Raw genomic sequence first — 144,179 nt, 5'->3', positions numbered from 1 at the left:
TCTCCAGTACTAACTTGACTATTTGTGCATCAGTGTTTGTGGCAACCAGCTTCCAAGAGTGCTCCCAATGATACCCACCTTCTGGTACTGACACTCTGGTGTAATCCCTTCTCATATTCTCCAGTTGGCTTGTGTGATCAATAAAATATGGAGAAATAATGGTGTGTCACTTCTGGGGTTAGGTTATAAAACACTGAGACTTCCATCTTGGTGGCTCTCACACTTTTAGATTACCGATCGCAAAGAGTCAGACATGACTGAGCAACTTCACTTCACTTCATTCTGGGGGAAGCCAGAAAAGACTGCAGGGAGACTTGAGATATCCTGCCAGGAGCCATGTGAGCAAGCTTGACAGCAGATCCTCCAACTGCAGTTATATCTTCACATGACTGCAGCCCCAGTCAACATCTTGCTGCAACCTCACAAGACCCCAGGTCAGAACCACCTAGCTAAGCTGCTCCTGGTTTTCTGACCTTAGCACTGTGTGAAATAATATGTTTGGTGTTTTTAGGTTGCTGTTTAAGTTGGGGATAATTTGTTGTGGCGGATAACTAATACAGTTGACCGTTGAAACGTCGCCGGGGTTATTTATAGTATAATTTATCATTGGTCCTCTGTGTCCATAGTTCCTCTGCAGCCTTGCATCCAAACCAACAGCCGACCTTAGAGTACTGCAGTTTTTACTATTAAAAGTATCTGCAACTATTTGTGTCCAGTCAAAACCCTTGTTCAAGGTTCAACCGCACAGTTTTCTCCTTGGCAAAATGAGAATAATAATAATATTAGTACCTATTTAGGTGCTAAGTGAGATAGTATATGTCAATGGCACAGAGTTAAATGTTCAATAAGCAGTGTTACTAGCACTCATGAGTTAACTAGTTGACTCTTCTCTCAGATCTAGAAATAGCATTTGTAACTGTTTAATGCTGGTACTTTTGCTAGTGTCATTGTATAGATCTTCATTTAGCAAATACTGTTTCCTCTCTTCATGCCAGTCCTAGCCTGACTCATCACTGCTTGCAGTAGAGGGATAGAATTCAGCTACGTCACCAAACACTGTTTGGTGTTCTTCCCTTGGTGTGTCTTTGACAGTGGAACAAACCACCCTAGAAAATCAGCCTTGAGAACAAAAAGGATGTTTTGGAATGGAATTTTTGCAATAAATTTTTCTCTTTTGACAAATATTTCCATTTTGACAGAAGATGAAGAGTAAGTGGTAAGAGTCTTAGATAAAGGGAGTAAATCTAAGTTTATTTTCAGTAAAAATGGAAGAAACTTGTTCGTTTGATGCTTTTCTACTTTAATTTACTTTAGTGTGAGTTAGTATATATTTGTAACAAAGTGTTTGAATATTATTGACTTCCTTCTTTTGGTTGAGGAAAATGCAGTTGCTCTCAGATATTTATCAGAGAGTCATTTCCTGTTGTTTTTTTGGTTACAGTCTTCTTGGTTCTGGCTGATAGCTCTAGGAATTTAAGAGAAGAAAGGGGCATCTGTCTACCCGGTTAACTGGTTTTAGAGAACTGACCTTGGCAATCAGTGGGAGAAGTGGATGTCACACGTTACTCCCATAGCTTGATTCTGTTAACATTCACAGCTGCTTATGCTATAGATGGGTCGATACCCTTTTGAATAAATGTGTTATTTTCTCCATAGTTACAAGTTTTGGTCAACAATGATCTTTGCTGTGAGGGGTATAGAGGATAAAATAACTTCTTTCACAGTGGGGTAAATTGAAGCATTGAATGATTACCCTATTTATCTCAAGATAGATAAAAACTAAAGCCCAGTACCTAACTTCCACGGTAATCCACATGTGGATACTGCTTCATTGTTATGAGTGCCATTATTTTTAAATCAATGCAGCAAGCACATGACAAATGCCATGGGTTGTGGAGATAGTAGATTACTTCTTGTGAAAGTGACCTATTTTTGATTTATTTATTTCAGTTAAATATATTCAGATATATTAGATGTGTGTGAATCTTATAGTTTCCTTTAGTCGCCAAATCTTTGTAGGCCAAAGATGCTGTATTACAGATGGACTATTCTGTAAATAAAAGAAAGCAACAGATTTATCAAGGATAGATCTAGAGGAAAGAGATATAAACTAGTAACCTAAGGAGGCAGGGTGGTTCTTTAACCTTCTTGTGGAGTTGTTGATCTTGATTGCTTGTTCTTGGGACAGCCTCAGATGTGTTTCAGCACAGCCAGGAAGCTCCTATTTCCTTTTTTCTCCTCTGAGTCACTGCATAGTCACTGCATTAGCAGGGAGATGGTTGTCCCTGGGGCCTAGGGCAAACAAGGATAAGTAGTATGAACCTTTCAATTGTATTAAGCAGAATACCTTATATTTAATTGTTCCTAAATCATGCTGTGCTATAGCACATTGATTTGCTAACTATAAGTTGAATATTATTTGAGAAATAGTATCCAGCTTCTTGTTTTATTTCTATCAGTAAATTTATAGGTTATTTAATTAACAAATTCATATTTCTAATGCAGTGGGCTACACTTTTCAAAGCATATTTGCATATATTACCTCACTGAATCTCACAAAACATTTCTGTTCATGTAGCTATATATGTAATTTAGGGTATTCCTGAAAAGTCCTCTGTCATTGTGGAGTCATTTACCTCTCTTGTTCAGGGATTTTCACATGAAATAATCTTGGAGACAGGCTTGTACTCTCGAATAAATTACCAAGACTGCTACCTCAAGTGGTTCCTAGAAGGGGCAGCTATATGGAAGTTGTGTTTTATAGAGTAACTTGCAACTTCTAGAAACAACTGATGAAATAAATCAGACATGAGTATCACAGAAATACAAAGGACTATCAGAGACTACTATGAACAATTATACACAAATTGGAAAACCTAGAAGAAACAAATTCTTAGAAACATATAACCTACCAAGACTGAATCATGAAGAACTAGGTAATCTGAAGAGATCAGTTGCTAGTGAGGCAACTGAGTCAGCAAAAAATCAAAAACACCCCAACAAATTAAATTCTAGGAACAGATGGCTTCACTGGTGAATTATACCAGATATTTGAAGAGTTAATATAAACACTTCTCAAACTCTTTTGAAAAGTATAGGAACAGGCTGCTGCTGCTGCTGCTAAGTCACTTCAGTCGTGTCCGACTCTGTGTGACCCCATAGATGGCAGCTCACCAGGCTCCCCCGTCCGTGGGATTCTCCAGGCAAGAACACTGGAGTGGGTTGCCATTTCCTTCTCCAATGCATGAAAGTGAAAAGTGAAAGTGAAGTCACTCAGTTGTGTCCAACTCTTAGTGATTCCATGGACTGCAGCCTACCAGGCTTCTCTGTCCATGGGATTTTCCAGGTGAGAGTACTGGAGTGGGCTGCCATTGCCTTCTCCATAGGAACAGGGAATGCTCCCAAACTGATTTTTTGAGGCCAACATTACCCTTATAGCAAAACAAGACAAAAACACTGCAAGAAAACTGTAGACTAATTTTCCTGATGAACACAGGTGCAAAAATCCTTATTATCAAATTGAATTCAACAACACATTAAAGACTTATACACTATGATCAAAAGGGATTTATTCCAGGGATACAAAGATTGTTCAACATCCTCAAGATAAACATTGTGATACACTACATTGATTAGATGAAGTATAAAAGTCATATGATCATCTCACTAGATGCGTAAAAAGCAATGGACAAAATTCAACATCGTTTTATGATTAAAAACTCTCAACAAAGTAAGTATAGAGGGAACGTGCATCAACATAATAAGGGCCATTATGGCAAACACACAGTTAATATCATACTCAACAGTGCAAAACTGAAAGCTTTTCCTCTAAGACAAGAAATAAGACAAAGATGCCCATTCTTACCACTTTTATTCAACATTGTATAGGAAGTCCCAGCCAGAGCAGTTAGGTAAGAAAAAGAAATAGAAGTTATTCAAATTTAAAGTAGTAAAACTGTTTCCATTTGCAGATGACATGATATAGAAAACCCTAAGTTCAGTTCAGTTCAGTCACTCAGTCGTGTTTGATGCTTTGCGACCCCATGAACCGCAGCACGCCAGGCCTCCCTGTCATCACCAACTCCTGGAGTCCACCCAAACCCATGTGCATCGAGTCGGTGATGCCATCCAACCATCTCATCCTCTGTTGTCCCCTTCTCCTCCTGCCCTCAATCTTTCCCAGCATCAGGGTCTTTTCAAATGAGTCAGCTCTTCACATCAGGTGGCCAAAGTATTGGAGTTTCAGCTTCAATATTGGTCCTTCCAATGAACACCCAGGGCTGATCTCCTTTAGGATGGACTAGTTGGAAGTCTTTGCAGTCCAAAGATTCCACCAAAGTGCTTTTTAAACTAATAAATGAATTCAATAAAGTTTCATAATGTAAAATCAATATACAAAAATCAGTTGCATTTCTATACGCTGGTAACAAACTATCAGAAAGAGAAATTAAGAAAATAATTCCATATACGGTGGAATTAAAAGAATAAAATACCTATGATTAAACTTAATGAAGGAGGAAAGGCCTGTACATTATACTATAAAACATTGACGAAAGAAATTGAAGAAGGCAGAAATAAATGGAAAGATTTTTCATGCTTATGGATAGGAAGAATTAATATGGTAAAATGTCCATATTATTCAAAGCAATCTGCAGATTCAATGCAATCCCTATGAAAATGCTAACATTTTTCACAGAAACAGAGCAAGCTATCCTAAAATCTATATACAACCACAGAATACCCTGGATAGCTAAATCAATTTGAGAAAGAACAACAAAGCTGGAGGCATCACATTTCCTGATTTCAAAGTGCAGAAGAAAGTTGCAATAAACAGAAGAGTATAGTACTGATATAAAAGCAGATAGACACATAGATGAAGCAAACAGAATAGAGAGCCGGGAAAAAACCCACATATATATGGCCAATTAATTTATGATCAAGGAGCCAATAATGTACAATGGGGAAGAATAGTGTAGTCTCTTCAATAAATGATGTTGGGAAAAGTAGACAGATACTTGCAAAAGAATAAAACTGGGCCACATTCTTACACTGTACACAAAAACCAATTCAAAATGGAGTCAAGTCTTGAGTGAAAGACCTGAAACAGTAGAACTCCTAGAAGAAAACATAGAGGTTAATTTCTTTGAGCTATCTTATTAAAAATAATGATCTGTATGGTCTCCTTAATTACTGAGAATATAAACCTTTTATTGGCTACATGTGTTACAGAAATCTTTTATTTGTTACTTTGTTACTTGCCTGTTCACTTTTGTGGTGTTGTACTTTGGTAAATAGTGTTTTTAATTTTAATGTGGTCAAATTTATTAACTTTTCTTTTTTTTAATGGTTAAAGCCTTTTAGTATCCTGCTTAAGGAATATTTACCTAACCTGAAGCTCATGGTGATAGTCTTTAGTTTTTCCTTCTAGGAAGGAAAGGTTTAATATTTTTCCATTTCACACTTAGATCTATGAAAAATTTAGAATTTTTGTGTGTGTATGGTATAAAGTGGGTTTCACAGGTGGTGCAGTGGTAAAGAATCCAATACCAATGCAGGAGAGGCAAGAAATGTGGGCTTGATCCCTGGTTTGGAAGATTCCTTGGAGTAGAAAATGGCAACCCACTCCAGTATTGTTGTCTGGATAATTCTATGGACAGAAGAGCCTGGTGGGCTACAGTCCACGAGGTTGCAAAGAGTTGGACACGACTGAGTGACTGAGCACACACATGGTATAAAGTAGTTTTTTAAAGTGAATATCTAGTTGACTCGGTGTCATTTATTGGCAGAAATATTCTTTCCTACTGAAAGAATATCACAAACTCCAGTTTGTGATAGTGACAAACTTGATTGTAAATTAAGTGACCCTGTGTGTTTGGTTATGTTTCTGGACTCTTTGGTGTTCCTTAGGTTTGTTTTTCTATTTTTGCACTAAATACCATACTGTCTTAGTGTAGCCTTAAGAATTAGTCTTGGTATCTGGGAAAGCAGATACTCATACTTTTTTCTTCTTTTTCTACTCTGTGAGTCTTTGTCCATTGCATTTCCACATAAAAGTTGGAATTCTCTTGTCAACTTCCACAAAATATAACTTTTGGGAAATTGATAGAATTTGCATTAAACCCATATATAAGTTTCAGGAGAATTATTTTCAGTGTTGGGCTTTCTAATTCATTAATGTGGTAAATGGTTCCAGTTTTTAGATTTTCTTTTCTTTTTCTAAGTAATGTTTTATAATTTTCTGTGTAGTAGTTTTGCAGATCTTTTGTTATTCATATTGGTTATATTTTGCTGGAATTTTAATTATTATGCCATTTTCAAACTGTGACTAATACATGTAAGTAAAATTGATTTTAAAATATTGAGCTTTATCCAGAAAACCTGGTACATTCATTAATTAATTTACTCAAATGTTCTGTTTTTAACATAAAATTTCATCTGTAAAACAATAAGAATTTTATTTTTTTTTTCCAATCCTGGTATATTTTGTTTCTTTTTCTTACCTTAGAAATACTTTCTAGGCTCCAGGTCTATACTGAATAGAAACAATGTTAGAGGTTTTCTTGTCAGAGGGAAAAATTTCAACATTTAATATTTATGTATCACATTTGTTATATTTTCAGTGCAAAGTGTTATAAGATTAAGGAAGAGTTCTATTGCTTGTCTAGGAGCTTTTTTTTTAATAATTGTGAATGGGTGTTAAATTTTATCAAATTTTTTTTCCTGCATTTATGAACTAATCTTATGATTTTCTCCCTTCTTATGTTTATCTGGTTGATTATATTCAGTGTTTTACATGTCTCTTGTAAACACCATATACTTTAAAATAATTTAGCCTGACCACTTTTGTGCTTTAATTGGAAAATTAATCCCTTAATGTATGCTATAATTTCTAATATATCAAATTTAAATCAATAATTAAAATATTTTTTGTCTTTCTGATCTACATTTTTTCTCCTTTCTTTTATACTTACTATTTTTAATATTCTATTTCCCCCTCTACTCACTTAATAGTAATATTAATACACTCTTACTTTCTTATTCTGAAGGCAATGGCACCCCACTCCATTACTCTTGCCTGGAAAATCCCATGGACGGAGGAGCCTGGAAGGCTGCAGTCCATGGGGTTGCTGAGGGTCGGACACGACTGAATGACTTCACTTTCACTTTTCACTTTCATGCATTGGAGAAGGAAATGGCAACCCACTCCAGTGTTCTTGCCTGGAGAATCCCAGGGACGGGGGAGCCTGGTGGGCTGCTGCCTATGGGGTCGCACAGAGTCCGACATGACTGAAGCGACTTAGCAGCAGCAGCAGCAGCAGAGATTGAAACATCACTGGCTTATCAAATCCCACTATTTCTTGGAACTTTTGCTTTCCCCCCCAAAGCGTAGGGTTCTTGGAATCTTGCATTGAATGTGTGGCCCAAGGACCAGCATCATTGGCACCACCTAAGGGTTTTTTATAAATGCTGACTATCCGGCCATCTTACCTACAAAATCTGCATTTTAACAAAATCCTTGAGTGTTTCATATACGCATTGAAATTGTGAAGTACTGCTTTAGAACACTAATTACATAAACTCACTTTATATGCCATTAATGCTATATATTTTAATTTTATATATATCAAACCTCATAAACATTATTATTATGTGATTAGTTTCTGCATTTAGGTTTATCCACTTCTTTACCATCTTCATTGCTTTTCATTAATTCCAGCATCTCTTCCCATCCATTAGGGTTCATTTTCCTTCAGTGTGGAAAATTTTCTTTAATATTTCCACTCATATTTCCAGTCATACCATTGATGATTTTTTCCCTATTTTTAATTCATCTGAAAATACCTTTATTTCAGTAAGCCTAGAATTCTAGGTTGACAGGTATTTTTGTTTTGTCCTATTTTCCATCCTATTTTTCTGTTTCATTCTAATTATTTTCTTCTGATCCATCTACCTGGTCACTGTTCTTTTTGACTATTTTGGCTCATATATGGAGTTCCTACTTTTGGTTATTGTATTTTTCAGGTATAGAATTTTCATTTTATTTTCTTTGTTTATAGGCCCCAGTTCTCTGCTGAAATTTTCAAACTTTCCTGGAACATACTATCATAACTACAGTCTTTGCCTGATAGTCCATATCAGATAGCCCCTGTATATCTCTTGACTACCATTCTTGTTTTTTTAAAAATTTTGTCTGGTCTCCTTATGTCTCTCAGTGTTTTTTGACTGAGTGTTGGACATTGTTCAGAACAAATATAAAAACAATTAAGGCCTGAGCCGATACTATCCTCCTTCAGTGAGCATTTGCATTTATTTTTTATAGGAGTTGGGGCACTAGTAATCCTGAATCATTGACACCTAGCTTTAAGACTGAGATGACTGGAATTTGGCTCATGAAAGAGCCTATTTATTTTTGATACATGAGATAAAGGGAAGAAGAGAAAATGGGAAAATGACATTCTAATAAGCTTGAGGCACTTATTTATTTATTGTTTATTTTTATTTAAGAATTTAATGCATCTTAGCTTTATATTCTTCACAGCATTGCTAATTGTTTATGGCACAGATCATACAGTATTTTTGTGTTGTCATATTCTCTTCTTCTCCTTACTCTCTTCCTAGTTCTTTTTCTTGGAGCGTTTCCCTAGATTTGGCAGGAGCAAAGAACAGAAGGATTCACAGAAATAGTTGCTAATGTGAAATGTAAAAATTACAGTTCTGGATAACAACTTTGGCCTTTAGTTTTAGGGTCCCTGTGCCCCTATGGCTACAATTTAAGCCTTATGTGACTCCTCTGAAAAGCAAAGAAAGAGCCCCAAAAGAGTCATCCAGACTCTTAAGCTATGACTATTTAAGTATTGGTTTAGAGTTCATCAAATAGTATGGGGCAAGAGTACATTGTGTGAATTACATCTACCATCAGGTATTTCCCATCTTGCAACCCATCCTCCTGTGTCATTCTTCTGTTGTGCTTAAAAAACTTCAAAATATTTCACTGAAATGGCCAAAAAGAATGCTGACACTGATAGCACGGTAAAAAAATTAAACTGCTTGTAGCTCTTGAGAAGTGATTCTGCCTTTCTGTGCAGGCCAGGATGTTCTCAGCCTCTGTCTCCTAAATGTGGACCAGCAGGGGAGATAATATGGAGGACAGTGTACTCCCCAGGAGATGGGTGAGCATGAGTAACGGCCCATTGCCATCTGCTGGGCTCTTCCTGTCTAAGAAAAAGCTTAGCCATTGCAAAGCATCACTATCCTCACCCCTGCTAGGGTACCTGTCTCAATTATGGCACCCGGTCCTTTTTTGTCTCTGTTGTTCTGCCCCCTCATCCTCTGTTGAAATTATGATTTTTTTCCTTTACAACTTCTGCCAAGAATTTCACTCTTCTGAGTTATTCTGACAATATTTTCATTGGTATAGCTCTGCATCTTTACCTTTCACCTTTGAAAAGGGTAATTTTTATTATTTTAAATGTTTTTCAAAGGTATAACATGCCTTTAGGTGTTGAATTGAACTTAGAAGAGGAGGTAAAAGAGTCTCCTTAGGCAGTTCAGTCGTAGACATATTTTATTTGGCCCACAGAACATTTTTAAGCATTATTTAGTGACTAGTGATTTAACAAAAGTATTTTTCCTTTTCATCAGACTGGACCAAAGGAGGGTCACTTGTGCGTATCTGAACTAATAATTCCCTCTAGCCTTTATTCAAATACATCTTTTTAGTAAGGCCTTCCTGACCATTTCGTCTAAAATCCCAACCCCAACTTTGTTTCTGTCTAGTTTATTTACCATCATCTCACTAGCCATGCATTTTACTTAGCTTTTCCTTTGTTTGTTTGCTTATTGTTCATGATCTTGGTGCAGAGATTTTGTCTGCTTTGTGTCTAGACCAGTACTTGACTTAGAAGTCTTCTAGTACATATTAATTTATTGGATAAATGAATGAAAGTGGCCAGGGAGATTTCATGGGACTGTTGGCTTTGACCTTTATAGGAAAGTTTTATTGAAATAAAATTCATGTACCATACAGTTAACACTTGAAGTGTACAATTCACTAGCTTTTAATGTATTTTCAGATCTGTGTATCCATTACCACTGTCACTTTTGGAACATTTTCATTACTTGCCAAAAAACTCCATACTCTTTATCTCTTAGTATCCCCAAGTCCTGTGTTACCCTCAGCCCTGCTGCTGCTGCTGCTAAGTCGCTTCAGTCGTGTCCGACTCTGTGCGACCCCGTAGACGGCAGCCCACCAGGCTCCCCCGTCCCTGGGATTCTCCAGGCAAGAACACTGGAGTGGGTTGCCATTTCCTTCTCCAATGCATGGAAGTGAAAAGTGAAAGGGAAGCCGCTCAGTTGTGTCCAACTCCTAGTGACCCCATGGACTGCAGCCTACTAGGCTCCTCCATCCATGGGATTTTCCAGACAAGAGTAATGGAGTGGGTTGCCATTGCCTTCTCCAACCCTCAGCCCTAGGAATCCACTAGTCTACTTTCTAGATTTGCCTGTTCTAGATAGTTCATATAATGGAATGAAGTGGAATGGAATCATATGATATGTGGTTCTTTGTGACTGGCTTCTTCACTAGTGTGTTTTCAAGTTTCTTCTATGTTGTAGTACTTCATACTTTCATTGCTGAGTAATATTCCAGAGTGTGGAAATGTTGCATTTTATGTATTCTTTTGTCAGTTGATGGACTGGTCTTGTTTTCTTAACCAATCACTGTCAAGAGGGATGGCTTTGCCATGATTGACTTATAATGACGCCTGGCCCAACTTGGTGTCAGTTCCTCCAACTAAAGTACTGACTCACGCCAAGAGAAGGCCATAATGGATTCTGGTGGTCAACCACCATCAAATCACTATCATCTCATAAAAGTTTCTTCTTTCTATCTTTGAATAGTCATATTTTCCTCCTTCCCAGTCATTATTATGATGTTTTTATATTGGAAGATCGATGGCTTGTGGCATTAAAACCATAGTAAGAAAGAAGGAAGGCTAGCAACAGAGCAGATGATATTAGCTCTGTCTTCAGTTTAATTTCCTCATAAAAAAAAATCTCTCATTTTTCAATGGACACTGAGGTGTTACTGTGGAGGACTGCAAAAAAAAAAAAAATTGCCATTCACCTAGGATGTAAAATACTTTCCCAAGGCAGTCTCTTCTTAATTTCCTGTGTTCTGTCTGTTGGAAGGCTCACTGGTGCAAAGCCAATATGAGCTATGCTATATTTCAACCAAATGCCCTTTGTTCTGGAGGACTGTGTTTTGTTTTTTTTTTTCCCCCAAGTAATTAAGCCAGTCAGGGAAAAATGTCAAATGTCATTTTGCTCATTTTTTCTTTCCTTTTCCCACTCTGATCAAGGTTGGAACATTCTCTTCATTAAAAGTCTTTCCAAAGACAACTCTGCAGTGAGTGAGGACTTTGTCCACACTTTTTAATTCAGTGGCAGAGGCTTTGGGAAAGCAGCATGCTACTTGTACTCCAAGCAAAAAGGTGTAAATGGCTTTATTGAAAATCAATATGCTCTTGTGAAGTGCCACTCGTTCCTGTGTTTCTGAGTTCTTTGCCATTTGTCGTTTTGCACTGATGAAAGCTGTGCAACTGCGGCTTTCTGTGCTTGAGGTTTTCTTTTTCTTCTGTATTTTCATCCATAAGCATAAGGTTAAAGGATCATTTGCTGTATTGTTTGTTTATTTTTTGGAAGAAGAAATGTGTAGGTTTTTTTTTTTGATGACAGAAATTGAAGTGCCACTGAGGAGAATGCTGTCACCCACATTGTGGTCTCATAAGTGAGGTCACATTTGAGCGGACTTTGGCAGGGTGCTGGAGACTTCTTAAAAGTTCCCTCAGAAAGCTGTAGAGAAAACTCTCCCTTAATCCCAGAGAGTGAAAAGTGGAGATGTGGTAGTGTTGAGTTCTGTCAGGGTGGGATGTCAGATGTCTTCATACTATATATAGAGTGCCCAGACTGCCTCCAGAGTGAGGTCTAGTTCTGACCATTATTGTAAGAACCCAGACTGATTTTCATTGGTTACACTCTTGGTGAAAAGTTAGCTGTGAGATTAGATGGATAAAAAATTATGTGCCAGTTAACAGCTAATGTGCCAGCATCTGAGGAGGGTCAGGGTCATTTGTGATGGCTTTATTTGATTTGTACAGATTTCAGTGAATTACAACATTTTTCCTGTGCTGAGAAACTAGATATTTTGTTATAAATTTCCATCAACCCTTAAAAAAAAGCTTAACCTTCATTTTAAGCCTAGAGATAGCATAAATCTGAACAGTGAGTTACGGGTGATGGTAGCTGTGTCGCAGCAAGGTCTTAATGAAACAGAGCCTCGGAGGGGACTGCGGGAGAGATGGCACTGGGATGTGGGCCTTTGGCCAGTTTTCAAATGAATCAATGCCCAGAGGTCACTTACTTACTTGTTTATTTATAGTATGTTTTCAGTGCCTTGCAATTACATGTTATTCAATGCATTTCGTTGACCTGAATTGAACTGGATTCACAGAGAAAATGAGGCATGACCTCAAGTTATTTTAACTTCCGATTGTGATTGAAGTGTTTTACTTTTCAAGAGTTTTAGGTAAGTATAGAGGTGAGAATAAGCCAGGGAGGAATGGACAGTCTTATTTCTTGGCTTCATACTTTTTTCCCCTATAAAATTCCTACCTTTACTTAAGCAAATAATATTCAACTTTGGCCTCATTGGCCACAACTTTATCCAGACTGGAGCCTCAGTTTCTTTTCAGTAAGTCCTAAAACCTTTAAGACCCTTCCCTGAAGACCTTTAATAATCCCAACAAGGCTTGCTAAATCCTTCAGGAGGGGTTATAATTACCAAGTGTTACTATTGTTTCATATTGTAATTTCAACATTGCCTATTGTACAATTTGATTACTGGTTAATTAGGATTCTGTTTAATTTGATCATTACCTTTGAAATTAAATCATTATATATTAAACAAATTACCAAATTTGATTGGTCCAAAAAAGATTATTAGAGTGCCAATCAGGTGGTTAGAAAAAATTGCCATCACATAATAAGACTAATTTTATAAACTAATTGGAAAACAGTCAGAAAATCCCATCTACGGTTCCCAAAATGTGCCTTCAGGGAACTGAGAGCCGGTTAGAATCTTCCTAATGGTCTCTTGGACTGACCTCTTGTAGCTCTGATGGTGGTAGTAAAGCAATGGCTACATATTTATTGTTGTCATGGACTGAAAATTTACTTGTGATATTTAGTAAAATAAAACCTAAATGTAACCACCATTCTTCTGACTCATAAAATGATTTAATTCATTCACTTATTTGTATGTATATGCCTTGTTTTATTTTTGGTGGCCTGCTGAATTAGGTGAGAGAAACTCCATCACTCCTCAAGGGTTTTCTAGAATATACTCTCATGTACAAAATCTAATCCTGCTGTTCATCTGCTGTTATTTGCAATCAGATCATCTATTTCTTTTCTTTTATTTGCTACTGTATGTCAGATTGTAGATTAGAGTTGATGCCATTTACTCTGAGTGTGTTGAGGGGAAATGGCATTGGACACATTCATTAGTGAGTTTTAAAATTGTTCCCTAGGAAATTTGCCTCACATCATCTGGTCTGACGTGGTGAGAAAATGTAGCCCTCACCAGGAGGCTTGGTTGCCTCAGTCACTTAGATGGGACAACTTCATGCCAAGATGACATGATTGGAAATCTACCTTTTGTTTTCACAAAATATGACTGGTTTGGAGGCATTTAAATACATATTCAGTTCAGTTCAGTTCAGTTCAGTCGCTCAGTCGTGTCCGACTCCTTGCGACCCCATGAATCCTAGAACGCCAGGCCTCCCTGTCCATCACCAACTCCCAGAGTTTACCCCAACTCATGTCCATTGAGTCAGTGATGCCATCCAACCATCTCATCCTCTGTCGTCCCTTTCTCCTCCTGCCCCCAATCCCTCCCAGCATCAGAGTCTTTTCCAATGAGTCAACTCTTTGCATGAGGTGGCCAAAGTACTGGAGTTTCAGCTTCAGCATCATTCCTTCCAATGAACACCCAGGACTGATCTCCTTTAGGATGGATTGGTTGGATCTTCTTGCAGTCCAAGGGACTCTCAAGAGTCTTCTCCAACACCACAGTTCGAAAGCATTAATTCTTTGGCACTCGGCTTTCTTCACAGTCCAACTCCCACATCCATATGACCACTGGAAAAACCATAGCCTTGACTAGACGGACCTTTGTTGGCAAAGTAACGTCTCTGCTTTTGAATATGCTATCTAGGTTGGTCATAACTTTCCTTCCAAGGAGTAAGTGTCTTTTAATTTCATGGCTGCAATCAGCATATGCAGTATTTTTGGAGCCCCCCAAAATAAAGTCTGACACTGTTTCCACTGTTTCCCCACCTATTTTCCATGAAGTAATGGGACCAGATGCCATGATTAGTTTTCTGAATGTTGAGCTTTAAGCCACCTTTTTCACTCTCCTCTTTCACCTTCATCAAAAGGCTGTTTAGTTCCTCTTCACTTTCTGCCATAAGGGTGATGTCATTTGCATATCTGAGGTTATTGATATTTCTCCCAGCAATCTTGACTCCAGCTTGTGCTTCTTCCGGCCCAGCGTTTCTCATGATGTACTTTGCATATAATTTAAATAAGCAGGGTGACAATATACAGCCTTGACATTCTTAAGTAAATGAGGAATGCTATATGGAAGCTTTACAAAAATAATGAAGAAACCTAACTCCTGAATAGTATTTTAAGCACTTCAGCTTATGAGTTATGTTTAATTTTCATATGAAATTTCATAGACTTAGCCAGTTTTGCTTATTCTCTTCCATATTGTTTTTTGTTGTTGTTGATTGGTTGGTTAGTTTGCTGTTTTTATGAACAAACATTTTGTTTTACATAAAGGCCCCTATAACTAATTCAAAGAGAGGTTTTCTATTGCTTCAGTTCTCTCTTGGTAGAATCTGACAGGTTTCCCCCACCTTTCAAAACCACACACTTTGTTTAGTTCCCTTTGCTATTATTTGCCTAAATTTTATCTAAAGAAAATAGAAATGAAATAGATATTTTTCATGGATGTAGGACTAATGCTGAAGCTGAAACTCCAATACTTTGGCCATTTGATGCAAAGAACTGACTCATTGGAAAAGACCTTGATGCTGGGAAAGATTGAAGGTCGAGGAGGAGGGGACAACAGATGATGAGATGGTTGGGTGGCATCACGGACTCGATGGACATGAGTTTGAGCAAGCTCTGGGAGTTGGTGATGGACAGGAAAGCCTGGCGTACTACAGTCCATGGGGTCACAAAGAGTTGGACACCATTGAGTGACTGAACTGAACAGAAGATGAGATCTTGAAAATTCAATAGATTATTAAGAAATTAGTGTTATGAGTGTTTTCACTAGAATGAATAATACTTTGACGTTTCTGAAGGATGTTTCTGTCCCACTGGTTAGGTTTCAGAGAGAATAAATAGTTTTTGACTTAGTAGTGAAATATTGCTTGCAAGATATATCAATTGTTGTTAATTACTGGTTAGTTGCTAAGTCACGTCCAACTCTTTTGTGACCTCATGAACTGTAGCCTGCCAGGCTCCTTGTCCATGGGATTTCCCAGGCAAGAATACTGGAGTGGATTGCCATTTCCTTCTCCAGGAGATCTTCCCAACCCAGGGATTGGACCTACATCTCCTGCATTGGCAGGTGAATTCTTTACTACTGAGCCACCTAGGATGCCTGATATATCAGTAACTGAGTATAAAAGGAAGTCCTCTCATGCATCAGTTTTCCTGAACTCTGTGATATGCAGTAAGTTTCTTAAATGCTAACACTCTATCAATAACAGTGATAATATTTATTGAGTACTTACTATGTGCTATGCATGTTATAAAGATTATATAATGGAGTCTTCAAGGTGACTTTATGTAAGATATACATTATCCTCATTTTAGAGATGAAGTGACTTGGAGAAGTTAAACGATGTCTGAGATCATGCAGTTTTTAAGTGAGGATAAGACTGCATATAGATCACATCCAGACTTTGAGGTATTTTGTGTGTTGAGTGTATAGAAACCTTTAAATGGTTAGTACTGCATTCACTGAAATTTAGATGTAAAGATCTTTACATCTCTGCCTGTTTGCCACTCCCAACCCCTCCAAACTGGTTACTTATAAGTTTCTTTATAATCACCTGACATTTTTAATGCACCTATGAACAAGTATGGGTATACATTACCTCTTTTTTAAAAACACAAACTATATAATTTATATATACTAGATAGTGCACGTTTTTCTGTAACCTATAGAACCTGTTAACTCTTACTGCCTCCCTCACCCCACCATTCATGACCATCTTTGAACAGAATGGCTTGTTTATCTCTACATAGATCAACAACTCTTGTTGGATGGTTTAAGTACATTCAAAAGTAGAATGTCCCATAAGACAGAACTTATGACAGCCTCCTCAGAGATGGCTTTTCCTCCTACAGTCCAGTGCATATACCATTATCTTATGATGTATGAACTGGTTCCTCCAGTGGAGTTAAGACTCTGGATCCACCTGCATGGATGAGGGGCAATGAGTTGGAAACACTCTTCTCAGAAATTGTCTTTAAGTGAGGTGGGGGAGACTCCCTTGATTTCTTTGTATATTCTTTTAGTGTAGTAAGAATACACACACACACACACACACACACGTAAACTTTATTTTTAGAGCCATTTTATGTTCCCAGAAAGCATTGAGTAGCATATACAGAGAGTCCCTGTGTCCTCATACATGTACAACCTCCCCTACTACCAGCATCCCACCAGTGTTACCTCTGTTTCAATAGGTTATATTTTTTGCTTGCCTTTGTAATGTACTGACTTTAAACAGGGGGCTTCCCAGGTAGCTCCGTGGTAAAGAATATGCCTGCCAAGCAGGAGACTCAGGTTCAATTCCTGGGTCAGGAAGATCCCCTGGAAAAGGAAATGGCAACCCACTCTAGTATTCTTGCCTGGGAAATCCCATGGATGGAGGAGCCTGGTAGGCTGCAGTCCATGCGGGCGCGAAGAGTCGGACATGACTGAGCAACTTCACTTTCACTTTTCACTTTTCATGCATTGGAGAAGGAAATGGCAACCCACTCCAATGTTCTTGCCTGGAGAATCCCAGGGACGGGGGAGCTGGTGGGCTGCCGTCTACGGGGTCACACAGAGTTGGACACGACTGAAGTGACTTAGCAGCAGCATACTTAGTCTATTTAAAGCAGTGAATCATTTTCTAGTTATTTTCTAAGCCATTTTAGCATCAATCACTTAAATGGCTACAATGTGCTAATAATTATTATAAATGCTCCCAGTAGTTTATTAACACAAGTCCAATGAAGCCTTACTTGACAATATTTGGCCTTGATTCACCACTTTTGAGCCACTTCCCTGTGACTGTAGGAGACAGCAGGATGCCATGAAAAGAGCCTGGGCTTTGGTGACACAGTCTGGCATTTCCACTTTTCCTTAACTTCATACTAGCCTGTCAACTTGATCACATGACTTTACCTCTCAAATCCTCAGCGCTTTGTAATGTTAATATGGGAATGGATGAGACAACTCCTATCAAGTGCCCAGCTTCTTGACTGGTATGTGATGGTTTCATCATAAATATAAGACCACCCTCTATTTGTTACTTTCCTGGTGGTCCAGCGGTTAAGAATCAACCTGCCGATGCAGGGGACGTGGGTTTGATCCCTGCTCTGGGAAGATTCCATATGCTGAGGGGCAGCCAATCCTGTGTGCCATAACTACTGAAGCCCTCATGCTCTTGAGTCTGAGTGCTACAACTGCTGAGCTCATGGGCTGCAAATACTGAGGCCCATGTGCCCTAGAGCCTGTGCTCATAACTAGGGATGTCGCCACAATGAGAAGCCTGAACACTCCAACTAGAGAATAACCCCAGCTTGCAGCAATTAGAGAAAGCCCATGTGTGGCAATGAAGACCCAATGCAGCCTAAGTCTTTTAATAAATAAATACATATTAAAAAAATAAATATATGACCCTTTGTTTAAAAGGTTGGAGAAACCAGATTCTGTTTATAGAGCAAGATTACCAAAACTTAACCAATAGGGAATGTAACAAAATGATTTTTTAAATATACATAATAGTTGCAGTTAACCTGCCCATCAGATTAGATCAGATCAGTCACTCAGTCGTGTCCAAGTCTTTGCGACCCCACGAATTGCAGCACGCCAGGCCTCCCTGTCCATCACCAACTCCCGGAGTTCACTCAGACTCACATCCATCGACTACCTGCCCATAAGTTACTCTAAACAACTGGGCATTGCTGTGGAGCTGAATTAATGAAACTGACGGGAAAAGAATCAACCAGGGAATTCTGACATATGGAAGTTACTCCAGTGTGGGGCCACTTAGAAAGACCTGAGGAGTTTAGGTAGGAAGGTCTTAAATGCCTGCCACATTTTGAAGGCCTCAGAAGACTCCTCGGTGAGCATATTCCCCATTTAAACATGCTGAGCTCTCCATCAAGTCTTAGGTAGCAGGTAGCAGTCCCAGTTGGGAGGCAGTCTCTGAGTCACCTGGATCTTGGAAGATGTGGCTGTCTTCCAGCAGATAGGCAGTGGGCTGGGTTTTTTTATTGTTACCTCCAGTGAAGGACACTTGTCCAGGAGACAGCTGCCAAATTGCTTGCCAAGCTTATCTATCCTCGGGAACATTTTATTCACACGCGGCCTCCAATGTAACCCGTCTTCTAAAGAGGTTTCTGCCATTAGTTTTGGAGACAGGATTTCATGCTACCCTGCAGTCCCATTTTTTGACTGGTGGCCTTAAGAGGATTATTATGTTGTTGGCGATAGAGTACTGAAATTTTATGACATGCCATATGGAACTAAAGAAATAAGGACGTGACCTCCTTCGTATGGTATCATTAGTTCTGAATATCACCCATTTCCTGCCTTCAGCCATTTTTCTGGCCCCTAGATGAGGTCTGTACCAGTGGTCAGAATTAATGTTGTTTTGGCTCCTAAAAGCTGCAATTTTCCTGAGGTGGCAGTTGTGGTAGAGCACTTTTTCCCTGTCTCCAATTTCCTAGATACATCCACACGTGGAACTGAAAATGGCCTCTCTCTGCTTGCTGTGCGCATGGGACCTCTACACCTGTTCAGTCGTGAAACCACTAATGAGGCCTCTCCTGTCCTATTCAGGATTTTGACGGAATATAAAATCTCATTACCCAGAGTCAATGAATGACATCTGTTCCCCATCCCCCTCCTGGAGTCAGCATCCCAGCCACTCGGTGCTGTGAAAAAGATGTGCCGCTCAGAGTGAGAATTAGAGCCCAGAAAAGAAGGTGGCCCTTCCTGGACCAGGCAGAGGGCAGATGGAGCTTTCCAGCGTCCTGGCCCCCTTTTATACCTTTGTCCTAAAAGAATTAGCAAAAAGGAAACTTCATTATTTCAGACTATGAAAAAGTTCTGGCTATTTGCTTTTGAAACAAGTCAAAACCTGGAAGTGAGCAGTTTTCTTGATAAGGAAGAATGTTTTCAGATTAATTTGAAAACATCCAGATAAATGTATAAATGCTTAAATTGCTTAAGTGTCAAAATTACTTAAAATGTGTATGATGTAAAGGTTTTTTTTATAGTTTGACTTCTTACAAATCCTTCTTTCATAAAGAGGAGAGCTTTAAATAAATAAACATGGATATACTAAATAAATAAATATCAACATTTTAGTTTAGGGAGTTTTCAAGAGTAGTAATATATATGTAATATAATGTAAGTATTATCATAGAGCTGCTACTGCTACTGCTAAGTCGCTTCAGTCGTGTCCGACTCTGTGCGACCCGATAGACGGCAGCCCATCAGGCTCCCCGTCCCTGGGATTCTCCAGGCAAGAACACTGGAGTGGGTTGCCATTTCCTTCTCCATCGCATGAAAGTGAAAAGTGAAAGTGAAGTCGCTCAGTCGTGTCTGACCCTCAGCGACCCCATGGACTGCAGCCTACCAGGCTCCTCCGTCCATGGGATTTTCCAGGCAAGAGTACTGGAGTGGGTTGCCATTGCCTTCTCTGATCATACAGCTACTTTATCTAAAATATTTCATTGTTTTAATTTATTCATTCATTTATGGAAGGGTCACTGAATAAGCATTTATTGAGCATCTTTTATGTGTTAAGCACTATAATTGCTGCTATGATGCAAAGATGGATAAAAGCTCAATGTTTAGAAAAGGCTAAAGCAAGTCATTGTAGGCTGTGTGATCACTCCTACAGCAGGTGGGTCAGAGGAGCAGGGTCATCCTATCCTGAGGTGTGAAGGCTTCAGAAGGGAGGAAGCACTATCTGGGATCTTAGGATGGTCAAAAAGACACAGGCAGGATGCCATTTAAAGCAGGGGGGGGCAGTGTGGGCAAAGTCAAGTAGAAAGGAAACTTGCAAGTGTCTACCTTGGCTTTGGAGATTTGCAAGTACTTTGACAGACTGCAGAAGGAGGCTCTGAGAAGAGAGAGCATGTGGGATAGGTTTTTCCTGGTCAGATCATGCAGAGCCTTTTATAGCAAGATAGAGTTTGGGCCTTTTACTGCAATAGGAAACTTATTCTTCACTGTCAGTAGACTCTCAATAAAAGTTTATTGAGCAAAGCTGAGTTGCACTGATTATTTTAAAAATTCTTATTTGTTTTGTGAAACTGTGTTAAGTGCACATGGTAACAAGTGAATTATAACTGATTATTTTATCATGGAAACAAGTCTGCAGTTCTGCTCCTTCCCACCCACATGAGGTCTCACTCCCCATAGGCAAGCTCTTCTTCCTCTTTCTCCTCTCTTCTTCTCTTTCATGTGGTTTTCTACATACTCCAGATAAGATGTTCAGCTTTTATTTCTGGTTTGACCACTCTTATGTAATGCACAGAGGTAACAGATGATTGTTTAATTTGCCTTTTGTTTGTCATTCTCTTCTCTCAGTGTTTGGTTATTCTCAATGCTGTAATTATTTTGTTTCTTCTTAATTACTTTGTTAATTACTGTCATAACTTTTAACAGCATACCTACACCTCTAGCTCTTGTTCAGTCAGATTTGATAGTATCTCTTCTCTTACCAGAGTTTCCCTGGTAAAGAATCTGCCTACAACCTGGGAGACCCGGGTTTGATCCCTAGGTTGGGAAGATCCCCTGGAGAAGGGAATGGCTACCCACTCTAGTATTCTGGCCTGGTGGGCTGCAGTTCATGAGATCACAAAGAGCCAGACATGACTCAGTGACTAAAGCTTTTACTTTTTTCACTTATCTTACTATTTTAAAAATGGTTACCTTTTCCTTATACTTTCTTCCAACTTTCCTCCCAGCTTTCCTCATCTGTTTTTGTTGGGTACGGCCCTTTTATGTTTAACGTGTCAAGGTGTTTAAGGTTAAATCTTGTGGGGTGGTACAAGTCAGCACTAGTCAGTATGGTCAATGTTAGGTCACAGAGTGCTAGATCACACTTGGATCTCTGTGTTAGAGGATCTCTGAGCCACTCAGTACAGACTATTCTTAGCTCTATGTATTCCCCTTTCTTTCATTCCGTGAGTTACTTGAAATGATGCATTTTACTTTATATTTGGAGCTTCACTTCTATGTGTACTTTTTGGTTTTCTTAGAGTTCTATTGGCTTTCTATTGTTCTTGTATTATTTTCCTTTAGGATAACTTCAGTTGCTTTTTAAAATCCTTAATGTTGCCTTCTATACAATTGAGGGCTCATCTTAGTTTTTCTGATCTCCTCCCTTCTGTAACCTTCTGTTCACCTGTTCTAATCTGAACTCATCCTTTCCTAGGTTTGTTGCATATGTCATCCTGAAATCCTTCGTCATTGTTCTCCCAATGTTCTCCCAAAACATTATTTTGTTTGACAGACAAAATAAAGTCTGTCACTGTTCCCATCATTTCCCCATCTATTTACCATGAAGTGATAGAATAGTTATACCACTATTTTGTTTCCTATGTCATTCTTCTTTTTTTTGTTTATATCATTGCTTTCCTGGAATATTTCCTTAAGAAAAATTACCCAAAAGGTAACCTTCACTTATTTTTCAAATCCCTTTAGTCTTTATTCCCTTTTCCTATTCTGTTCCCTTTTCTTACCCAGGCAGTCATTTTAATGTGCTTAAAGTGCATCCTTTTGCATGTATATGTTCTTGCAATATGTGTATTCTTTTGTTTGCATACATTTTTTATCTTCATTTAAGTGAATAGCATTGTATTACTGTGTTGGTCATTTGCCTGTTTCCTCTCAGATCAATTCCTTGAATATTTCTTGTTCTTTCTTCATCTTACACAAAGGGACTATCCCTACACAGTGCATTTCCCAGACTTGCCTGGCTTCGGGTTAGGTTTGGCCAATGGGAGGCATCGGTATGAAAATAGAGGAAAGAAAGAAGGGAAGAGTCAGTGTTTTCTGTCCGTTGTCTGTGGTGATGAAGAGTCAGTGTTTTCTAACCTTTGCCTGTGGTGATGACTTTGACAGTGGCCTCCACTGTGCTTCTAGCACCAGCCAGGTGGCCCTGGTGTCAAGGCTCCCAGTGATATTTCTTTAACACCTTTCCTCTTTATTGCTCTAGCATGCTGGAGGGTATGGGAACCAAATGATGTAGTGGACATAGCTCAGCTCTCAGGACAGAGAGATTAGGATAAAGACCAGGGGCAACATGGTAGGGCAAATGGGAAGTATTCAGCACAACAGGTCTGCCTTATTTGAAGCCGACCTGTGACTTCCAGATATTTAGAGAAGACTTGACACTGAAGCTGCTTTGTGCTTCTGAACTGGAGATAGAAATGAATCAAGGGGTCTTGTAGCTTTGGGTGAATCCAATGCCACACTTCATCATTATGCCACAAAGGTCACCTGTAGTGTGAGTATAGCAGGTGAAACTAGTTGGATTTTAGGGCCCAAGTCCTTAAGTGAAACAAAGTTAGTTAATCTGGTGAAACATGTGACAAACAGTGACATCTTTCTCAGTTCAGTTCAGTCCAGTCACTCAGTCGTGTCCAACTCTTTGCAACCCCATGGACAGCAGCACACCAGACTTCCCTTTCCATTACCAACTCCTGGAGTTTTCCCAAACTCATGTCCACTGAGTTGGTGATGCCATCCAACCAACTCCATTGAGTTGGTGATGCCATCCAACCATCTCATACTCTGTCATCTCCTTCTCCTCTCACCTTCAATTTTTCCGAGCATCTGGGTCTTTTCAAATGAGTCAGTTCTTCGCACCAGGTAGCCAAATTTCAGCTTCAGCATCAGCCTTTCCAATGAATATTCAGGATCGATTTCTTTTAGGATGGACTGGTTGGATCTCCTTGCTGTCCAAGGGACTCTCAAGAGTCTTCTCCAACGCTACAGTTCAAAAGCATCAATTCTTTGGTGCTCAGCTTTCTTTAAAGTCCAACTCTCACATCCGTACATGACCACTGGAAAAGCCATAGCTTTGACAAGACGGACCTTTGTTGGCAAAGAAATGTCTCTGCTTTTCAATATGCTGTCTGGGTTGGTCATAACTTTTCTTCTAAGAACAAGTGTCTTAATTTCATGACTGCAGTCACCATCTGCCGTGATTTTGGAGCCCCCAAAAATAAAGTCTGTCACTGTTTCCATCGTTTCCCCATCTATTTACCATGAAGTGATAGAACCAGATGCCATGATCTCAGTTTTCTGAATGTTGAGTTTTAAGCCAACTTTTTCACTCTTCTCTTTCACTTTCATCAAGAGGATCTTTAGTTCCTCTTCACTTTCTGCCATAAGGGTGGTGTCATCTGCATATCTGAGGTTATTGATATTTCTCCCGGCAATCTTGATTCCAGCTTGTTCTTCTTCCAGCCCAGCATTTCTCATGATGTACTCTGCATATAAGTTAAATAAGCAGGATGACAATATACAGTCTTAACGTATTCCTTTCCCAATTTGGAACAAATCTGTTGTTCCATGTCCAGTTCTAACTGTTGCTTCCTGACCTGCATACAGATTTCTCAAGAGGCAGGTCAGGTGGTCTGGTCTTCCCATCTCTTTCAGAATGTTCTGCAGTTTGCTGCGATCCACACAAAGGGTTTGGTATGGTTAATAAAGCAGAAGTAGATCTCTTTCTGGAACTCTCTTGCTTTTTCACTGATCCAGTGGATGTTGGCAATTTGATCTCTGATTCCTCTGCCTTTTCTAAATCCAGGTTGAACATCTGGAAGTTTACGGATCACATACCGTTGAAGCCTGGCTTAGAAAATTAAAATTTTGAACATTACTCTGCCAGCGTGTGAGATGAGTGCAACTGTGCAGTAGTTTGAGCATGCTTTGGCATTGCCTCTCTTTGGGATTGGAATGAAAACTGACCTTTTCCAGTCCTGTGGCCACTGCTGAGTTTTCCAAATTTGCTGGCATATTGAGTGCAGCCCTTTCACAGCATCATCTTTTGGGATTTGAAATAGTTCAACTGGAATTCCATCACCTCCACTAGCTTTGTTCATAGTGATGTTTTCTAAGGCCCACTTGACTTTGCATTCCAGGATGTCTTGCTCTAGGTGAGTGATCACACCATTGTAGTTATCTGGGTCATGAAGATCTTTTTTGTACAATTGTTCTGTGTATTGTTTCCACCTCTTCTTAATATCTTCTGCTTCTGTTAGGTCCATACCCTTTCTGTCCTTTATTGAGCCCATCTTTGCATGAAGTGTTCCCTTGGTATCTCTAATTTTCTTGAATAGATCTCTAGTCTTTCCCATTCTGTTGTTTTCCTCTATTTCTTTGCATTCATCTCTGAGAAAGGCTTTCTTATCTCTTCTTGCTATTCTTTGGAACTCTGCATTCAGATGCTTATATCTTTCCTTTTCTCCTTTGCTTTTCGCTTCTCTTCTTTTAACAGCTATTTGTAAGGCCTCCCCAGACAGCCATTTTGCTTTTTTGCATTTCTTTTCCATGGGGATGGTCTTGATCCCTGTCTCCTGTACAATGTCACAAACCTCCATCCATAGTTCATCAGGCACTCTATCTATCAGATCTAGGCCCTTAAATCTATTTCTGTATGATTATACAGTGGAAGTGAGAAATAGCTTTAAGGGACTAAATTAGGTTATTTGGTAGAAAAATCCGCTTTCAACCAATCATCAGTTTTACCATTTTGGGAAATAATCATGCTCTACAATATGTGCTGATGCGTACTTTTCTCATGTCATAGTATTCAGAAAGTGATTCTTTAAAAAGTTTTCTAAGTGTCCCTTTCTTTGAACTCATTTGTCTTTTTCATTTGTATATTCTTTTGCTTGGCTGTCTTGGGTCTCAGCTAAATGCTTTGCATAACTGTCTGACCTTTTCACAAATCATGGCAGTGCTTCAGTACACTTTACTGAGCTTGGTCTTTTCTGTATCTGGAGATCTCCTGTCATAATCAGAGCCACTTCCTGGATCTGCCTATTGGGCTACAGAAGTAGGGGCAGTCGTTGCTCTGGGTGTTTATAATGAAGCAAATGCAGACTGAATGCACCAGAGCACATAAAAAGATAATTGCAAATTCATTTATACTAAGACACAACCATGATGTTTTAAATCCATGGTGGATAAAACCACTGTATTTAGTGCTTATTGAAACTCCCCTTAATAGATACTGATAACAATAATAACAACAAGAAAGAGAGCAGCTATCATTTGTTGAGTGCTTACTCTAGCAAATACTGTTCGGCACTTTCCATGGACTGACTCACTAATGTCTTCGCATTGTGTGTGACGTAGTAACTGTTACTTTGCCCATTTTGCAAACAGGGGGTCAGTGCACAGAGAGGTTAACTTTCCTGGGTGTCTGAACTAGTCACTGCCCAAACTGGAATTCGGACCCCAAGCAGCACCACTTTAGTGCCCTCACATGTTTCTATTACAGGGTGCTGCTTCTAACACAAATGTGTTGGATTTAAATAGTTATCTCTTCAGCGGCATAGATATTACCAACAACAATAACCATTAGTAAAATCAAGGAATTTCAAAATTGGTAGAAATCATATTTAATTGCCTCAAATATGATCAGTTTTCAAATGAGAAAGTGGAGGCCCAGCGGGTGGGAGGAGCAGAATCACAGAGGTAGAAACGGACAGAGCCAGGAGTTGAATTCAGATCTTTTGCTTCCCAGGACATTGTCTTTACAAAAACATATGTTCTCTCTTCTTGGTTTTTATCATGAATTGCTTTCTGCAGAAAATGGGAAATTTTACTATTCCTATTTTTAGTCTATAATTGTGCAAAAAAGGGGATCAGGGACATGGTATTTATTGAGCATCTGTTATGCACTGACTCCTAATAATTCTGGGGTACAGATGCCACTGTCCCTTTTATCCAGCTGAGGAGGTTGGGACTCAGAGAAGTAAAATAACTTGCCCCAGATCTGGTAGATATCTGTAGATAGTAAGTGGTGGAGCCCCATTTTGGATTCTCATTCACCTGGCTTGGAAACCAATAGTCTTTGCTCTCACTAGGCTGTCCCTTGGCTAAAGACTTAAAAGAGACAGAGACTTCATCAGCCATATATTTTAAGCTCTATCTATTTGTTCTTGCTGCATAAATCCTTGTGAATACTAGAAACGTGCTCACCTCCAATTTTGAAAATAGGCCTGCTTCAGGCATCAGTGACATGGTAAAAGAAGAGGTCTTATAGATCTCTCTGCCCTTTGGTGAAAAACTTTTTGACCGAGTGCCTCCTGAAAAATTTCTCCACTGCCGAGAAGCTTTTTTATTTGTAATTGCTTCTTTGGTAAGACTATCAGAGATCTCTCTTCACTGCACAATCTGGGTTATAAATTGTCTGCACTTTGCCTTGCTGGGATTTTGTGGTTGAATTCTTTCATGCCACTAGCATGGAGCTACATTTAAGCCACAAAGAGGAGTGGGACTAATGTGTATCTGTCTTGCACTAGCTTGCACTTTGGATTATCTAGTATCTCAGGAAAAAGGTCTGTATCCCAAATAACCCTTCCTCTTGTTTCCTGTCTATGTTTTGACCTCCTCAAAAGCAGAAGTGTCACCTTGCACCTTAGCAAAAGCAGAGAACAGGAAGGATTTTTGACTCTCCAGGTAGGATAGCAGCCCCAGTTCTGTACTTTTCCTGTTCTGCATAAGAAAGGCCTGTTAGAACAATCTTTGCTTGTTGGTGCGTCCCAGACTCCAAATGTGTGGTGTTTCATATCTGGCTCTCTGAAAGTAAATTCATTAAATCATTAAACTTAATGAATTCATTAAATTCATTAAATCATTTTATATACATGAGGTATCCAATACGTTAAATCATTTCATACAAATCTGTAAACAGTTGGTGAGAAATTTTATTCTTTTGTTGTTTTGCTCCCCCAGTGGCCATTAAAATTACTGGCTGGGGCTAAAAGCACTTGCCTTCCATATTCATTTTTACTGTGTCTTTAACTCTTTATGAAATGTGTTTCGGAAATTTCATGTGAAGAAGCACAAGGATCTTAGTTTTCAGACCAGTGGTTGTGGTAATGGTGGTGAGTTTAAATAGGAGAGACCAAACTAGTGAGGGATAGGGTAAGAGCTTAGACCTAAGCTATTGATTTCCTTGTTTCCCTCATTTGTCTGTATCCATAACGCCAGTGGATCAAGCAGGAGGGCCCCCAGTCTCTTCTCTTGCTTTACTCATAAAGGCAATCACAGGAGATGAGTAAGTAGCATAGCCCATTTTGTTGTCCCTGGTTCCACATTATCTAGCTGGACTCATCACAATAAGGGTGTTTCCACTGGAAGGACCCAGGCAGGTCTTCACAATGCATCATTATAGCAGAACTGCTTCCCTGCACAGGTGGCAGCCCAAATTAACATAATAGTATCCTAATGGGCCATGCCACTTTCAACTTGCCAAATATGTTTAAATGTATGTGTCTCAACAGCAGTGTCATACCCAGTCAATCAAGTAATCCATTTACCTGCTTGTTCCTGGCTGAAGGAAAGGTCATGTGTCTGTCTTATAAAACGAAAGGGAATTGTTACAAGACCGAGACCAGTTGTAGCACATCTCAAATGCTCTTTGACTTCTTGGGTAGCCTAACCTTGGCTAATCTCATGGTAGGGATGAGACCTACATAGCCCATTCTAGTAGTGAAAAAATCCAGACAAAACAAAAGCAAAAGCCCTTCCACTCTGATTAAGCACAGTACTTCAGCTTTTGTTTAGAAAAGGATGATTGTTATCCACATTCAGGGAACTTCTATGAGTTGTTGTTCATAGGTGAAGTGGCCATAATCAAGAATGCCATGTGAAGGAATATTGGAAAAGTAATTAGATTTTGCTTGGTACATTGTCTAATTAGAGGGCAGGCTAAAGTCCAAAGGAGTGAAATGAAAACCTAACCTCTGTTAAGGCTGTGATGTTTTCCTCTGGATTCCACCAGTGTACTTGGCATCACAGGGGACTCACGAGAACACACAGGCCCTGAGGGCTGAGGAGTGGAAGGCTCCAGCTAGGATGTGACGCGGTGTGATTTGCAACATGGAGGCTGAGAATGAATCTTAAAGATGTCAGAACATAAGTATGAATCCTTTGTAGAAAAAAGAATAATACTAATATATAGATGTCTCAGTGTGCTTTGCTTCCAGGTTATTTAAATATTGCTGTTGAGCTCTGTGAATGGTTACTTTTCCTTTGTTAATATATTTTTGCAGGACATGGGCCCACTGGTAGGAATCAGGGACTTATTAGTCACAGTTGGGTTCAGTGCACCTCTGGCAAATAATGAGATATGTGTACGTTAATAGCAAGCAAAGGATCAGCACAGCCACCCTCAAAAGCGCCTGGACTGAGTTTGTTACATTCTTAACAGAAGAGAGCTAAACCATGGGAGAAACACACTCACACACATGCTCAAGGTCTAGTGCAACTTCAGCTCATGGGCCTGATTCATGAGCCTCATCAGCCTTCATGCGCTCCCGTCTTCTACCTGGTCTGATTATTGACTCAGTTTTTTTCATTTATCTTTTTCTTTTTGTCATTTTCACCATACTGCTTTTATCTTCTCCTAGTCTTCCTTTTATCTTTCTTTTTATTTTCCATTCTTTATCCCTGGCTCTCTCCTCCCCACCTGCCCCCCCACCCCACTTACTTCCTTTATACATGCCCAGTTTATGTCATCACCATGCTCAAAAATGTCTTTCTTGATTTTATTACTTTTGTTCTTTTTATTTCTCCCTCTAGTTTCTAAATCAGTGGGTTGCTTTGTTCCCACAATACTTTTATTTTCTATAACAATCATCTCCTGATTATTCCAGTCTGATTTTTACCCTCAACATTCTTTGAAGGCTGCCTCTTTCAGCTCTGTAAATACACGTAATTATTTGATGTCACAAATACAAAGACCTATACACTTCTCTGTTAGTTTGTCTACTATGTTTGCCTTCTCTTTGTAGTTCTTGATGAATTTGGTTTGGGGAATGCCCCTCTTTGAGGGCAGAGACACACTTGCCTATTTCTATATCCAGAGTGAACACTCTTCCCGGTGGTAAGGATGCAAGATATCCATATTCCTTGTTAAATATACATGGAGTGCATATTCGATTGTGGGGCAGGGTAGAAAATAGTTGTTCAGTCACTCAGTCATGCCCAACTCTTTGTGTCCCCATGGACTGCAGCATGTCAGGCTCCCTGTCTTTCACCATCTTCCAGAGCTGGCTCAGACTCATGTCCATTGAGTCAGTGATGCCATCCAACAATCTCATCCTCTGTCATCCCCTTCTCCTCCTGCCTTCAGTCTTTCCCAGCATCAGGGTCTTTTCCAGTGAGTTGGCTCTTTACATCAGGTGGTCAAAGTATTGGAGCTTCAGCTTCAGCATCAGTCCTTCCAATGAATATTCAGGGTTGATTTCCTTTAAGACTGACCGGTTTGATCTCCTGGCAGTCCAAGGGACTCTCAAGAGTCTTCTCCAACACCACAGTTCTAAAGCGTCAATTCTTTGGCACTCAGACTTCTTTATGGTCCAACTCTCACATCTGTACATGACTACTGGAAAAATCATAACTTTGTATGAATGTTTGTCAGCAAAGTGATGTCTCTGCTTTTTATTATGCTGACTAGGTGTGTTATAGCTTTTCTTCCAAGGAGCAAGAAATAGAGAAATTAATTAAAATATTAATTTCAGAAAATTGTAAATGTTATGAGGAAAGGAAAGTAGGAGGTTGTTAAAGAGAGTGATAAAGGAGGTCTGGGATTGGTGGGCTATTTTAGATGAGTGGTCAGAGAAGTTACACTGAAGTAGCTATATTTAACCCATGATCCATTATGGCCAGGAGAAAGCAGCCCTGGAAAGATTTAGAGGAAGAACCTTCCAGGTAGAATATATAGTTTGTGCAAACATTTGAAGTGGGCTAAAGCTCAGTGCATTCAAGAAGTAAAAGGAAAGGCAGCATGCCTGGATTGTAATGAGTGAGAGAGATGAGCTCATTCAAGGGAGGGTCCAAATCTTACATGGCTTTGAAGGCAGTGTAAGGAGTTTGGATACTGTTCCAAGAATGGTAGAGAACCTTTGGAGAATTTTAAGCAGGGGAGGAGAATGATCTAATTAATATTTGCATTTTTTTCTTGGTAGCCAGAGGAACACTGAGGAGGCTGTTGCATAAGGTTAAGTGAGAGGTACATGTGTCTTGAGCTAGGGTAGAGGGATTTGTAATGGAGATGAGTGGAAAAATTTGAGATAGTCTGTGGAGTTAGAGCTGATGGATTTGATAACTTGATATAAGGAGTGATGAGAGAAATAAGTTAAGAATGAATTGTAGGTTTTGGCTTTGAAACTGGCTCCATGATAATGCTGTTACTAATGAAAGGGGTGGGAGGAGGGGCAGGATTAGAGGACAAAAGAAATAGCTCTGTTTGAGAAATGAATTTTGAGACCTCTACTACCTCTTGATGTGGAAATGCCGATGAGGTATTTGGATTGCCAATTAGAATTTAGGGGAAATATTTGTACTGGAGGTGTCCCTTAGGAATCATCAGATAGGAGTAGTATTTCAAGCCACGGGACTGGACAAGAGCCCAAGGAGTAAGAAAAGACAGAAAGAAAGAGTCTTTTGGACCAGTGTGGGACATGCCAGGGCTCGGAGGGAAGCAGAGGATGATGAGCTGGCAAATGAGACTGAGAATGAGATAGCTGTGTTTAGTAGAAGAATCAAGAAACTGGTGTCATAAATGACAAAAGAAGATAGCTTTCAGTGAGGTGGTGGTTGAGAAGGCGAGTTGAATGAGTGTAGAAAATAACCATTATATTAGTATTTGGCAACACTGAATTCACTAGTGACCTTGGAAAATGCAGTTACTGTGCCTGATGGGAATAGATGTCTGATTATGATGGAGTGAAGAGAAACTGGGAGATAAGGAAGCAAAGATGATGACTATCAGTAGCTTTCAGATGTTTTGCTGTGAAATGGGTGTACTAGCTGGATAGAAACATGCAATCAGTGAGAGGTTGTTTTCATTAGTATGGAAGAATTGCACCCTTTCTGATGAAATTTATATTTCTTGGAGCCAGGAAGAAATTGGTGGTAGGAGAAAAATTCTTGAGCTGCCTCCTGATCTATTTGTTTTTCTTTTCCAGGTATTTCTTCTCTTGTATAAGAAAGTAGTTAACCTATTTTACAAAAATGACTATGACATATGTTTCTTCTCCTCTTTCTAGAAATTCTTAAAATGTTTTCTACCTCTCATGACAAGCTACAAGACTTTTCAAAGAAATATTTTCCTGCAATATTGTGTCCTCTCTTCATAGCCAGCTCTGGGACCATGGAGCTTTGAGTGAAAAGGGGTGACTCCATATCCTTTTGGAACTGAACTTAAGTTTAAGGTTGGAGGACTGTTTTAACAGTTGAATGTTGCTGGTTTCTGTCCATAAAATCTTATTTCACTAGTATTTACTGTGTCCAGCAACTGTAGGCTTCAAAATGGAAGACTGATTTTTTAAAAATGTAAGAATGCAAAGAATTAAATGTGATAGTGTGTGATTTTCACAGCATCTGTGACTTGAGTAATAGAAATGTCATAAAAATCTAGTTTTTTTAAAGAGGAATTAGGGTTGATGAGTAGTTCATATATTTGAAGTAAGAGAAATGTACCAATGGACTGGTGAGTGGTACCATGGTTTATCTTGGACAAGCCAAGGTGAACAGGTACTAATCTCATCTCTGCAGAGCTGGAAATACCCAAGTTCCTGTATACAGTCTGTGCAACATGAAAAGTCAGTATAGAAAATCCTTATTGACTTGATGATATGGCTGTGTGATGAAAGCAGTAATCGTGTTTAGACCAGCTATGAAACAAAATGCAATCCTCACTCACTCACTGCCCATAATAGGATTATATTCTGATTGACTGAAAATGTGGTCAGCAGGAGGATCATTTGGCAGCAGAAGAAGCCGATTTTTCTGATGATCCAAAAAATCAGATTTTGATTCCGATGATTAGATATTTGGCTTATAGACTTCTCACTCCTCAAGAATGCTGCCAAGGTCAGTCTGTCTTATATACTTTAGAGAATGAATAAATAATGGTTTATTATACAACAAATAAGTCAGCTAAAGCCTTGTGACTCTCCTGTTATTCTTCACCAAGCAAATGCAGTGCTCCTGTCTGGATGGCTAGTTTGAGATTTACGGATGCTAAGAGATGCTATTTAGTTTTATTATTTGAGGAAAGATTATGACTTTTATTTTGAGGGACTTTAATTTGAGAATATGATGAATATTGAAATACCTGTGATTCACTCTTTTAAAATCAATTTATATGATTCTTTAACTTGAAATTTAAGTTAAGAATTTTTAATTTAAAAGAAATGCTATGTTTGATGAAGAAAATCAGATGGTATAAAAAAGTATAAAAGTTCTATGCATACCCCAAACCTAGCCTCACTTCCCAGAGATCACTGCATGAATGGTTTTTTGTGTACAATGATATGTGTCATGTACTGTGTTAAACACTTTGCATGAATATTTTGTTTATTCTTCACAGCAACTGTGTGAAGTACATACTGTTTTTATTCCCATTTTAAATCTGAGGAAAGTAAAGCACAGAGAGGTTAACTTTTCCTTTAAAGTCATGGAGGTCTTGCTAGGATCCTGGTTACAAAATGGAGTACTTCTCAGCCATCCTTCTATAGGAGTACATGTAGATACCACGGCATTCTTTTTCATGGTTGCATAATAGTCTATTGGATGGAATTAACCAAACGAATTGCTCCACCAACTAAGAATGGCTAGGTACCACCAACCACAGAATCAAGAAAGAACTATCAATCTGTATGGATGGTATCAATCTGTATGGATCAATCTGTATGGTAAGAATGTGCTATAATGCACTTGACCTAATACAGTATTGAAGATTGTCTTCCTTTTTTTTTTTTTTTTTTACTATTACAAATATTCTTCTACAGATACCTTTACATGGGTATCAAAATATTTCTGTAAAATAAACCCCTGTATGTGGAATTCATTGGTTAAAGAGTATGTATAGCATTTCTAACTTGGATAAATATTGCCAAGTTGGCCCCGCTAAGGTTTGTACTAATTTGTAATCTTGCCAACAATGCATGAGATTCAAGATTAAGTGTTATGAAACTATTAAAATCATTACTAATCTGTAAAATATGGGATCCCATTTTAAAGCATGCACTTATATTAATAAGTTATATTAATTTATATTGAGTATCTTTTCATGTATTTATTGGCCATTTATGTTTCTTTTGATATAAATTGCTGGCTTATGTCTTTTCCCTACTTTTCTGTTAAATTGTTCTCTTTTTCATATTATTAGTCTTTTACACGTGTTATAACCTAAGATATGCAGATGACACCACCCTTATGGCAGAGAGTGAAGAAGAACAAAAGAGCCTCTTGATGAAAGTGAAAGAGGAGAGTGAAAAGGTTGGCTTAAAACTCAACATTCAGAAAACTAAGATCATGGCATCTGGTCCCATCACTTCATGGCAAATAGATGGAGAAATAATGGAAACAGTGACAGACTTTATTTTTGGGGGGCTCCAAAATCACTGCAGATGGTTACTACAGCCATGAAATTAAAAGATGCTTACTCCTTGGAAGAAAAGTTATGACAAACCTAGAGAGCATATTAAAAAGTAGAGACCTGACTTTTCCAACAAAGGTCTGTCTAGTCAAAGCTATGGTTTTTCCAGTAGTCATGTATGGATGTAAGAATTGGACTATAAAGAAAGCTGAGCACCAAAGAATTGATGCTTTTGAACTGTGGTGTTGGAGAAGACTCTTGAGAGTCCCTTGGACTGCAAGGAGATCCAACCAGTCGATCCTAAAGGAAATCAGTCCTGAATACTCATTGGAAGGACTGATGCTGAAGCTGAAACTCCAATACTTTGGCCACCTGATGCGAAGAACTGACTCATTTGAATAGACCCTGATGCTGGGAAAGATTGAAGGTGGGAGGAGAAGGGGATGACAGAGGATAAAATGGTTGGATGGCATCACCAACTCAATAGACATGAGTTAAGTAAATTCTGGAAGTTGGTGATGGACAGGTCGCAAAGGGTCAGACACGATTGAGTGACAGAACTGAACTGAACATGTGTTGCAATTTTTTCCTAGTTTTAAAATTTCTATTTTGGGAAATTACCTAGCTGTCCAGTGGTTAGGACTCTGCACTTTCACTGCTGTGGGCCCTGGTTCAATCTCTGATCAGAGAAACTAATAAGATCACACAAGCTGTGTGGCACCATCAAAGGAAAAATATTTTTAAAGATTTTGCCTTTTGTCCAAAAGAACTAAAAGAACAAAAAGAACTCTTTTTGGTTTTGCATATTCAAATTTAGCAATCTCTTCATGGCTATTGGGTTTTGTTTTTTAGGTTTAGAGTTACCTTTTCCATTCACCTAAGTATTATTTTGGAGAAGGCAATGGCACCCCACTCCATTACTCTTGCCTGGAAAATCCCATGGACAGAGGAGCCTGGTAGGCTGCAGCCCATGGGGTCGCAAAGAGTCGGACAGGACTGAGCAACTTTCCTTTCACTTTTTACTTTCATGTATTGGAGAAGGAAATGGCAACCCACTCCAGTGTTCTTGCCTGGAGAATCCCAGGGATGGGGGAGCCTGGTGGGCTGCTGTCTATGGGGTCGCACAGAGTTGGACATGACTGAAGCGACTTAGCAACAGCAAGAATTTTTTTAGTACTTTTGGGTTTTCATATTTATATATTTGAATTTTGTTTCATTTACAATTTATTTTTGTATAAGAAGCAATTTGGTTTTGCAAATGAGTTTTCAACTGGTTCAGCACTATTAAATAGTTTTTACAATATTTACTCAGTTTGATCAATGTACTATTAAATGTGTTATCTATTATTTACTTTATAATATACAAACATTGGTGTTTATTAGGGTCTGATATGCTACTGGAGATCAGTGGAGAAATAACTCCAGAAAGAATGAAGGGATGGAGCCAAAGCAAAAACAATACCCAGCTGTGGATGTGACTGATGATAGAAGCAAGGCCCGATGCTGTAAAGAGCAATATTGCATAGGAACCTGGAATGTCAGGTCCATGAATCAAGGCAAATTGGAAGTGGTCAAACAAGAGATGGCAAGAGTGAATGTCAACATTCTAGGAATCAGCGAACTGAAATGGACTGGAATGGGTGAATTTAACTCAGATGACCATTATATCTACTACTGCAGGCAGGAATCCCTCAGAAGAAATGGAGTGGCCATTGTGGTCAACAAAAGAGTCTGAAATGCAGTACTTGGATGCCATCTCAAAAACAACAGAATGATCTCTGTTCATTTCCAAGGCAAACCATTCAATATCACAGTAATCCAAGTCTATGCCCCAACCAGTAATGCTGAAGAAGCTGAAGTTGAAGGGTTCTATGAAGACCTCCAAGACCTTTTAGAACTAACACCCAAAAAAGATGTCCTTTTCATTATAGGGGACTGGAATGCAAAAGTAGGAAGTCAAGAAACACCTGGAGTAACAGGCAAATTTGGCCTTGGAATACAGAATGAAGCAGGGCAAAGACTAATAGAGTTTTGCCAAGAAAATGCACTGGTCATAACAAACACCCTCTTCCAACAACACAAGAGAAAACTCTATACATGGACATCACCAGATGGTCAACACTGAAATCAGACTGATTATATTCTTTGCAGCCAAAGATGGAAAAGCTCTATACAGTCAGCAAAAACAAGACCAGGAGCTGACCGTGGCTCAGACCATGAACTCCTTATTGCCAAATTCAGACTTAAATTGAAGAAAGTAGGGAAAACCAGTAGACCATTCAGGTATGACCTAAATCAATCCCTTATGATTATACAGTGGAAGTGAGAAATAGATTTAAGGGCCTAGATATGATAGACAGAGTGCCTGATGAACTATGGAATGAGGTTCGTTACATTGTACAGGAGACAGGAATCAAGACCATCCCCATAGAAAAGAAATGCAAAAAAGCAAAATGGCTGTCTGGATAGGCCTTACAAACAGCTGTGAAAAGAAGAGAAGCAAAAAGCAAAGGAGAAAAGGAAAGATATAAACATCTGAATGCAGAGTTCCAAAGAATAGCAAAAAGAGATAAGAAAGCCTTCTTCAGCGATCAATGCAAAGAAATAGAGGAAAACAACAGAATGGGAAAGACTAGGGATCTCTTCAAGAAAATCAGAGATACCAAAAGAATATTTCATGCAAAGATGAGCTCGATAAAGGAAAGAAATGGTATGGACCTAACAGAAGCAGAAGTTATTAAGAAGAGGTGGCAAGAATACACAGAAGAACTGTACAAAAAAGATCTTCACGACGAAGATAATCACGATGGTGTGATCACTGACCTAGAGCCAGACATCCTGGAATGTGAAGTCAAGTGGGCCTTAGAAACTATCACTACAAACAAAGCTAGTGGAGGTGATGGAACTCCAGTTGAGCTCTTTCAAATCCTGAAAGATGATGCTGTGGAAGTGCTGCACTCAATATGCCAGCAAATTTGGAAAACTCGGCAGTGGCCACAGGACTGGAAAAGGTCAGTTTTCATTCCAATCCCAAAGAAAGGCAATGCCAAAGAATGCTCAAACTACCGCACAATTGCACTCATCTCACACGCTAGTAAAGTAACGCTCAAAATTCTCCAAGCCAGGCTTCAGCAATATGTGAACCGTGAACTTCCTGATGTTCAAGCTGGATTTAGAAAAGGCAGAACCAGAGATCAAATTGCCAACATCTGCTGGATCATGGAAAAAGCAAGAGAGTTCCAGAAAAACATGTATTTCTGCTTTATTGACTATGCCAAAGCCTTTGACTGTGTGGATCACAATAAACTGTGGAAAATTCTGAAAGAGATGGGAATACCAGACCACCTGATCTGCCTTTGAGAAATTTGTATGCAGGTCAGGAAGCAACAGTTAGAACTGGACATGGAACAACCGACTGGTTCCAAATAGGGAAAGGAGTACATCAAGGCTGTATATTGTCACCCTGTTTATTTAACTTATATGCAGAGTACATCATGAGAAATACTGGGCTGGAAGAAGCACAAGCTGGAATCAAGATTGCCGGGAGAAATAGCAATAACCTCAGACATGCAGATGACACCACCCTTATGGCAGAAAGTGAAGAGGAACTAAAAAGCCTCATGATGAAAGTGAAAGAGGAGAGTGAAAAAGTTGGCTTGAAGCTCAACATTCAGAAAACGAAGATCATGGCATCCGGTCCCATCACTTCATGGGAAATAGATGGGGAAACAGTGGGAACAGTGTCACACTTTATTTTTCTGGGCTCCAAAATCACTACAGATGGTGACTGCAGCCATGAAATGAAAAGACGCTTACACCTTTGAAGGAAAGTTATGACCAACCTAGACAGCATATTGAAAAGCAGAGACATTACTTTGCCAACAAAGGTTCGTCTAGTCAAGGCTATGGTTTTTCCTGTGGTCATGTATGGATGTGAGAGTTGGACTGTGAAGAAGGCTGAGCGCCGAAGAATTGATGCTTTTGAGTTGTGGTGTTGGAGAAGACTCTTGAGAGTCCCTTGGACTGCAAGGAGATCCAACCAGTCCATTCTGAAGGAGATCAGCCCTGGGATTTCTTTGGAAGGAATGATGCTAAAGCTGAAACTCCAGTACTTTGGCCACCTCATGCGAAGAGTTGACTCATTGGAAAAGACTCTGATGCTGGGAGGGATTGGGAGCAGGAGGAGAAGGGGACGACAGAGGGTGAGATGGCTGGATGGCATCACTGACTCGATGGACGTGAATCTGGGTGAACTCTGGGAGTTGGTGATGGACAGGGAGGCCTGGCATGCTATGATTCATGGGGTCGCAAAGAGTCGGACACGACTGAGTATCAGATCTGATCTGATACAAGTGTCAGTGGAAGACTTTGTTATTAGTATAGCTTTATAATATATTTTCAAATTTGGTAAAGCTATAACTCCTCCAGTTTCCTCCAGCTGTTCTCACATGTTTATTTTTGCTGTTGAACTTATGTATCATTTTGTGAACTTGGAAATTATATTTCTATATTAATTCAGGGAAAACAGATATGTTTATAATACATTCTTTCTATCCAAGAATAATGTGCATTTTTTATTTATTCAGATCTTCTTTTAAGTCTCTCAAGAGAGTTTTTAGGTTCCTTTGAACAGGTTCTGCTTATTTTGTATCACCTGAATTATATTTCTCAATGACGGTCATAATATGGAGCGTGTGGCGATGAAGTGCTTTGCTTCCCTTCTGCCTCCTGTGTGTTCTCCACTTTACTGTCCCTCCTCTGTACCATTTTCCCATATATCTGGCTCCCTATTTCTTGGGCTTCCCACTGCTCGTTCTGCTACTTGTTCTAGCTCAGAAGAACACATTCCATGGTGGAGATGCAGAATTAGAAGTTGGTTGTTTTTCCCTGAGCATCAGCTTCCTATAATAGGATGAAACTATTCTTTCCTGTGTTTCCTTCTCTTACTTCTTTAAAGATGCTGAAGGAATAAGAAATTGCTTTAACTAGTGTTAAGGGAAATTTTGTATTTGAGGGAATCAACTATAGCAGTTTTTTGGACAGTGTGATTCAGGAAACTCCAGAATAAATATCACCAGATACACTTGGTAAAAGTATAGATTCCTGACCCATCCTTAGACCTGCAGAGTCAGAATCTTTAGAGACAGTGCCTCAGAATCTGTATTTTAAATAGGTGTCCCATGTCAGCGCTTTTACTGCGATAGGCAGGTGAACCATGCAGGCGTCATGTTGCAGTGCAGGTGATTCAATGAAGTTGGAGAGGAGGTGAGATTCTGCATTTCTAACTAGCTCTCAGGCGGCAGTGAGCAACTGTCTGTGACCACACCTTCAACGAGGCTGTAGAGATTTTTTGCTCTTTGAATGTGAGAACCAGTGAACTAACCTAGTATGGGGCGCTGAGGATAGAAAGAAGACTTTCCCTTAGAAAAGAATTCTTTGGAAAAAGAATGTGCCTTCTTCTTTGTGAGGACCTTTGTATGCAGAACTTTGGTCCTGCCCCTCTTTCTTCTGCTTTATAAAGTATTCATCACTTCCACACCACTCTACACTGATTCCTAAGCAAGTTCTGACAGAGGCAAGGATTGTATTAACAGCCTCTTCCAAGCCCTTTGTGAGAAGCCCTGGTCATGACCCCTGCATGATGGACTTCTACAGTGCCCTTTTAATTAGGTGTAATCTGAGGCTTGCAAAACATAAAAGACTTCGGAGAAGGCGATGGCACCCCACTCCAGTACTCTTGCCTGGAAAATCCCATGGACGGAGGAGCCTGGTAGGCTGCAGTCCATGGGGTCTCTAGGAGTCGGACACGACTGAGCGACTTCACTTTCACTTTTCACTCTCATGCATTGGAGAAGGAAATGGCAACCCACTCCAGTGTTCTTGCCTGGAGAATCCCAGGGACGGGGGAGCCTGTTGGGCTGCTGTCTATGGGGTTGCACAGAGTTGGACACGACTGAAGTGACTTAGCATAGCATAGCATAAGATACCAGTGATTGTAGAAGTTCTAATGCCCATCTCCTTTTCACACTGACAGACCCGATGGGGTGAATGTTGACAGACCACATTCATGGTATCAACGAACTGACAGACCACACTGGTGTCCAATGTGACTCAAGGGCCTCCAGAGGCCCATATCCATGGGATATGACTGGAAGGTTGAATACCCTACTGCTAATAAGCAGAATCATAGAGTGAAGATTAAGATTCTCTTCTGTTCTCTACTGCTGACTCAGGACAAAGAACCTGAATGACGTGTTAAACTCTCTCTGCTGTGACTCCGTCTGATCTTCAATGCCCTTCTTCCTTCCATAGGCCTGGCCAGCACTGATTCGTTGCTGGCAACCCACATGTGAGATGGCTGGCCCATGCTGCCATGTCAGCAATTCTGTGGTCAGAGAACATGACTTTCTGTTCTTATGCAGCACACTGCTTTGTTTGGAGACCACACCTACCATTTTGCCCTCCAGAAGCTGAGTGCTAATATTGCTAAGTGAATAAGTCAGTCACGCTCTGTTCAGCATGAAGAAATCCTTGATGACCATCAGCAAGGCTGCTGAATATGACCATGTATTACACAACTCCAGGGAATGGGCTTCACATTTGCAAATGGCACTCCTGAGATTCTTCAGTGTTTTTCTGATTCTAAGACACTCACAAACATCATGGAATTGGGAGGCCAATCTGGGTAGTAAGGAGATGGTGGTCAGAGGAAAGACAGTGAGGAAGGAAAGAAACATATTGTGGCTATTCAAGTTTCTGTGTAAAAGAGAAAATGGTCCTCACTTACAGATGGTCAAGAAATTGAGAATGAAGGACAAGACTATACTAGGACTCTTATCCTAGTACAGAGGATAAGGTGACAGAAACTTAAATCAAACCAATTTAGACTACAGGAGAGTTTAATGGCCTATGTAATCCAAGAAAGGATCGAACAAGGCAATGTGGGGAGGACAATGCTCCAGCTGAGCCCAGGAGCTTCTGTAACCAGGGTTTCAAGGCTGTTCAAATTCTTCTTTTGTCTCTGAGTGTTGCTGTGATTCTTTCTATGCAGGCTGCCTTCCTCTGTGTGGTAGAAAACATGGCTTGCTGATAGCTCCTGAGCTTTACATTTTAAATCTTGCAGTCCTGGACTCTGATGGTCTTTCTTGGTTCCAGTGTCCCTTCCCGAGGGAAGGCTCTGGTTGGCCTGGCCGGGACCAGCTGGCTGAGGCCAGGTAGGCATGGTCATGTATCAGTAGAAAGATGGCAGCTCTCTGATAAGAGTGGACATCAATAGAAAGATGTTGCTCTGAAGCTCATCTGCCCTTCTACATACCCTGGACCCTCAGGGGGTTTCTACAGCGTACATGAAATCCCATCCGTATTTAGCGAGAATGCAGCTTTCTTCCGGCCTGTGGTTCCACTGAAGCCTTTCCCCTAATTCTGTTACAAGGGGCAGCTGTAACACAGCAATAGGTGCTTATTTATTCACTGTCGTGACAGTTACATTTCATGGAGCAGCTGCTGAAGCCAAAAACGTTCAGCAAGGGCAAAATGTGATAAAAGCGCAATGCAATTTGCTTGCACATTATTAAGTTTTAATTTTTGGTTCAGGAATAACTTCTGTTTTCTGTAGCTATTTTCAACTTGTTTCTACAGTTGAAAAAAGAAATGAATTACTCCCATCCTACCAATTAAACCAGTTAGAAAACCCTCTTGGATTTAAAACCTGACTTAACTCTGAGTTGAAACACAGGCGAAGTAAGGTTTATTCAGGGGTGGAATAGCATCCCACTTGTGCTAGGGAATGAATTTACAGTGGAGTTAACTTTTCTGCATCACTATTCCTTTGCCTACAGAATGAGAATAGAATTAACACTTTCTGGTGTAGATCAAATGAGTTAATGAATCCACAGTATATAGAATGTACAGCACTAAACATTAGTGAATCTTTATATGTTAATATGCTTTTGAACTGTGGTTCTGGAGAAGACTCTTGAGAGTCTTACATGCAAGGAGAGCAAACCAGTCAATCCTAAAAGAAATCAACCCTGAATATTCATTGAAAGAACTGATACTGAAGCCCCCATCTCCTCCTGCCTTCAGTCTTTTCCTGATGCTGGGAAAGACTGAAGGCGGGAGAAGCGGATGACAGAGAATGAGATGGTTGGATGGCATCATCGATTCAATGGACATGAGTTTGCACAAATTCTGGGAGACAGTGAAGGGCAGGGAAGCCTGGCATGCTGCAGTCCATGGGGTCACAAAGAGTCAGACACGACTAAGTGACTGAACAGCAACAACAAATGCATTGTTAATGCCATATTTTGTGTTAAATGAGTAATTTTTTTTAATCAGCATCTTTATTTGCAAGCAGCAAATAGTCTCTCAAAAATCAGGGTTTATTATAAGGCTACATTAAACAATGTTATGGGCAAAGAGGGCCGAGATAAGTATAGGTGGCAGGGCCATGTGGTTTCTTACTTCTGTTTCTCTGTGTTTTGGTTCCATCCTCTTTTTTTCTCAGGCAAGCTCCTTCTCCCTATTCATGCATTTGAATCTCATGGCCTAAATTAGAACTTACTTATCTCTTTGGTTTGGTGCCAACTCCAATCTCAAACCTACGTGGTTCTTAGTTCCCAAATTCATTACAAAGTGATGCATTCTCAGTATCTTAACTGGATTCTTGATAGAAAACAGCTGGCCAGCCCTTGGCCTTGGATGAGATATTCCACCCTGGGATACCCCGTAGCTGCCCCTTCAGCAGGGGCTAAGGGCCAGGCATTATCAGAGATAAGACTGTGGGCAAGAAAGGCATCATTGCTTTTTCCATTGTTGCTAAAGATACCATCATTGCCATTTCCCTTGTGATCTTCCAGTCTTTTCTCAGATGTCATCTTTTTGGTGTGTCCTTCCCTGAACATTCTACTTTAAAAATATCTTCCTCTACCCCTGTATTTCTCAACTTCCTATTTTTTTTTTCTTTTTCCTCTATGACACTTACTACCATCTTACATACTTTTGTTTTCCACTTACATATTATATTAGGGCTTCCCAGGTGGCGCTAGTGGTAAAGAACCTGCCCGCCAATGCAGGAGATTTAAGACATGTGGGTTTGATCCCTGGCTTGGGAAGATCCCCTGGAGGTGGACATGGCAATCCACTCCAGTATTCTTGCCTGGAGCATCCCATGGACAGAGAAGCATGGAGGGCTATGGTCCATAGGGTCATGCAGAGGCAGACATGACTGAAATGACTTAGCATGCATATATATTTATATTTGTCTTTATCTTCTCTCACTAGAATGTAAGCTACAGGAGGGCAGGAAATTTTGTCTGTATAATTCTCATTGTGCCTGTCATTTCATATGAGCTTAATAAATATTTGAGTGAATAGATTAATGAATAAAGAAATTTGCTCAGTCGTCAAAAAAAGAGAAAAGCCTCTGAGACCATGTCTGCTCCAAGAGCTATGATGAAATGATAAATTTCCAAGGACTTCCTGATCATAAATCCTGAGACTGGGATTGTTTAGTGCCCAGGGCTACCATGGTGGCAGGAGAGCCAAACACAGTGATCTAGAAGTTGGTGCCAGGACAGCCTCCAGACATAAACATTGTATGGTAGTTGCATCAAGGGATGATCTTTCAGGAGAACAGGTCTTTAATTAATTTGAGCCTCAGTTTCATCTATAAAAAGGTGACAATGCCTAGCTTATAGGTTATCAGGATTAAGTGAGAAAAGGTATCTTACACTAAATCCAAGACAGCTGGCACCTACTTGCTATTCAGTAAATGTTATTACCTCTCTTTTCTTTCCTTCCTGTTTCTGCATTGCCCATGGTGGAAACACATCCATTTAAAAGAGGCAGTTGAAATGATTTTCCTATTTTGTTGTACTTGAAAATAAATTCAATTATTTTGTAGGTAATTGATTTAAGTGATGTCTATCCAAACAGCTTACTAGATTTTTCCTGTTTTTGATGGTAGAAGGAAAATCAGAGTCACTTAATACTTTTTATTGATTTCTTGAGATAAATGCTGGTGTGACTTTGCAAATACCGTTTGTGTATTGAATTTGTAATAACCGACTATTTCAGGATCCTGTCTTCCTATATGGCTCTCTCTTTGTAAAATGGTGATGGTGCCTCTCAGATACAGCCCACCTGGTGGTGTTGGGGGGGTTGTATTTCATGAGCTGCTTCCTGACCTGCTTCAGTATTGAGAAAAGGGAACCTGGGTAATCTTACCTTTCTAGCCCCAAGTGATACACACTCTCTTCTGGATGAAGCAGCCTTACTTCTTTCTTCAAGGCTCACTTGTGCATCTCTGCCATGAAATCTCCCTCCTCTTTCCTCTCCTCTGGGCTTTCTTCTGCAGCTGTGCCCTTCCTTTCCTGAATCTTTAACCTCTCCCACGGTCCACAAAGAAGTTATGCTTTCCCTTATCTTAGAAAAGTCCTCTCCAACTTGCTCCCTTTCAAGCTAACCTCCTCTTTCTTTCCTTCCCTGTCAGACTTTCAAAAAGAGTGGTGTGGATTAATTTTTGCTGCTTCCTCATGCCCCAGTCATTCTTGAACCCTACGCCACAAATTTCTATCCCACCCACTCTACAGACTCTACACTTCAAAGCCGTGAATGGCCGCCTAATACTAAAACACATAACCTCCTACTATCTGTTCTGTTTACTGCCCCTGACTGAGATTTGCTGCTTCCTTGGTTCCTATGACACAAGACATAACCACTGCTCATTTTCCTACTTCTCCGTAGACCTTCTTTCTTCCTCTCCATTTCATATTGGTTTCTTTTGTAGAACTTGACATGTTTGACTAGCTCACTTATTCACTGTGTGTCTCTACTAGACTATCAGCTGCGGGAAGGCAAGGCCCATGCCATTCTTGTTCACCGTTATAATCCAGTGATGTCACCATTCTCCTGGTCTCTGAGGATGCCATGGTCTCCTCTCTCCCTCCCCCTTTTTACTTAACTAGGCATAGAGACCAATTCTACTTCCAAAGTATCTCTCACCTTGATCTCAGCATTGCCATTCCTGCTGCTCAGCTTGAAGCCCTCAGCATGGCTCCACAGAGCTGGCTGGGAGAGGAGTTGACGAATTGATACCCCTGCTTCAGCCTGTCCCTGCGCCTCCCTGTCCCTTGCCCTGCTGCCAATTTGGCTTTCCTAGAACACAGCCTGAACTGGCTCACACCCTGCATAGGGACTTCCAGTTCTTCACAGTCATTACTGAATCAAGTTTATATTCCTTTCCCTTCTCATGCTGGTCTCAATTTACCTGTTAAGTCTTCTCTCTTGTGGTTCTCTATCTATCCTGCTGACTCGTGTGAATGCAAGAAATCCATCTGCCTTCAGGCTGCCAGACAGGGACAAGAGAGTGGTGCTTATATCACTCTAGATCTTCAGTTCACGCCTGTTCAGTTGGGAAGGTGAGACAAATTTAAAAAACAATAGCTATAGGACCAACAAACAACAGCTCAGCACAAGTAATATACTGCCTGTTTAATTCAGCCTGCACCCCACTCCAGTACTCTTGTCTGGAAAATCCCATGGATGGAGGAGCCTGGTAGGCTGTAGTCCATGGGGTCGCTAAGAGTCGGACATGACTGAGCAACTTCCCTTTCACTTTTCACTTTCATGCACTGGAGAAGGAAATGGCAACACACTCCAGTACTCTTGCCTGGAGAATCCCAGGGACGGGGGAGCCTGGTGGGCTTCCGTCTATGGAGTCGCACAGAGTCGGACACGACTGAAGCGACTTAGCAGTAACAGTAATTCAGCCTGTACTCAATATGCCTTGACTCTGGGAGCAGCTGGATCAAACCTAAATGTCTCATGATAGAAAGAGACAGTAAAGAATACGGGTAAACACACGGACTCTGAAGCTAAACTGATTGGATTTGAGAAGTAGTCCAGCCATTTGCTAAGCATGTGACTCTGAGCAAACCTAGTCTCCCTATAACTTGGTTTCCTTATCTGTTAAGTAGAGGTGATGAACTTGTTGCAAAAACTACATGAGTGAATACACATAACATGTTTGGAAGAATACCTGTCATGAAGTAAACACTATATAACTCTAAGCTACTATATAACTGTAGTGGTGTGGACTCAACAAATATTTATAAATATTAAATATAGGTCAAGGGCAGGCATTGCATAACTATGGAATAAAAATTCGAGGAAGGGAAGAAGGAAGGAGAAGGCAGAAGCGGGAAAAGAGAAGTCTAGGTTAATTCTCAGTTTTCTGACTTGCACAGACCCTCAGCGAAATGGATACAGTTCAATAAGGGAAATACAGTAAGAGAAGCAGGAAGTAAAACCCTATGTGTTCAAGCTTTATGTTATACTTTTTACTGGTTTATTTCTAGACTTTTTCAACTAGTCATTGCCTCTCAGAATGTGGAGAACACAAATGTATGTTATATATATATATTATATATATAATATATATATAAACCTATAAGGACCAAGAAGAACATATCTTTAGGGAGATTAGAAAAAGTTTTTAGAAAGTGAATAAAGTAAGTGATTAGGGGCCCTTTTCCAAATAACCCTTAGATAAACCACTGGTGAAATCAGAAAAGATGATATAAAAATGAGTCCCTCACTGCACTTTTGAGAAGTAAGGTAAGAATACGAACACCTGCTTCCCTTGTTTCTTCATGGACCCAACTGGGGCCACATTCGAGGTTTGAGCTGTCCAGTGTTGTTTCTTTTTCCTTAAATTAAAATAACCAGTGTTCAAAGAATAATTGAGAGTATAACAGTGATAGATATGAGAAGTTTATATTATTATTAATAATAATAACTATCACAGCACTTACATGAAAGACAGTATGTTAAGGACTTTACATGTAACATTTAATTAGGTGAAATTTAATCAATCTGTGAAATATTAGCTCCAAGATGGGATCTTGGAGCTAATGCGGTCCAACCCCTTCATTTTACAAAAGAGCAAACTGGAGCCACGGAAAAGATTAGCTAGTTTGCCTAAGATCTCATAACAGTGATTGTTACTAACAAGCTGGCCATGTGACAAGGCTGATGCATATCCAACTGGACACTATGAATCCACTCCAGTTCCTTTAATTTCTGCAGCTTGTATGTTTACCTCACCATTTAACTCTATACCTGGTGACCCTTTAAAGAGATAACATATAAATAATTTTCAGAAACATAGAATCATATCCTATTGTGTATTATGAACCCAACCCCTTTAGGTTTTTAAGAAATGTGAATATTGCATGAAGCTGAATTACACTTTTTTTTTTGTATTTTGATCCTCATTTATATGTCTTTTTAATATTGTATTTAAAAATTTAGATACAAAAGTTGTGATAGCATTTTGTTTGTGTGTATGTTGAACAAAGGAATTTACCCAAAATTTCTATCTCTGAAATAAGTGAATCCATTTATTCTGTACTATGAGCCTTTTCTTCCAACTAAAGTTAAAGAATAATCATACAAATTTGGGGGTTATTTTCCCTCTGGCTAAAAATGACCTGGTAAGTACCCTGAATAAACTCTCCCCTCTGCCTCTCTAAGTCCTCTCACATGCTCTGCGTTCTGCTTCTCAGAAAACCCAGATGCTCTGGGCTCCAGCTTGGTCTCTGCCTAACATCTGATTTGAAACATTGCACTGAAGCCATCTGCCGTATTTGGGGAATAAAGGGCGGGTGAGCAAAGCTTTCTACAAATGTGTACAAATAGGGCAATCAGGAGGAGGATAATAAGACTCGGATGCCTGTTCGGTGCCGACCCCCCTGGTCGGCTACTCAGCGGCGTCTTAGGGTATTTGTGCTCTCCGCCTCACATCAAGCCCGGCTCAGCCTGCACATCTTACCATTCCTTGGCAGTGAGATATCTGTTATACCCTTTGACTAAACTGAACATTTTTAATGGGGAAGTGAGAATTCTGAAGTTCAAAAACAGACTGCGATGGATTGAAAAGTTGCTATTCTTGAAAGATGCGCCTGAGCTCCGCAGCATCCTCTGTGACAGGCGTCTCTGGAACAGCAATGACTCTTGCTTCTTTCCCTCACCATGGACCCATTTCCAGCTGAGCTGGATGTGTGCCCTTTCCAGCTCTGTGCAGGGATTTTGGTGGGCTGTTTGCAGGTTTTATTGAACATCTGTAAATTCTCAGCTTGGGTATGCTTCCAGCTACGGCTTTCATCTGTTCCTGGGATATGGCGCTCTAGGTTTTTTAGCAAAGGGGGCTGGGGAGACATCTGTTCACTGCTGCAAGTAGAGGATTGAATAGTAAACTCAGTTTCCCAGGTGCTAGGAACATGATGAGGTGCTCCTAGGAGACCTCAGTTACCTTCTTTATCACAATGTGCGCCTTCCTTCCAGAGAAGTGAAATCTTTGAGAATAGTATTTTTCGCAGATGAAGCTCACAGGGCCACATGGGGGAGGGAAATCATATATATATATATATATCCCCCCCCCCCCAATTATTTATTCTTTCTGAGAGAAAGGAATGCAAAGGAAGGCATGTGGCTGTGTGGCTTGCAGACATTAATGGAGGCGTGTGGACTGTGTAGTGAGAGGGTGGGAAGGCCAATGATGGCACCTGGGGCAGAGGGTACCAGAGGACAGGACGGACGTCAACAACAGGAAGCCACGCCCACCAGCATCTGTGCGTTGTGCTCTGCGCCAACCCTTCCAGCTTCATGTTTCCTGGAGACTAGATCTGTATGCGCCCAAAACCTGTTGAGTTGCTGGCTTGTATGTGAATTTTACCAGGATCTGACTCACGTATACTTCAGCCTCTCCACAGAGATCAGGGCTTTCATCCAGGAGAAAAGTGATTCAAAACGTGCTGTCCCCGCGCCTCTCCCGGAGCCGGCTGTGTCTCTGGTCTGCCTTGGATCAGTTGATTTCAGCCAGAGTTTTCAGCACGTTTCAGTCTCTCAGGAGCCGGTCTTTGCTGAGATACTTTTTTTTACCCATTCCAAAGAAATGTGAAATACTCCTACATTTTTTCACACAATATGGGAAGATCAAATATTCTTCTCTAATCTTTGGAGATACTGATAGTCAATTTAGAACTTTAAACTCTCCAAATCCCAAGTCAATAGAAAAGTTTTTCTTTAACTAAAAAAACAAACAAAAAAACAAACAAAAAAAAACCCATTAATTGAATTCTCTGAGCAGTTGAGCCTCCTCCCCTCTTTCAACCCACCCATGCTACCCCAAGACACAGAAAGAGTAAACTGAAGCTATTTTGTGGTGACCCTGGAACTTTCTTGCCATCATCTGAATGTTTTGAAATGCATATGTTAATAGGTTTAAATTGAGGACCTCCTCCTCTGGCTGGAGTGCACTGAGGAATTGTCTTCCCTTTATAAGAGGAAAAAGTAATTCCAAAAAAGTCCTCTCCTTCAAAGAGCCCCAGGCCGACAGTTCAACTTAATAAATAAAACAATAACAACAAATGCCATTTATTGACTATTTACCATGGGCCAGAATCCTGCCTTCAATCCCATAATACCCCTTCAAGCTTTTATTGTTCACCCAATTTTGAAGAAAAGAAAATTGAGGCTCAGGGTTAAGTGAGTTGATTAATCTGATGAGTGGTAGGGTTGGAATTTGAACACAACTCTGTCTGAATCCAAATCTTATGATCCTTATTTATGTTTCCCTCTCAAGTTAATTGCATTCTCTGAGAGGGCTAAGAATATTGAGCAAATTGTAGTTCAGAGACATTGGTAATTAGAATAGTAGAGATAGTAATCATAGCATTTGCTTACTAATTGCGTAGTAGTGGCTTACTAATTACAAAGGCCTTTACAATGCCTTATCTTACTTAGTTTTCATGAGTCTGGAGCATGTCTTCCTTGACCTCAACCATGGTTGAGTCACTCTAACCCAGTGATACACCTTGTAGTCACTGGTAAATGTCAGGACACTGCAAAGTCATCTCCTGCAGTTACCCAAGATCCAGGGATTAGGACGTATTTCCTTCATCCCTTACCTACTTCTGTTTGGTTCCTGGTCCCCCAGTTCCAGTTTGTTAATTGCTGTTGTTTGTCTCAGACTTCCCTGGTGGTTCAGTGGTTAAGAATCTGCCTGCCAGTGCAGGAGTGCGGGTTCAGTCCCTGGGCCAGGAAGGTCCCCTGGAAAGGGAAATGGCAACACACTCCAGTATTCTTGCCTGGGAAACCCCATTGACAAAGGAGCCTGGCAGGCTACAGTCCATGGGGTCACAAGAGTCAGACATGATTTAGTAGCTAAAAAACAACAATAATTGTTTGTCCCAGCTGGACCCATAATACCAAACAACCCTGGTTGCAATTCACTCTTGTTATTTGGCTGATCTGATAGGACAGGCCACTCAGAATCAATTAGACTGGAAGGTCAGCTCAGCGGTGCTGTTGTCAAAGAGGAAACCCTACCCAAACTCAGCCTAAATTGGGAGGCTGCTGCTGCTGCTGCTAAGTTGCTTCAGTGGTGTCTGACTCTGTGTGACCCCATAGATGGCAGCCCATCAGGCTCCCCCATCCCTGGGATTCTCCAGGCAAGAACACTGGAGTGGGTTGCCATTTCCTTCTCCAATGCATGAAAGTGAAAAGTGAGAGTGAAGTTGCTCAGTTGTGTCCAACTCTTAGCAACCCATGGACTGCAGCCCACCAGGCTCCTCCGTCCATGGGATTTTCCAGGCAAGAGTACCGGAGTGGGGTGGCATTGCCTTCTCCAAAATTGGGAGGCTAGCCTAGCCAGCGGAGAAGGCAATGGCACCCCACTCTAGTACTCTTGCCTGGAAAATCCCATGGACAGAGGAGCCTGGTGGGCTGCAGTCCATGGGGTCGGGAAGAGTTGGACACGACTGAACGACTTCACTTTCACTTTGCACTTTCATGCATTGGAAAAGGAAATGGCAACCCACTCCAGTGTTCTTGCCTGGAGAATCCCAGGGACGGGGGAGCCTGGTGGGCTGCCGTCTATGGGGTCGCACAGAGTTGGACACAACTGAAGTGACGTAGCAGCAGCAGCCTAGCCAGGTCATTTCTTAGAGTGTCAATAATTCAGAGTACTCGAATACCCTTGGGGTTGAAACTATACTTGGAAACATGATGGAGAAAAATATTTCTAGAGCTCCTCTCAAGGAGAATACTACATATATTACAAACAAACAAACAAACACATAAATCTAACTGCTTTGAAGGGGTGATAAGACACCTGAGGTAAATTCTTGAGAAGTAGTTGGCAGGAGCTAAAATGATAAGAAAAAATGGAGGAGAAAGAATGTGGTTGCCAATAGCCCAAGCTGCTCTTTCGTACCTTAGCCCTCAACATCCCCTATAGATAATGCTGAACAGTATTAAAACAAAACAAACACCTGATTAAGGACCACTAAATTGTTAGCTTACTGCTGCTGCTGCTAAGTCGCTTCAGTCGTGTCCAACTCTGTGCGACCCCATAGACGGCAGCCCACTAGGCTTCTCTGTCCCTGGGATTCTCCAGGCAAGAACACTGGAATGGGTTGCCATTTCCTTCTCAATGCATGAAAGCGAAAAGTGAAAGTGAAGTCTCTCAGTCGTGCCTGATGCTTAGTGACCCCATGGACTGCAGCCTACCAGGCTCCTCCATCCATGGGATTTTCCAGGCAAGAGTACTGGAGTGGATTGCCATTAGGTAACCAGTATGTCTTAGTGTGACACCGACCCCATCAATCTCAGTACCTTGATGCTAAAAATAGGCTCCTTGACTAGTAATCAGGTACCAGCCCTTCCTCCTGTGGTGAAGTAGGTTTAGACTGGTTGAAGATATCACCATCATCATCATCATCACATTTTCTGATGAGGAGCTCTGAAAGTCTAGGTGAAATAAGGCTCATTCATCAAGGAAAAAGTGATGGCTTCTAAAACTACACCAAGATCCTCCCGTGGCAGGACACTTTGAAAGGGGAACAAATACTATTCCAAAAGTCTAACAATAGTCATAGAAAACTGAAACTCATCTAATTTTTTTTTTTTCCGTCAAATGCTACCTCTGCCTCTCTTCCTATTATGAATGTTTGTTTCTTAAACACAGGATAACCCAGAGAAAGTGAACCATGTTAATATGTGCCTCTTCTAGGACATGTTCTTAATGAAAAACAATAACCAGTGTATCTTTAGTGACCACAGTTAAAGGGTGTTTTCATATTCTTTCTAATAGGGTACCACCATCATGACCCCAGCTGACCAAGAGTTGGGCTCACGTCCCTTGATTCAAGAGCATTTGCATTAAAATATCTGAGGACTTCTTTGGCTTTAAGACTTTATAAGCTCCTATAAAGTTGAGGGGGGTAGGAAGTCAAAATGGCCTAGGAAATAAACCATACACATTACGTTCAAAGTGAACTTGAGTTTAAATATGTTTAAAAAAATTCAGGCCACATACAGGCATCTCTGTGGTGTAAAAATTCTGATCCACTATCACCAGAGCATTCTTAAAGCTCTAAATCAGAAGTGGTCTGGGGGTACTGATACCCTTCTTGAGTCAGTCTCATATCTCTCCTTGGCTGCATTCACTACAGATTTCAAGGGTGTGTGGTCCAAAGTCTGTCCCGAGACCACCTCCTTTCTGAGTGCTGGTCCTGGTTGTTAGCTGAGTCCTGCCCCTGGATCATTATGTGAAATGCATGTGGACTGTAAGGCTGGTTGTGGTCACAGACCCATCAAAGGCAATGTCACTCATGGCTTGTATTTCTTAACCAGAAAGTAAAGCACATTTGGCTCTGGTAGATCTGGAGTAGATGGGTGTCTTTCCTTGTTCTACCTATTTAGAATTAATAATAATAAGTAATAGTCTGGGGAAGACTCTTTCAAAAAAAAAAAAAAAAGAAAGAAAAGTGATGAAGCTGAGAAAGTAGGCCCAGACCTTCCACCCTTGCTTCAGCCAGATCTGCTCTGTCATTATCTTTATTATTATTATTATTTTTAATGTTCTGAAGTTCTTCTGAATAAGATTTCCTTTGAAAAAAGGAGTCTGCTATAAAGATAAAAAATTGAAAACCATTTATCTTGCTCAGTCTGTTCATTACACAGATGAATAAAATGTGCTATAAGCAGGTTTAAAAAGCTATAGGAGTATCAGAAATATTATGTATTTTCTTTCCTGTCTTTTTTTTTTTTTTTTTTTGGGATTAGTGAAGATATCATGGAGTGTAATGATGACTGTTCCTGCTTGATATATTATAGTCACATATAATCTGTATTTGTATAGTCTTTCCTGAAAATATCATTCCCATCCTTTCAGGGATGCTTGATCCATTTGAGAAGGATGAGAAAAATTCTTTGGGGATAATATCTTCTCCCATAGAAGTGTTTCGTGTAACTGCAAAGTTGCTGCCATATGGTTCCTGTAAAGGTTCTGCCAAATTCCCGTGGTTCTCACAAGAGCTCCTACCTCCTCTGTTCTTTTAATCTCCTGCTGCGGGTGGCAGACATGGGAGAGACAGACAAGCTGCAAAGGGAAGTCGACAGAACAAAATTAAAGTCCTACAACTGTGTTTATGTCGGTGTAGATGGGGGTTCCCCCCACCCCCCTACATCAGCTTGCTCACAGAGGTGGGCGTGAGAACCTATAGGAACGTCTGGAAGAGATCCTGGGAAAGTCGTTTTGCTCAGAAGCTGGAGGAGAAGCAAAAGGCAAGTGTTAGGTCTCCACCACCTGGGTGGTGGGTGGGGGTGGGGGTGGGGGTGTTTCAGTGCCGAAAAGCTTTTGGATTTTTTTTTCCAGAAGAAAAAGAAGGCCTGGAGGCTGGTCTGCATTTATAAAACTACATAACAACACATGGAAAGACTACCTGGTTTTATGTTCTGGCAAGCAGGGGAGAAATAGGCTTGGTGCCCATGTGGGGACTGGTTTCTTTTCTCCTTTACATGATGGCTTTTGAGTCCCTTCTGTTTCTTGGTGAGCTGTATTATAGTCTCTCTCTCTAAACCCACAAACTAGTTCTATGTATTCAAGCAAATGACAGCTTCCTTCTTTAGAAAATCTCAAAATACTCTTGAAGGTAAAAGGCAGCATTTATGATAGGCTTGTAGATTCAGCAGTTGTGGAATGTATGCTATTGCTTGCTAATTTGGACTGTACATTTTGAAATAGATTCCTTGGTATTAGTAAATAATTGTTAGCTGCAGAATGGTGCTAAGTTGGATGTGGATTCATTTTGTATACCTGTGAATGCGTTGATTTTCAAAAATCTTTCATAATAACTTATGTGGATCACCAGTTTTTAATTTTATCACTGTTCAGAATAGGTAAGGTGAAAAGAGAATTTTGGCATCTGCAACTCATTCTAAAAATTATACTAAAGAAACAAAATTTCCAGTCCCAGGTTTGCTAGGCTCAGCAAGCCCAGTGGGCTTATATTTTTTACCTAATGTCACTTCTTCTCTAGTTGTTGTTTTAATGGACTCATCAAGAGATTTGCCCCACGTGTTGGAGAGGAGTGAGATCAAAGAGAGATTGCCACTGGTAGCATGCATACTAGTTCTCATGCTAGCCAGAGGTCCACTTGTGTAAGTCCTGTGGGCGATCTCCCCATCTCAGTAAATGTCTTCCATCACACTCTTTCCATGGCTCCCGCTCCTGCATCGGCTTGGACTGTGGTTCCTTCGAGGTCACCAGTGGGCCTGGGGCTTCCGCTTGGTTTGACTGAAACACTAAACAGCTCCTATTCCCCATCTCCCTCTCCTCTGTATGCTTGAAGACGAGGTAATTAAATACATCCTTGAAGGATATAGAAAACAATAACACTCTCCTTTTTGCCTTATTCTGGGGGAGTACAATCCCTTAAACTACCAGGTTGTCTTGTCAAACGAGTTATTGTTTTTCAAAATATAGCCTGAACAGCATCCTTTATAATTAAGGCTCCTGGCTTTCAGTTTAAAGTGATATTTGCCAGTAAAAGCCTGCCAAAAAATAAATAAATAAAAGCAGGCTTACCGTTAAATATTGATTTAAGCTCGGAAACTGGCTCCAAATTTTGTTATACCACTCTTGATCTCCACGGCCTCTGGGCATCTGTTTCAATTTGGTCAAATTGAAATGGGGAGGGACAGTGCCAGGCTAACAGCAAGGTGATCCAATATAGTAGGATGAGTTGTATTTGATGAAAAAGAGCCAGGCAAAGTCATTTACAGATCCTGGGGACAGGTGAACTAAGCTCAGGTAAAATAAAAGCTGATGGGCATCTTAACTTATCCCATGGGCTAATTGAGCCAGTGATAATTTTTTTGAAATGTAAAAAGAAAAAAAAATATTGAGTTATCTTTTGAGGGTGGTATGATTTTTTTGTTTTGTTTTTTGCCTTTCTGTGTATCCTGCTAAATATAAACTTTTCCTTCAACAGGTCTTGCTGGGAGCTTTCCCTGTGATCCTTTCATATCACTGGTAGGAATGTTAAAAAGTCCAAATACAAAACTTTTCTTTTGAATCAAATTTCTCTGTCTTACTGGAGGTTTTCTCCTTTCTAGGGGAAAGATAAGGTTCTCAGAAATTTTTCTTCTGGAATGTATATGCTTGAGACTTGTTATATTATTCTCCTCTGTCTCTGAGAAGAGAAGGCAGACAGGCAGGGGAGGGTTAAAAGTTCCTGAAAAAAAGGGCCCCTGATGAATCTGAACTCTGTGGGTGCAAAGTGCCTGAGATCCATTAGTTTTGACAACCTCAGTTATTCCGGTGCCTCTCGTCATCTGTAAAGTTAACAAGGGCTGATAAGACTTGGTGAGGCTGGTACTAGTTTGTATTTCCAGACTCATCAATATTTCACAATACCATTTTCTTACAATCAGATACATTCGTTTGCAAAGCATGGATGCCGCAGGATGTTCACAGTGCTGGTGTTTAACAAAAGCCCTGCTTTTAAATGAGCAGACACAGGGCCTGGAGGCGCGCCTCGCTTACCACTGTACCTTGCTTTCAAATGCATGTTCTAATTCGGGTGAGGTAGTTGGTATTTGACCTCTAGAAACTGCTACTGTCTACCTTGAAAAATATATTGTTCTGCTCTACAGGCAAAAAAGCATCCATCTTAGCCACATTCTCATATTCTTTCTCATTCTCCAGCCCTGACGATGCCCTTGTGTTTCTTTGTACTCACACTGTGGACAGTGGAATCAGGTGCCAAAGGGTGAATTTAATTTGAAACAGACCTCTGTCCTGATAGAACTGCCGTTACTCAGGCTCAAACGCAGCAACCTGCGGTTTCCCTAGGCCATGCCTCACCTCGTGCTATCACAGGCTTTAAAAATTCAGTCCAGCCCGGACACCTCTCAGAGCTAACCCAGCTCCCAACAACAACACAGAGTGCTTGCAGATGCACAAGTCAGCCAAGCAGCAATGGTTTTCTCCCTGATGTAATCAAACAGAGTGCACGGATATCACTTGATTAACAGCTGCGGTATTAATTTCCCTTTTTGGTTGCTTGACTCACAGCAAGAATCATGTCAAGGCAGCAGAGAAGCAATTAAATTGATTTTAATCTTTGTCAGGGAAGATAACATGCCTCTTTCTCTTCTCATTTAAATAATTAAAGTTTCAGAAGGTATTATTTCTGGCTTTAAAGAAATTGGTATCGTAATGTAATAGAATCCTTGTAATTATATACTTAATGGTTCTTAATAAGTTAATCACGGTTTTTCATTTAAAATGCATTTTTTACTTATTAAACTTTTATTTGTTATAGTATCTTTTCTTTTAAGGAGAAAGGGGAAAACACAGAGATAGATATAAAAAAGTTCTGTCATTTCTCATTATTAATCCTTTCGACAGCTTTCTCCTCCTTTTGTGGTGTATTGGACTGGTATGTTATTTGAAGTAATGTTTTTACATTTTAGTGCATTGAAAAGAAGCCCACTTCTTTTAATGACAGCATACTTATTTTAAAGATGATGGAGTTTTGGGCTTCTCTGCAAATTGCCTTATGTATTTAAGTTGTGTGGGACTCCTTTAAACTGAAAATTTCATTAAGATCTTAGAGAAATATTGAAACGATATTGCAAGTAGTTTCATTCCTGTTTGGTATTCAGTCAAATATTATATAGTTATTTCACTCCTCACCCCAATATTATAAAATGTACCATAAACATTTTTTTAGAAAAGGAAATAGGGGCAAAATTCACAGATCAAGTGGCCTTTCTCACTAGATGCTGAATTTCAGTGGTAATGTATGTGTAACCCACAGGATATTGAACATTACATAAGTTAACTGTCTTCATCCTGAGTCGCTACCACTGGGAGGAGTGACTCCTGAAACAGTGTTATCTTGAAGAGTGAGTAGTTCTCATTTCAGACCCCAATAAAGAAGTGTTTCAGCAAAAGCTTTAAAAAATGCTTTCTCTTTGTGGATGGTAAACACTGATTAAGAGGAGAGAGCACACATCATGCAGAGACCATGTGCCCTGGACCAGACACACTGAGGTTAGAGAGAGGCAAGCCAGCATCCTGGACTCTGCTCCTTTACCCAGGGTTTTAGAGGGATGCAGTCTTCTGTAGAAATTAACTGACAAAGATTGAATCTCCACTTTTTATTGTGAAAGAGAGCTGCTGCTAGCTTATATACTATGAACTGCCAAATATCACTGCCTCTGGGTGGACAGATTACAAAAGACACCTCTTTCTCTTAGTATGGCTAGCAGAGGATAAGGTAGATTTTAGTCTCTACTCCTCCCCCGCTGCCTCGCCCCTGCCAAATTGGGTGCTTCTTGGCAGTATAGGCTTTGCACAACTATGCATGGTTTGATAACATGCATAAGCAGGATTGTGAACATCTGAAACAAACCCTGAAGAAAGGAGTAAATATATTAATGCAGATAACAGAGGAGGTGAGCAGTGTGGGCTGAGAGAAGCATCACAGAGGCTGCAAGAATAATGATCTAGGGAATTCCAAGGCAGTCCGGTGGTTAGGACTTGGTGCTTTCACTGTGGGATTCCAGGTTTGATTCCTGATTGGAGAACTAAGATCTACCATCTAGGAAGCCATGCAGTGGCCATGCCCCTGCCCCCCCTCCAAAAAAAAAAAAGAATGTTTTAGATTAGCTAGCTCATAGTAGGCACTTTTACCTCTTGGCCATGCTGACTGAGAGTTAAACCTAAAAAAAAAAAATGATACAAATGAACTTATTTACAAAGATAAGCAAATTTACAGGCCTAGAGAATGAACTTATGGTTACCAGGGGTTAATGGTGGGGGGAATGATAGTTAGGGAGTTTGTGATGGTCATGTGCACACTACTATATTTAATATGGATAGCCAACAAGGACCTGCTGTATAGCACAGAGATCTCTTCTCAATATTCTGTAACAACCTAATTGGGAAAAGAGTTTGAAAAAGGGTAACAGTAACAGTAACAGTTCTGGAGAAGGCAATGGCAACCCACTCCAGGACTCTTGCCTGGAGAGCCCCATGGACGGAGGGGCCTGGTAGGCTGCAGTCCGTGGGGTTACGAAGAGTCGGACACGACTGAGCGACTTCATTTTCACTTTTCACTTTCCTGCATTGGAGAAGGAAATGGCAACCCACTCCAGTGTTCTTGCCTGGAGAATCCCAGGGACGGGGGAGCCTGTTGGGCTGCCATCTATGGGGTCGCGCAGAGTCGGACACGACTGAAGCGACTTAGCAGCAGCAGCAATAGTAACAGTTCAGCCACTTGGTTGTGTCCGACTCTTTGTGACCCCATGAACCGCAGCACACCAGGCCTTCCTGTCCATCACCAACTCCCAGAGTTTACTTAACTCCTGTCCACTGAGTCGGTGATGCCATCCAACCATCTCATCCCCTGTCATCTGCTTCTCCTCCTGCCTTCAATCTTTCCCAACATCAGGGTCTTTTCAAATGAGTCAGCTCATCACATAAAGTGGCCAAAATATTGGAGTTTCAGCTTCAACCTCAGTCCCTCCAATGAACACCCTGGACTGATTTCCTTTTAGGATGGACTGGTTGGATCTCCTTGCCGTCCAAGGGACTCTCAAGAGTCTTCTCCAACACCACAGTTCAAAAGCATCAATTCTTCTGTGCTCAGCTTTCTTTATAGTGCAACTCTCATATCCATACATGACTACTGAAAAAACTGTAGCCTTGACTAGACGGAACTTTGTTGACAAAGTAATGTCTCTGCTTTTTAATATGCTATCTAGGCTGGTCATAACTTTCCTTCCAAGGAGTAAGCGTCTTTTAATTTCATAGCTGCAATCACCATCTGTAGTGATTTTGGAGCCCAGAAAAATAAAGTCAGCCACTGTTTCCACTGTTTCCCCATCTATTTGCCATGCAGTGATGGGATCAGACGCCATGATCTTGGTTTTCTGAATGTTGAGATTTAAGCCAACTTTTTCACTCTCCTCTTTCACTTTCATCAAAAGGCTCACTCTTTAGTTCTTCTTCACTCTCTGCCATAAGAGTGGTGTCATCCACCCTTATTGGTTATTGATATTTCTCCCTGCAATCTTGATTCCAGCTTGTGATTCTTCCAGCCCAGCATTTCTCATGATGTAGTCTGCATAGAAGTTAAATAAGCAAGGTGACAATATACAGCCTTCACTGTTTTTCCATGTCCAGTTCTAACTGTGGCTTCCTGACCTGCATACAGGTTTCTCAGGGGGGGGGTCAGGTGGTCTGGTATTCCCATCTCTTTCAGAATTTTCCACAGTTTATTGTGATCCACACAGTCAAAGGCTTTGGCATAGTAAATAAAGCAGAAATAGATGTTTTTCTGGAATTCTCTTGCTTTTTCAATGATCCAGCAAATGTTTGCAATTTGACCTCTGGTTCCTCTGCCTTTTCTAAAACCATCTTGAACATCTGGAAGTTCACGGTTCACGTATTGCTGAAGCCTGGCTTGGAGAATTTTGAGCATTACTTCACTAGTGTGTGAGATGAGTACAATTGTGCAGTAGTTTGACCATTCTTTGGTATAGCCTTTCTTTGGGATTGGAATGGGATTTTCCAGTCCTGTGGCCACTGCTGAGTTTTCCCAATTTGTTGACATATTGAGTGCAGCACTCTCACAGCATCATCTTTTAGGATTTGAAATAGTTCAACTGGAATTCCATCACCTCCATTAGCTTTGTTCGTAATGATGCTTCCTAAGGCCCACTTGACTTCACATTACAGGATGTTTGCCTCTAGGTGAGTGATCACACCATTGTGATCATCTGGGTCATGAAGTGCTTTTTTGTACAGTTCTTCTGTGTATTCTTGCCACCTCTTCTTAATATCTTCTGCCTTTTTTAGGTCCATACCATTTCTGTCCTTTATTGAACCCATCTTTGCATGAAGGGTTCCCTTGGTATCTCTAATTTTCTTGAAGAGATCTCTAGTCTTTCCCATTCTATTGTTTTCCTCTATTTCTTTGCATTGATTGCTGAGGAAGGCTTAGATACATGTATAACTTAATTACTTTATCATTCACCTAAAACCAACACAACATTGTTAGTCGACTATACTCCAATATAAAATAAAAAAACTAAAAAAAAAAAATTATCACTGGTTTGTTAGGAAACACACTGTATGTGCTTTCTAGTTTGTCACAGAGTATGTGTGTATAGTCCTCACTGTACAGTGTATCTTCCATTGTTTTCTCTTAATCTTGAAGCTGTTGATCCCTATACGATTGTCACATTGAAGATTCTGGAGCCCAGAATAGGAATACTCAGAACCAGCATTCCTTGGAGTGGAAGGATATTTACAGGAATCTTGAGCTCTGGAAGGGAGTTGCAGAAAAAAAGGGAAGGGGCAGGACATTTCAGGCTGAGGAGACCAGTTAGCCAAGGATGTGGAGGTGCACGAGGTGGATTCTCTTAGGAAAGGTTTTTGCACCTGACTAAATTGGGAGTCCCTGAAGATGCCAAGTTGATGATGACACATTCCCTTCGCTAGAAGAGCTAGAAATATTTTCACATTTACCCTACTTATCCTCACACAAGCTGCATAATTTAGGTAGGAAAAATCTTAATCAACTGAAAATCACTGGGGTAGAAATTTAAGCCAAAAAAACCACACAAGAATTGAGGTTACCCAGCTAGGTAAATTGGGACTGAAAGAAGGCCTGGGCCTTTTCAACTAGATCAGAAGAAGGAGATGGCTTTTCCCTCCCATCTAAGGCCAGAGAAGCAAACTTTTTCTAAAAAACATAGTTATGATTATGGTTATTAATTATCAGTCAATGAGTTATGGAGGAAGAGAGCACAGTCAGACCACTCATTTCTCTCTACTTGTAGTGAAAATGTGGAAAATTCTTGCAAGGTAAGTTAGCAGGAGCGAAATGCAAGGAAAAGTGTATGCGTGAGCAGAATAAGGCTGATTAAAATAGTTCTGAGTATTTGCATATCTAAAACAGTTTATTTAAAAATAAACAGTTAAAAATTAACTTATCCTATCACATGAATTTCCTGCTAATAGCCATATACCTCTCCCAAGCACACTGCCAACAAGGCTTGCTTCTAAAGAAACATTAACCTTGTTTGGGAATCTGTAGCCCCTAGCCCCTGGCACAATGTCTGGACCAGAGGACTCATTCATTCATTCAGCAAATATTTATTGAGCATCTACTATGTGACAGAGATTCTTCCAGGAACTTAGGAAACAGCAATGAACAAAACAGATATGTTCCTACACTAAGAGATCTTATATTCTGGTGGAATAATTTCATATTTATACAAGTAAATAAACAACACAGACATGTGTTATGAGGAAAATTAAAAAGGGGATGTGATAGTGACTAAATGGGGTGATATGGATGGGCAGTAGTGGGGGACTTTTTGAGGAAAGGACATTTGAATTGATATATGAATGTCACGATTCAGATCTGGGAAAAAGTTAGGTGTGTCTAAATGATAGAAGGATAGACAATGTGACTTGAAGTTGAACAGGCAAGAAGAGAGAAGTGGTGTGGAGATGAGAGGAGGGGTTCAGAGCTGGTCATGTCAGAGAGGGAGGTGAAGGAGTTAGGCAATGTTGATTCATGTTACAAAGGCACGACATGCTACAAAGATTCTCCAGAATTTCATTGCCATGAAAAATGTCACACAATCAAGAAGGTGGAAATACCATCCGCAGGATGAGAAAAAGTGTTGACACGTCATATATCTAATAAGGGACTTAAACCAGAATATATAAAGAACTCTTACGACTCAATAATAAGAAGGCAAATAGCCTAGTTAAAAAATAGGCAAAAGATCTGAATAGTCATTCCTCCAAGGGAAACATGTAACTAACAAAAAAAGCAAAACAAATGAAAAGATGCTTAGCATTATTAGTCATTAGATCAGATCAGATCAGTTGCTCAGTCGTGTCTGACTCTTTGCGACCCCATGAATCGCAGCACGCCAGGCCTCCCTGTCCATCACCAACTCCCGGAGTTCACTGAGACTCACGTCCATCGAGTCAGTGATGCCATCCAGCCATCTCATCCTCTGTCGTCATCAGAGAAATGCAAATCAAAATCATGAGATACCCTTTTATATAGTACACAGAAGGACTAGAATAAAATGTCAGATAATAACAAGTGTTGACAAGGATATGGAGAAATCAGAATCTTTAACGGTTGTGGGGCTGTGAATGGGGATGCTAAATGATGCAAGCACCTTGGAAAACAATCTGGCAATTCCTCAAATGATTAAACATAGAGTTATTGTATGCCCTAGCAATTCTATTAGGTATATATCCAGGACAAACGAAAGCATATGTCCACACAAAGACTTATACATGAATGTTTATAGTGGTATTATTCAATACACCAAAAGGCAGAAACAGTCTAAACATCCATCAGCTGACAAATGGATGATAAAATGCGTTCTATTCGTACAATGGAATTTTATTTGGCCATAAAAAGGAATGACGTACTGATACATGATACAACATGGATGAACCTTAAAAACATTACACTAAATTAAAGAAGGCAGTCACAAAGGACCACATGTTATATGATTCTATTCATATTAAATTTCTAGAACAAGGAAATCTACAGAGACAGAAAATAGATTAGTAGTGGTTTAGGGGATGTGGGCAATAATGTGATATGAGACAGCTAAAGGGTACAGGGTTTTTTTTTTTTTTTTCCCAAGGTGATAAAAATGTTCTAAAATTGTGGAGATGGTTGTACATACCTGTGAATATACCCAGAACTGTTGGATTGTACACTTGAAATGTATGGTATGTGAATTATATCTCAATAAAGCTGTTAAACAAAAATACTTACCCCCCCACCCCAAAGGCTAAGGGTATACTTTATACTCCCTGAGAGTTTCAGGCTCTTCAGATAAAATTTACCAGTCCAGATCAGAATAGCTTTGTGCCTGAGGGAGAATCATCAATGAAGTTATTCTTAGAACACAAAGCTTTTCTTCCTAAAATACTGGAAAGGAGCAACACCTTGAACACCACAGGAAACCCATAAATATCTAATTTGCACCACTGCATGATAAAAGCAGCTTCTTCTTCCACTCATTAGCAACACTCAAAAATATTTTCTAGCTCTTTGCCTGCTAATAAGGATATTTACATTTGCTCTTTGTACCAACTAAGTAAGCCCTGTTTATTCCACAGTTTCTCTGCAACTCTGGCCCACCTGGACTGAGCTGGAAAGTGGTAGAGACCTGTTCTGGGACAGATTCAGTGATAAAAAAGTGCAAGTGCCATTTGAGACTCACTTATTAATAAATTAATGCCTTTGGAATCATGGATTTCTTAGTGAGGCTGGAATTTGGAAGTTATTCTGTTTCCTAGATGACAGGATGTTAGCCATTATATTCTACGAACAGTAACATGCTCTTTGTCCTAGGAGATGACAGTCATTACAGAGGCAACCTTTAAGCCCTTTGTGTGTGTGTGTGTGTGTGTGTGTCTGTGTGTGTGTGCATGCTCAGTTTTGTCTGACTCTGGGACCCCATGACCTGTAGCCTGCCAGGCTCCTCTGTCCATGGGATTTCCCAGGCAAAAATACTGAACGCGTTGCTATTTCTTTCTCCAGGGGATCTTCCCAACCCAGGGTCCCAACCAGTGTGTCTTGATTTCCTGCATTGGCATGTGGGCTCTTTACCACTAGTGCCAACTGGGAAGCCCCTTAAGCCCTTTAAAATAGGAAAAATCTCACTCATCTTTGTACTCTGTAAGTTAGTGCTTTTGTACAAAATATGGATTTAGTACTTTTTAAATTTTAATATGAAGTAATAGATCACTAGAGTTTAAGAACGAGATCAAGAAAAGTTTTTAATGATTGAAACAACATTGAACACATGATGTGCTGTATTAGCCAAATGTGGGTCTGACTCAATCTGGGAGCTGGTTTATAAATGTAACACTATTGAAACCAGAGAGTCTCCAGCTGTTAATAACGAAGCCAGGGAAGTGATGGTGCTGTTGTAAGCTATTATAAACAGGAAATGGGAAATAAGACTTTCCCAATATCTTTTTGTTCAGTCAGAGAAAGCAAGACACGACATAGGTAGACACAAATTTTCAACTCTGTAAACTGAGGCTCTGTTTGGGTGGTAGTATAGTTTACTAGGTTTGCTACAGTTTAGGTGAGATATTTAATTTCCTCACTCTCATTATAAGACAAGATTCCCAGTAGCAGAGTATATGGGGTTGTGCATTTGCCAGTTATAGAAATCAAACTTGCCTCTTGTAATGACCAGTCACCCATGTGTGTGAGGTCTAGTCTAAACGACCCCTTGGCCTCCCTTATGGGAAAAAATTAATAGCTATTTCCATCAGTTTCTTTCTAACCTTTCCTCTTTCTACCATCTATCAGAATAGGACATGTTTTCTTATCTTCCCTCTGTCCATTAAAATTATGTGGGTAAGTCTGAATTGTCCACATCTCCTAAATGCATTTTTGGGTGTATGAAATATGCTTTGAAATCCTAGGTGTAGGATAGTGATGCCATCTTTACCACACATATGGTTCTTAACACTTTATGGCTCAATTTTCTGCTTAAGAGGGTGCCGCTTATAAACCAGCAGATACAGCAAGTGACTAATTAGCCAAATTAATGAGGGCTTGTTTACTTGAAGTCCCCAGTGCCCTTGGAACTTGGGATGTTTCATTATTACAGTCTGCAAGTGGTTTCCTCCAATTAATTTTTAACATACGGCTCTTGCCTCTTCCCAGTAATATGTAATATCCTAATACTTCAGAGGGGTTTACAAGCATTAACTCATTATTCCTTATAGGGAACTACTGGAAGACTGGAACAAAAAGGGATCATAGTGCTTTTTGACATGCTTTGCAAATTGTAGTCTGTAGGTCTAGAGAAAAATTGGTAAAGAGGAATTATTAAGGCCTATTCTGAGGAACAAATGGAAAGGAAAAAAAAAACTATGTAGGTATAAAAGGAATTCATCTTTTCCACAGAATGAAAGATAAGCAAGCTAGGAAGTCAGTCTTCTTACTTACAGCCCCTTGTGAGATGCTGTGATTGGAGACAAATTGGAATTGAATTACACACATGAAAGCATGTGTTTAGAGCACATTAAGATGTGATGTGTGCATCTAGAGCATATACAGAAGTGAGGTGCATGAGGGATGTCACAGAAATGGAGAAGTAGAAAGCTTCAGGAATTGACCACTCCACTGAAGCAGCCATTAAGCTTGCAAAAGCTTATAGAATCATGTTTTTAAAACTTTAGAATCTAACAAAAAACTTGTAACAACTGGGGGAGAGCTTAATGAGAAAGAAATTAGTAAATTTCAGGATTTAAGGAAGTCTCTGTCAGATCACTATCTGCTGAGAACAAAACAGACTTAAGGGATCATATATGACAACAAATACAGTCTTTGCAAAAAACAGTTTAGGAAAGTAACTTAATAAAATGGATGACTGAAGTCCTCAACAATCAATAACAAAAACCTCTGGAGAAGGAGAGAATATTATTTCCAGAGTTATCACATTATAAAGTTCAAAATATCAATGAACATTTTAACCAAAGTTACAAGACATACAAAGACACAGTAAAGTATGAGTTATTCCCAGGAAATAAATTGACAGAAAACATCCTTGAGCTAGGTCAGACATTAGATTTACTAGACAAAGACTTTATTTATTTATTTATTTTTTAAATTTTATTTTATTTTTAAATTTTACATAATTGTATTAGTTTTGCCAAATATCAAAATGAATCTGCCACAGGTATACATGTGTTCCCCATCCTGAACCCTCCTCCCTCCTCCCTCCCCATTCCATCCCTCTGGGTCGTCCCAGTGCACCAGCCCCAAGCATCCAGTATTGTGCATCGAACCTGGACTGGCAACTCGTTTCAAACATGATATTTTACATGTTTCAATGCCATTCTCCCAAATCTTCCCACCCTCTCCCTCTCCCACAGAGTCCATAAGACTGTTCTATACTTCAGTGTCTCTTTTGCTGTCTTGTACACAGGGTTATTGTTACCATTTTTCTAAATTCCATATATATGCATTAGTGTACTGTATTGGTGTTTTTCTTTCTGGCTTACTTCACTCTGTATAATAGGCTCCAGTTTCATCCACCTCATTAGAACTGATTCAAATGTATTCTTTTTAATGGCTGAGTAATACTCCATTGTGTATATGTATCATAGCTTTCTTATCCATTCATCTGCTGATGGGCATCTAGGTTGCTTCCATGTCCTGGCTATTATAAACAGTGCTGCGATGAACATTGGGGTACATGTGTCTCTTTCCCTTCTGGTTTCCTCAGTGTGTATGCCCAGCAGTGGGATTGCTGGATCATAAGGCAGTTCTATTTCCAGCTTTTTAAGGAATCTCCACACTGTTCTCCATAGTGGCTGTACTAGTTTGCATTCCCACCAACAGTGTAAGAGGGTTCCCTTTTCTCCACACCCTCTCCAGCATTTATTACTTGTAGACTTTTGGATCACAGCCATTCTGACTGGTGTGAAATGGTACCTCATAGTGGTTTTGATTTGCATTTCTCTGATAATGAGTGATGTTGAGCATCTTTTCATGTGTTTGTTAGCCATCTGTATGTCTTCTTTGGAGAAATGTCTATTTAGTTCTTTGGCCCATTTTTTGATTGGGTCATTTATTTTTCTGGAGTTGAGCTGTAGGAGTTGCTTGTATATTCTCGAGATTAGTTGTTTGTCAGTTGCTTCATTTGCTATTATCTTCTCCCATTCTGAAGGCTGTCTTTTCACCTTGCTAATAGTTTCCTTTGATGTGGAGAAGCTTTTAAGGTTAATTAGGTCCCATTTGTTTATTTTTGCTTTTATTTCCAATATTCTGGGAGGTGGGTCATAGAGGATCCTGCTGTGATGTATGTCAGAGAGTGTTTTGCCTATGTTCTCCTCAACATAGTTTTGGAAGTTTTGGCCACAGCAATCAGAGCAGAAAAAGAAATAAAAGGAATCCAAATTGGAAAAGAAGAAGTAAAGCTCTCACTGTTTGCAGATGACATGATCCTCTACATAGAAAACCCTAAAGACTCCACCAGAAAATTACTAGAACTAATCAATGACTATAGTAAAGTTGCAGGATATAAAATCAACACACAGAAATCACTTGCATTCCTATACACTAATAATGAGAAAACAGAAAGAGAAATTAAGGAAACAATTCCATTCACCATTGCAACGGAAAGAATAAAATACTTAGGAATATATCTACCTAAAGAAACTAAAGACCTATATATAGAAAACTATAAAACACTGGTGAAAGAAATCAAAGAGGACACTAACAGATGGAGAAATATACCTTGTTCATGGATTGGAAGAATCAACATAGTGAAAATGAGTATACTACCCAAAGCAATCTATAGATTCAATGCAATCCCTATCAAGCTACCAACAGCATTCTTCACAGAGCTAGAACAAATAATTTCACAATTTGTATGGAAATACAAAAAACCTCGAATAGCCAAAGCGATCTTGAGAAAGAAGAATGGAGCTGGAGGAATCAACCTACCTGACTTCAGGCTCTACTACAAAGCCACAGTTATCAAGACAGTATGGTACTGGCACAAAGACAGAAATATAGATCAATGGAACAAAATAGAAAGCCCAGAGATAAATCCACGCACATATGGACACCTTATCTTTGACAAAGGAGGCAAGAATATACAATGGATTAAAGACAATCTTTTTAACAAGTGGTGCTGGGAAATCTGGTCAACCACTTGTAAAAGCATGAAACTAGAACACTTTCTAACACCATACACAAAAATAAACTCAAAATGGATTAAAGATCTCAACATAAGACCAGAAACTATAAAACTCCTAGAGGAGAATATAGACAAAGACTTTAAATCAAAGATTTAAGTAAAATTCTGAATGAAGACCTAGAAAACAACAGCAACAACATCAACGATAACTGGGAGGACAATGTATAAACAAAGAATATCAATAAAACATTGACATCATAGAAAGGACCCAAAATAGAAATGCTAGAGCTGAAAAGTATAGCAGTTTAATAAAAATAATTGACTATATGGATTCAACATCAGGTTTGAGTGGGTGGAAGAAAGAACAGAAAACTTGAGGATAGTACAATTGAAATTAAACAGTCTGAGGAGCAGAAAGAGAAAAATGATTGAAGAAAAAAGAACACATTTTAAAGGATTTGTGGGACTTCATCAAGTATTCCACATACACATTTTTTTTTTTTGAATTGCAGAAGGAGACTAGAGAAAGACTAGAAATAACATTTGAAGAATTAATGGCTTAAAATTTCCCCAATTAGATGAAAGATATGACTATCCACATCCAAGAAGCTTAACAAACTTCAAGTAGGATAAACTCCAAAGAGATCTGCACTAAGAAACCTATTACTAAACAATCAAAGGAGAGAATCCTGAGAGTGACAAGATAAAAGTGATTCATTACATACAAAATATCCTTAATGAGATTAACAGCTTTTTCCACATAAGAAGGTCTGAAGGGCATAAAGCCCTGTGTGACATGGTTAAAGTGCTGGTAACAAAAATAATGCCAACCAAGAATTCTATATCTGACAGAACTATTCTTCAAAAAATGAAAAAGAAATTAAGATATTCCCTAATCAAAAAAAGAAAAGCTGAAAGCGTTCATTGCTTGTGAAGCTGTGTTATGAGAAGTGGTAAAATGAGTCCTTCAAGCTGAAATGAAAGGGAACTAGACAATGATTTGAAGCTATTCAAAGAAATAAATAACTCTCATAAAGGTAAAGTGTTAGGGAAATATAAAAGCCAGTATTATTGCATTTGGGGTTTGTAACTTTTTTCTATTTGATTTCTTATTTTGATATGAAATTATGATTTGAAATTGACGTGAAATTTGATATGAAAATATGGTTCATATTTTTCTATATGATTTGTTCTATATGTTTTCTATATGATTTAAAAGACAAATGCATAAAATATTAATTATAAATCTATGTTAATGGGCACAGAATATATAAATGTGTAATTTTTAATAATATGACTCTATAGTACATGCAGAGATTAGGTACACATCTAGAACACACATAGAGCTGAAGTCCTTCTCTAGAACATGTGCAGAAGGGAAGTAAGCATCTTTCACCTGTTCAGAAGGGAGAGACAGGTGTTGATGATTCATTAATAATTATTCAAGATGAGTTCTACTGATACTTGAAACTCAAGAAAGTGTATTTATTCTACCTCTGTATTTTGAAAACAGGCAGTCTCATAAACAGGAGCTAAGCTACATATGGTATTAAGTTTGGAATTAATTTTTTAAAAAGAAAGAAGAATTTTTTTGTCAACAAGGCAGTGTTTCTAAAAATTGCAAAAACAAAATTGGAACAATTTATGTTTGAATCAATGGAGGATATGGAAACTATAGTCAGAGCTATGGTTTTTCCAGTAGTCATGTGCAGATGTGAGAGTTGGACCATAAAGAAGGCTGAGTGCTGAGGAATTGATGCTTTCAAATTATGGTGCTGGAGAAGACTCTTGAGAGTCCCCTGGACTGCAAGGATATCAATCCAGTGAATCCTAAAGGAAATTAACCCTGAATCTTCATTGTAAGGACTGATGCTGAAGCTGAAGCTCCAATACTTTGGCCACCTGATGCAAAAATTGACTCATTGGAAAAGATCCTGATGCTGGGAAAGATTGAGGGTGGGAGGAAAAAGGAGCAATCAAGGATGAAATGGTTGAATGCCATCACCAATTCAACAGATATGAGATTGAGCAAACTCCCACAAATAGTGAAGGCCAGGGAAGCCTGGCATGCTGCAGTCTATGGGGTCGCAAAAAGTCAGACATGATTTAGCAACTCTATGACAACAATTAATAAAAAGAGTGAAAACAAAGAAAACATTCAGTGTCTGTACAGGATAGTTATTCCTTAGAATGTGGGTTTTGAGGTTGCCTTTGATGAAAGGAAGTCTGGTTTCTTGACTTAGAAGGAAAAAAGGGTGTTTCAGGTGTGCTGAGCAAGTAAAATGGGTGTTGAGAAGAAAATGGATTTGGATGCTAGGAAAACAAGGGACATTTTACAATCCAGTGGTTATTTGTAGTGAGTGATAAACTCAGGTTCTTAGGAGAAGAAATAATCATATCATTAAATATGTAGAGTTATGACTAACACTAAGATAATAATCGACTGTCAGTGGTCTGAAAACTATCTTTCCTCCAATTATTTAATACATTACCTTCTTATCAAAACACTTGATGACTAATTCTCCATTGATAAGAGTATAAATTCAAGCTTCTTAGCTTAAGTTAATAGCCTCCCATGTCTGGTTTTCACCAGATTTTCTACCCTATTGTTTTTTAGCCTTCTAAAATTTCAGGAAGTAGTTTGGCTAGAAGACACAAAATATACATATTTTTGACAAATCCAGTGTTTTAGAAAAGTGGGTGTTTGGGTGTTATGATTGTTTGAAGACAAAAATAATCTAAAAGTATTCTCAGCCTTTTCCTTCCCCTAATCTGCAAAAAAAAAAAAAAAAAAAGGCTTTGCCTGCAGTTTCTTTACCTTTCTTGCTGCCTGAGGAGTGTTCTTCTATTACCAGGACTGAAATTTTTGGATTTGTGATGCAAAGAAAGATAGGTGTGAAAGACTGAACAACCAGAGTACTCAGACTAGGTGTGGAGGAGGAGATATTTTTAGAGAGTTTCTAGGAGAATGGCATGAAAAGTACTCCAGGGTATGAGAAAAATAAACAAGAGAAGAAATTAAAGTTTTTAAAAATATATAACTGTGGATTTTATTTCCGTTTCAAATACCGTCCAAGGGGTTGAGCGATTTTGAAGGTCCTCTGGTTCATTGACTATGCACTGTTGAAACAAATAGTGTGGCCCCTGCTTTCAACATGCTTACACATATTATAGTAAAGTTCTAGAAACCAAGTGAACCTTAGGTAGAATTTGGATTAAAAGACACTGACACTACTCTCTCTCCAATCTTATTTCTGAGACTTGAGTTTTTGGTTTTATTCAGCATTCTTTTGAAGTCACCTTTCAAGGCTCAGGTCCAACATGACCTTCTCTGTGAAGACTTTTCTGGATATTCCTCATTTCTCTAATTGAATTGACTGTCCACTCTTTGGGTTTCACTTCTCCATTGTATAGACTTCTCTAGCGTCACCCATGGCACTTGTCTGAATTTGTCTCTCCAACTGACTGTGAGATTTTTGAGTGCAGAAACCATCTTTGTTTCTCTGGAGCCTAGCACTGCACCTGATGCTTAATGCACACTTGTTGAGTACCCAGCTTAACAACCATTGCTCCTGTTTATTTTTCCTCCTCATTTCCATGCCTATGTACCACTGATTAGTGAGTCTTTCTGAAGAACAATAAAATACACAGTGACTCCATATTATTACAATGACAGTCCAAGTTCATTAGTATAGCATACGTTCTTGATACTATGACTTTATTTTTCAGGCATTCTCTCTCCTTAAAATCTCTATGTTCCATCCTAATTGAACAACTTGTGTGCTTCCTTTTTTTACAAAAACTTTTTTTCACTAAGAAGAACTTTATAAAATATCCGAGTATATCCTCTGCCAGCCCCAGAATTTCCTCTTGTCATGGTATAGTGAGAGCTGATACAGAGAAACAAGAGGTAAAGAATCACACAGGAAGTATGTAAGTTATTGTAAATGTTCTAACTTCTGTGTTAGGCTGTGGAGTCATTGGTGTGTGTTATATTTTAAATAAGCAAGCACACAAATAAATAAATGAGTTACATGAGCCAATGATGAAAGTATGCCTTAAAAAACCAAAGTATGATTAATTTAATTTCCTGAACTTGAAATAAAACAAAAGATCAGCTGAAAGAGACTACAAGTAATATACCCAAATTACTTATCTCCTTAGTGTCTTAGATCCTTTCTGCTTCCCCCCTGCTGCCTTAACTTGTGGGATGTTCACAAAAAATAGTGGATAATTTTCAAGTTTTTCTTTTTCTATATAGGTAACTGTGCATATGTGCCTCGGTTCAGTTCAGTTCAGTTGCTCAATCATGTCTGACTCTGCGACCCATTGGACAGCAGCATGCCAAGCCTCCCTGTCCATCACCAACTCCCAGAGTTTACCCAAACTCATGTCCATTGAGTTGGTGATGCCATCCAACCATCTCATCCTCTGTCGTCCCCTTCTCTTCCTGCCCTCAATCTTTCCCAACATCAGAGTCTTTACAAATGAGTCAGCTCTTCACATCAGGTGGCCAAAGTATTGGAGTATCAGCTTCACCACAGTCCTTCCAATGAACACTCTGGACTGATTTCCTTTAGCATTGACTGGTTAGATCTCCTTGCAATCCAAGGGACTCTCCAGAGTCTTCTCCAACACCACAGTTCAAAAGCATCAGTTCTTCAGTACTCAGACTTCTTTATGGTCCAACTCTCACATCCATACATGACTACTGGAAAAACCGTAGCTTTGACTAGATGGGCCTTTATCATCAAAGTAATGTCTCTGCTTTTTTAATATGATGTCTAGGTTGATCGTAACTTTCCTTCCAAGGAGTAAGCATCTTTTAATTTCATGGCTACAGTCACCATCTGCAGTGATTTCGGAGCCCCCCAAAATAAAGTCAGCCACTGTTTCCACTGTTTCCCCATCTATTTCCCATGAAGTGATGGGACCAGATGCCATGATCTTAATTTTCTGAATGTTGAGCTTCAAGCCAACTTTTTCACTCTCCTCTTTCACTTTCATCATGAGGCTCTTTAGTTCTTCTTCACTTTCTACCATAGGGGTAGTGTCATCTGCATATCTGAGGTTATTGCTATTTCTCCCGGCAATCTTGATTCCAGCTTGTGCTTCCTCCAGCCCAGCATTTCTCATGATGTATTCTGCATATAAGTTAAATAAGCAGGGTGACAATATACAGCCTTGACGTACTCCTTTTCCTATTTGGAAAAGGAACATGTTGTTCCATGTCCAGTTCTACCTGTTGCTTCCTGACCTGCATACAGGTTTCTCAAGAGGCAGGTCAGGTGGTCTGGTATTCCCACTGTACATGTAGAGATGTACAGTGACCCTGAAGACACTCTAAAGAAGAGCATCAGAAATGGTTAGAGTGATGGGAGCATTGATTTGAGGCATTTTCCAGGTTTAAAGATATGAATGTGTCTAATCATTAAAGCTTCATTCAGCAAAAACTAATGGGAGATTTGATAATGCTCTACAAGTATTTGAACACCATAAACATCAAAGATAGAAATTATTTAGCTTGTTAGAAGATGGTATGATTAAGAGTAACTAAAAATGACCTCTGGGCTGAATTTAAGATTAGCATTCTGAAAGCAAAGTATTTAGATTTCAGGGTAGAGTCATGACAAAAGTGATAAATCAATAGAGAAAAAATGTGGAAAATGACTGATCGGAAATGAGATGATTTTACTTGTATTTAAAAGCTGGAAATGACGGCATTGAAATTTCTTCTTCTCTGTGTTTCTTACTGTAGTACCTACCTGAACCTCTCTCTCATCTGCTCTTGTGCTTAGCTTTGGTCTCAGAGGTTTTGATTGGTCCTTTGTCTTGCCTTTAGGGATGTTATAATGTTAGCCAGCCTTGATACTCCAAACCACAGTTCTCTGTCTCTCTTCCTTCATTTAATTAATATTTGAGCACATGCTGTTAAGCACCATTCAAGTATCTTTTGAGCCTAGGGACTGGTTATCAAGACAAACAGAAAGTTTGTCTTCAGGTAACTTTTATCCTTGAGGATTACTGATTATTATGGACTGAACACTTGTATCCTCCCAAAATTCATATGTTGAAATCCAAAGCCCCCAGTGTGATAGTATTAGGAAGTATGGCCTTTGGGAGATAATTAGGTAATGAGGGTAGAGCCCCCATGAATGGGATTAGTGCCCTTATAAAAGAGAACCAAGAGAGCTCTCTATCCATCTTACAGCTTGTTGACAACACAGTGAGAAATTGGTAATCTCCAATCAAGAAGCAGGCTCTCACTAGAAACTGAATCTACTGGTGCCTTGATCTAGGATTTCCTGCTTCCAGAACAGTGAGAATAAGTCTGTTGTTTGTGCCACCTGATCTATGATATTTTTCTTATAGCAGTCTGTACTGACGAATGCACTGATAGCATCCTGTTTGCCATGTTTCTAGTTGGAATTGGTTGAATTCTTTCTCCCATGAGCTCTGAGAAATACCATTTTGACAGAACAGGTTATGAGCCTTATCCCAATTCTTCTTTCTAACCCTGTCAGACTCATCTCTCTTTTGTGTACTCTGTCTCTTCAGTCGAGTCTGACTCTTTGCAACCCTATGGACTGTAGCCCACCAGGATCCTCTGTTCATGGGATTCTCCAGGTAGAAATACTGGAGTGGGCTGCCATACCCTCCTCCTGGGGATCTTCCCGACCTGGGGATCAAACCCACATTTCCTGCCACTCCTATGTTGCAGGCAGATTCTTTTGCTCACTGAGCCATCAGGGAAGTCCCATCTATTTCATAGGATTTTATTATTAACTCAGTTGAATTTGCACCATTCACATTGGCAGACATGCAGGATTTATGAATTCCCTTTATTCTGTCTGCATTGCTTCACCAGCAGAGAGGTCTTTAGGGCATGCAAAGCTGGGCCGTTCCCCCAGGCCTGAGTTCTGTGTTCTGGTAATAGGTAACAGACAAGAGAGTAAGAGATGATTTCCTTTCAGGTGAAGTACAAAGAAAAAAATACAGCCACACATTTGTGAATTAAGTGCCACCTCCTAGCTAAAACATATGGGACAGTTCTTCCTTCTTCCAGACATCCCTTCCTTTCCATCTCAGACTGCAAGTTGCTCTTCTTTTATTTGCTCTTCCAAGGCTGATATTTACTTGAAAACAAACATATGAACAACATCCCACTTAATTTCATCCATAAACAAGTGTTCCATGGGCACATAATGGGCTAGGGGTTAGTGGCAGACAGCACCACATGTATCCATACTTAGAAACATTCTGTGGCTTAACCCAGCTTTCTGCTTCCTTGGGCTATATTTGGGTTCTTCAGTGTCATGGTTTCTACCCTGTTACCTGGATCCAGTTAGATCTAGGGCTTGAGGGCAGGGACAGAACCTTCTTTTCCTTTGGTAATTCCTGACCAGGCCAACATCTACAGACTCCAATGCTTTTCACACATTATTCTCTTTAATTTTCACTATGTGTGTGCGTCCTTAGTCACTCAGCCATGTCTGACTCTTTGCAACCGGATGGACTGTAGCCTGCCAGGCTCCTCTGTCTATGGGATTTACCAGGCAAGAATACTGGAATGGGTTGCCATTTCCTTCTCCAGGGAATCTTCCCGACCCAGGGATCGAACCTACATCTCCTGCATTGCAGGTGGATTCTTTACCACTGTGCCACAATTGCCTGCAACACCTGCCTCCCACAGCTGGGTGAGGACATGGAACACTCCTCGTAGAGCTTTGTCTCCTCTGATCATTGGCTTTTCCTCCCTCCTATAGGCAAAGTAACCAAGACATAGTTTTGGACTCCAGTTTTTTTTTTTTTTTTAACATATATTCTCTGAGTTGAACTTAGAACTGTGATCGTCTTCACTGAATGAAAGTACACAGCTGCCCTCTGTGAAGAAGACACACACAGATATTTCCAAGTGATTAGTGAATTGTGGAGAACCTTGCCAGAGTCATCTTTTATTAATATTTTTATAAAATGCATGGAAGGGACTAACTATAGTCGTAAATGTAAGCAAGGGAAAAGTCTAGAACTCTGCTGTTCATTTTGGTAGCAACTAGCCATATGTGGCGGAGAAGGCAATGGCACCCCACTCCAGTACTCTTGCCTGGAAAATCCCATGGATGGAGGAGCCTGGTCCATGGGGTCGCTAGAGTCGGACACAACAGAGCGACTTCACTTTCACTTTTCACTTTCATGCATTGGAGAAGGAGATGGCAACCCACTCCAGTGTTCTTGCCTGGAGAACCCCAGGGACGGGGGAGCCTGTTGGGCTGCTGTCTATGGGGTCGCACAGTCAGACACGACTGAAATGACTCCGCAGCAGCAGCAGCAGCAGCAGCAGCAGCAGCCATATGTGGCTATGAAGCACTCGCAATTCAGCTAGTCTGAACTGAGATGTGCTGTAGGTGTAAAACACTCCTCAGATTCAAAACACTTAATAGGACAAAGGAATGTAAAATACTTCATTTGTAAATTATTATACTAATTGCTTGTTGAAACAATACATTAGGTATCTTAACTTTGGGTTAAGATATACTATTAAAATCAAGCTTCTGTGCTTTTCTTTACTTTTTAGAAATGTGACTCCCAGAAAACTTAAAATTATGTATGAGCTTGCATATATTTCTATTAAAGAATACTGGTCTAGAAGAAATTTTTTTCCTGAGACTGCTTTTATCTAACCATTTAAACTAGCTTAGAATTAAACTGCCATCTTTGCTTTAAACATATCTGGCATGTAACACCCAGGCATAATTATTTTTCTGCTTTGACCATGTTACTATAGGAGCAAAGTTATGGTGTAATAAAGAACAACTTAAGCTAATAACTTGTATATGAAAATAGTTACATCTTCATTGTGAGAACCGCAAGGTACCCATACTGTTTCAATGCACACACAAATCCCTTTATAATGATGCTTTTTCATTCCTTTAGCATGCCTTTATTATTATTAATACAGCAATGAAAACGCCATATATATCAGGGTGAAAGCATCTATTTTGGATAATCATACCTATAAATCTTGTGACTGCTCAGATGTAGCCAATTAACTCCCCTTTCTCAGAACTACAGTGTAGCAGATGGTGCAAAAAGGGTGGCCACAGAGTTCTTGTCATACTCTTGACTGAATGATGTAATCACAAGAGCCATGGAAACTAGTGGGGAGGTTCAAGTTTTCCAGCCACAAAAAAATGCTCCTTTTAGGAGCGTAAACATGAGAAATGTTTCTATTCTTTAAAATGTTGACATCTTCATGAGCTATGTAAAAGTTCTCATCAGTACATTAACAGAATCCTTCATGCTATACTAGCAGAGCCTTTCTTTATACCTCTGATTTCTAATTTTTGATAGCATGTCTCATGCTTTTTAAAAAAAATTGAAATGTAGTTGATTTACAATGTGCTAATTTCTGTTATACAGCAAAGTGATTCAGTTATACATATATATATATATATATATTCATAGTCTTTTCCACTATGGTTTATCACAGGATATTGACTATAATTCCCTGCACTACACAGTAGGACCTTGTTGGTTATCCATCCTATATATAATAGTTTTTATCTGCTAATCCCAAACTCCCAATCCATCCCTTCCCCACCCTCCATCTCCTTGGCAACCACAAGTCTGTTCTCGATGCGAAGAGGTTTTGTTTTGTTTTTTAATATAATTGCTTTACAATGTTGTGTTAATTTCTGCAGTGCAACACTGTGAGTCAGCCATGTGTATACATATATCCCCTCCCTCTTGAGCCTCCCCCACTCCATTCTGTCTGTGCAGGTCATGATGGAGCACCTAGCTGAGCTGCCTATGCTATGCAGCAGCTTCATGGCAGCTATCTGTTTTACACGTAGTAGTATATATATGTCAGTTCTACAATCTCAATAAACCACAGGTAATACTTTATAAAGAATTCTAGTCACATTTCATATTACTTTTTTGATTTGCCTGTAGCAGTAAGCTGTGTTGATGATGTGTGTGTTGTGGGGGCGGGAGTGAGAAGGAAAAGCAATCTGTAGATAAAATGTGGGCAAAGTAGGATTGACATGGGTGATGAGCTTTTATTTTCATTCAATTTTTAAGATCTTTGTATTAAAAATTCCTGGTTACAATGTTTAAATGGTTTGGGTGATGCTACCTTAATAGTTGTTGAATTGACTAGTTCTACCACTAAGGTAAAATGTATACTTTGAAATTTCAAAGATTAGGAAACTATACTTCATGATCACATGAAATTTGACTTGAAGGAGGGTGTGTGTGTGTGTGTGTATCCCCTGGGCATAATTTCTTTTGGATATATGGAATCTTGGTCTTATTGAGTTAAAATTTGCCCCATGATTTTAATGCTTTTTTGTTCGTTAAGCTGTGTTTTTAGATAATGGTTCATACTGAATTTTTTAGAGCTTATAATGGCAGACTTTTGAAGTGCCTTGATATGGTTTAAAAACCTGAATAAAATAAAAGCTTTCATATTTGTACCCTTCTCATTCAATATTGTTTCTTGCCTCCAAATCTCCTTTATAAAATACTGCAGATTTCAGTTTCTGTTTGAATTGTTCATCATTTTTACAAACTATAGGTGACCTTTTCATAAATTTGTTTTTGGATAAAAGTGGTATCCAAAAGAGATCTCCAAAAGATATCCTAGAAGATATCTCACCAGGTAAAACCCTGTCGAAACCTGATAAGCAGGGTTGAAAAAATCCTATTCTATAAAATGAAGGTTTAGGATATCGTGAGCTTAATAAAATGAGGGTGGGGACCCTGTTCATCTAGCTTCCACAGCGTTTGCGGGGTGTAGCTGAGGAATCCAGATCTGAAATCTGTCTGCATCCCCGCTGCAGTGTGATGCCACCTAGTGATGGCTGTCCTCTGTCACTTAACCAGTATTACTGGCAGTGACCCAGTCCTATCAAAGGCCAAGAGATCTCTGACAGCAGCAGCAATTCTAGGAAATCTCCTGGTTAATTTGTGCTCATTTCATTGGCCTCATCTGGGGAGACTGAGCCAAAAGAACTCCAGGGATCCAGGGAACCCCTTCCTTCTTCCCTATCTTCCAAGAAGGGGCTGACTGCCACTTCCAACAAACCACACTCCCCTTCACATTTCACTCCATTCCTTCCCTCCTCATAGAAAAACTGTAGCTCACTAGATCTGGGAACAGATATTGAGTGGAGAGAAGAACTCAATTGCATTGTATCCTTATCATGAGGCTTCTCTGGTGGCTCAGATGGTAAAGAATCTGCCTGCAATGCGGGTGGACCTTTGTTCAATCCCAGGGTCAGGAAGATCCCTTGGAGAAGGGAATAGCTACCCAATCTAGTATTGCCTGAAGAATTCCATGGACAGGGGAGCCTGGTGAGTTACAGTCCATAGTGTCCCAAATAGTTGGACATGACTGAACAACACTTTCACTTTTTATCCTTATTGTGAGGCCTGTTAATGTGACATTTCACTAAAATTTTGTTATTTTCAGTGAAATATCATAGGAATGAATTTGGCAAAAACTGTACCATCTACTCGGCTTCCCCTCCAGGAGTTGCAGGAAACAGGTTCGATCCCTGTGAGTTGCGAAGATCCCTTGCAGGAGGGTATGGCAACCCACTCCAGTTTTCTTGCCTGGAAAATCTCACAGACAGAAGAGCCTGGCAGGCTACAGTCCATATCGTTGCAAAGAGCTGGACACGACTGAAGTGACTTAGCATGCTTTCAGGTACCATCTACTAAGATGAGTATTTCTAGATTTTAGCTCCCATATAATTTCAGCTCATGCCTGTAGATAGCTAGTAAATATGCAGAGTCTACTTAATTTCAATTTTTGGTTTATTTATTTGACTGAGGGATATTAACTTCATTAGGATATCCAGATGATATTTTACTAAATTTTTTGTTTTATTGCTTTCCCTACCCTATCTCCACTTTTTATTGATAAAAAAGAACTGGGGCAATTCACTTGCTAATCACAGATGAAAGACTATTTAAGTTTCAAAGGTTAGGTAAATCCATGAAAGAATTCACCTCCTGAATACCTATAGCATTTGATTGGAAACAATTGTATTGCATCTGAGTATTATCTCTTCTTGTAGAAGAATGATTCATGAACAGATTTAATTCATCTTTGAGTACCTCACATTGCAAAGAGTAGACCTTCCATGAATATTAAAAAAAGCATATGCACATACATATGTGCTTGTATAACATTCTGCAAAAACCAACAACAAAAAAGACAAGGCATTACCCCTAATCATAGCTTCTCAATCTCCTCCAGCCTGAGTGAATAAGGAACCATGAGTGTAGCTCACTAAAACATTATGTAATCATGCTTAGCACACATGCTTCACAGAGAGCCAAAGTGTTTTCAGCCTCCTTTGTCACTTATTTGAATATCTGATTGAGGCACTGGGGATTGAAATCAGCTGTTTTTCCCATGCTGTAAAAGAAATGGAGCTGTAGCCACAGTCTTAATAAGCTTTCATTCCAGCTGAATGATTCTATCCAGAGAGACAGATTTTTTGAAGGCATGTTTATCCAATTCTCAGTAATTAAAACCTCCTCTACTCCAACCAGCAGTAGAGGAAACACTTCAAACACTTTGAAGGTGCTGTGGGAAAGTCACTTAATGTAGCAAGATATTTTAGATATGTGGGTTCTTGTTGCATAGTGAGAAACGAAAAGCTCATTTTGCTTAGTATCTTCCGTGAAGAAGATTTAGGTTTCAGTCAGCGGTGGTCAACAAGTTAGAATCTTTTCTTAGAGCTAATAAAATTGTCTCTCTAAGTCCCAGTTGTATAATAGTCACGAATTTAATTTTGTGCCTGGATCCTTAGCTTGAGAAAAATGGAGTAAATACATTAGTGAGTTGGGGAGAGTGTGCTTTAGGAGATATTTAAATGGAAATATGGACTCTAAGCCTGGTTCCAGAGATGGACTTCAAAAAAACATAGAACCCCCACACCTCATCCATTCTTTGTGGATGTGAATATATTCATTTTCTTTCATAACTTTCATCAGATTCTCAGAGGAGTTCAAGGGTCCTCAGAGAATTAGAAACTCTAATTCAAGGGACTCAGCTAAGCAGATACATTCTAATGGTTGTTTGGAAAATTTAGAGGCTCATGTCCCTAGGATTCCTTATGGATGATTATAACAAATTCTTTGTGAATATTTGTGATTCATCCGGAAAAAAGGTAACACCTAGGCCTTTGTGAATATTTATGTCCTCTTAGACTTGTACTGAATTCCTAACTGTCAAAAACAGAGCCTCAAGGGGACAGATGTTCTAGGGAGCAAAGTTGGGGGTGGCAAAGAGACAGAACATTTATGAAACAGGTCAACAAAATGGAATCCAGCCAAATTAATAGCAAATAATATGGTGGTGGGTATAGAAATTATGAAGCAGGATAAACATGAAAGAGCAGAGAAAATCTATAGGCAGTAAGACTTTGCCTGGTGGAGGGGAACCCACTATCCACCTTCACATATCCTGTAGAAGAGAAGCTAGACTGTTTTTACTCTTGAGTGTTGAAGAAGGGTGGAATCGAGCAAGTGTGGGATTTGTGGGGTTAGTGTTAAAAAGTTCTCCTTCTGTTAGAATCATTTAGCACTGGACTGAAATGCCTTATGGGAGGAAGTGTACAAGATAAGGTTGGGCAATCATCCATGGGGAAGGTGGTAGAAGAAACTCTTACAGTCAGAAGACTTGTAGTAGATGATTTCCAAATTCAAAGTTGTCATCTCTACTTAAATGTCCCTGAGGCACCTGAGTCTCATTATATCCACATTAAACTCATGAATTTCTCCTTTAAATGTGATCTTCTCTAGTTCTCCATTTCAGTGAGTGGCCCCACCATCCACCCAGTTATGCAAGCCTGAACTGTTTCTATGGCCTCTTCTTCAGTCCTCATTTCTGATCCATCACCAAGTCCCAGTGATTTATCTCCTTGTGTGTATGTGTACTAAGTTGCTTCAGTCATGTCTCCTCTTTGTGACCATCTGGGCTATAGCCCACCAGGCTCCTCTGTCCATGGGATTCTCAAGGCATGAATACCAGAGTGGGTTGCCATGCTCTCCTCCAGGAGATCTTCCTGACCCAGCAATTGAACTGGGGTCTCTTATGTCTCCTGCATTACCAGGTGGGTTTTTTACCACTAGCGCCACCTGGGAAGGCCTTTACCTCCTTCAGTCAGTTCGGTTCAGTCGCTCAGTCATGTCTGACTCTTTGCAACCCCATGAATCACAGCACGCCAGGCCTCCCTGTCCATCACCAACTCCCAGAGTTCACTCAGACTCAGTCCATCGAGTCAGTGATGCCATCCAGCCATCTTATCCTCTGTCGTCCCCTTCTCCTCCTGCCCCCAATCCCTCCCAGTGTCAGTCTTTTCCAATGAGTCAACTCTTCGCGTGAGGTGGCCAAAGTACTGGAGTTTCAGCTTTAGCATCATTCCTTCCAAAGAAATCCCAGGGCTGATCTCCTTCAGAATGGACTGGTTGGATCTCCTTGCAGTCCAAGGGACTCTCTCAAGAGTCTTCTCCAACACCACAGTTCAAAAGCATCAATTCTTCGGCGCTCAACCTTCTTCACAGTCCAACTCTCACACCCATACATGACCACTGGAAAAACCATAGCCTTGACTAGACAGACCTTTGTTGGCAAAGTAATATCTCTGCTTTTGAATATGCTATTTAGTTTGGTCATAACTTTCCTTCCAAGGAGTAAGCGTCTTTTAATTTCATGGCTGCAGTCACTGTCTGCAGTGATTTTGGAGCCCCCCAAAATAAAGTCTGACACTGTTTCCACTGTTCCCCCATCTATTTCCCATGAAGTGATGGGACCAGATGCCATGATCTTTGTTTTCTGAATATTGAGCTTTAAGCCAACTTTTTCACTCTCCGCTTTCACTTTCATCAAGAGGCTCTTTAGTTCCTCTTCACTTTCTGCCATAAGGGTGGTGTCATCTGCATATCTGAGGTTATTGATATTTCTCCCAGCAATCTTGATTCCAGCTTGTGTTTCTTCCAGTCCTTTAGCTCTAACCCTATTGCTACCCTGAAATCATGCCACTAATATCCCTTCCAGGTCACTGCAGTAGCCCACCTGTTGCTTTGTTTGCATCCCCTCTTGCTTTTTCCAACCATTTTTTCATACTTTGGCCAGTGTAGTCTTATTAACACAAGTCTGACTAGGTTCTTACTTCACTCAACTTTCTCCTGTCTGGTCACTGCTTAACACTTCAGTGGCTTCCCACTGCTCTAGCCACAGGACCTTTGCACAATGCAGTTACCTCTGCTGGAATGCTCTTCTCCATCCCCAAGCCCCATCCTGCTCCTAGCCCTTCACTTATTAATACTTGGTTTTCTTAGAGAATTCAGTTCAATTATCACCTGCTCAGCTCTCTCTGAACTTTATGTTAAGCAGTTTCCTTATTGTACTTCTTAAGAGTTGGTGATGGACAGGGAGGCCTGGCGTGCTGCAATTCATGGGGTCACAACGAGTTGGACACGACTGAGCGACTGATCTGATCTGGTCTGATGACAGCATCTCTTCACACCCTTTTCCACAGGTGCCATGTAACATTAATTAGTGTAAGCCTTTGAATAATGTTGTTTTCCTCAATATATAGAATTTCTGTGGAGTCAGGGACTGTGTATTTTTATTGATACAATTTAGTAGGTGCTCAGTGAGTAACTCTGAAATTCTCCAGCTCTGATCCAGGAGCTTGGGGGTGGGGATGATGCACTGAGTGCCGAGGCTTGAGTAGTTGAGGAAGCTGAGACCTTCCCAGATTCACAGGGATCCTCACTAATGGCAGTTTCAGACTGATCATGGTTCTGGTAATTCCTTAATCCAGTGTTTAATCCCTCATCCCATCAGGAGTTTATTTACAGTAGAGGAGATCTTTCTTCTTACTAAAACAGAAAAGATGAAGCTGGGGAGAGAGCCCCTCCCCTCTTACCCAGATTAACAGATAGGGCAGTCCTCCTTTAAGCCTGCCCAGATCCCAAGGGGAGAGGGTCTTTGAACTGGCCTGCATCTTGTTCCTGGTTGACTCCTCTAACCCAGTTGGACGTCTCATAGCCTGTGGTTGCTTGTCCCAGTGCTTCTGCACCTGCCATATATCCCCCTGGACTCTCATGTTTCCTGTAGGCAGAACTTCTCACTAATGCTCCAGTCTCATGGACAGGACCCAACAACATCCCACCAGGGCCTATCACCTTAGACCATTTCATCACATATCATAGAGAAAGACCCATGGGCATCTACTCAGTACAGCACATTTAGCATGTTTATTTGGCAAAATATCATATTTGTTTACTTCATTACATTTGTTCACATTATTGCTTCACTAATAAAGAAATAAGGACCTGAATGGGAAACTGGATTTCTGGAGACCACTGGGAGTAGCAAACTGCACTGGGTTCTATTTTTTTTTATCGTTACTGCAGTAACAGAATTGTGGTAAACAGCAGTTACAGTACTCATATTTTATTGTGCTTAGTTGCTCAGTCGTCTCCAACTCTTTGTGAACCCATGGGCTATACAGTCCATGGAATTCCCCAGGCCAGAATACTGGAGTGGGTAGCCTTTCCCTTCTCCAGGAGATCTTCCCAACCCAGGGATTGAACCCAGGTCTCCTGCATTGTAGGTGGATTCTTTACCAGCTGAGCCACCAGGGAAGCCAAAGAATTTTACTGGAGTGGGTAGACTATCCCTTCTCCAGAGGATCTGCCCAACCCAGGGATCGAACTGGGGTCTCCTGCATTGCAGGCAGATTCTTTCCTAGCTGCCAGGGAAGCCCATTCACATCTTATAGTCAGGCTTAAAGTAAATCTTATTCCAAATTTCACAATGCAGTGAGCTCTAGCGCATCACACTGTAAGTCACTCAACAGCCTCTGTTGTTCCCCTCTGAGTGCAGTGAATTTTGGCTTACATCACCCAGGAGTGAAATGCCAGCCCTGGTGCAAGGGCCCAGAGGCACTGCCCTCCTAAAAGAATGCTTTGGAGGGGCCCACTCTGCCCCAGCTGGCTGCAGTTTCCCCTTATCCAGTCTGGTGGAACAATCAGCTCTGTCCTGGTAGAGATCACTGTTTTATTAATAAAGGGCACCTTTTGTGTCCTTTGGAGATGTGAGATGGTTCTTTAGGATAAGGAGCTGCTCTGGTTTGGGTGGGATGTAGCTGCAATGCCAAGGCTCTTAGATGGTGTTCCAGACCTGGAAACTGGTTTGAGTCAAGCAGTTTATTTAGGAAGTGATCTCAGGACATTCTGAGGCAAGACAGGAAAACTGAGAATGTTATTGCTGTGGGCCCCACTGGGGAACCAGAGTGCCCTTCAGAGTGCTGAGGGCTGAGGAGACTGGTGTGGTTATCCTCTGACTGGTTCTCCCTATCTTGTGGGCCACTCCTAAAAGTTCTGGCATGCTCTGAGCCCAGACTAAGCTTGTTCCTCAGCCAGAGGACCACCGCCCACCCCCCGCCCCCTGACCTGCCCTGGTTACAGATGCAGGAAGGTGTAGGCCTGTGTGGGAAGTGTCCCAGAAGACCCTTGGGATGGGCTGAAGGCATGTGGCACTGACACCATTTATAAGAGCATGTGAAGGGAGAACCCCCACAAGCTGGCGCTCCTGTGCTCACTGGCTTTCTGCCTCTTTGGAAACTGTCACTACGAAGCTAATGGAGGAGGGGGATGCACCTCTGGGCTGTGGTTAACTGTGCCCAGTTAACACTGAGACCTAGGGCTATGGGGCAGAAGCAGTAACTGGGGGAGCAGAAGGTAGGAGGAGAAATTGAGGTGACAGCATCAGGGGATGCCAAAGCTGAGGCAGTGAATGGAGGTGGTGATTTGTCTTTGCATGCTGCTCGCAGGGATCAGTGAGGACTGGTGGCCTGGGACTAACTCCCTGGTAAAGCATCTTCTTGAACACATCTTTCTTAGGTTGTGCTTTTTGTGATATTGCCTTCCTTGCTAGGATGTTCTCTTCAACCAGATGCCCCACACTGTACCACCAAAGATGGGTGATGAGGGTAGAGGCTGTTTTGTAATTTACTTGTGTTTGCCCTGCTGAGTATGTATCTTGTCTGTGCTGTGTTCTCTGAACTGAAATGAATGGAATTTTATCCAGGTAGTTCCAGGGCAAGAAAACAGACTTTTGCTCACTTAGATTCTGGCTTATCCATGCAGGAGGTCAGCTAACAGAGTTGATTCAAGCTCTTTAATAAATTGGTACTAACTCCCTTGTCTCCTAAAATTTGGATTAGGAATCAAAATGGATTAATGTGGGCATTGCCAGCAGTGTTCATTTTTCTCGTCATTTTGGGTTAAATGGATCAAGTGAATCAAGGAAAGGAGCTGATTATGCTGGTTTCTGTCATGTTTCATCATAACTACAATTTATACTTTTCCCCCTTTCCCACTTATTCCTTGCCTTTCTTTTCCTGCCCTTCCCTTTCTTCTATTCTTAATTTGGTGATCTTTTCAAATAAGATATTTAGAAAAAGCGCTGACCCCTAAAACTGGACTTCTTTCCACCAAAAATGAGACTGTTCACATCTTTAAAATAAAGCTTATAGCAGTTTAACCCTAGGATAGAAGAAAAATATTTCTCAACCCAGTTTTAATTCAGGTACACAATGCCCTGTGGAATGGTCTTAGAAAACCAGACAAAAATTAGAGTATTAAAGGCCAACCATGCCTTTGCTTGGTAAGGCATACACTATTAAGCCTTATAAATTTCAGTCCTTCCAACTAGCTTCATTTTAACTAGCTGAGAAAAATATAATCTGCCAAAGATGGTTTCCAGTGTTCAAAGTCAACTGAGACTGAGCCGTGTTCAGTAATTACAGCCTCGCAATTTCTAGGAGGTTCCATCCCCACCAGACCTGCTGTCTCATGTCCCCATTCGTAACATTGTTCATTATATTCAACCTGCTGCCATCACTCTGGAGCTTTCAAAGGTATTCTGGGGGCTATCTTGCTGTAGGACATGGATAATGAAATAGTTAGATGTGACTTGTATTATAATTGCCTCACCTAACCCCCATTTAGCTTGAAAAGTAGACTTAATAAAAGCAGAAGTGAAAGGCACTTTATGTTTTTAATAAGGAGTCTCATATGGTATTACCTGCTGTTTTTCATTGTGTGTCTCTTCTCCTGGTTTTCCTTTGAGATACATGACAGAAGAAAGCCACGCACATCTCTTAATCTTAAAGCACTTTAAGAATCTATTGCAGTAATCTACCAAAATCAGTCAATAACTTCAGGCTAACAGGGCTGATTTCCAAAGTACATATGTGTACTTATAGAGACAGGCACATTAATTCACTAGCAAGGGATGGCCATCTTATGTCTGAGAAACTAGAGGATTCCACTGTTATAGTAATTTAATGTTCTGTTTGCAAAAGGTAATTATAAAACCCTCATTCCATCTTCTGCTCTGATGGGCTCAGGATGAATTTAAAATGGATTAAGAGGAAATGGATAAGACGTTCTGTATTGCTGAACCCTGCCCGGATGTCATGATACACAAACAGTGAGCAGAGTGCTGAAACTACTTAAAACACACTGAAGAGATGACAGGCTCAAATGCAAGAGTGCCTGGATCTGCTGGAGAAAAAGGCTCCTAAAAATAGTGCTAACAATTTACAGAAGAGAAAATCTGACTGTGCTGCAGAAATCTTTGAAGGCAGAACTGCTTGGAGCTGGGTGTTATAAACATATTCATGATGTTATATTTGGAGAGGCATCTATTTTCTATGCACTAATGTCAGATGAGAAAGGGTAACAGCATTTATAGACCTGTAATATGTGAAGAAGGAAGAATCCTACCGGTAGTTGGAAGGCCTTATTTCCTGATGAGCCTCTGCCACCAATTAGCTCTGTGCTTTCAGCAAGGCATCCTGCCTCTTCAGGCCTCATCTGTAAAATGAGTCTGTTAAACTGAGGCTGTTTGCCCTGTGCTCAAAGGTGCTGGCAGGTTGGATATCCTAGGAATTTCCCTAATTCTAGCTTATCTATGATGCTAAATTGATTGTTAATACTTAGGGACTACATTTCTCTAAAGCTGTTTGATACCTTTCTTTTTCTTTTATGTCATTACAAGTTTTTAAGTAAAAAAGTAAGGTATGCTCAAGCGTAACAAGCCAAATAATATAGAAATTTAGAAAGAAAAGCCTTCATATTTAAATCCCTCTCAAATCTCCATCTTAAAACTACTCCTCTTAACCTACCTGAGGTGATTAGAGGTAACAGCTTGATATACATTATTCCATTGTTTTCGCTATACTTTTATTCATGTTTTTCCCCCTGTTTTATTTTTTAAAGCTTTTTAATTTGTATTGGGTATAGCTGATTAGCAAATAGTGTTGTGATAGTTTCAGGTGAATAGCAAAAGGGACGCAGCCACACATATACATGTATCCATTCTCCCCCAAACTCCCCTCCTATCCAGGCTGCCACATAACATTGAGCAGAATTCCCTGTGCTCTACAGTATCCATTTTAAATACAGCAGTTTTACCATACCTTGAATATACACTTCTATACAGGTTGTTCTTTAAGTAAATTCTTTGATTAAAATGACATCAGTTTTCTTGTGATGGTTTATTGTGGACATTCTCCTAAGCAAGCTCTGGTTCATAGGCCACATCTGGTCATGCGCAGTGCCTTGCCTGTGATTATCTTGCATGACAAAGGCAGAGCTGAGTAGTTGTGATAGACTCCTTTTGTCAGCAGAGCCAAAAACATTTACTATCTAGCTCTTTAAAGAAAAAACTTTCCAATTCTTTTCAGTACATGTAGTTCTATTGCCTTGTTTCTAAAGAGTTGCATAATTATCCATAGAAAGGATACTCATATCAATTCATCTCAAGTGGCTGAGGTAGTTGAAAAGTCCAGATGACCATGGGCTTCAAGTGCTGTTGGATCCAGGGCCTGAAATCATATCTTCAGGAGTCTGTTTCCCATTGGTTCTTGTTTCAGCTTTCTTAGCTTTATTTTCAAGCAGTCCTTGTTCTTTTACTGACAAAATAGCCATCATCAGTTTCAATCTTAAATAGTATTCAGTGGTGCTAAGAAGCTTTCTGTTTCCAGTAGTTTTATCAGACTTTCTTTGGGCAGGTGGTTCATCCCTGATCCAGGCACAATGCTCAGGGGCCAGTATTCTATGGCCAAGCATAGGCCACTTGCTGCCCTTCTGGATCTGAGGGTGAGACCGCCTTACCAAACATCCTGGAATGAAAGTAAAGAAAGTGTGGTTACCCACAGGATAACTGGGATGCAGTTATTGACAAAAGAGGATGAATACCAGAAACTTGAAATGACAAGATACGTGTTCCAAGTGCAGATTTCCCAAGGCACTTTGCAGGGTTGGATAATTGTACCTTGAAATTTTCAATAAATATTGCTGGTGTACTTTCCAAAAAGTATGTTGTAATTGATCATAGTTGGTCTCATCAATGATTCTTGAGAGTGTTAGGTTTTCTGTATTGTATCACCTGCACTCTTTATTATAACACAATTTTCCTTTATTGATCTGATGTTTGAAAAATGGCATCTCATTGTTTCAGTTTGCATTTCAATGACAGCTAGTAAGACTGAGTATCTTTTCCTAACTTTATTATTGGTAATGCATGCTTATTCTTGTATTAAATATCACTTTACATCATTTGCCCCTTTTTATTGTGTAGCTTATATGTATGGAAGGTCTGAGTATATTAGGGATACTAGTCTTTTGTTCGCCATATGTGTTAAAAATATTTTTCATCAACTTTTGTCTCTTAATCTCATTCATGGCATCATTTACTACATTAAAGAAATGTATACGTTAAACTCTATGACAGAAAGAAAGAAAGTAGAGAGTGAAGTCATTTAGTCATGTCCGACTCTTTGTCATCTCATGGACTGTAGCCTGCCAGGTTCCTCCGTCCATGGGATTTTCCAGGCAAGAAAAAAATGGAGTGGGTTGCCATTTCCTTCTCCAGGGGCTCTTCCTGACCCAGGGGTTGAACCTGGGTCTCCCACACTGCAGGCAGACTCTTTACCATCTGAGCCACCAGGGAAGCCCAAACTCTATTACAGAGTCTTTCTAAATGTGGAAATAAATCTCAATCTCATTGGCCTGAGAGAACTGGGTGAAAGCATCATTGAAAGTTACATTTATCTCTATAGGTATATTTAAAATTCTCTTCAGAGTTAAATGATTTATGTGTGTAAATACAGCACCATTCAGGCTTCTCTATTGCTATGGGTGTACGGTGAGAGATCTGGGCTCAGATACGTAAGAATTCAGTTCTCTTCACCCATGAGATTTTGTCTGTTACTGGTATGGCTCATCTCTACCACTTAGATCAATTAATAGAAGCCAAGGACTGCTTTCATTTGAAAATAAAGATGCTGGATTCATAGCTCTCATTCATATTTTAAGTCTACTGAAATTACTTCAAATTATGCAAAATTTTTGCCAAATCATAAGATATTTTTGTTAAATTTTTTTTCATATAATTTTGAAAAGGAAAATTGTAGAGAGAAGCATTTGTGTGTTTGTGGATATGAGTAGAACAATTTTTAAATCATTACCATAAAGATATGATTACAGCATTTCTGTGTGTAGAGTATGTGTACGATAAAACAGGATTTATTTTTTAATCTGGATTTTTTATCTACTTTTAAATCTATTTACTTCAAATCTGGATTGAGCAATTGACATAATCACACAGCAAACTGACAGAACAAAAAAAAAATGTAGGTTACGTTATTTTTCTGTTCTTATTGATGTGAATATCAAGAGTCTTATCATAGTTTTAATTACCCAACACAGTCCTAGCACTTCATATTAGATTATGATCTTTTAGAGGTGTGACATGAAATTGTTGGAGTTTTTTTTCTTAAGCCATGCATATTCATAGCTTTTTAATAAATACATCAAAAGATTTAGTTTTCCCCAAATAAATAAAGCCTTTTTATATTGGGTGTTGTTTTCTTTAACTGGTTTTTGCATTTGGCAACTGGTCAAAATTGTGGGTAGGCATTTTCTCTACTGAAAGAAGAAACTGCTGTGGCATTAGTCACAAAGCAACGAAGGGTAGTTGGACGAAGGCCAGGCCTGACTACTCTGGATCTGTAGTCAGCCTTTGCTTAATTAAGTGATATTTATTATGTACTAAGTGATCTTTATTACATATTATGACTAGAAATTTATGTCCTAGTTAATATAATATCTTATAAAGAAAGAATTATTGTATAAAATAAACAAGGTCACCAGTCGTAAAGAATTAGACAGCTAAATTCTAAGTATTTGATCTAAGTAAATGTAGTTTGCATGATTCATACCTGAGGGTCTCATGGTGTCTGCCTCAGAGTCATCGTCAGCATATCCACAATTAGCATGTGTTGCCAATGCTGGTGAAGAGAGAATTCTGAATTTTAGAATGTAAAGCTAGATCAATTAATCTCACCCAAAATGCATTCCCCCAACTCACATGCCTTCTGATTGAGGTATAATAATAATAGCAACAAACACAAGAGTACCCCACCTTCCCTCTTCCCTCTACCCTGCCATTAAACCTATCAATCCTCGCAACAAAGTAAGCAGTATGAATTCTGCCTTTTTACAGATGAAGAAATGGAAGAACAGGTAGATTAAGCACTTTGTCTAAAGACACAAAGAAACACAAAGAAGAGCCAGGATTCAAACCCAGGCAGCTTAGGCCCAGGGGCTATTTAATTTGTACATCAGGATTGCCACATAAGTTACTGTGATGGTCTAGAATGGGGATTTAGGCTTGATGACTTTAGGAAACTTTCCTTCCTCCTTCCAAGACACTCATTGTTTTAGCTTCAGGTGGTGATTACACATTTACCTCCATCATTGCTCTGCTTTACAGATTGTGTGAATTGAAATATCGTAACTGGTTGCTGTACACGCTGCTGCTCCTGACTTGCCAAATTGTTGGCAGCCTTAACCCTCCTTTTTAGTTCCACCTGTTTTTCTTATTCTGCTCAGAGTGGAGATGAAAAGCAGCCGAGTTTCTATTTTAGTCTATTAATCGATCTCATTACTTGGAAGCCATTTTTAAAATAGAGTCCCACCTTTTCCAACTTTAGCAATCTGCTCATTTCTTCCTTAGTCCAACCCCTTAATCATTGTGAGGGCTCACCTCCCAACTCTCTCCAACATCTCTGTATTCCTGTGGAGCCCAGGATGGAAGGAATACTTCAATATGTGTCAGGCCACAGAGAAGGGAAAGCACTTTTGGCCTTCATGTACTGTATGATTCTTTGCCGTATCCAAGTTTCCATTTTATGTTATCACATGCCTCTGTCCTTTGTATCCTGGCATTTTTATTCAATATCATCCCTTTCATAATGCAAGGATGCAAGTTTCACTGCATGGACAGAAAAGTTGCTCTGTTCCTTTATCCCTTACACACACCAAGTGCAAACAGTGCCTTGATTATATTTGAATCTTGTTAAGGGCTTCCCTGGTGGCTCAGAGGTTAAAGCATCTGCCTCCAATGCAGGAGACCCGGGTTCGATCCAGGCAAGAATACTCCAGTATTCTTGCCTGGAGAATCCCATGGACGGAGAAGCCTCGTATAGGCTACAGTCCACGGGGTTACAAAGAGTCAGACACGACTGAGCGACTTCACTTCACTTCTTCAAAGAGGTTATTGGCAGAACATGTTTCACAACAAGAATCAGAACCATAGCTATTCTAAAAGTCACAATCTAGATAATCAAGAATTCAGTCTCTGTTAGGATTTTTGAGATTTTAAAATTTGAAATAATTTGGAAAAAACAATGGCTAAATATATGTGATTTTTTTTGCTTAAATTATTTAGTTTGATAGCTGGTAGTTATTTAAAAGAACCGAAGTTTAATGAGATTCTGCTACAAAGTTACTCAGTTAAGTTCTTTTGTTTTTGTTTTTTGGTGGAGGGTGGTTCATGGTTTTGTTAAAGTGATGAAACATTAGATCTATCTTTGTATACCCAGGACAAAATAATTAGCTTCAAATCCTTTCAGGAAAAAAAAAAAAAATGCCCCTTTTAAACAAATAGCTACTTGTCTTAATTAAACAGGTTTTTAATACCAGAGAAAGTTGAATGGAAAGTCTTAGAAATTTAAAAGAGAGTTTACAAAATCCTATGCCGCAAGCTGGGTCTGTAACTGTGGATAACAGAATCTTTAGTACAGAACTAAGAGATAGAACAGATTAAGGAATGATCATCAATCCACATAATTTAATATGATTCCCCATTTACTGTCACCAATTTTCATTAATCGTCCTATATTTCATTTGAGAAATGGAAATTATATACTTTTCTTCTTACATCCACATCCTTCTTGGTTGAAGGATCTGGAATTTGTAATATCAAGTACTTAGAGATTAATGATCAGTGTAAGAATTATGGATCCTTTAAAATATCAAAGATAATCTCTTCATAACATTACTTATTTGGCAGCTCTCTTATAGATGACAATAGATTGTGAATTTTTACAGAGTAAAATAATTCAACATGAAGGACAACCACAATGTTTTCTGTCTTTAATACTATTTATTTTGAAAAATTTGCCTGCATACTCTGAAGATTCAGTTAAATGAACCAATTCTGTTAGTGTATTTGTGTTAGTTTAATTTAAAATATAATGCATTAAAACAAAATTAAAATAATACATGGGTAAAATTAAAAAAAAACCCAGAAATTCCCCTTTCTTATTCTTTTGATTTTAATTTTCAAAAAGAAAAAAAAAACTCAAAAAGATTGATAGTATCCTTTGTAAGAGAAAATAAGGATTGTGCACTATTGGTGGGAATATAAATTGAAAAAAATGGAGAAGAATTTGGCCAAAAAGATCATCAAAACTTAAAATTTGTATACTATTTGACCCAGAAATTTCATCTTAGTAATAAATCATACAGAAAATTTCAGTTATCCTATAAGAAAATTCAAAGATGTTCATTCCAACATTATTTGTAATAGGAAAAACAGATAACTGAAATATTGATCATTAGGCAGGGTGTTACATGAATTATTATGCATTCCTCTGAAGGATATATGGCTTTACAAAATGTGGTCAATACAGATATGATAAATTGTCAAGAAAAAATGTAGAATAGCACCTTATTCAGGTAATATGCTATAATTATTTTTTTCTTGCTTAATTTTTTTGCTTTCCCCTTAGGTTTATAATTATCTTGCTATTTGTTTTCTTAGCTTTCTATGTACTTATCCCTTATTTATCTTTAATGTCTCTCTCATTTTTCTTAATCTCTATGATGAAACACATCAGATAAAATAGCATATCAGCTTTGTGTCCTTGAGGACATCTGTCCTGGAGTTCACTGATCCTTCAATTCTTAGCTGGTTGCTGTGTAGTTACCATCTTGATCTCCATATATCATCATCCCAAGGGGAACTTTTCACCTTTCTCCTGAGTTGCATCCTCTGTTTCCTGCATGCAGTGCCTTTCTTTTTTCTGGTGTACTCCATCATTTTGCCAAAGTACTTCCTTCTATAACTTCATGAGAAAGTAAGTGTTTTGCAACCTTTAGCAGATGTTGTTGGTGCCGTCTTTGGATTGTTTTGACATTCAAAATTCTATATCTGTTGCTGGGTATGACTGCAAGCACTTCTGGCTCTCCATCTGAGGGTTTCTCTTTGCTCACATGTGGGAGAGCCTGTCATATGCAGACAATGATGGATTAGCTTTCCACCCCTTGGCAAAGATGGTTAAAATGTATGTTCTCCCTGTCTCCGGCTGTTCTCAGGAGGATTGATTCTCAGTTGTCCATAGAGGGGATCTTCTCAATAAAGTATCTTTTTTTTCCCCCCTCTCCTCTCTTCCTTGTCTGAATTCTCCATTCTCCTACTAGTGCTCCCTGGGATCACCTGCAAATAAACTATTTGCACTAAAACCCTCATTCCAGGGATTGTTTTCGAGGGAACCCAAGCAGGCATATCTCTCATACATGAAAAGAACTTTAGAATTGACCCTCATATTTATATATTATTTTAGCTAGATATAGAATTTTAGGTTGGAATCATCTTCTGAAATTTGAAGTTATTGCTCCAGTATGTTTCGACTTCTACTGTTTTTGAAAAATTGAATGCCATTCTGATTCCTGATCTTTTGCATGTAACTTGATTTTTTTTCGTCTCTCTAGCACTTTTAGGTTTTTTTTTTTTTTTTTTTTTGGTCTCTTTAGTAATAATGTGCTGTACTTTAAGTCCATTTTCTTTTATTGAGATGTGCCCTGGATGAGCTCTTTCAATTCATGAAATGACTACCTTTCAAATCTGGGGCATTTTTGTGATTTTTAAAATAATATTTCTCCCTCATTTTCTCTGTCCTCTATCTGTGAAACTCTTATTATCTGATGTCAGATCTCCTGAACTGTCCTCTAACTTTCTTAATGTTTTCTACTATTTTTTCCTGACTTCTATATTTTTACTATACTTTTGGGAAATTTTATTATTTTTCCATTCTATTTTTATATTCTATTGAATTTGTTCTGTAACCTTAAAATTTAATTTCAAGATTTGTGAACTAATTTTTCCTTTAAGGTTTTACAATGACATTTATTCTTATTTTTTGAATGCTACAATCTTTCCATATTTCACTAAATATGTGAATAATAGCCTTTATGTGAAGTTTTACTCTTCCATAATCTCTTTTCTCCAAGTAGTTTTTCCCTCTCTTTGTTTTGAGCTACACTGTTTATGTTAGAAAATTTTCTCAGTCATCTGGTGATCCTTGGTTGACTCCTCAAGAACACTCAAAAGTTGATTGAAAACTCTGTGGGTATGAATGGAATTGCCACGTGTGTGTTTCACTGCAATATCACATGATCAGGGTACTATATAATCTCTATGTTTGCTAATTTTAATAATGTAATAATCCTTTATAGAGTAAATATAATGAGGAAATGACTGGTATTAAGCTACTGATTAATATTGAGTATGAATTTAAAGTTCTGCTACTAGAAACAATTCTCAGATGGACATCTTTTTATCCATGTTATTTCCTTGGAAGAGAGTTAATGTTCTATGTTTCTCAGGAATATGCAATGGAGCAGGAAATAGTCCAATTAGGCTTCTATGATGGCAACATTGTGATAAGTTTATTGCCTTCCCTCAGAATAACCTCTTTGTGAGCCTAGATCAATGGGTGAATGAGTATAAGTCTCTTTAGACTCTCTCAGATGCAAAGCCAAGTTCATCTTAATTTTATGCATTGGAGTATCATTCTGTTGTTCAGCTTTAGAGAGGGAAGTATTTTTTCTAGAGATGGTACCTTCTTAGAAAGCCTAAGAATGTCATCAACAGAGAGATTTAAATGTAGAACTCAATGGTTCCATAATGCTAAGAACTTAAATATTTGGTGATTGTAATGGTGATAGTGATGTAGGATAGGTAGGCATGTAGACAGATTATGTTTTTCCTAGTTAGCTTGTCTGAGGTAGTGATAATGTGATTATAAAAAAAATTGCCTTTTAATATTTTTGAACAGATTGGCATGCCCATCTATTTCTCTCAGAAACTGAGTTATCTATTAAATATGTCTATTTTTTCTCTGTTTTATCTTAAAACCTGGGGATCAGTTCAGTCCAGTTCAGTCGCTCAGTCATGTCCGACTCTTTGCGACCCCATGAATTGCAGCACGCCAGGCCTCCCTATCCATCACCAGCTCCCAGAGCTCACTCAGACTCACATCCATTGAGTCAGTGATGCCATCCAGCCATCTCATCCTCTGTCGTCCCCTTCTCCTCTTGCCCCTAATCCCTCCCAGCATCAGAGTCTTTTCCAATGAGTCAACTCTTCGCATGAGGTGGCCAAAGTACTGGAGTTTCAGCTTTAGCATCTTTCCTTCCAAAGAAATCCCAGGGCTGATCTCCTTCAGAATGGACTGGTTGGATCTCCTTGCAGTCCAAGGGACTCTTAGGAGTCTTCTCCAACACCACAGTTCAAAAGCATCAATTCTTCGGTGCTCAGCCTTCTTCACAGTCCAACTCTCATATCCATACATGACCACTGGAAAAACCATAGCCTTGACTAGACGGACATTTGTTGGCAAAGTAATGTCTCTGCTTTTCAATATGCTATCTAGGTTGGTCATAACGTTCCTTCCAAGGAGTAAGCGTCTTTTCATTTCATGGCTGCAGTCACCATCTGCAGTGATTTTGGAGCACCCCAAAATAAAGTCTGACACTGTTTCCACTGTTTCCCCATCTATTTGCCATGAAGTGATGGGACTGGATGCAATGATCTTTGTTTTCTGAATGTTGAGCTTTAAGCCAACTTTTTCACTCTCCACTTTCACTTTTATCAAGAGGCTCTTTAGTTCTTCTTCACTTTCTGCCATAAGGGTGGTGTCATCTGCATATCTGAGGTTATTGATAATTCTCCTGGCAATCTTGATTCCAGCTTGTGCTTCATCCAGCCCAGCGTTTCTCATGATGTACTCTGCATAGAAATTAAATAAGCAGGGTGACAATATACAGCCTTGACGTACTCCTTTTCCTATTTGGAACCAGTTAGTTGTTCCATGTCCAGTTCTAACTGTTGCTTCCTGACCTGCATACAAATTTCTCAAGAGGCAGGTCAAGTGGTCTGGTATTCCCGTCTTTTTCAGAATTTTCCACAGTTTACTGTGATCCACACAGTCAAAGGCTTTGGCATAGTCAATAAAGCAGAAATAGATGTTTTTCTGGAACTTTCTTGCTTTTTCCATGATCCAGCGGATGTTGGCAATTTGGTGTCTGGTTCCTCTGCCTTTTCTAAAACCAGCTTGAACCTGGGGATACTTGACAGCAAATAACAAGTTAATTGATGGACCTATAACCCTTCATTTACTCTCTTCAAAAACATTATTTTAACCATTGTTAAATGGTTGGAATCCTACCCTCAGTACCTTAATATATGACCATATTTGGAGATAGGTCTTTCCAGAGTAATCAAGTTAACACAAACCATTAGGGTGAGCCTTAATCCAGTATGACTGGTGTATTTGGATACAGATATAGTCACGGAGGGAAGATTATGTGAAGAGACATAGGAGAGATGCATCATCTCTAAACCAAGGAGTGGTGCCTGGAGCAGATCCTTCCCTTGTAGTCTCAGAAGGAGCTGACCCTGCTGGCTTCTTAATTTTGTATTGTTAGCCCCCATTAACCGTGGGACGAAAAATTTCTGTCGTTTAAGCCACTTGTTTGTGGTATTTCATTAGGGAAACCCCAGTAAATTAAAACAATCATTTATTCCACTCTAGCGTGTTAATCCAGCTCTTTGTGCCCTATCTGCCAAGTACTTTTTCACTGAAGAAAAACGTAGTTTTAGGAAAATGTTAAACTGAGTTATGCTAAATAGGTAGTAGTTTTCTAACCTCCCAATACTAAGATATTTTGAAATATAACTGTTTTTTTCTCTCATTATTTCTGAATTTGGAAAAAAAAACTCATTAGAAATATTGTTTTAAAATATATTAGCAGCCCAATTAAAAGAGAGACTTCTGGGTTTTGCCCAGATTGTAGTGATAAAGCAAATTTGAACTCAATGCTTAAACTTTCTAAGTTTCTTCCTCTGTTCAGATCATGCTGGAAGGTCTGTTATTGTAAAAGCACTAAATGGTCATTACTAGTGTGTGATGAAATCTTTGATGAACAATAGAGCTTGTAAAATATAGTAATATTGTTCAGATGTTTTGTTTTCTCCTTGTGACATGGACAGGATAGTAATTACAGCATATTTCAAATCATTGCTTACAGGGAAATGACTCACTCCATTATACCTGACTTAGTTGGGGACCTGGCCATGGATATAGACAAATATCTTTCTATTTATGGCTTTTCCTGAGAGATGAGAAATCAGACAGAGGCTTATGTTCTTTAGAAAGTTTACAGTATATTTTTCATTTTAATGAGATGCTTGTTTATATTCAAAACTATTATTTTACACTGACACTTTGTATGCGCTGACATGTCATCATGTCATACACATGCTAGCCACGACTTATAAACTAAAACACCAGAGCAGTCCCAGGAGTCTCCAAATAACTGTGGAATGAGTATTATGCATGAATAGGTGGAGTCTCTTTGCTTCGCACTTGCCATTTTTTACTGACCTTGTTTGGAGCTGAAGATTGCTGCAGGCGCTCTTAAATTGATGCCTTATGACAGGTTCTCAGTTGAGTAGTCAAACAGCCAAATTTACTATAAGTTTCTTTTTCTATTTTTTCTGGCCCATTTGGCCAACTGATAATAGTTACTGTTATTCTTGACTGTACTAGTAACTAAACAGTCACTTTTTTTATCTACTTTTTTTTTTAATTCAATAAAAACCAGTCCTATTTATGGGAAAAATGATTATGTGAAGAAAGAAACCCCAAATTGACATTTTTATTATTCTTTATGGTCAAAGACCTATCATCATGTATGTCCTCATTAAGTGTTCTTTATAATGGAGTTGAAATTGACCATTTATTGGGGCCATTAAAGTTTTTCAGTTGGTTTCCATTTTTGCCAGCTTGTCAGTTTTCAGTTCTTTTAACACATAGATACATGTTAGGCATTGTGAAATCTTTTTGTCTTTCAGTAGGTCTTCAGCTTCAGAGGCTAGAGTGACTGCCATTTCAGTCATCTACCGCCACACAACAGCATCTTAGAGGTCAGACTTTCCCAAGATGTTTCCTTTCTCTTCTTGTCTTTCCATTTTTTTTCCTACCTGATCAATTACCATCCATTCCCTTGGCTATAATAGATGTTGCTGACCGTCATGACCATGTCTCCTGTTTCCAACCTCTCTCCTAAACTCTGGACATACCTCATGATTGCTGCTGCTAAGTCGCTTCAGTCGTGTCCGACTCTGTGTGACCCCATAGATGGAAGCCCACCAGGCTCCCCCGTCCCTGGGATTCTCCAGGCAAGAACACTGGAGTGGGTTGCCATTTCCTTCTCCAATGCATGAAAGTGAAAAGTGAAAGGGAAGTCGCTCAGTCATGTCCGACTCTTAGTGACTTCATGGACTACAGTCTACCAGGCTCCTCCATCCATGGGATTTTTCAGGCAAGAGTACTGGAGTGGGGTGCCATTGCCTTCTCCAGCCTTATGATTACAGAAATAACATTGAGTGCTTTCTGTGTCCCATGTATGTCAGACTTAATGTATCCTAAGCCAACAAGTTACTTTTCTCTAGAACTCCTCTTCTCAAAGAGCAACCCTCCATCCATAGAACTGTCATTTCTATGGTCTTCCAGACTAGAATATCTGCTGGTCTTCAGCGTCTCTCTTCCCCTTACCTCCTCATATGTGATTGCTGTCAAAATCTGTTGATGCTTTCCTCTAGAGCTCTGTTTGTTCCCTCCTTTGGAACCCCACCATGACAGACTTAATTTATGACCTTATTATTGCTTACCTGGACACTTGAAGAATCTCCTATTTTGTCTTTAGCTATTTTCTCTTTTAGTCCTCCATCCACACTATCTCTAGGGTTATCTTTCTACCTGAAATCAGATCATTTTGGTTCCAGCTCAGAATCTGACAAATTCTGCCTTTCAGTCTGCTGCTTTCATATCGACACTGAAAGGGATGTGCAATCTCAAACCAAATATCAGAGCTCCAGGTAAAGCTTCATTTCTTACTCTGCTGAGCGAGTCTGGTTCCCTACGTTTGTGATTCTTTTTAATTCACAATGTTTTTGCACAGCCAGTGTCCTCTGCCTCACAAAATGGCACTACTTTTTCTCTATTTGCCGGAACTGGAAACCAAAGCCCTTCACAATGATCCTCATTCTTTCTTCATATATATCTCTAAACCAGATTATATAATTATCCTAGATATTGCTCAAATATGCCCAAGACTTTCTATCTCTGCTGTTATGAACCTAGTAAGCTACCTTTCTCTTTCTCCTGAAATCCTATAAAAGTTTCTGAACTCATCTTCCTGTCTCTGAACCTGCTTTTTTGTGTGTGTGGAACATTTTTTGAAGTCTTTATTGAATTTGTTATAGTGTTGTTTCTTTTTTTATGTTTTAATTTTTTGGCTATGAGGCACTAAAAGATTACTGGGAGAAATATCAACAACCTCAGATATGCAGATACCACTCCAATGGCAGAAAGTGAGGGGGAACTAAAGAACCTCTTGATGAGGGTGAGGAGAGTGAAAAAGGTGACTTGAAAGTCAACATTCAAAAAACTAAGATTATGGCATCTGGTCCCATCACTTCTGGCAAATAGAAGGGGTAAAAAGTGGAAGCAGTGACAGATTTCATTTTGGGGGTCTCCAAAATCAGTGAGGACAGTGACTGCAGCCATGAATTTAAAAGACACTTGCTCCTTAGAAGGAAAGCTATGGCAAATCTAGACAGTGTATTAAAAAGCAGAGACATCACTTTGCTGACAAAGGTCCATATAGTCAAAGCTATGGTTTTTCCAATAGTCATGTACAAATGTAAGAGTTGGACCATAAAGAAGGCTGAGCACTGAAGAATTGATGCTTTTGACTTGTGGTACTGGAGAAGACTCTTGAGAGACCCTTGAACAGCAAGGTCAAGCCAGTCAATCCTAAAGGAAATCATCCCTGAATATTCATTGGAAGGATTGATGCTAAAGTTGAAGCTCCAATACTTTGGCCACCTGATGTGAAGAGCTGACTCATTGGAAAAGACCCTGATGCTGGGAAAGCATGAAAGCAAAAGAAGGGGGTGGCAGAGGATCAGATGGTTAGATAGCATCACCAACTCAATGGACATGAATGTGAGCAAACTCTGGGAGACAGTGAAGGACAAGGGAACCTAGCATGTTGCAGTCGATGGGGTCATAAAGAGGTGGACGTGATTTAGTGACTGAATAGCAAAAACAAATGTTTTTGTTGATGGAATCTTTAGGAATTTCTATAAATAGTATCATGTCATCTGGAAACAGTGACAGTGTTACTTCTTCCTTTCTGATTTGAATGTTTTTTATTTCATTTTCTTACCTAATTGCTGTGACTAGAAATCCCATTACTGTTCTGAATACAAGTAGTGAGAATGGGCATCCTTTGTCTTTTATGATCTTAGTGGAAAGCTTTTACCATTTATAATGATGAGAAGCTTTTTTACCATTTATTATAATGTTAGCTGTGAGTTTATCATATATGGCCTTTATTATACTGAGATATTTCCTTTATACTCACTCTATTGAGAGACTTTATTAATATTATAATGGGATTTTGATTTTTGTCAAATGCTTCTTCTATTTCCATTTCATCTATTGAGATGATCATATGATTTTTATCCTTCATTTTGTTAAAGTGATATATTGCACTGTGGATATTAAATCATCTTTAATCATGGGATGATAAATTCCACTTGATTGTAATGTATGATCTTTTTAATATATTGTTGAATTTGTTAATATTTTGTTGAGGATTTTTGCATCTATATTCACCTGAGATATTGGCCTATACTTTTCTTTTTTGTGATTTCCTTGTTTGGTTTTGGTATCAGGATGATACTGGCCTCAAAAAACAAGTTTGCAAGTGTTTTTTGTTTTTGTTTTTTTCTTTCATGTCTTTGGCATGAGTTTGTAAAGTACAGATATTAAATCTTTGAATGTTTGGTAGAAGTCACCAGTGAAGCCATTTGATCCTAGAGTTTTATTTGATGGCAGGCTTTTGGTTACTGATTCAATCTCCTTACTTTTAATCAGTCTGTTCAAAATTTCGATTTCTCCCTGGTTAATTCTTGGAAAATTGTGTTTCTAATTTATCCATTTCATCCAGATTGTCCAATCTGTTGGTATACAATTGCTCATAGTAGACTCTTATGATCTCTTGCATTTCCACAGTATCAGTTGCAATTTCTCCTCTTTCATTTCTCATTTTATATATATTTGAGCCCACTTTTTTATCGGTGAGTTGAGGTAAAGGTTTGTCAATTTGCTTATCTTTTCAAAGAATCAGTTTATTTATTAAAACTTTGTTTTTATTTCTCTTATTTCTACTCTTATTATTATTTTATTACCTCTACTAGCTTTTCTAGTTTCTTTAGGTGTAAAATTAAATTATTTATTTGAGATTTTCCTTGTTCTTGAAGTAGGCCTATATTGCTATGAACTTCCCTCTTACAACTGCTTTTGCTACATTCTATAGATTTTGAAATTTTCTATTTCAATTGTTATTGTCTCAAGGTATTTTTTGATTTCCAGTTTCATTTCTTCATTGACCCATTGATTATTAAAAAGCATGTGGTTTAATCTAGACATGTTAATGTTTTTTCAGGTTTTTTTTTTTAATAATTAATTTCCAATTTCATATACTGTCATCTTAAAAGATGCTTAACATGATTCAGCCTTCTCAAATTTATTAAGACTTGTTTTGTGGTCTAACATATGATCTATCCTGGAGAACGTTTCACATGCATGTGAGATGAGTGTGTGTTCTGCTGCATTTGGATGGAATGTTTTATATATATCTACTGCTGTGGGCAGGAATCCCTTAGAAGAAATGGAGTAGCCATAATAGTCAACAAAAGACTCCGAAATGCAGTAGTTGGATGCCATCTCAAAAATGACAGAATGATCTCTGTTCATTTACAAGGCAAACCATTCAATATCATGGTAATCCAAGTCTATACCCACCAGTAAGGCTGAAGAAGCTGAAGTTGAATGGTTCTATGAAGATCTACAAGACGTTTAGATCTAACACCCCAAAAGATGTCCTTTTCATTATAGGGGACTGGAATGCAAAAGTAGGAAGCCAAGAAACACCTGGAGTAACAGGCAAATTTGGCCTTGGAATACAGAATGAAGCAGGGCAAAGACTAATCGAGTTTTGCCAAGAAAATGCACTGGTCATAGCAAACACCCTCTTCCAACAACACAAGAGAAGACTCCACACATGGACATCACCAGATGGTCAACACCAAAATCAGATTGATTATATTCTTTGCAGCCAAAAATGGAGAAGCTCTATACAGTGACCAAAAACAAGACTGGGAGCTGAGTCTGGCTCCGACCATGAACCCCTTATTGCCAAATTCAGACTTAAATTGAAGAAAGTGGGGAAAACCACTAGATCATTCAAGTATGACCTAAATCAAATCCCTTATGATTATACAGTGGAAAAGAGAAATAGATTTAAGGGACTAGATCTGGTAGACAGAGTGCCTGATGATCTATGGATGGAGGTTCGTGACATTGTATAGGAGAGAGGTATAAAGACCATCCCCAAGAAAAAGAAATGGAAAAAAAAAACAAAATGGATATCTGAGGAGTCCTTAAAAATAGCTGAGAAAAGAAGAGAAGTGAAAGGCAAAAGAGAAAAGGAAAGATACACCCAACGGAATGCAGAGTTCCAAAGAATAGCAAGGAGAAATAAGAAAGCCTTTCTCAGCAATCAATGCAAAGAAATAGAGGAAAACAACAGAATGGGAAAGACTAGAGATTTCTTCAAGAAAATTAGAGATACCAAGGGAACATTTCATGCAAAGATGGGGTCGATAAAGGACCGAAATCGTATGGACATAACAGAAGCAGAAGATATTAAGAAGAGGTGGCAAGAATACACAGAAGAACTGTACAAAAAGAGCTTCATGACCCAGATAATCATGACGGTGTGATCACTCACCTAGAGCCAGACATCCTGGAATATGAAGTCAAGTGGGCCTTAGGAAGCATCACTGTGAACAAAGCTAGTGGAGGTGATGGAATTCCAGCTGAGCTATTTCAAATCCTGAAAGATGATGCTGTGAAAGTGCTGCACTCAATATGCCAGCAAATTTGGAAAACTCAGCAGTGGCCACAGGACTGGAAAAAAGTCAGTTTTCATTCCAATCCCAAAGAAAGGCAATGCCAAAGAATGCCCAAACTACTGCACAGTTGCACTGATCTCACACACTAGTAAAGGAATGCTCAAAATTCTCCAAGCCAGGCTTCAGCAGTATGTGAACTGTGAACTTCCAGATGTTCAAGCTGGTTTTAGAAAAGGCAGAGGAACCAGAGATCAAATTGCCAACATTCTCTTGATCATCAAAAAAAGCAAGAGAGTTCCAGAAAAACATCTGTCTCTGCTTTATTGACTATGCCAAAGCCTTTGACTGTGTGGATCACAATACACTGTGGAAAATTCTGAAAGAGATGGGAATACAAGATCACCTGACCTGCCTCTTGAGAAATTTGTATGGATGTCAGGAAGCAATAGTTAGAACTGGACATGGAACAACAGACTGGTTCCAAATAGGAAAGGAGTACGTCAAGGCTGTATATTGTCACCCTGCTTATTTAACTTCTATGCAGAGTACATCATGAGAAGTGCTGGGCTAGAGGAAGTACAACCTGGAATCAAGATTGCTGGGAGAAATATCAATAACCTCAGATATGCAGATGACATCACCCTTATGGCAGAAAGTGAAGAAGACCTGAAGAGCCTCTTGATGAAAGTGAAAGAGGAGGGTGAAAATGTTGTCTTAAAACTCAACATTCAAGCAGCTAAGATCATGGCATCCCGTCTCATCACTTCATGGCAAATAGATGGGGAAACAGTGGAAACAGTGTCAGACTTTATTTTTGGGGGCTCCAAAATCACTGCAGATGGTAACTGCAGCCATGAAATTAAAGGACACTTACTCCTTGGTAGGAAAGTTATGACCAACCTAGCTAGCATAGTCAAAAGCAGAGACATAACTTTTCCAACAAAGGTCCGTCTAATCAAGGCTATGGTTTTTCCAGTAATCATGTATGGATATGAGAGTTGGACTGTGGAGAAAGCTGAGTGCCGAAGAATTGATGCTTCTGAACTGTGTTCTTGGAGAAGACTCTTGAGAATCCCTTGGACTACAAGGAGATCCAACTAATCAATCCTAAAAGAGATCAGTCCTGGGTGTTCATTGGAAGGACTGATGTTGAGGCTGAAACTCCAATACTTTGGCCACCTCATGCGAAGAGCTGACTCATTGGAAAAGACCCTGATGCTAGGAAAGATTGAGGCCAGAAAGAGAAGGGGATAACAGAGGATGAGATGGTTAGATGGCATCACCGACATAATGGAGATGAGTTTGGGTAAACTCCAGAAGTTGGTGATGATAGGGAGGCCTGGCGTGCTGTGGTTCATGGGGTCGCAAAGAGTCGGACATGACTGAGTGACTGAACTGAACTGAAGTATACCTGGTTTAACATATTATTTAAGGTGGATATTTCCTTTTGATTTTCTGAATGATCTGTCCATTGATAAAAGTGTGATATTAAAGTTCCCTAATATTATTGCATTGCTATTGATTTCTCCCTTTAGGTCTCTTAATATTTGCTTTATATATTTAGGTGCACCTATGTTTATCACATGCATATTATTTGCAAATGTATCTTCTTTTTGGATTGACCCCTCTATCATGTAATTCCTATCTTTATTTTTTATTGTAGCTTTTGTTTTAAGGTTTAGTTTGTCTGATATAAGTGTAATACCTCAAGCTTTCTTTTGGTTTCCATTTACATAAAATATCTTTTTCCATCCCTTCCTTAATTTGTGTATGTCTTTAGATCTGAAGTAAGCCTCTTGTAGGCAGCAAGTTGATAAGTCATATCTGTTTATTCATTCAGCCACTATGTTTTTTGATTGGAGAATTTAGTCTATTTTCATTTAAAATAATTATAGATAAGTATCTACTTACTGTCATTATGTTTTTTTTTTTTTTTTCTGGCTATTTTGCTGTTATTTTGTGTTGCCCTCTTCTCTTCTTGCTCTCTCTTTGTGTGGTTTGATAAATTTCTTTACTGTTAATGTTTAGATTCCATTCTTTTTATTTTTTGTATTTCTACTGTGCATTTTTGCTTTGTGATTATCATGAGACTCACATATATCAATCTATGTTATATCAGTCAATTTTAAGTTGATAGCAAGCTGAGATTGAAGACATTATAAAAATCCATATTTTTACTCCCCCTTCCCACATTGTTTGCCTTTGATGTTACATTTTACATCTTCTAATTTTGTGTATCCCTTTGTTAACTGCTTTAGTTTTAATTTTTAAACTACTTTTTCATTTAACCTTCACATTAGCTTTATAATTGATTAGCCCATTACCATTATTATATATGTACTGTTAACAGTGATATTTTTACTTTCGTTCTTTTTCTGTTGTTATTGTTACTAAGTAGTGCCTTTTTAAGCTTAGAGAAGTTCCTTCAACATTTCTTGTAAGTCCAGTTTAGTGATGGTGAAGTCCCTTAATTTTTGTTTATCTTGAAAATTCTTTATGTGTCCTTTGATTCCAAATGATAGCCTTACAAGGCGAAGTATTGTTGGCTGGAAATTTGTTTGCTTTTGGCACTTTGAATATATCATGCCACTCTTTTCTGGCCTTCAAAGTTTTTGCTGAAAAAAATCTGTTGATAGCCTTATTGGGGATACCTTATATGTAACAAGTTGATTTTCTCTTGATGCTTTTAGGATTCTCTCTTGCTCTTTAACTCTTGCCACTTTGATTATAATGTATTTTGGTGTGAAACTCTTTCAGCACAGTTCAGTCACTCAGTCACATCCGATTGAGACCTTATGGACTGCAGCAGCCCTCCTTCTCCTCCAGCCTTCAATCTTTCCCAGCATTAGGGTCTTTTCAAAACAGTCAGTTTTTCGCATCAGGCAGCCAAAGTATTGGAGTTTCAGCTTCAGCATCAGTCCTTCCAATGAATATTCAAGACTGATTTCCTTTAAGATGGACTGGTTTTATCTCCTTGCAGTCCAAGGGACTGTCATGAGTCTTCTCCAACACCGCAGCTGAAAAGCATCAATTCTTTGGTGCTCAGCTTTCTTTATGGTTCAACTGTCACCTCCACACATAACTACTGGAAAAATCATAGTTTTGACTATATGGACCTTTGTTGGCAAAGTAATGTCTCTGCTTTTTAATATGCTGTCTATGTTGGTCATAGTTTTTCTTCCAAGGAGCAAGCATCTTTTAATTTCATGGCTGCAGGCACCATCTGCAGTGATTTTGGAGCCCCCAAAATAAAGTGTCATGGTTTCCATTGTTTCCCCATCTATTTGCCATGAAGTGATGGGACTGGATACCATGATCTTTGTTTTTTAAATGTTGAGTTTTAAGCCAACATTTTCACTCTCCTCTTTCACTTTTATCAAGAAGCTCTTTAGTGCTTCTTCACTTTGTGCCATAGGGTGGTGTCATCTGCATATGTTAGATTATTGATATGTCTCCTGGCAATCTTGATTCCAGCTTGTGCTTCTTCCAGCCCAGCATTTCACATGATGTACTCTGCATATATGTTGAATAAGCAGTGTGACAATATACAGCCTTGAGGGGTACTCCTTTCCCGATTTGGAACCAGTCTGTTGTTCCACGTCCAGTTCTAACTGTTGCTTCTTGACCTGCATACAGATTTCTCAAGAGGCAGGACAGGTGGTCTGGTATTCCTATCTCCTGAAGAATTTTCCACAATTTTTTGTGATCCACACAAAGGCTTTGGTGTAGTAAATGAAGCAGAAGTAGACTTTTTTTTTGGAACTCTCTTGCTTTTTCTATGATCCAAAGGATGTTGGCAAGTTGATCTCTGGTTCCTCTGCTTTTTCTAAATCCAGATTGAACATCTGGAAGTTCTCAGTTCATGTACTGTTGAAGCCTAGCTTAGAGAATTTGGAGCATTACTTTGCTAGCGTGTAAGATGAGTGCAATTGTGTAGTAGTTTAAGCATTCTTTGGCATTGCCTTTCTTTGGGATTGGAATGAAAGCTGATCTTTTCCAGTCCTGCGGCTACTGCCGAGTTTTCCAAATTTTCTCGCATGTTGAGTGCGGCACTTTCACAGCATCATCTTTTAGGATTTGAAATAGCTCAACTGGAATTCCATTACCTCCACAAGCTTTGTTCTTAGTGATGTCTTCTAAGTCCCACTTGATTTTGCACTCCAGGATGTCTGGCTCTAGGTGAGTGATCACACCATCATGATTATCTGAGTCATGAATATCTTTTTTGTACAGTTCTTCTGTGTAAACTTGTCACCTCTTCTTAATATCTTCTGTTTCTGTTAGGTCTGTACCATTTCTATCCTTAATTGTGGACATCTTTGAATGAAATGTTCCCTTGGTATCTCTAATTTTCTTGAAGAGACCACTAGTCTTCCCTGTTCTGTTGTCTTCCTCTATTTCTTTGCATTGTTCACTTAGGAAGGCTTTCTTGTCTCTCCTTGCTATTCTCTGGAACTCTGCATTCAAATGAGTAGTATCTTTGCTTTTCTCCTTTGCCATTTGCGTCTTCCTCAGAAAACTATTTTGCCTTTTTTTTTTCCCTTGGACATGGTCTTGATCACTGCCTCCTGTACAATGTTTTGAATCTCCATCCATAGTTCTTCAGGGACTCTGGTATGAGATATAATCCCTTGAATCTATTTGTCACTTCCACTGTATAATCGTAAGGGTTTTGATTTAGGTCATAGCTAAATGGTCTAGTGTTTCTCCCTACTTCAATTTAAATCTGAATTTGGCAATAAGGAGTTCATGATGTGAACCAGAGTTAGCTTCCATTTTGTTTTTGCTGACTGTATAGAGTTTCTCCATCTTTGGCTGCAAAGAATATAATTAATCTGATTACAGTATTGACCATCTGGTGATGTCCATGTGTAGAGTCTTCTCTTGTGTTGTTGGAAGAGGGTGTTTGTTAATACCAGAGTGTTCTCTTGGCAGAACTCTGTTAGCCTTTGCTCTACTTCATTTTGTACTCCAAGACCAAAGTTGCCTGTTACTCCAGTTACTGCCTGTATCTCTTGACTTCCTACTTTTGCATTCCAGTTCCCTATGATGAAAATGACATCTCTTTTTGGTGTTAGTTCTAGAGGGTCTTGCAGGTCTTCATAGAACCATTCAACATCAGCTTCTTTGGCATTAGTGGTTGGGACATAGACTTGGATTACTGTGATATTGAATGGTTTGCCTTGAAACAAACAGAGATCATTCTGTTGTTTTTCAGATTGCACCCAAAGTAATGCATTTCAGACTCTTTGGTTGACTATTACGGCTACTCCATTTCTTCTAAGGGATTCTTGCCCACAGTAGTAGATATAATGGTCATCTGAATTAAATTCACCCGTTACAGTCCATTTTAATTCACTGATTCCTAAAATGTCGACGTTCACTCTTGCCATCTCCTGTTTGACTACTTTCAATTTACCTAGCTTCATGGACCCAACATTACAGGTTCCTATGCAATATTGTTCTTTACAGTGAGTTTCTTTGATTTCATCTTATTTGAAACTCTCTGGGTCCAGAGAGGGAAGTGTCTCTTGAATCTTGTTAGGAAAGTTTTCAGCCACTATTTGTTCAAATAAGTTTTCTGTCCTTCTCTCTTTCTCTCTTCTCCTTCTGGGGCCCATTTTAATGCAAGTACAATCCACTTGATGATTTTCCACAAGCTATTTTCACTATTTAAGATTCTTTTTGTTGCTTTATTTGTGTGAGTTCTGCTCCTCTGCCTTCCAGGTCACTGATTCTTATGCTTCATCTAGTCTGCTATTGAACCCTTCTAGTATATTTTTCAACTCATTTACTGTATTATTTACTTCTATGTCTTCTGTTTGATACTTCTCTTGAAGTTGTGTGTTCATCTATTATTTTTCCAATGTTGGTGGGCATCTTTATGACTGTTATTTTGAACTCACGTTCAGGCAAATTTTTTTTCTGTTTTGTTAAGTTTCTTTCTGCGGTATTATTATTTTGTCTTGTCATTTGGAACATATTTCTCTGTTTCCTCATTTTTCTTTACTCTCTGTGTTTGTTTTTTTGTATTAAGCAAAACAGTTTCCTATCCCAGTCTTGAAGAAGTGGTCATTGGGAGAGGGTATATTTGAGTCTGCTGTCTGTTCAGTGCCTTGGGGATGACAGCCTGCCAAGAAGCTGTCTCTTTGATTGTTTCAGTACTGTGGGGCCCAGAAATGCAAGACCTCCTGACCACTAGGGCAAAGTATTCAAAAGATGCCTCTGTGTGCCATGAATGCACCCTCTGGCTCTGGCAAGGCAGGCACTGTGGTAGAGAAGAGTTAGGCGAGGGCAAGCCCTCCCACTGGGACCAGTGGCATGGGAACCATGGTGGGGAAGCACCAGGCCAGGGCATACAATGCACGGGGGCCATGTGGAAAATGCCTTCTGGGTTAGAGACACCAGGAGAATGCCAGGGTGGGGCAAGTGACTTTGGTGAGGCATATAGAAAATGCCAAAAATGGTGTGTACCAACATTAGGCTAAGAAAGCAGAAGAAGCAGAAAAAAAAGATACTCACCAGCATCTTTATCCCAGAAAGGCCTCTGTCCCTCTGGTATATGCCCTAAGATTTGTTCGTGAATTTCCTTTGCATATGGCCCAGGCTCTTTTCAAACTGCTGTTTCTACTGGGACTCAGGGCAAATGAGTCTATGCACGAAGCTGTTGACAGTAAAGTCTGTTTCCTATAGCCCCATGGTTCTGCTGGGTGCAGGCTCCACTGGTTTTCAAAGCCAAATGTTCTGGGGGCTTGTGTTTCTGGTGCAGGTCCCAAGGGTCTGATGTGGCACTCAGACACCTTGCTCCTCAGGTAGGAGCTCTGTGTTTGTGATGTCCCTCTTGTTTGTGGGTCACAATACCGGGAATGGTCTGACAAGACTACGTCTCTGTTTCTCCTGCCCATCTCAGCCTGGCTTTTTTTTTTGTCATTTGCTGTGGAAGAGCTGTTTTTCTAGTCTTCAGGTACTTTTCAGAGAGAATTATTCTATATGTAGTTGAGCTTCAGTGTATCTGTGGGAGGTGGTGAGCTTAGGGTCTTCCTATGCTGTCATCTTGAACCTCTGTGTCTTGGTGTGTTTTTAAAGGTGTTTTAAAATCTCTTCAAAGATTTTAAGTTTGCCAAGCATCAGAGAAAGCTGTATATGTCAAGACGCAGTTCCCAAAATTCTGTGACTAAATGCAAAAAGATTTCTTTTTTAAAAAGAAAAATCATTCATTCCATATAACTGTTGTGGGTTATTTTGGACTTTTTCAACTTTCTTTTAGTTTTGGACCCAAACTGATAGAACAACTACTATTTGGATTATTGCTGATCAGCATAGAAGAGGAAAAGAGTTCACAGACAATTACACACTAACTCTTAAAGTTTTACCTAGAAGTGACACTGCTCGTCTATGAAGCAAGTCATTTTACCACACCTAACTCCAAGGGTTGGAGAAACGCAGTGTTACTGTACACCTGGAGAGAGTGGAGGTCTTTAATGGATAGCACTAATGATCATGTAAGGCATCTATTCCATTTGAAGATTTGTACAGATGCTAATCTTGATTCTAGCTTGTGCTTCATCCAGCCCAGCATTTTGCATGATATACTCTACATATAAGTTAAATAAGAAGGGTGACAATATACATACTTCTTTTCTGATTTGGAACCAGTCTATTGTTCCATGTATAGTTCTAATTGTTGCTTCTTGATCTGCATACAGATCTCTCAGGAGGCAGGTCAAGGGGTGGAAATCTGCATACAGGTCAGGTGGTGGAAATCTGTATACAGGTCAGGTGGTGGAAATCTTCATACAGATTTCTCAGGAGGCAGGTCAGGTCATGGCATCTGATTCCATTACTTCATGACAAATAGATGAGGAAACATTGGAAACAGTGAGAATATTTTCTTGGGCTCTAAAATCACTGTAGATGGTGACTGCAGCCATGAAATTAAAAGATGCTTGCTCCTTGGAAGAAAAGCTATGACCAACCTAGACAGCATATTAAAAAGCAGAGACATTACTTTGCCAACAAATGTTCATCTTGTCAAAGCTATGGTTTTTCCAGGTGTCATGTATGGGTGTGAGAGTTGGACTATAAAGAAAGCTGAGCACCAAAAAATTGATGCTTTTGAACTGTGGTGTTGGAGAAGACTCTTGAGAGTCCCTTGGACTGCAAGGAGATCCAACCAGTCCATTCTAAAGGAAATCAGTCCTGAATATTCATTGGAAGGACTGATGCTGAAGCTGAAGATGAAGCTCCAATACTTTGGCCATGTGATGCAAAAAACTGACTCATTTGAAAAGACCCTGATGCTGGGAAAGATTGAAGGCAGGAGGAGAAGGGGATGACAGAGGATGAGATGGTTAGATGGCATCACTGACTCAATGGACATGAGTTGGACTAGGCAATTGGGAGTTGGTAATGGACAGGGAAGCCTGGCGTGCTGCAGTCCATGGGGTTGCAAAAAGTCAGACATGACTGAGCAACTGAACTGACTGACAGATTATAATACAGAGTTTTGAATACAGGGGGATTAATAAATACTGGTTAACTCTTTGCTTGACCTAAGGTATATTCATTCCACAGTTCTGCCTTGACTTGATTTTGAACGGTAGTTCTCTTGGAGATGACACCCAAGCTCTGAAAAGGTGAGAAAATGAACTGCACCCAAAACACAAAGGCAAAAACATTTTAAGTACTTGAGCACTTTCTGAACTTGGCAGTGATAAAGACCTCACTAATAGTGCAGATGAACTTGATATTGTGGCCCTATTTAAGAAAGCACTAAATCCTTCCAGCTGGATATAATTGATGAAATGGCTGTATCTCAGAGTTTCCTCTGGCTGCCACTAACAATGTTAAATTAGATAAGTAGCAGCAGCATTTTGAGGAGATGGAAGCCATCTGATATCAGAGAATAGAAAATAGAAACAGAGAAAAACATCAGAATCCTGAGAGCTATTGTGAATTTTCTGAAGTTCAAGCTGTATAAACTTAAGAAGTTGAATTGTAAGATAATGAACATGGGAAATGTGACATATATTGTATGGTCTTTTAATTGTAGTTTATGTGGAAGGATAACCATAGTGTGAATAGATATCCTCAAAGGTATCTGTCCTGTCTTGTTCTCTCTTATGTCTATTAGTAGCCAGTAAATTGTGATAAGAAAAATAGGGCTGTGTGGACAATATAGTGTAATGTATGGTTAAAACCCTCAATTCCATTATTGTGGAATAGTGACTATACCTTGGAAAATGTATGTAGCTCACAGGGTTGCAGTTATGGTTAAATAAGATAATGAATACAAAGAATTTAGATCTTTGCCTAGAATTTATTAAATGGTAACTGCTATGATTGTTGAAGTTTTCTTCTTATGCTGATTATTGATGCTTGATTTTTTTTAAGGTGATGGTATTTGTTCTATTTCAGAGACTGAAGAAATAAACATTCTTGAATAGAAACATGAGAGTGTATTTGATGTTCAAGAACAAATATTTTTCCATGAAAATTTTATTTTATGTATGCAATATATGCCTTTGTTAATGTGTATTTATACTGGGTTAAAACAGAAAATGCATTTCTAAATCTTATGCTATGCTATGCTAAGTCACTTCAGTCGTGTCTGACTCTGTGTGACCCCATAGATGGCAGCCACCAGGCTCCCCTGTCCCTGGGATTCTCCAGGCAAGAACACTGGAGGGGGTTGCCATTCCTTCTCCAATGCATGAAAGTGAAAAGTGAAAGCGAAGTCATATATGTGGTCATAAAACCTGAAGGTTTTAATTCTAAATAAATGGATATGGGTCTCAGTTTATCAAAGACCTAATGTTTCAAGGAATGCCTGAATTTCTCTTTGAGATAATTTTCTAAAAAAAAAGGTCTAATTATTATTATTTCATAGAGTTTCTGGAATTAAAGTAATGGGTTGTGTACTTTTCTCATCCCCAAATGAGATTTCTTTTGTAACAATGCAAACTATATAGCACATTTCAAATGTATGAATGTGAGCATTATCCTGAAATCCTAATGAAATCTGCCTTAAGATTTAAAACCTTGGTCTAGCTGTACAGCTTAGTGTGCTGATCTATTCAGCTTTCATCACTGAATGGCCTGAGCACTACTGGAGCTCCAAGCTTCCATTTTAACAAACTAAGCATTTCTCAAATATAGAACAAAAGCAAATTAAATTAAGAAGTTATATATTATAGTTGACCCGTGAAGTGCAGGGGTTTTCCTCTGGGCTAATAAGGCTGAATGTTTAGGCTTCAAATTTTCCATAGTTTCTCTTCCTCAGTATGAAGCACATGAGAACAGAAAAAAACTCGAAGCAGTTTTTGGTTTTTTGGCACTTTTGAATGCTACTGCTCAGTCAAGGAAGCCATCATGAGGCATCATTTTGCGAAGACATTGGGCCAACTCATGGAAAGCTCTTAACATGGAGGAAACACAATAGACTATCATTAGCGAAGTCTATTATATTTTCCTGGCTTTTGCCTGAAGATACGTCTTCCCTTGCAACTCCATTATTTGGTGTCTGTTTCTCTCACACACCTTTCCTACCTCTTTGTACTTTCATTGCTGTTTGCAAACCGTCTTGACCCTTCCATGAATAGAAAACCAAGCTTTGTGTCTCATGTCGTCAGTCTGTTACCCACACCCTGCCTCTCGATGTTGTGGTTATCTGCTGAGCCCCGCGTCCTCGGGTCTTTCAAGTTTCGGCTCCTGACTCACTTCAGTCTCTCAGCACCACCGCAGCCATCCTTCTTGATAAATGGTTTATTTGTGTACGTAATCCTTGTAGTCAACTGGCTTCTCCCCCTAGTCACATGGTTCTAACTGCTCTCTCAGCCACTCACCCCATGATCTTGTTCTAGACCTTATCTTTACAACTGTGCCCTTCCACCACCACAGATTTTCCCCCAGATGTTTTGAGGAACAAAAGAGTACAATACAATGGTTTGATATACATATATATATTGTGAAAAGATTATTACAAACAAATTTATTCATCCTTCACATCACACATTCCATGTGTGTGTGTGTGCGCGCGCACACGGGTGTACACTTGCTGAGAACACTTAAGGTCTCTGATAGTAAAGTCTCACAAACTCAGTTTAAAATGGTGCACTCCCTGAACCACACTTGATATTTGCTTCATCATGTTCATGTTTAAGTAATCTCAGTCAGATAAAGGGTGTTTGTTTTACAGATCTAGCAAACATAATTTTTTGTACTTACATACTTCTTCACATCACATTTTTTCTCTTCTTCTTCTTTGGTTATTTTTAATAAATATAGTGATGGCTCATAATTAAACTGTGGAAAATGATGGATGTTTTCTAGGATCTCTTTTGCATCTTTCTCACCAGTTTGAGTTACAAACTCTGCCCCCCCCTTTTTTTTTTACAGAATTTCTTATTCCTATATTTGAAGTTTGACTCTTACCAGTTACCATCCTTCTTTCATTCATTCATTGAATGCTGTGAACTGAAAATTGAGTTTAACTATTAATAGGTGCTATAGTTTAGGGCTTATTTGGTTGATTTATAGGATTTGAGTCTATTACTTTAATGATTTCTTGCCACATGTAAACATCACCTGATAAATGCTTCTTTTCTATCAAATTAGGAAATTGCCAATTTATTGTAGTATTAAACACTTTCTGCATGTTTTTGTTCTCTTAAGAAAAATTAGAGAATGCTTATGTTTTATATCATGATAAAGCAGTCTTTATCATCGCATTTGCATTCAATAATAAAACAAATATTGAAATTCACAAACTCAGCTATTATTTGGAATAACCAATTATGGGTTTATTGTAGTTATTTTAATAAAAATATAATCGGTTCAAAAATACTTGGCTTGATCTTTTCATTGAGGAAGGAGGTTATTTTTCACTCTAGTAGCTGCATTAATTTGCTTTTGCTACTAGAATATAATTAAGTAAATTAATTCCTTCAAGATTTTTTCAAACACCTCTTGTGCAAGAGAAGGTACTAAGAAAGGAAAGATGTTTAAGCCACGTTTCCTATTCTAGAGCTACTTGCAAACTAAATGTTGAGACAGTGCTTAGCCAATGGTTAACCACACAGTAAACATTTCAGAATTTTTGTCCTTAACAAACTTTAAATGACAGTCTAAGTGTAGCTGGCTGTTTACCAGACCAGTGGCCCCACCTTCCTTGACAATTAGCTAGATTGTATTTCCCAGATTCCCTTGCAGATAGGTGTGTACATATGATAATATCTTGGCCAATGAAATGCAGACAAAAGTGATGAATCCCATTTTAATTCTGTCCCATGAAATGGCTTTATTCTCTCTCATATTAATACTATCTGCTGGCTGTTCATCTACTCCTGAAGCTGTCAAAAGATGGCATAGTCTCTGCTGGTTTAGGTTCCTTAATGATGCTGAACTGTCTATGCTATCACTCCCTGCTGGACAAAAAATAAATCTATCTGTTAAGTCTATGAGATTACAAGATTTATCTGTTACAAATTCTAGAGTTGCAAATAGATAATCTACTAATGAACTTAAAAAGTGATCCTGTTCATTAGAGTCAAGAGTGTACTTTATGGGTAAATAAGGCTCATAATATGTTTGAGATTCATTACGGAAGCTAAGTATGGACTTGCTTGTATAGTGGGAATCCGTTATAAAATCTAGGAATCGCAAATTATTTTCCATTGCTTAACTAGAGCCTATGAGAAAAAGGAAAAGGGAGTGAGGCCATGGAAGAGTCTTGGGAATGGATGGGAGTGTTAGAGGTATAATAAGTTATTGTCTATAATGACATCTTTATACATTCAAATACCTATTGATAGGGCCTCTTGATGTCTTGGATCTACTCTTGACTGTCTTTATTCATTGCCAAGGAGGGTGGAACTTAATTAAATAAATGTCATTGCCAGGCTCCAGCTGACTCTGTTTCTCAACTCTGACCTCTGGACCTCTGTATTACTTTTATACTATTAAGATTTTAAAACATTTACTTTTTTGGCCTATAGCTACAATTAATCTTCTATGTGCTGTATATAAGTCCATTATAAAAGCTAAATATCCTCAAATAGCATTCACGGTTTTATTATTAGATACATGTTATTCACTGAAGAACTAAGTAGTCTGATTTTACTCTAAAAGAGGAAAATGTAATCCTGTGTCATTAAACATGTGACATTTAATGGAAAGTGTTCCAAATATCAAGGAAAAGTGGCATCTCTTTTCTTAAACTCAGGCAATAACTTGAAATCATGCTACATTATAATTTTATTCATACTTGAATTACTTTTTGATAAAGAATTTTATTTCTTTTCCTGAGTTCCTAACTGCTCTCCTTTTTTTGTTTATTGACATAAGAGACATATGCTTTCACTGTGGCATATTTTTATAGAAATACATATGCAAGTAATTTTTGTGAAAAAGAGTATATGTGGGAGCAAGCTTTTTAATTTTTTGCATATCATAAAATGCCTTGATTGATAATTAACTTATAATAGAAATACAGGTTCAAAATAATTTTCCCTAGGAATCTCAAAAGAATTGTGACATTTTTTTGAAGCATTCAGAGCATCATACATACATTAAGCATACAGTATTATGTAAAGAAATTGGAGAAGGAAATGGCAACCCACTCCAGTGTTCTTGCCTGGAGAATCCCAGGGACAGGGAAGCCTGGTGGGCTGCCGTCTATGGGGTCACACAGAGTCAGACACGACTGAAGTGACTTAGCAGTAGCATTATGTAAAGAAATCTGCCCCCTCTTCACAAATTTTAGATTTTCTCTTTGTATTTGAATTTATAAAACTTTATGAAAATATTTCTAAGTGTGGGTCTTTACTCTTTGCTCCTGGCACTCAAATAGCATTTTTGAAATGAAAGCTTAAGTGTGTGTATGCATGTGTGTGTATGTGTATGTGTATGTGTGTTTAAGCTCAAGAAAATTGTCTTATTTCGATCTTTCTCCTCCTTATTTATTTATTGCCTTGGATTTCTCTTTTTATAACTGGTTTTAAATAGTTCTTGGATTTTCTGGGCTTGTCCTTATTTCTTGATATATTTTTTGTTATATTTTTCCATTTTTGTCTTTTTGCTTAATATTCTGGGAGATTTCTTTCTCGTTATCTTCTGTCATTCATAACTATTCTCTTATATATATGCTTTTGCTGAACCAGTATCACTACCCCCTAATATTCACACCTGAGCATATCAGATTGTATTTTATCTATATGCATGCTTTCTGGTGTAAATTCAAGATCTCAGGCATTTGGTAGAATATTCTAAGTCTCTAGAGCATTGTATATGACAACCATTGTAAGAGTTTATGCCAGAGTGAACCTTCTACATCTGTGTCAGACTTTCTATTCTTTTAAACAACACAAGACTTTTCTAATCACACATATTTCTGTCAATATAGCATCAATTAACTGACACTTCAGCATGGTAGTGATTCATCCACCCAGGTGTAACCACAGGAATCACAGCCCTGTCTCCCCACAGTATTGAAGTGGGTCATACTAAGCCACAGTCTATGGGGAGATGGTAATTATGGTTATAGATAAGATGACCAGCAGTGCTTGGTCTTCTAGTAACAGCTTGTGCGTGCATGCTGTCATTTCAGTCATCTCCGACTCTTTGCAATGCTATGGACTGTAGCACACCGGGCTCCTCTGTTCATGGGATTCTCCAGGCAAGAATACTAGAGTGATTGCTAGGCTTTCCTCCAGGGGATCTTCCCAACCCAGGGGTCGAACCTGCATCTCTTATGTCTCCTGCACTGGCAGGCAGGTTCTTTACCACTGGCACCATCTGGGAAGCCCAGTTTTTCTTTAATAATTGCTGTAGTTTAAATGGCTGGAGAAGCTTCAGTGCCTCCTGTGATGGGTCTCACTCTCAGAAGGCAGAGTGTAGTGGATTGAAGCAAGCTGTTCATTTGGAACTCTCATATATATTTGACAACATATGTGTTGTAAGACCCCATGGACTAGTCCGTGGAATTCTCCAGGTCAGAATACTGGAGTGGGTAGCCTTTCCCTTCTTCAGGGAATCTTCCCAACCCAGGGATTGAACCCATGTCTCCTGCATTGCAGGTGGATTCTTTACCAGCTGAGCCACAAGGGAAGTCTGAAATTGAAGAAATAAGCATTAGAAGGGTTTTTTTTTTTTTTTTTTTTTAATAAAAAACAAAGTAAAGTCTACATTCTAAATCTATGTCACTGACTCAGACTTTGTTGACAAGTAAAATTAGTTTTTGAGAAGAAGGTAGGTAAAAATCTCTATTTGTGATTATTAAAGATTGAATTATATATGAAGTGATTCACCTTGGAATCAAACTTTATTCCCAGGTCATCTAAACCACTATCTGAAATTGCCAAAGAAACACAATGAAACAAGTTCTTAGAGAGTGTCACTTGGAAAACTGATCAATAAATAAAATTTTAGGAGTTTAGAGCAATAGTAAGGATTGGAGTATACTCTAGGTTGTGTAAAATCTTGCCAGGAATTTTTACTGGACAGAAGCCAAAGCTGAGAAAGAAGCACAATGACAAAGGGAGCACAATGCCTCCTAAAGACAGAAAAACAGGATTGGTCCTAAGAAGTCCCAAATGTCTTCAAAAAACTCAATAACTCTAGTGTAGATGTATTTTCAGGATTTAAGGCAAACAGAAGGTCTGTAAAGCATTCCTTTATGGTTTCTTATAGGCTACTGAGATCTGTACCAATTGCTCATTTCTTCCTTCACTTATTTCTTCATGTATTAAATTTCTATTATGTTTTAGGGACTGTGACAGGCATTAGTGATTCATAATCCTGGTAATCACGGGGTCTAAAGTGTTATACAGAAGATACACAAGTTATGCTTTTTTTTGGTATTTTTTTGAGGCATAATCTCTGTAAGATAAAATTCACCAAAGACGGTATAAGCTGATAAATGTATACAGCTGTGTATCCATCAGTGTGGTCACTCTATTAGTCACATTTCCATCTTTTTAAAAGCCTCCTCATTACTCTTCATTGTCATTTCTGCCCCATCTCCCCATGCAATCCGTGTTCAGCTTTTTCTCATAATAGTTTGTTTTTTTTTTCTGGAATTTCATGTAAATGAAATGAAACAGTACATAGTTTTCTGTGTCTGACGTGTTTGACTTAGCATGATACTTTCGAGATTTATCAATTTTATTGAAAATATTGTTAGTTATTTTTTATTTATTGAAAAGCAGTGTTAGTTTAATGGATGCACAATAATTTGTTTATCTGTTCATTAGATATTAGTGGTATTTCCAGTTTTGAGCTCTTAAAAATGCAGCTGTTAGTAACATTCACTTTTGGGTCTTTGTGTGAATGTATGTTTTCAATTTTGGGGGGTAAAAACCTAGGAGTAATAATTTCTGGAAATTTGGATAGTTGTTTAACTTAATAAGAAATTGCCAAACCACTGTTTCAAAGTAAGAATTGTAATAACTTTACATTTTCACCATCAATATATGAGAATTCCAGGGGATCCTTAATCTTGCCAATGCGATATTGTCACATTTAATGGATGTGTATTGATTTCTCATTGTTGTTTTACCTTACATTTTCCTGGTGACTAATTATACTGGCTATTGATTAATGGGTTTATTTGCCGTTCATGTCTTCCTTGTGGAAATCTCCTTTCAAATCTTTTTTTTTTTTAAAGTGAGGTTGTGTTTGTTTGTTGTTGTTATTGAGTTGTGAGTTATTCACATATTCTGGTTAAAAGTTCTTTATCAGATATATGTTTTACAAATATTTTCTTCTGCACCACTTGACATTTTACTTTCTTGACAATGTCTTTTGAAGACCAAATGTTTTCATTTTGATGAAATTCAATATATAAATTCTTTCTTATGGTGTATGCTTTTTCAGTTCTTTGTAAGAATTTTTTTCCCTAACTCATGGTTACATAGATTTTTCTCTTAAAGTTTGTTATTTAGAAACTTTATAGTTTTAACTTTTACATTAAGGTCTATAGCCCATTTCTAGTTAAATATTTTTTTGTAAGATGTAAAATATAGGTCAAGGTTTATTATCTTTTATTCTTGCCAATAGGTATTTCATTGTTTTAGCCTAATTTGCTGAGAACATGATCCTTTTCTTAGTGAGTTACTTTATTACCTTTGTCAAAAGTCAGTTGACCATATATGTGTAGGTCTATTTCTGGTCATTCTAATTGATTTATTTGATCTGCATGTCTATCTCTACTGCTACTATACTGTTTTGATTATAGTAGTTTGAAATTAAATATTGAAATCAGGTAGTGTGATTCTGCAACTTGTTCCTTTAAAAATTGGTTTGGCGATTCTTTATCTTTAGATTTTCCATCTAAGTTTTAGAGAAAACTTGTCAATTTCCACAGAAAAAGCCAATTGAAATTTTGATTGATATTGTTTTGACTCTATAGATCAGTTTGTGGAGAATTGACATTTTAATGATATCCATAAACATGGTGTCACTCTCCACTTACCTAGGTCACTTTCATTTCAGCAAAGTTTTATATTTATCTGTGCACATCTCTTATATGTATGTTTTTAAATGTATCCCCAAGTACATCATAACTTTAAAGCTACTATACATGGCAGTATTTTTTAAAATTTAAATTTCCAATGATTTTATGCTAGAATATATGAATGCAATTAATTGTATACTATTTTTATATGCTAAGAACTTGGTAAGTTCACCCCTTTCAATCTATTTGCTTAGGCCTTTCTACAGGGATTCTCATATCATTTGTGCAAAAACCAGAGTTTAATTTTTTTAAAAAATTTTCTCACTTTTTATTGCCTTAATACATAATCTAGGGCCTTCAGTACAACATAAATAAAATAATATTTCTAAGACTGTCGTCACTGAGAATGGACATACTTTCCTTGCTCCTGATTATGAGAGGAAGTAATTTAGTTTGGCCACTAAGCACAATGCTACCTGTATTTTTTTTTAATGTATGCTTTTTATTAGGTGGCAGAAGTTCCCATCTCTTTGTATAGAATGCTAAGAATTTTTATCATAAATATACGTAGGATTTTGTCAAACACTTTTATTATACTTATTAAGACAGTTGCATTGCTCTTTCTTTTTTGATTGGTTAATAAAGTAAATTACTTTAATCGAATTTTTAAATATTAAAACAGTCTTGCATTCTTGGGATGAAACTCTCTTGGTTATGGTGTATTATCTTTCCATATGCTGCTAAATTTAATTTGTTAAAATTATGTTTAGGATTTTTATACCTATGTTCATGAGATACATTGTTTGGCAGTCTTCTTAAAATACCATTTTCTGGTTTTGGTATTAGTGGCCTCATAAAATGAGTTGTATTCTTTCTTATTTTTCTAGAAGAGTTTGTATAGAATAATTATTTCTTTCACAAATAATTGGTAGAATTTAACAGGGAAGACATCTAAGCCTTGTTATGTCTTTGTGGGAAGGGTTTTAAGTATAACACTTTAATATGCATATAAGGCTATTAAGATAATCTATTTCTTTCTTTTTTTTCTACTTTAGTTTTTTAATTAAGGATATTTGCTTTACAGAATTTTGTGGTTCTCTGTTGTACATCAACAAGAATCAGCCATAGGTACACCCATGTCCCCTCCCTTCCATTTCCCTCCCCATCTCCCTCTTCTAGATCATCAGAGTCCCTGTTTGAGTTACCCAAGTCATATGGCAAATTCCCTTTTGCTATCTATTTTACTATTCAGATGATCTATTTCTTCTTGGGGAAACTTTGGTTAATTAGGTCTTTTATCCATTTCATCTTCAATGTTAAGTTTATTTGCTTACATTTGTCTGAACGAGTATTTATTTTGCTACTATTTTTGGAAAATAATTGAGGAAAAAATTTAGATTGACAGGGATTTTTGTTTTTGTTTTGTTTTTTTCTCTTTTCAGTAACATGAAAGAACTCTCCACTGTCTTCTAGCTTGTAAAATTCCTGGTGAGATGTGAGCTGTCCTTCGTGTCTTTCTATCATTATACAATTTTCTTCCTCTGGTTGCTCTTATGACTTTTTCTATAATCCTAGTTTTCAGCAACTTGATCATGGTGTGTCCTGGTGTGGTTTTCTTCATGTTTCTTCTGCATTGCTTTTGTTGAGGTTCTTGGGTCTGTGGATTTATGGTTTTCTACAAGTTTAGAAAAAATTTAACCATTATTTTTATTTGGGATTTTTAGACTTGATTATACTGTCTCCTGAGTTTCACATACTCTCCATGTTTTTTATCCATGTTTTATATGTGACATTCCTCATACTTGCCATGTCTGTATATTAGGGATCAGCTCTTTACCTGTAACTACTTCCATGCATATTCTGTGATATGCCTTTGTTGGCTCCTTTTTCTCAGTGATCACTTCTTCATAACCTTTCCATATTCACATGCAGGAATTAATTGAAATGTTTTGTCCATTAATTTCTCCTTCCCCATGTTCATGAAGGACTAAACTCAAAAGGCCTTCTTTGATTACTTTATTTGGCATTAAACTTTTCCAAGATTAACATGATTTATGTCTTTTAAAAACACTTGTAGTTTTCTAAATGGTCTTATTTGTTCACTTGTTTCATATCTATTCCACCAGAATATAAACTTCATGAGGGCAGAAACTTTATTTTGTTTATGATATGATCCCCAGAACCTAGTACAGCTCCTCAGTTCAGTTCAGATCAGTCGCTCAGTCATGTCCGACTCTGTGACCCCATGGATTGCAGCACGCCAGGCCTCCCTGTCCATCACCAACTCCCGGAGTTCACTCAGACTCATGTCCATCGAGTCGGTGATGCTATCCAGCCATCTCATCCTCTGTCATCCCCTTCTCCTCCTGCCCCCAATCCCTCCCAGCAGCAGAGTCTTTTCCAATGAGTCAACTCTTTGCATGAAGTGGACAAAGTTTTGGAGTTTCAGCTTCAGCATCAGTCCTTCCAAAGAACACCCAGGGCTAATTTCCCTCAGAATGGACTGGTTGGATCTTCATGCAGTCCAAGGGACTCTCAAGAGCCTTCTCCAACACCACAGTTCAAAAGCATCAATTCTTCGGTGCTCAGCCTTCTTCACAGTCCAACTCTCACATCCATACATGACCACTGGAAAAACCATGCTGCTGCTGCTGCTAAGTCACTTCAGTCATGTCCAACTCTGTGCGATCCAATAGACAGCAGACTGCCAGGCTCCCCCGTCCCTGGGATTCTCCAGGCAAGAACACTGGAGTGGGTTGCCAATTCCTCCTCCAATGCATGAAAGTGAAAAGTGAAAGGGAAGTCACTCAGTCGTGTCCGACTCTTAGTGACCCCATGGACTGCAGCCTACCAGGCTCCTCCATCCATGGGATTTTCCAGGCAAGAGTTCTGGAGTGGGGTGCCATTGCTTTCTCCAGGAAAAACCATAGCACATGGCAAATACTACATAAATATTTTCTAACGAATGCATGAATTCTCAACCTGATAGAATGTGTCATAATTTAGTGTCACTTAATTTCTATTGTGTGAATCCTTAGATGTCCTTTAAAATTATATTCTTATGGTATCTTACCATGAATCATGATTTTGAAACTTGTGTATGCCCTTTACTTTTCTTTCTCCATCCCAAAGTTATACTTATCCTTTAAGGCCTGATTCAAATCATCTTTATCATGAAGCTTTCCCTGAAGATCACTTTATTCTTCCTGTAAAGATGTAGACAATTCAGTTTCATGATTTATTTTATATTACTTTACTCTATAAAGATGGAGAAGCTCTATACAGTCAACAAAAAAGACCAGGAGCTGACTGTGGCTCAGATCATGAACTCCTTATTGCCAAATTCAGACTGAAATTGAAGAAAGTAGGGAAAACCACTAAACCATTCAGGTATGACCTAAATCAAATCCCTTATGATTATACAGTGGAAGTGAGAAATAGATTTAAGGGCCTAGATCTGATAGACAGAGTGCCTGATGAACTATGGAATGAGGTTCGTTACATTGTACAGGAGACAGGGATAAAGACCATCCCCGTGGAAAAGAAATGCAAAAAAGCAAAATGGCTGTCTGGGGAGGCCTTACAAATAGCTGTGAAAAGAAGAGAAGTTAAAAGCAAAGGAGAAAAGGAAAGATATAAGCATCTGAATGCAGAGTTCCAAAGAATAGCAAGAAGAGATAAGAAAGCCTTCTTCAGCGATCAATGCAAAGAAATAGAGGAAAACAACAGAATGGGAAAGACTAGAATGTCTTCAAGAAAATTAGAGATACCAAGGGAACATTTCATGCAACGATGGGCTCAATAAAGGACAGAAATGGTATGGACCTAACAGAAGCAAAAGATATTAAGAAGAGGTGGCAAGAATACACAGAAGAACTGTACAAAAAAGAGCTTCATGACCCAGATAATCATGATGGTGTGATCACTGATCTAGAGCCAGACATCCTGGAATGTGAAGTCAAGTGGGCCTTAGAAAGCATCACTATGAACAAAGCTAGTGGAGGTGATAGAATTCCAGTTAAGCTATTTCAAATCCTGAAAGATGATGCTGTGAAAGTGCTGCACTCAATATGCCAGCAAATTTGGAAAACTCAAGAGTGGTCACAGGACTGGAAAAGGTCAGTTTTCATTTCAATCTCAAAGAAAGGCAATGCCAAAGAATGCTCAAACTACCACACAGTTGCACTCATCTCACATGCTAGTAAAGTAATGCTCAAAATTCTCTAAGCCAGGCTTCAGCAATACGTGAACCTTGAACTTCCTGATGTTCAAGCTGGTTTTAGAAAGGGCAGAGGAACCAGAGATCAAATTGCCAACATCCGCTGGATCATGGAAAAAGCAAAAGAGTTTCAGAAAAACATGTATTTCTGCTTTATTGACTATGCCAGAGCCTTTGACTGTGTGGATCACAATAAACTGTGGAAAATTCTGAAAGAGATGGGAATACCAGACCACCTGACTTGCCTCTTGAGAAATCTGTATGCAGGTCAGGAAGCAACAGTTAGAACTGGCCATGGAACAGCAGACTGGTTCCAAATAGGAAAAGGAGTACGTCAAGGCTGTATATTGTCACCCTGCTTATTTAATTTCTATGCAGAGTACATCCTGAGAAACGCTGGGCTGGAAGAAGCACAAGCTGGAATCAAGGTTGCTGGGAGAAATATCAATAACCTCAGATATGCAGATGACACCACCCTTATGGCAGAAAGTGAAGAGGAACCCAAAGCCTCTTGATAAAAGTGAAAGTGGAGACTGAAAAATTTGGCTTAAAGCTCAACATTCAGAAAATGAAGATCATTGCATCCGGTCCCATCAGTTCATGGGAAATAGATGGGGAAACAGTGGAAACAGTGTCAGACTTTATTTTTTTGTGCTCCAAAATCACTACAGATGGTGACTGCAGCCATGAAATGAAAAGACGCTTACTCCTTGGAAGGAAAGTTATGACCAACCTACATAGCATATTGAAAAGCAGAGACATTACTTTGCCAACAAAGGTCCGTCTAGTCAAAGCTATGGTTTTTCCAGTGGTCATATATAGATGTGAGAGTTGGACTGTGAAGAAGGCTGAGCACCGAAGAATTGAATCTTTTGAACTGTGGTGTTGGAGAAGACTCTTGAGAGTCCCTTGGACTGCAAGGAGATCCAACCAGTCCATTCTGAAGGAGATCAGCCCTGGGATTTCTTTGGAAGGAAAGATGCTAAAGCTGAAACTCCAGTACTTTGGCCACCTCATGTGAAGAGTTAACTCATTGGAAAAGACTCTGCTTCTGGGAGGTATTGGGGGCAGGAGGAGAAGGGGACAACAGAGGATGAGATGGCTGGATGACATCACTGACTTGATGGACGTGAGTCTGAGTGAACTCCGGGAGTTGGCGATGGACAGGGAGGCCTGGCATGCTGCGATTCATGGGGTCACAAAGAGTCGGGTACGACTGAGCGACTGAACTGAACTGAATAATTATTTCATGGTAGAGTCTTTTCATCCTAACAAACTTTTAAGCTCCTCAAAGGCAGGATCCCCTTTTATATGTGCTAAGAAGAGTCTAAATTAAACATTTAAGAAAAATCTTATAATGCTCAGTTTTATATAGATGTATAAAGATTATGAAATTGTTTTTCTAGGTGTATATACACATGCAGGGAGCTATTTTAAGAGCATTATTCATTTATTTATTCATTTCATAAATATTTTTTGAGTGCCTTCCTCATGCCAGGCACTGCTATAGGTGCTAAAGATATATAAGTGAATAAAACAACAATAAAAAAAATCCCTCACCTTTAAAAAAATTATTTTTTAATTGAGGTATAATTGCCATAAAACCTTATTCTAGTTTCAAGTATACAACATAATGATTTGACATTTTATACACTGCAAAATGATCACCACAATAAGCCAATCATCACCATCCATAGTTAGAAAATGTTTTTCTTATGATGAAAACTGTTAAAATCTGCTCTTAGCAACTTGCAAATACGTAATACACTATTGTTAACTATACATATTATATTGTATATTACATCCCAATGATTTACTTATTTTATATCTGAAAATTCACACCTTTTGATCTTCTTCACCCATATCGCCCTTCCATCCCTGACCTTTCTGAGCCAATGTTGTTTTAGGACTTGACAGGCAAGAACAATTTAGTAAATGGAATATATTATATCTTAAGTAATCATGTGTAAAGCAAGTACTTCACATTTGAAGGAGAAAAAAATCTTGTTTAATTAAAATGTAAGTATTAAGTCCTCAAAATTTTATAAAAGACATTTTCCATATCTTCTGTTTAGATATAGATTTTATGATCTGTTTTAAAACAATGAATATCTATGTGAGTTGAAAGGGAAAGGATATTACTGTATTTGCTTCATTGTGAAGTAATTAGCAAACAATGAGTATAGTCTTCTAACTTGATCTGAATTTTCTATGCTTTATTGTGAGCCATGACGTTGACTTAATGTGTCCTTGAAAACTACTAAAGTGGAAATTTCATTCGTGAGTTGAAATCAACACCTTATCAGGAGGGAATGTTTGTACCTTGGATTACTTGGGGTATGTTCCTTGTGGTTCTTGCTTGCTGTTCCACTCTTTCCATTCTCTCCTAAAACCCTAAGTGTGAAATTTAAAAATGGTCCTCTCACTGTCCTCTTTTCCAAGAATCCATTCCAAGTAGTGCACATGAGCAGACCTCTTTGTGGAAATTTAATCTCCATCTCTTCTCAGGACGTTTGTTCATAAAAGCCTCACAACAGGCATGTAGCCAGTGGCATGAAGGTAAAATTTTTGTTTCAGCAGCTATGTTTATTGGAATTATATATTTTTGATCATTTACATTGTTTAAATATCCTCCAACTTCTCTAATCCTACTCTTCCAACAGCTTGCTTTTATTTCCTGGATTATGTAGCCTAGTTTCAAAAAGCCCTTGAAAAATGGTTAAAAATAGAGTATTAAAAATTTTTTTATAGTTCAAGGAAAGAGTATTATTAGATAAGCATTATTGGTTGCAGGAATATTAATGACTATTAAAAATAAATATCTATTAATATTAAAACTCTAAATTGTGAAGTAATAAAGGATTTTAAAGCTAAATATTATGCTAACATTCAAATGTATGATGTAAATATCCAATAACATTTATAAGTTTCATATTTTAAAGATGAGATTAATTTCTATTTGTTTTTCATTTTTATAAATATCAAAGTATAATGTATTATGAACAATGCAGGGAATATAATTTTTGAAATTTCTTAAGGCACTCATAATTTATCAATGCTGTCTGTCTTTTTCCCAAAACAGCTTGGTGTTTTTAGAGTAAAATTATAAAATAGAGTGTGTTTCACTCAGGTAAAAGGTTGCATGAATCTAGGAAAAAAGAGAAGATTTGAAGGCTATATACCACTTTTCCCTGCCATTTTTCATGTAATTTTTAAAACATGTCTGCATGTCCGTTTATTCATTCAACAGATGTTTATTGATCTATGTGCCAGATACCATTCTAAATGCTGAAGATACCATAGTGAAAAAAATATTGTAGTCCTCATGGAGTTTATGATCCAGCAGATAGATATGCAATGGAATAAAAAAGCAAAGAACATGATATGTCAGATAGCAATAAGGCAAAACACATAAATCAAGAAAGGTGGTTGAACTTTTAAATAGGATGACCAGGAAGGGCTTCTATGAGAAAGCGAGTTGGAGTAAAGATTTAAAGGGATAACACAGCAAGCCACATGGTTACCTGAGGAAAGAATGACTGAAGTTGAAGAAACAGTAAATGTAAAAATCTTAGGTAGGGATGTGTTTGGTGTGGAGAGAAACAGAATGATGCCAGTAAACTGGAAGAGTGACTGAGTCAATGAACCTGTTGATCTTCCTCTGCCTATATGAATGCTGGAATACGTGTTGTCTAACAAGTAATGTTTGCCTTCTGTTCATTAGTGGTTACAGATCTAGTGAAAATAATGCAAGCTATATTAATTTAGGACAGTGATTATTTACTTTTATATTTTTATTTTAAAAACTTTATTTTGGGGAGAGCAGATTTAGGTTTACAACAAAATTGAGAGGGAGATAGATTCCTCACATATCCCCTACCTCCACAGATGCACATCTTTCCCTGTTGTCAACATATCAACATCACTCATCAGAATGGCACGTTATCTTTTTTTTTTAAACCAAGGATGAGCATACTTTAACATATCATAAGTACTCAAATTCCATAATTACCATGAGGTTCTCTCTTGGTTGTTGTACATTGTACAATATTGCATATTTTATGAGTTTTGGAGATACATATAATTACAAATATCCATCATTACAATTTCTAATTTTCTTGAAGAGATCTCTAGTCTTTCCCATTCTGTTGTTTTCCTCTATTTCTTTGCATTGATCACTGAGGAAGGCTTTCTTATCTTTCCTTGCTATTTTTTGGAACTCTGCATTCAAATGGGTATATCTTTCCTTTTCTCTTTTGCCTTTCACTTCTCTTCTTTTCTCAGATATTTGTAAGGCCTCCACAGACAACTATTTTGCCTTTTTGCATTTCTTTTTCTTGGGGGTGGTCTTGATTACTGCTTCTTGTACAATGTCACAAACCTCTGTCCATAGTTCTTCAGGCACTCTATCAGATCTAATCCTTCGTATCTAATTGTCACTTCCACAGTATAATTGTAAGGGATTTGATTGAAGTCATACCTGAATGATCTAGTGGTTTTCCTACTTTCTAAAATTTAAATCTGAATTTGGCAGTAAGGTGTTCATGATGTGAGTCACAATCAGCTCCTGGTCTTGTTTTTTGCTGACTGTATAGAGCTTCTCCATCTTTGGCTGTAAATAATATACTCAATCTGATTTCAATATTGAGTATCTGGTGATGTCCATGTGTGGAGACTTCTCTTGTGTTGTTGGAAGAGGCTGTTTGCTATAACCAGTGCATTCCCTTGGCAAAACTCTGTTAGCCTTTGACCTGCTTTATTTTGTACTTCAAGGCCAAATTTGCTCGTTACTGCAGGTATCTCTCGGAGAAGGCAATGGCACCCCACTCCAGTACTCTTGCCTGGAAAATCCCATGGACGGAGGAGCCTGGTGGACTGCAGTCCATGGGGTCACTAAGAGTCGGACTCAACTGAGCGACTTCACTTTCACTTTCTACTTTCATGCATTGGAGAAGGAAATGGCAACCCACTCCAGTGTTCTTGCCTGGAGAAGCCCAGGGGCAGGGGAGCCTGGTGGGCTGCCATCTATGGGGTCGCACAGAGTCGGACACGACTGAAGCAACTTAGCAGTAGCAGCAGCAGGTATCTCTTGACTTCCTATGTTTGCATTCCAGTCCCCTATAATGAAAAAGACATCTTTTTTGGGTGTTAGTTCTAGAAGGTCTTGTAGGTCTTCATAGAACTATGCAACTTCAGCTTTTTCAGCATTACTGGTTGGGGGATAGATTTGGATTACCGTAACTTTGAATGGTTTGCCTTCAAAACGAACAGTATGTGAACCATGATCTTCAAGATGTTCAAACTGGATTTGGAAAAGACAGAGAAACCAGAGACTAAATTGCCAACATCTGTTGGATCATTGAAAAAGCAAGAGAGTTCCAGAAAAACTTCCACTTCTGCTTTATTGACTATGCCAAAACCTTTGACTGTGTGGCTCACAACAAACTGCAAAATTCTTAAAGTGATGGGAATACCAGACCACCTGACATGCCTCCTGAGAAATCTGTATGCAGATCAGGAAGCAACAGTTAGAACTGGACATGGAACAACAGACTGGTTCCAAATCAGGAAAGGAGTACGTTAAGGCTGTATATTTAACTTATATGCGGAGTACATCATGTGAAATGCTGGGCTGGATGAAGCTTATTTAACTTATATGTAGAGTACATCATGTGAAATCCTGGGCTGGATGAAGCACAAGCTGGAATCGAGATTGCTGGAAGAAATTATCAATAACCTCAGATATGCAGACAACAATACCCTTATGGCACAAAGCAAAGAAGAACTAAAGAGCCTTCTGATGAAAGTGAAAAAAGAGAGGGAAAAAGTTGGTTTAAAATTTAGCATTCAGAAAACTAAGATATGGCATTTGGTCCTATCAGTTCATGGCAAATAGATAGGGAAACAATGGAAACAGTGAGAGACTTTATTTTCTTGGGGTCCAAAATCACTGCAGATGGAGACTGCAGCCATGAAATTAAGAAGAAAAGCTATGACCAACCTAGACAACATACTAAAAAGCAGAGACATTACTTTGCCAACAAAGGTCCATTTAGTCAAAGCTATGGTATGGATGTGACAGTTGGACTATAAATAAAGCTGAGTGCCAAAGAATTGATGCTTTTGAACTGTGGTGTTGAAGATTCTTGAGAGTCCCTTGAACGGCAAGGAGATCCAACCAGTCCATCCTAAAGGAAATCAGTCCTGAATATTCATTGGAAGGACTGATGCTGAAGCTGAAACTCCAATACTTTGGCCTCCTGATGCAAAGAAGTAACTCATTTGAAAAGACCCTGAAGCTGGGAAAGATTGAAGGCAGGAGGAGAAGGGGACAACAGAAGATAAAATGGTTGGATGGCATCACTGACTCAACGGACATGAGTTTGAGTAAGCTCTGTGAATTGATGATGGACAGGGAAGCCTGGCACGCTGTAGTCCATAGAGTCGAAAGGTGTCGGACATGACTGAACAACTAAACTGATATTGACACTGATCATTACAACATTGTACAGAGTATTTTCACTGCCCTAAAATTTCTCTTTGCTTCATTTATTCATTCCTTCCCCTTCTTTCTGCAAGCACTTTTTTTTTTTTTTAATTGTCTCCATACTTATGCCTTTTCTAGAATGTTGTATAGTTGGAATCTATCAGTATATACCTTTTTCAGCTTGACATCTTTCACTTAGTGACATGCATTTAAAGTTCCTTCATGTCTTTTTTTGGCTTGATAGCTCATTTCTTTTTAATGCTGAATCAGTCCTGGGTGTTCATTGGAAGGATTGATGCTGAAGCTGAAAACTCCAATACTTTGGCCACCTGATGCGAAGAGCTGACTCATTTGAAAATACCCTGATGCTGGGAAAGATTGAGGGCAGGAGGAGAAGGGGACAACAGAGGAGGAGATGGTTGGGTGGCATCACCGATTCAATGGACATGGGTTTGGGTGGACTCCGGCAGTTGGTGATGGACAGAGAGGCCTGGCATGCTGCGGTTCATGGGGTCGCAAAGAGTCGGACTCAACTGAGTGACTGAACTAAACTGAAATGATTCCATTATTTGGATGTACCACAGTTTTTTTTTTTTTTTTAATCTATTTACTTCCTGAAGGACATCTTAGTTACTTCCAAGTTTTGGCAGTTATATATAGAATTACTATAAACATCTGGGTGCAGGTTTTTGTGTGAACATAAACATTCAGTTCCTTTGGGTAAATAATAAGAAAGGAGATTGCTGGACCACATGGTAAGAATATGTTTAGTTTTCTAAGAATCCACCAAACTGTCTTCCAAAATGATTGCATTTTATATTTCCATTGCCATATATGGGCTTCCCTGGTGGCTCAGAGGGTAAAGCATCTGGCCACAATGTGGGAGACCCAGGTTCGTTTCCTGGGTCAGGAAGATCCCCTGGAGAAGGAAATGGCAACCCACTTCAGTATTCTTGCCTGGAGAATCCCATGGATGGAGGAGCCTGGTAGGCTATAATCCACAGGATCACAAAGAGTCAGGCACGACTAAGCGACTTCACTTTCACTTTCACTTTCAGCAATATATGAGAGTTCTTTTACTTTATATCCTTACCAGCATTGTGTTGCTTACTTTTCACTTTTAAGAGAAGTGTTGTTTCTGACATGAATTAAAATAGAATTAATTGGTCAGTGTATGCCTTGCCTTTGACTGAAGAAAGGATTTGGGGTAATGAAAAGGTCTAATATCTTGATTAAATTGAAATATCTTCAAATTTAAAAAGGAAAACAGAAAAATTAAAATTTTAGAATTGATATTTTTCCAACTCTAATTTAATTCATAAGACATTTTTTGAGATTCTCTAAAGTAGAATGTTTTGCTGCTTTGGGGAATATGATGAGCAAAAAAAAAAAAAAAAAAGTTGGACTACAACTTTCTCAGTTCCAGGGGTCTTCAACAAAAGAGTCTAATCATCTTTCCTAATAAAACTGTTCCATTTATTCATTACTTTGCTCTCAGGGTTTTGGTTAACTTGCTTGCAAGGAGATTTTTTTAAGCTTTTAAAATTTTATGTTGGAGTGTACCCAATTAACAATGTTCTGGTAGTTTCAGGTGAACAGCAAAAGGACTCAGCCATACAGATTCATGTATCCATTCTCCCCCAGACACCCCTCCCATCCAGGCTGCCACATATCATTGAGCAGAGTTCTCTGTGCTCTACAGTAGAACCTTGTTGGTTATACATTTTAAATATAGCAGTGTGTACATATTGATTCCAAACTCCCTAACTATCCCTTCCCCCATTCTTCCCCAGTGGCAACCATAAAGTTGTTTTCTAAGTCTATGAGTCTCTTTCTGTTTTTGTAAATAAGTTCATTTGTATAACTTCTTTTTAGAGTCTGAATATAAGGAATGTCATATGATATTTCTCCTCTGTATGATTTACTTCCCTCAGTATAACAATCTCTAGGTTGATTCATATTGCTGCAAATGGTGTGATTTCATTCTTTTTAATGGCTGAGTAATATTCCATAGTATATGTGTATCCATTCCTTTGTTGATGGATATTTAGGTTGCTCCCGTATCTAGGAAGCTAGATATGGAACGGTGTATCCATATCTGTAACACACTGTGAACAGTGCTGCAGTGAACATTGGCACAGCCAGCTGGTGGAACATACTGGAGGACAGTATGGACGCTCCTTAAAAAACTAAAAATAGACCTATCACATGAACCTGCAATTCCACTCCTAGGCATATTCCCAGAGAAAAGTGTGGTTCAAAATGATTTCTTAATAAGCTTACTATGCCTCTGTAAAGTAGATATTAATACTATTCTTGATTTTTGCATAATGGTAGAGAGAGTTCCAGTGTTTGTCCTTAGATGCCCATGCACTTTTTGTGTACTCTGTTGCTGAGTGGATGCTGGTAGAGAACCACTTTGCACCTGCAGCCATGAGCAGACTGAAATCTTAGCTCCCATGTAACTTCAGAACATGGTTTTTCTATCCCAGAAGTGGTGTCTCATTATGCAATAGACTTTCTTCAGAAGGAAATTTTTCATTCACTGTCAGAGCTAATAGGTATATGTGATAGATCTCTTCCTGCCAACACTAGATACTGTGGATCTTTTCTGTTTTACCCCGATATATTAGCATTTCTTCCAGTTCACACCCTTTACTTTGCTCCCTCTGCTCAGTCAAGTTTTGTGGTTCTCATCCAAAGGCTGTATACCTGGATTCACTCTATTTTGACAGATGGTTTTTTCTCATGGTGAATTGGTGGAGCTTATTTGGTACACTGTGTTGGAAGGATTCTGAGACTGAGTCCAGATTCAGGAAGAAACAGAGTGGGAATTAATTAGTAGTGAGAGAGCTGGAGGAAATAGTGGTTGTATCAGGACCTACAGATGTACAAGCTGGATTTAGAAAAGGCAGAGGAACTGGAGATCAAATTGCCAATATCTGCTGGATTATAGGAAAAGCAGAAGAATTCCAGAAAAGCATCTACTTCTGCTTCATTGACTATGCTAAAGCCTTTGACTGTGTGAATCACAACAAACTGTGGGAAATTCTTAAAGAGATGGAATACCAGACCACCTTCCCTGACTCCTGAGAAACCTGTATGCAGGTCAAGAAGCAACAGTTAGAACCAGACATGGAATGACAGATTGGTTCAAAATTGGGAAAGGAGTATGTCAGGGCCTGTATATTGTCATCCTGCTTATTTAACTGAAATGCAGAGTACCTAATGCAAAATGCCAGGCTGGATGAAGCTCAAGCTGGAAACAAGATTGCTGGGAGAAATATCAATAACAGATACCACTCTAATGGCAGAAAGCAAAGAGAAACTAAAGAGCTTCTTGATGAAAGCAAAAGAGGAGAGTGAGAAAGCTGGCTTAAAACTCAACATTCAAAAAACTAAGATCATGGCATCTGGTCCTATCACCTCATCGCAAATAGATGGGGAAACAATGGAAACAGCGAGAGACTTTATTTTCTTGGGGCTCAAAATCACTGCAGATGGTGGCACCAGCCATGAAATTAAAAGACACTTGCTCCTTGGAAAAAAATCTATGGGAAACCTAGATAGTGAAGGACATGGAAACCTGGTGTGCTACAGTCCATGGAGTCATAAAAAGTTGGACACTACCAAGTGATAAAACTGGTGGCTCAGATGGTAAAGGGTCTGCCTGCAATGTGGGAGACCTGGGTTTGATCCCTGGGTCAGGAAGATCCCCTGGGGAAGGAAATGGCAACCCACTCCAGTATTCTTGCCTGGAAAATCCTATGGATGGAGGAGGCTGGCAAGCTACTGTCCATGGGGTCACAAAGAGTTGGACATGACTAAGCGACTTCACCTTCACCTTCACCTTCAAGTGATTAAACAACATCAGAACCTCACTGTCTGTACTGACTCCCATGGAGGCTGCAAAGTCCCTCCCCACAACCTACTGTTTAATTCACCTTCCTTAATCCCATAGTTGCAACACAAGGGCAAACCATGCTCGATTAAGGCTGTTGAGTTACCATATGACAGCAAATGTGTGAGATATGGAAGAAAGTGGTTACTGTATATTGAGGACACCCCACATCTGAAGATTTATGATACATAGACTGTAAAGAGGTGAAGCCTTGAATAGTTGAAATCACTTGGGATCTTCTGTTTCAGACCTTCTGCTTGATGGATTGGCTATGATCAATGGTATCAACAGGCAAACTGAATATCTAAAAGACTTGCTGAAATTCAGGTTTCTGAAAATTTGTGGGTTTTATTTCCCACTCTCTGGAATACATGTTACTTAATGTATTTAAAGCTCCCATCAGTTCCTGTTCATAAGGCCCAATAAACTTGTAGTTGATAGGCTGTTCTGTGAAATGTCAGGATAATCAAGTTCTCTGTGTGCTAGGTTATATCAGACAATGGATGAATGGAACAAGAAGTTGAAGTGCATGTCTGTCCCTGCATGAAGTCTCATGTCTGTGAGAAAAGGTTGGCTATGGTAGGACTTGCAATTTGGTATAGATAACAAGATATTTGCTGGGTTAATAGTTATATACCAGGATCCAGAAGTTGAACTGATTTTCCCCTTTAAAATGCTATTATGAGGAGTAGCTGCTGAAATTAGAATTATCAATAACTTTACAATAACCCAGGATCCATCTGTCTCTTACATAGGGTAAAAAGAGAATTACATTGGAATATTATAAGAAGAATTATCTTTTCACCTTAAATTTCTGATGAAGGCAGATATCTCTAATTTCATCAGGGATCAGTTGGAGCTTATTACTCTGGTTGGCAGAGGAAATTTCAGAGGCTGCTACCTCACCATTATGGGGCCTCCCAGGTGGTACAGTGGTAAATGACCCACCTGCCAATGCAGCAGACTTAGGAACCACAGGTTTGATCTCTGGTTTAGGGAGATGCTCTGGAGGAGTAAATGGCAACCCACTCCAGTATTCTCACCTAGAGAATCCTATGGACACAGGAGCTTGGCAGGCTATAGTCCATGGGGTTGCAAAGAGTTGGACATGACTGAGTGACTGAGCACAGACACACACCTCACCATTATACCATAGTAGCTCTACTTTTGCAGGCAAGAGAGCTCAAATGGTGACTTTGTAAGTTTGACTCACAAGAATGATTTTTCCAATTATATGTCCAAAAATTTATTTTTATTGGTTGACTTCCATAATCCCCATATTGACTAGCAATCCACATGACATTATGAGTTAGCATCAACAGAGTTAGAAACTAGTAATATTGAGAGAGGCTGAGAGGCCCAGAGTGTGATCACCCTAAATAAGAATCCTTGTGGAAGGCTTAGAAGAATATTCCAGGAAATAATTATGGCGGTGTTGAGTGAACCTTCTGCATAGGGTCCAAGGACTCTGAGTCTGTGAACTTTCACTGAGTAAGAAGATGTGGTTCATCATTGTGGTGATCCAAGTCAGAGTCCTACTTGCTTGATACCTAGAATTTTTCTGATTATAATTTTATTACATATATAATGATTTTGTGGGCTGCCTATCTGTTTATACTTGATCTTAGCCAAAAGACCAAGAAGCAATTACCTATCTGTTTTATCAAAACATCATGATCAAGTCACTACTACTGAAGATATCTACAGGTCAAACAGAATGCTTTTTATGGTAATTATGCCTACCCTGTCTTTAGTAGTTAAGTGATACTATCTGGCTTTGAATGTTCCAGAATCCCACTTTACAAATAGGAAGTCTTTTCAGGATATCAGTCTTCACCATCATCCCTAGCTCGCAAAAGACAGCTACTCACCACAGGACCTCTGCAGGAGGATGGTGACCCCTCATTAATACCTGTCACGGTGCATTAGTGAAGGGATTATACTCTGCACTCTCTCAGGGAACATGGTATGGTGGGTATTCAGTTCACTCTAGTGTTCCGATCTTTCTAAACCTTTCAGTTTTTTCTTCTGTTTTATGTCAGATAGGTTTTGGCATCTCATTGAAAGATTGTTGCTGAACCACAAAAAGACACTGGGATTCTTGGCCTCCAGAGGAGAATTCAATCTGGGGCCAGAGATGAGGCTTGATTGCTCAGAGCTTTTGCGTAATAAAGTTTTATTAAAGTATAAAGGAGATAGAGAAAGCTTCTGACATAGGCATCAGAAGAGAGCAGAAAGAGTACCTGCTTGCTAGTGTTAGCCATGGAGTTATATACTCTCCAATGAATCAAAAGAATGTCTGGAGGTTGTAAAGACCTCACCAGACCTACTCCCATAATTTACATTTTAAGATAACAGGATTAGCCAGAAGGTTTAATCCAGAGACTGTCCTCAGGCAGGATACATTATTATTATTTTAAATTTATTTATTTTAATTAGAGGCTAATTACTTTACAATATTGTATTGGTTTTGCCATACATCAACATGAATCCGCCACGGGTGTACACGTGTTCCCAATCCTGAACCCCCTTCCCACCTCCCTCCCCATTATTATAATCCTTGTAAAGACCTCACCAGACCTACTCCCATAATTTACATTTTAAGATAACAGGTTTAGCCAGAAGGTTTAATCCAGAGACTGTCCTCAGGCAGGATACCTTATTGTTATATAATCCTAAGGAATGTAGAGGAAAAAAGAGTTTGTTCTTTCTTCCTCCTTGAGAATTCCAGACCCCTCTTTCCTTGGGGACCCCTAGACTTCTTATCAACCTGCCTAGAAAATGACTCTCTCATCATCCTTATCGAATTAGGTGACTTTGGAGTTCATAATCATTCAAGCAAACTGTTGGAACCTCTCACATTTACTTAATTCTCTAAGTTAAACCATTATTTCATTTTCACCTTCATTTAAACTGTCATAATATATTTGATTAGATCCAAAATTATATTTCATCCTTCTGGGTTAACAACCTTAGAATCTACTACCATATTGATTCTCCAAGTTTCTGCCAGTGTGTATTTGCAAAATCTTGCTGTTCATTTGGAATGTGAACTCTGTTCTCCCAAATATGACTTGGCACTTGCCTTCCTAGAGTGTGTTGAGAACTGACTAGTCAAGAGGCAATGAGAGGTGACAAGGAGAATAGACATCCTTTGGAAGACATCAGCCATGGAAAAGGTTATCACAGGCTCTTTAAGTAAGATAAGGCTTTGGGAAATGGCTTTTGCTGGCAAGTGAGGATCAGGGATATTAGACTAAAACTTTAACTCAATCTTGTCTAAGTTGAACACAATTTCTTCCTTCTAGATGTCAGGCATCAGTTTCTTCCAAAGAATTTCTAAAATTTCATATAAAATTTTTGTTTCTAAATTCATTTTATATTGTAATTCTGCAACTCACAAAATTATATTTTGTTTAGTTGTATCTGCTTTATGGGCTTCCCAGGTGGCTCACTGGTAAACAATCTGCCTGCCAATGCAGGAGATGCAGGAGACGCATGTTCCATCCCTGAGTCAGGAAGATCTCCTAGAGGAGGAAGTGGCAACCCACTCCAGTGTTCTTGCCTGGAAATTCCATGGACAGAGTGGCCCTGCAGGCTATAGTCCATGGGGTCACAAAGAGTCAGACATGACTGAGCTGCTGAACACACACATCTGCCTTATGACTCCAAGAAATAAGAGGTTCTTTTATGGCCACCAAAGACAATTTCTGGTCTCTTATGTCTTGATGTCAAAGAAAGCTCATTCCTAGCTCTTGAAGTTACAATTATTACTGTAACTGTCAAGTTCCTGAGCAGTTTTGTCACTCAAAGCCTTCAATAGAAAGTTCATCCTAAATGGCCATAGGTAGTAATTTAAGCCATTTTGATACTGTTGCCTGATGCAGATTATCAGTCTCCCATTTGTCATTGACAAGAGGATTACCACTTGTGTTCAAAGTTAAAGAGGTACATAATCCAATTACAGAATTCTATCTTTGAGGGTTAGTTTCTGGAGTCCACTTATGCTACCAAGTACCATATCAGTCAAGGTTCAGAAATAAATGATGACAGATATTTCACGAGGAGGGCTTTAATGTAAGGAATTGGTTACTTGGAGTCCTAGTTATTTGATGTGGCATAACCAATTACCTCAAAATTTAATGGCTTAAAGCAATGAGCATTTATTATCTCACACAGTTCTGAGCTTCAGAAATCCAGGAGCAGCTGAGGTCTATCATAAATTTTTAGTCCCATTGTTGGATGGGATGTTGGTTACTTGAAGGCTCAACTGGGGATGGAGGCTCTGCTTCCAAGATGGCATGCTTTCATAGCTATTGGCAGGAGGCCTAGCTTTTCACTGACAGTTGGCAAAAGGCCTCAGTTCCTCATTGCATGAACCTCCCCACAAGGCTGTTTGAGTGTCCTTGTGATGTGGCAGTGGCTTCCCTCAGAGAGAGTGATCTAACAAAAAGAACAGGAGGAAGCCATGATACCTTTCATGACCTAGCCACATACCATCATTTCTGTCATATTCTGCTCATCATCTGAGACAACTAACGGAGTCTAGCCCACAGTCAAGGGGAGATGAATTAGGGTCCACCTTTTGAAGAGAGCAGTGTTCAAGAATTTGTGACATATTATATACCATCACACACTGACATTAGCAGACTGAAAGAGCAGGAAGGGAATACCAAAGTAAGCCCCATATTAGTATTGCAGAAAGCTGCTGCTACTTTTGGGACTGAAGGGACAAAAGAGCACTGGTATCTGTGGGCAGCACACTGACTTTGAGTGATGGGTGTTCAGTTGTGGTTGTGTGAAATCTCTGAGGAGGCTACCACTTGGCTAATCTTCAGCTTTCTGAGGAAGAGATGCAGTGAGGCTGGTGTCCTCTGAGAAGTGCATGGTGTCTCTGGTACTCCATCACTGAGGGCTTGTGATTGTGCCGCTGTGCCACAATGGCTTGTGATTGTGCTGCTGAGTGGTGTAGCATTGTTGGTATTGTTGTTCAATTGCTCTGTCATGTCCAACCCTTTGCAACCCCATGGACTACAGCTCACCAGGCTTCCCTAGTCTTCACCATGTCCCAGAGCTTGCTCAAACTCATGTCCATTGAGTTAGTGATGCCCTCCAATCATCTTGTCCTCTGTTGGTATGTTCGCTATTTTCTGCTGCTGGAGAAAAACTTATAGGAACCATAAATAGAAAAGACTTTGTTCTTCCCTCCTCCTGTCTTTCAGTTTCACGCTAATCTCTTTTCACTGACAGAAATGAAACAGGGGTCCACCTGGGAAGAGAGTATTGAAATTATAGTGCAAAGAAGCAGAGTATGGGTAGGTTATTTGACACAGAAAAACAATAGGTAACTAACCGGCACAGCTTGATTTTGGTTTATGTTTTTCTTGCAAGTACCACCTCTCAAATCTTCCTGCTTAATTCTTCATGCTGAACTATGAAGATCATCTTATGTGGTCCAGATAGATCCCTGTTACCTCTTCACAGTACGTGGTGGGTGCCTGATATTAATTGGATATGCTGCATTTGAAAAGTACTCAAGATAAACAGATTTGTGATAGATGGATTTCAATGGGATGAAGGTTTGGCAAGTTGAAATCATTTGGGGTCATCATGTATTTCAGACGTCCAATGACCCATTGGATATGTGGGAACAGAGGATGTACAGAGGTTGGATACCTGGAAGTCTCCATCAGGCCAATCGATAATGGTTCAGTCTCTCTTCCTTCTCCTCCACCATGTTGTTTTGGAAAATCTGGTAATTATTCTCCAGTTTATATTTGTTCTATAAGGCTTACTCTGGTCAGAGTTGGACCAAGTGACTTCCTGAGTGCTTTTAGCTTTTTTTTTAATATCAAGATTTTGTTTATTTCATATGTATTAAAGAATGTATTCATTTGGCCATGCCGAGCCTTAGTGTGGCATGTGGCATCTTCAATTGTTGTGGCATTCAGAATCTTTATTTGCAGGATGTGAACTCTTCATTGTGGCCTGTGGGATCTGATTCCCCAGCCAGGGACTGAACTTCAGGCTCCCTGCATTGGGAGCGTGGAGTCTTAACCACTGCACCACCAGGGAAGTCCAAGGTTTGCAGCTTTGAGGAAGGTTATGAATTGTGCTCTCTTTAGAATCTCTTTGGCATCACAGGAATAGTCTGGAACTTTAGTCTTTGAACAAGGAGCCCCTGTGGTCAGTTTCTTCTCACTCCTGTCTTCAAAGCCCTCATCCAATCCTAGCTGCTTTGCAATTCTTAAACAGGTTTTGTTCCAGTCTAAGCTCTGGGATTTGCCACCAGAAGCTCTAAGTTGCTCAGGTATTTGGTTTCCAGGGAGGGTCTGTATCCCAAGTAGGTAGAGCAGCTCAAATGTATTTCTGCCATTTTAGCTCACATCTATGCTCTCTTTACACCCTTTAAGGGATGCTTAATGCTAAAACAAATTCAGGAAATACGATCAGGAATTTAATGGAAAAAGGAACATTAAAAACTAGCGATTGGGTAAGATTTTCTAATTCCTCTTCTGGTTGAAGAGCGTTAATTTGGTTTGACTACCCACTTCCTGGCCAAACAGTGAGGAAGGCTGAACTTATCTTTATGTCTGTCCTGCTTTTCCTTTTAGGGATCTCCTTCTTCTGCTTGCCCAGGTGCTATTTTGTGTCCTGCTCTAATGGTGCCTTTGTGATTGGATAACATGATATAATTCACAACTTCTCTGTGTGTCCATTTTCTCTACTCTTTGGATGTCTAATTTATACTTCACATATAATATGCCCCAAACTAAGCTCCTGATTCATATAATTTGCCCAAGCTTTTAGTTTCCTCCATCTTTCCATTTCAGTTGATGAAAACACCATCCTTCCAGTTGCTTAGGCCAAAACCCCTCAGAGTTATTCTGGTCCTTTTCTTTCTCTTATTCCTCTCTATCAATCTGTTAGCAAATTCCACTGGCTCTAGTGTTAGAATCTGCTCACTTCTCACCATCTACTGCTGCTGCTATCCTAGTCATCTCTCAGCTTGATCAAAGGAATATACTCCCACCTGATTTATCTGCTTCCATCCTTGTCCCACTCCTGTCTCTTTATAATATGATCCTTTAAGAATGAAGTCAGAACATGCCACTCTTCTGCCCCAAACTCTCCGATTGCGCCTTGCCTCACTCAGAGCAAAAACCTAAGTCTTAAAAATATTTACAAAGGATCTTTGATGATCAGGCTTCTCACTAATCCCCTGAACCTCATCTTTTAATTATTTTCCCTTTGTCTTCTCCATATTGTCCTCTTTGGTTGTTTTTCTTTTAGCAGATCATAC

The 144,179-nt window shown here is 39.1% G+C and overlaps 3 long non-coding RNA genes across 3 annotated transcripts; 1 reads left to right on the top strand and 2 right to left on the bottom strand.

Moving 5' to 3' along the window:
- Nucleotides 1–53,173: 53,173 nt before the first annotated feature.
- Nucleotides 53,174–54,300, bottom strand: LOC129656138 (uncharacterized). The gene is made up of 3 exons (XR_008716215.1): nucleotides 54,172–54,300; nucleotides 53,555–53,621; nucleotides 53,174–53,454 (listed from the first exon to the last, which is right to left on the bottom strand). It is a non-coding gene; the product is annotated as an uncharacterized LOC129656138 (long non-coding RNA).
- Nucleotides 54,301–54,575: 275 nt separating this feature from the next.
- On the top strand, nucleotides 54,576–114,576 carry LOC129656137 (uncharacterized). The gene is made up of 4 exons (XR_008716214.1): nucleotides 54,576–54,711; nucleotides 55,349–55,389; nucleotides 113,392–113,453; nucleotides 114,235–114,576. It is a non-coding gene; the product is annotated as an uncharacterized LOC129656137 (long non-coding RNA).
- LOC129656136 (uncharacterized) lies at nucleotides 88,380–92,434 on the bottom strand. Its single transcript, XR_008716213.1, has 3 exons — nucleotides 92,245–92,434; nucleotides 91,418–91,486; nucleotides 88,380–89,317 (listed from the first exon to the last, which is right to left on the bottom strand). It is a non-coding gene; the product is annotated as an uncharacterized LOC129656136 (long non-coding RNA).
- Nucleotides 114,577–144,179: the final 29,603 nt, after the last annotated feature.

This window comes from Bubalus kerabau, chromosome 6 (genome assembly GCF_029407905.1).
Source record: "Bubalus kerabau isolate K-KA32 ecotype Philippines breed swamp buffalo chromosome 6, PCC_UOA_SB_1v2, whole genome shotgun sequence".
NCBI lineage: Eukaryota > Metazoa > Chordata > Mammalia > Artiodactyla > Bovidae > Bubalus > Bubalus kerabau.
Note: the sequence above shows the minus strand (reverse complement) of the source record. Positions and strands in the feature narration are given on the sequence as shown.